A 144,179-nucleotide genomic window follows, 5' to 3' on the forward strand; every position below is an offset into this window, starting at 1 on the left:
AAAAGTACAATATTGGGGCAAAAGTTTTCGTGAATGCATTTCTCATTTTTTAACTGCTTGTGTGTGATTGGATTAATCAATTCATGTTTAATCAATTAAAAGCATTGAATTTCATTTTAGATTTCTTTGTTTTTTGTATTGGTTGTTTTTCCATGCACTGTTTCCCATAGTCGCAATGTTCAGTATTTGCCCTTTTGTTGTTTGTCTTTAGTAAAACTGGCAGCGTAAAAACAAAAAAGCAACAGAAGTCTAATATTGCTGCTCAGGATTCTATCAAATGGAATTCAAATACAATGAATAGCTATGTTTGTTTTGCTTTAGAATTCATCCCAAGTCACTTTGCACTTTGAATTCTATAGACAGAAATGTACTTTACAGACTCACATAAAGGCCATATTTTGTTTAGATCAAATTAACAGACCCCAGGTTCAAGGAAACTTCACTATTGATCACATTGTTCTGCAATTCAGAAATCAAATATGTATACAAAGGGGTTACAAATTCAGAACGTAAAGGTTCTGGCAATATTTTAACATTTTTAGTAATTCTGGAACATAATATAATTTGGCAGAACTGAGTAAAGCTATAAATGACATTCAGATTCTGAGATACGAATTTGTGAAAAGGCAACATAATTGGTGCTACTGCTTGTGCTATGAAATTTGTTTATTGCTTGTCTGCAAGACATACTTCTGGTTGTGTGACTTATTTTGTTTAAGAGTTATTTCTTCATCATCATTTGTTTTTCTTTGTAGAATTTATGTGCAAATGTTTGTGTGAAAGTTTTATTTTTTTTCTTCAGCTTGGAGCAAGTGCCTTGGGCTATCTCCTGTCTTGTTAGAGTGGCTGGCAGATAAAATCCTGAGGGAGTTTTTTGCCTGCAATGCACTGCAGCACACACCATGCCTCCATACCAAACTGTGGTGTACCAACATGGTGTACAAATGTGTTCCAATATTTACACGTCTCTGGATCTTGGATGGCATGATACCATTAAACAGTCCAACCTAACCTGACGGTGGATTTTGGACCATATTTGCAACAACCACAAATAATGTGTTATTGCACCACTATGCACCCCACCCAAAGGAATTGCCGTGTCAAGTGAATCAGCCAATGGTTCTAAAACATTTATGCTGTGTTGGTATAGAACACTTGATAGCCAATATGATTGCTCCCTCTATTATTGACATTTTATAAAAGGGGTGTAGGGGTGTGATAGGATAGAGGGTGCCTGTGGCAATGCGATTGCCCTGCACAGTGGTAAATTAGTGTTGGTGTGGTTTATATGTGGGAATGGGTTTATTTTGTGTCGTTTTGGGACTTGATTAGTTTGATTTTATTATTATTTACAGACGGGCGCTTGATTGAGACTTGCTGCCTGATATGCTTGGTTAAGGGAAGGGCAGCAAGTGATTGGCTGTGCTGGTCCTCAATCAGCACGTGGGCGGGTCTCGACCGAGTGTCCGTCAGTTTAAAAACATCCGCGGGAGAACGCAGGGCTGCTGCAAGGCCTGCCGTTTTCACGGCACCTTTTGAGTTATAGTTTGGGGTATTGTGTTTTATTTTGCACTTTTTGTACAGTTTGCTGTATCTGTCCTCTGTGCGTTACCATCGCTGGTAACGTCACATGACCACCTTTATTTTACTTTCATTTTCTGTTTTTGTTAATAAATCCTGCGCACCTGTGCCGCACACCACCTCTGTCTCTCCGTATGCTTGAACAGCAGCTACCCACACGCGTGACTCGAGGAAGACCCTATCACACTGCCATTTTAGAAGTGCAAAAACAGGCTCCAGGGTGTTAAAATATGGCCCAAAACCTGCAGGCCTTGGCTGATAACAAAATGCTATTTCTGTGTCTTGCAGGTATTCTCTGGTTCTTTGTTAGTTTCTCTTCCATGGCAATATTGCACTCGACTGCATTACACTCTGTTGCATAATATTTCCCTAAGGCGATTTCTTGCGATTCCTTGAGTGATCCAGCACAAGCAGTTAGCAAACAATCTATCCCATTAAAATTACTGAATGTACCAAGACTTTTATACAAAACTGTTTAGAATTCCAAAAAGGTACTGGAAGATATTTCAGGAGCACAGAAGAACAACAGTACTGTCTAATAGCTGTCACAAGTATTGTTTTAACTTAAATAGATGTACTTTTATGAATAACAAATTTTATTTAACCCATTGTAAAAGCGTAGTTTTACTTATACAGATATCCAGAGGCTATGGGTACTGTTTCATGCTGTTGTATTGAAAGCAAATGTGTTTACAGATTTAGACAAAAGCTCTGTGATGTTTTGACAACAGCAGCTTGAATAATACTGACAAAAACAAACAAACAAACAAACAAAAAAAAAAAAACATCAAAGACTACTATTAGGTACTAAGTGGAACTGCTTGGAAAATGATATTATAATTAATTTACAGTACTGGACACACTGCAGCTTGCATAGGCAATACACAAATGAAATGGCAGTCTAAAATAAAAACATATTATTCATTATATACAGTTTCTTAGCCCTTGATACAGTAATATTTTCTATTTATTTATTTATTTAAATTGTGTATTTATTCATCTATTTTAATGGAATACTACTTTCAATAACCAAAATCATGTTACACATGACATGGGAGGTGGAGTTGATACACCCCTTAGATGCGCATGATTTAGTCACACTCAAAACGAAAGTAAATAAATAGGTCATGTCCAGCGATGGTAACACACAGAGGACACAGTAAACTGTACAAAATGCAAACTAAAACACAGTACAAAAACTACAAATAAAAGGTGCCACACAGGGTGTGCGCTAGCATTAGTAAACAAGGTGTCCCATTCCAGGAACTGGTTACACTACGTAACCCTCGCTATACATTACATGGGATCACTATCCCCTAAACTAAACCACTTATGAGCTGGTATTCATACCACGACTCCTGCTCCTTCATACTGCCTTGGCTGGGCATTGTCTTCACAAGTAACGCCACACAGTTTCTGGGTTGAGTAGCTGTTGCTCCTGCAGAGCGGACACTCTGCTCCTGATATACAGTGCCTATAGAAAGTACGTAACCCTCGCTATACATTACCTTGGGATCATTATCCTCTAAACTAACCTACTTATGAGCCAGTATTCATACAACGACTCCTGCTCTTCATACGGCATTGGCTGGGCATTGTCTTCACAAGTAACGTGTTGGAGTTTCTGGGTTGAGTAGCTGTTGCTCCTGCAGAGCGGACACTCACCTGTGTTAAATTGTAGTGATGGATAAATTCACAGTTCCTGTAGATTCCCTCTGCTGGGTAGTCATGTCAAAGCCAAGACCAACCATGAGCACCAAGGCGCTTTCAAAAAAACTCTGGGACAAAGCTATTGAAAGGCACAGATCAGGGGATGGGTATAAAAAAAAAAATATGAAAGGCCTTCAATATCCCTTGATGCACGGTCAAGATGATATTAAGAAGTGAAAGGTGTATGACACCACCAAGACCCTGTCTAGATCATCTCTCTAAACTGGATGACCGAGTAAGAAGGAGACTGATCAGAGAGGCTACCAAGAGGCCAATGGCAACTTTATGGCCAAGACTGGTCAAAAGTCTGCATGTGACAACAATATCCCAAGCACTCCAAAAATCTGCCCTGTATGGTAGGGTGGCAAGAAGGAAGCCATTACTGAAGAAAGCCCACCTTGAATCCTGTTTGAAGTATGCAAAAAAACACTTAGGAAATTCTATAGCCATGTGGCGAAAAGTTTTGTGTTCTGATGAAACTAAAATGGAACTTTTTGGCTTAAATACAAAGCATTAAGTTTGGCACAAACCCAACACAGCGCATCACCCAAAGAACACCATCCCTACTGTGAAGTATGGTGGTGGCAGTATTATGTTATGGAGATGTTTCTTATCGGCAGGGACTGGGACACTTGTCAGGATAGAAGAGAAAATGAATAGAGCAAAGTACAGATAAGTCCTTGAGGAAAACCTGCTGCCCTCTGCAAGAAAGCTGAAACTGGGATGGAAGTTCACCTTTCAGCCTGACAACGACCCAAAGCACACAGCCAAAGCTACATTGGAGTAGCTAAGGAACAAAAAGGTAAATGTCCTTGAGTTGCATTATTCGAGGTCTGACAACACTGCATTTTTTTTTGTTATTTTGACCAGTTGTCATTTTCTGCAAATAAATGCTCTAAATGACAATATTTTTATTTGGAATTTGGGAGAAATGTTGTCAGTAGTTTATAGAATAAAACAAAAATGTTCATTTTACCCAAACACATACCTATAAATAGTAAAACCAGAGAAACTGATAATTTTGCAGTGGTCTCTTAATTTTTTCCAGAGATGTGTGTGTGTGTATATATATATATAAATATATATTATATATATATATATATATATATATATATATATATATATATATAATATATGTATATATATCACACACTTTTTTACACACACCCTGTGTATTTTAAAAGCATTGAGTACTGAGTAATGTATTAAACACAGTATGCAGCTCTCTTGGATTTAGTGCAGAATACTGGAGTGCAGAGCATTTTGAACCAAGGCAGGCTTATTATCTAATGGGCATTCGATTATTTATTAAGATAGCGCATCTCTCATAAATAAGACTTGGGTCTGTGAAAAGGACAGATTTATTTATTTAGGATTTTTCACTCATGAAAAGTAGAGGATGTCTTGTGTTTGAAGAAGATATCTTTATAAACTACAGGAACATTTATTTGACACTTGACATTTATATCAAAGCAAACAAGAATGTTTTCATCAGTTTGTGCGTTTGTGTGTTTACTCAGAAAATGCCAGATAGACTACGAAGTGGGGTAATAACAATAAAGTTACTGTTTGAGGACATTGTACTTTTTAATGCCAGTAAGGTGTCATTCTTGGCCCAAACCAGTGGGGAATTCCATTGATATAGGGTCCCTAGTAGCTCATCTATTAAAGACATTGCTTGAGTCATGTGATTGGGAGAGATCTTGTGCAAATCCAGCAATTGCCAAGATACACAGGTGGAGCAAAATGCATTGCCAGGCTTGTAAAATATCCAGGTGGAGCAAAATGCATTAACAGGCTTGTGAAATATCCAGGTGGAGCAAAATGCATTGCTAGGCTTGTAAAATGTCCAGGTAGAGTGAAATGCATTACCAGGCTTGTAAGATTGTAATAACCCCTACTGGTCTATTGGCCATTAGTGCATTATGGAATTAGACTTGTGAAGGCATTTAAGTCAATTAAATTCAAAGCTCAAAGTCAGGGGTTTTAAAAATAAATAGGCAAATGTATAAAGTACCAAAGGAATACAGAAGGAACTGCCTAGGGACCAATTTTGAAAGAAAAAAAAAACACAATTTATATTAAAGGATTCTTTTAGAAACAGAGTTGACCATATAGAGATTTTTGACTAATAGAAATAACCTAAAAACTGATAAAAGAGACTTTTTTAATAATAAAGTGAAATAACACACAATCTCTACTAGGTTTTATAGATTTCATACATACAAGAATGGCCAAAAGTTTTGCATCACCCTAGAATGTTAGGATTAAGACATTAAAAAAAAAAAAAAAAAAACAAAAAAAAACATGAACATAATTTAGATATTTTATTTAATATCACGTCATCAAAGAAACTAGAAAATCATATCACAAAAGTCTACTGGAAGCCATAATAGTAGTACTTAGTACATGTTAGATTTTGAAATGTGACATTTTTGAATTTGTATTAGTTTTATGGAAAACTACAAAGTGGTATGTAATTCAATATATTAACGTAACATTATTCAGCAGGTTTCATTCAACTTTATGAAGAAAACTATAATACAATTGTATAGGGTGATACAAAACTTTTGGCCATAGCTGTATATTTGGAAAATCCCTTGCTACAGTTTACAGAAAAAAAAAAAAAAAACATTATATTTTGTGAAAAAAATCATTGTATAATGTAGCAAATATTTGTTGTATAATTGAGCTCTCACATGATTGATTTGTTTCTTATATCCTTGACATGCAATCTCCAATACTCTGTAAAAAAAAAAGCTGAATTTTATGACAAGTGGACTCTCTCTGCCATTCATAAATGCCTTTTTTTTAAATCCAGTATCTTAAAAAATAATGTCCAAAGCACTTTTCTGAACAGCTATAACTAGCAGAAGCATGGGGTCTACTTGAAGAGAACCATTTTCCTTGCTAGGCCTCTGGATTGTTTTCACTTTAATTAACGTTGTCTCCACATGCACTCAATTTACCCTCTAGTTATCGCTTCATTGTATGACAAATAGAATCTCTCTTCCATTCACTTTCAGTGGGATTACCTTTCAATAAAAAACTATACTGGAGCTGCTGCTGAATAAATGATTCAGAAAGAAGACATCCACTTAGTAGTAAAAATAACAGTTTATTGGTTGAGAAAGATATGCCGGATGGCAAATGAACAATTGGCAAACAGCTATGTCCTACATGAACATGATAACAGACAGATACATAATACAATCACATTACAATTTGGCCCATGGCACTCGATAGCTGCCCCTATGCTGGCTGAGCTGAGATGAATGCAATACAATGATTAAGAATGGCTCGGCCAGCGGGCAGGACAAGGAGCACTTGGGGCCACCTTCCCCCTAGACAAGGCACACTGCAGGGTGGAGGCAGGGAGGAGGAGAACGAAACAAAGAAACGTCAGGGGTTTGTGGGCAGAGAGACCTATTTAACTGGTCAAACTGGTAATGTATGAGATTGATGGGTGGAGTCACTTTTCGGAAAGAAAAAATTCAGAAACAACAAGTTTCCAATTTCCAGTTAGAGTGCAGTTGCACAACTAGCTTGTTTTAAATACAGGGCAGACAAAGCTGTTGTCATGTAACTAGAAGGAAACTGCTTGGAGGGTGTCTTTGTTGCTCAACCTGCACTCTCAGATTTTCTCCATATAGAAGATGTCTCCTTGTACAATGAATGTACTCTCTAGTTAAATATAATATATTATTCAATTATAAAACTCACTGCCATCATGGTCAAGGTAATGACCGCTTGTTGATAGGCAAATATTTTACTAAAGTGCCTTATCTATATAATTACCTTTTATTTTAAGATGAATGAATACCTCATGAAGTTACTGATAAATAATATCAAAAGTAAATTGGGATTCTGGGAGAAAATCTCTGCTTGAAGGAATGTCCCAGTATTTTATGTTTTCACAGGCCATCCAACTAGTGAACTCACTGTTAGAATCGAAGGTATAGTCCACCAAATGTTTAACATTGAATAATCATGGGAACGTCATGGTACAGCAAAATTACTATGCAAATTCACCCTGTTGTGCTTTTGTAGGGATACAGAATGGTTACTAATCAGAGAGCTCTTAATGATGGTAGATATTTTTTCATTAATTAAAGAGTCCATTCAATTTTCTAGCTTCTTACAGGAAAGGGAATGGGGATGTAAACTGTATTGCCCATGTAAAACCTACAATGTTTTCTTTATAATTGAGTGAGTTTTCTTTTGAATTTAACATTGTTGTTATACACAATTATTAAAAAAAAACAAAAAAACACAGATAACACTGATTTACAACTACCTTTATTACACCTCAACTGATTGTTTTTATTGACGTTTATAAATCAACGTGTGTAGCAATATTAACACAGTTGTAAATGAGATCCAACCAATGAGGTCATGGTGGAATGTGTATATAGGGTTTTTTAATTGGATTTTAATTGGAACACTAATTGGCCAAAGTAATTTTGTAAAAAGGTGTTAAAGGGACACTTAGTACCATTTTTTTTTTGGAACACTTAATTTCCAGTTTAAAGGGGTGCTTTTTAATATTTGTCTATCTGTCTGTCTATCTGTGCATCTGTGCCGCCTTAGCATATCTTCTAGTGCCATTTCACTGTCTTCTGGGTCAAAGCTTGTTACTGTCAGCTGCTTGGTTCTCACAAAAAAATCCTTTGAAGGGGTGAAGACCAAACAAGTCATGCTCTCATAAGAGATGTCTTAACCCAGCGTAATACCATTTATCAGATTTTAAAATAAACTACATTTTTACTATGACATGTTTCTTTCAAACTTGTACATTTGATACCTATATAACAAAAAGGAGTGCACAGCAGAATATATTTATACAATTATTTCACTTAGGCATTAACTCTTTATTTTCTGTAAATCCCAAATAAAATAATTGAGTTGTTTTGATCCATTGAAAACTGTTTTATTTAGACATTAAAAGGTCTGTTTCTGTTTGGATCAAATGAATAGACATATTAGTGCTTATTATCGAAGTCTTAACTTTGCACCCGGAGTAGTTTTTTTACATAGACAATTATTACGTAAATGGTGTGTTAATAAATTGCAAATTATCGCTCATGAAAGGGCATCACGACCCTGAGGGCTAATCCATTAGCATAATAAATTAATAAGACAGATAATTACAGCTGTTTTCCTTTTTCCTTTTTTTTTTTTTGCTATTGCTCATTATACTGTTTCACATGGTTGTGTTATTTATCATTTTCTTCCTTTTTCTTTCTTTTTTTTTTTTTTTACAAAATACAAGATTGCTGCTACCAAGTATAGGTAACTGAAGTAAGATCCATCTCTTCTGAACAAATGTTGAAACCTAGTTAATGGAGGCCTTTATTCCACCACAATCATGTTGCTGACAGACGCTGACGCATGTTTCAAAGTTTGCCCAGAGCACTCTTTTAGTTTTTAGTTGCCAGTTGTTGTCCTCTCTGTTTCTGAGAAATAATCACAGAAAACAAACAACAACGATGTACTGTGTAATATGTATTTCAGATCTTTAAATTATTTTAAATGTCTTTTGTAAGCATATTGAAGTCAAGACCCACGGAAGAAAATGTATCTAATCTTTTTTAAGTGACTTCATCTGACACACAAACCAAACTGATCAAAATGGTGGCGGATCTAAGTAACACAGTACCTTAAATCATTTGTATTACCATGAACACAGTGATCTAAACCTTGAACACACATTTTAATGATCTCAGTGGCAGTATTTAGATCCACCGCTAACGGTAAAAAATGGACCCCCCTGCATGTAATGTCTTAATATTGATTAAATGTACTTTGTACCCACTTGAAGACCCCAGAGAAGCACCCTACTCAGCTCATTCCAGACAGTTGTCATGCTGATGAACTAGGGAGGCCGCCCTGTGGTTGATCACTGGAACCATCATTGCAGCTGTTGTGTGTGTTGATTCACCATGGAGGCAAAATTGAATGATCCCTGGAGCCAGCATTACACTTCAGCCATCAACACCAGGCAGAAGGATATCTACCTCATCAGATGGAAGGAAACACAGATGGATCACATTAGTTTACAGTAAAAGAAGCTATGTCTTAGATGGTGCTTGTCTTGGAGAATCCAATATAAGCATGAAGTTTTAACACCTACTCTCATGTAATGGAAATCATAGTTGGCTGGTTCAGCACCCTGGAGAGCACCATTGAGGATCTTGCTTGCTCAGTTTCAGCACCACTCACTAGTGAATATTCCAGTGGAACTGCACCCAAGTCTACGGACTTTGGTCTGTGTCATATCCTGCCTGCTCATGCACTGCAGCGAAATTTCCTAGCTGCAAGGATCTCTCCATTAAACAGACAGAACCCCCCCCTGAGCTAGTCCCATGCTGTCACAGTACAGTTAAATAAACGTAGGGTCCTGCACACTTCATTATTTCTTGCTCTGTTTGCTCATTTAAAATGTATGGTAGGTTTTGCTTGAATAAAACTGAAAGCATGGCATGATAAATACATTAATACATAAATAAGTGCCATGGAGGAACATGTATGGCTGTGGCATTCACACCCCAGCCCACGTATGGTGTATGTTCCCTCTTTCTATTTTGTTTGCTTAATAAAAACAAGATGAAGAAAAGTACATCGAAAACGAGTTAATTACAAAGTTATAGTGTCCACAGTGCTGCATATATTACATTCCTTTATTTTAATAGTATTTCATACATTGCAAGGTTGTTTTTTTCTTTGTAATACAGAAAATATGTATTGTTTTAAGTCAAATGGTATAATACATAGCTGCATTAAAATTGTAGCTCTTAGCGTTACAAAAAAATAGATACTTAATTTTTTTTTTTTAATAATTATTATTTTTAATGGTCTGCAACAATGGAGAAAATCAATACCACAGGAAAATATTTGTTTATGTGTTTATTGCTCTTTAACAATACATTGCAGCCTCTCTTGAGGTATGGGGTAGTTTTGCAAAGTATTAAAATGTCAAAATACACAGGATTAGAATAAAGCATTACAAAAAAAAAAAAAATGTTAAAAATGTAAATAGTTCATTAAAGGTAAAGGTGCTGTAAAACTAATGAACTAATATTCCACGGCGCGTGCCTCATACGTTATGTGTATTTCTTGAAATAATAATAATAATAATAATAATAATAATAATAATAATAATAATAAACTATTTCGACTATTCCTTTAAGAGGCAGGGTATGAAGGAGCGTGACGTCACGGCAGTGTGGTCATTGACTGACATTTCGATGTAACTTGCTCACAGCATAGAGAGGCGTGTGTCAGGAGATCCTAGTAGTAAGGTAAAGTCATCGAAAAGAGGTTACCCTTGCACTGCAACACACAGAAAAAAAAAAAAAAAAAAAGAATAATACGGAACAAAGGCAAAACAATGTCTGTCGCGGGACTGAAGAAACAATTCCACAAAGCTACTCAGGTGTTATTATATATATATCTATATATATTATATATATAATATATATATATATATATATATATATATATATATATATATATATATATATATATATATATATATCGGCGTATTGTTTATTTGTGTTGAGGTATGCAAAATATGCAGTAGGAGCCGTGCTAATGGATTAATGACATGACTACAGTACTAGATCTGATTCACTTTGATCTATCACCTTGACATGATATACACGTCACATACAATCTGTACCGTTACGTATTATTTCATGGTCACGAAAAACGGGTACTTATCTGGTGGGATAATTAGTTTCTCTGTTATTATTTTTCTTTTTCTTTGTAGCAATATGCGTTATTATTATTATTATTATTATTATTATTATTATTATTATTATTATTTATATTATTATTATTCCTACTTATAACTTATTTTGTTGCATTTTTTCATTTCTTCATCTTGAGTTCTGTTACAATTTTACGATGGTGTAAAGGCAATGTAATGTAACAGAATGTAAGAATGGTTGGCTTCTGGGATGTGACTGCCACTGCCGTGCTTTCCAAGCGAAAGGAAAACCAGTAATTTTATTTTCCATGTTTCTTTACAGTATAGTACGATACTACACCGATACAATATTACCAATATTAATAGCACTGAAAATAACACATTCATTATACATGTAAGTTGTTCGTCATGCATGGTAGCCTATTTAGCAAAACGTCAGAATGTAAAATGTCTATTTCCGGTCTCGAGGACACAGATGAGTAGTTTCTCATTGGTTCTTGTCGTTAACATCGTCTTAGAAAAAAGAGACAAGAACGTCTAGTGTACCCTTCGGATGACATTCCATAGCAGAAGTACAGTAAAAACCTATGAAATATGTACCATTATTCTAAGTAAAAAAATAAACGCAAAGGGGCTGGTTATTTATAAACATTAAATTAATAAATGCCAAATGCTTAATGACTCACTTTAGCATTATACTGTATAACGGTAGACGCTTGCTAGGGTTAGCCGTAGAAACACGCGTCACCCACAGAACTGGGGTCTGCACCAGCAAGGCTCATTAACGCATCACTGACCGACAGGCTGTTAATTTCAACACCGTTTCACAAGCTATTGTAAAGTGCTTGAATAAATTTGATGTTAATTTTGATGTCAGTGCATGTATCTGTATATTTGCTGTTTAAAATTTAAAAATTTAAAAAAAAAAAAAAAAAATCTGTACACGTAATTTATAACATATTTCCGTGCACATTCCGCTAAAAATGATACTTTACCTGTGACACTGCCGTGAATTTTAAAGAAAATTTAGATTTTCACAGGGCCTTAGCCATAAACTAAGTTATACATGAAGTGGTTGTTTATGTTATTTTGACCAAAGGTACTTGGAGTGTGTCGCACTACAGGAAGTGACTGAAAACTGGGACTTATTAAAAGATTAAGAAAAATGTCGGAATACCGGGACCTTGAAGGAAAACCTGGACTGTCAGGGCTAAACGGTGACATGTTGTCAGCCTGGTGTATTGTCTGGTGTAGGCAATACACATTTAATAAGAATATTGGTATGTTCCTTCTGTCTGATTGGCCAACCCATCCTCTTACACTCACTGGTTAGCAACAACATGTTACACAGTTTTCTCGTTTGCTCAGGTGCCTCCCTCAGTCAGCATGAGAGATCCACCATGATATTGTTTTGATCTTACTAAGTGTTTAAGTGACGTTTCAACAGGAATAGGAAGGTATAAAATTGTGACAATGTGACCTTTCAACTGTGCCAGCCCCACTTACTCTGTCAATATAAATGTAGAAAAGTCAAGTTTTCACATGACTGAATTGGAATGAGACTAGAGCCCCCTTCACACTGGCGCGCCTAACCAGGTCACGACCCAGGTTCTGGGGTCACAATCCCACGTAGTGTGAAATCGCGTACCCGGGTCAACCCTAGATCGATCCAACGCAGGATGTGGGTCGACACACTTAGACCCAGTCAAGCGAGACAAAATGCATAATGGGTGTCTGTAAGCGGACAAAGTAACAAAGGTTTCACTTCCTAAAGGAACTTGCGAGACATTTTTTTTTTTCCTGTTAAGCCATATTTCCGTTGATTGAGACACACCCTGAGCCAGATTGCTGCAGGGATGGCATGGAACAATGAAGAAACATTTACTCTATTCAGCATTTTGGCTGATGATTCAATCCAGAGAAACCTGGAAAGAAGGGTCCTTAACAAGAATGCCATCTTGAAAGCCTGAACAGATGAAAGGGTGGTCATGTGACCGTTGCTGCTTCTGGGGCATTGTGTTCTTGCTTCTGTCACCCAGGTCAATCTTGCTTCTTCAAAAAGCAGTATGAAATCGCATAGCTGACCCGCATGACACCAGGTCACGACCCGTGTAGAGCAAGCCAGTGTGATAGGGGCTTAGGATGTGACTGGGATGCTCAGCCCAAGCATGTAGGATTCTTGAGTCTTAAAGAAAGGCAAAGACAGATTTGGACTAAAATGATAATAAATCAATATATTTAAAGCTACTTATACTTTAAGGGTCATACAAACTAAATCAGATACATTAATAGCATAGGAGGGGTAACTATAAATTAGTTTCAGTTTTTAATATGGTCCAAATATCCTGGTTTAGAGAGAATTAGTATCCAACAGAGACCTTAAAGAGTAAGTAGTGGGGTTCCAAAAATATAGTGTTAAACATCCCCACGTGTTCCTACAACAGTTTAAATAACATAACTATAATTTTTATTTTCTTGACAACTTTTTAGACTTAGAACTTTAAAGTCTGTTTCAAAGCTCATTTCAAAATGCCCACTCTAGTGCACTGGGGTTTGAGATCTGTTTTCTAAATCACTGCGTAAAAACAAGTGCTCTGGCTTTTCTGTTCCACATCACATCATGAATGTATGGCTTTACCTGTTTGACAATGTGGGCAATAATCCTTACACTAACTGCACTAGAGCGGAAATTTTGCAAAGAGCTTTGAAACAGACTTTAAAGTTATGTATAAGTGTCAGGATGTTATCAGTGAAAAGGAAAATTACAGGTATGTTCTGTTTAAACAGTTGTAGCAACACATGGGGACGTGTATATATATATATATATATATATATATATATATATATATATATATATATATATTGTATATATATATATAATATATATATATATATAAATTTAATTTATTTATTTTTTTTCAGAAATCCACTACTTACTTTTAACACCAAGAAGTTCTTGGCTGCAAACACCAAATGTAGTAACACACATTAATTGGATTTTGTTTCAATTATATTTGTCATTATAAATAATACACTACCAGTAAGTAGTATGTTGTCTGTTGGAGCACAGGCGGGAACCCAATTAGTCCAACAAATGTTCACATTTCACTGCTGGATTGCTCCTTCCCAGTTCTCTGTATGTATTAATAGAGGCAGTTGCATCAAGACGTCAGAGACAGGAGAATGCTTTAATTGATTAGAATTTAGAAATTGATTAGATCCTTAATTAGCTGGGCAGCAGCCCTGACATTTTGTAAACTTTGATAACATTGAACAGCAGAAAATCCATGCTATAACACAGCTTATAAATAATACACATTTCTAGTAAACCTACTGTGTCAATTTATGTTTTTAGTTTGGAGGTGGTGGGGGTGGTGGTGGTGTTGGGGGGGGGGGTGTTATGAATATGCCCCAAGTTATTTAAAACTGAACAGTAGCTTACTGAAATATATGATCATATACCATGTTTTGACTGATTTTACAGTTTTAGTCTACTGTAGTTTTACTTGTTTCAGGGTTGGGCTGATACAGTAAAACCTACTGAATCTGTGCATCTGTTGTTTGGCTTTATATTAGATGGAAAAAAAGAGCCACTGGAAATGTACTGATTGGTGTGCAATGATGCAATGAGTATTTGTTATTGGTCTCGAGAACATGTGTAATCTGTGATGACTAAAAGTAGGCCTATGTGTTTTTGTAATAATAAATAAATAATAATAATAATAATAATAATGAGCACATTTCAATAACAACAATGTGTGAGTATCAATAATGAAGAAAAAAACAAGCAAAAGCTTGCAAACACCATTGCTTTCTTTCACCAGATAGTAATAACAGTCGTTCTGTAACTGGTGTCAAATACAATTGGATACATTATGTTGCTCATAATACCTAGTTTCTTCCATAATACAACTGACTATGCCTCATTTTCTTTAGTTGCAAAAATTTGTCATCATTTGTCATCTATTTGTCGTCATCACCCACAAATTTAGGAAACACTACTTAATCTGGAATTACCTCATTGTAAATTATCTCTGCATAACACTATGTAACACAATTTTTGTTCCTGGGTAGTAAGTGTTATTTCCTAATTACTTATGCCTCAAAAGTATAGAAAATGGCTATTATTCCCCACAAACTTTGCTTTTGTGACCAGAACAGTGATATTTCAAAATATCACTATTTCCAATAGAAAAACGGCCAAATGTGTATCTTTTCGTTCACATAAGGTCAGAAAAAAACAACATATGAATCCAAATTAACATGTATTTATACTAAAGTAATACAAAAATGATTACAAAAGATTTAGAAGTGAATACAGTATAATCGTAAATCTCGAAAAACTACTCACTTCTAAATCTTTTGTCGTCATTTTTGTATTACTTTAGTATAAATACATGTTAATTTGGATTCATATGATGTTTTTTTCTGACTTTATGTGAACGAAAAGACACACATTTGCCCGTTTTCCCATTGGAAATAGTGATATTTTGAAATATCACTGTCCTGGTCACAAAAGCAAAGTTTGTGGGGAATAATAGCCATTTTCTATACTTTTGAGGCATAAGCAATTAGGAAATAACACTTACTACCCAGGAACAAAAAAAAAAAAAAAATATTGTTACATGGTGAATCATCAAAATACACTTTGCCACTTTGTACAGAAAAGGTTGCAATAGTTTTATTTGAAAGAGTACTGTATGTCATATCAAAATCCTTAGCCTTTTGAAGTGTTTGACTTTGAGGAATGCCACAATGTTCTAACTTATTTTCAGATGTTGATCATTAGGTACTTGAACAAATGCCTGGTGGATCATTCATTTAGTTTCTGATTAATTGGTAATTCCAATATATTTAAAAGTGTTCCACTACTAAAAATTACAGCTTTTCATTCTTTTACAGTCACATTTGAAGTCACCTATTTTACTACCAACAAAATTCATGTTCACAGAGTTGCTGTTCTAATGAGGGTGACTAAAACAGATTTAGTAATTTTTTCAATGAATGCATAAGTTAATTAAGGAAAGGTGGTGCCTAAATTAGAAGCTTAAACTGTTATTATCTTGACCATGCTGCGCTTTTGAAGGTGTAAGCAAGTCTTTAAAACACATATTCTTACATCTCGGTAGCGTAGCATAATTCTTACATGTACCTTATTGTTTTGATGTTGATATGTTGATTTCCAGACTTTCAATTTTACTTAATCCCACATGTTACACACGAAATAGGTTTCCACCTGACCCCATATAGTTTCCTACAGTATGTGCAGTGTGACATGCAAGTGAAAGCCTCAAAAGATGCTCCCATTTCCTGAAACACAGGAAGTGAACACATAGAATTGTGATAGAAAAAAATGGCTTCACCTGAAAGTGAAAATAAACTCTGGAAAACAAAAAACACCAACAGTAAAACATTAAGGAAAAGAATGTTAATATTTTAAAATCTTTTCCCAAAGGAATGTCCCTACATTGTTGCTCATTAAAACATTTGTTACAGTAAAGGTCATTGCTTTATGAGAAGAATCACATGTAAGATCCATTATGCAGGCCTGTGTCACTGTAGTTCTTTTTTCAGGGGAAAGTCGTGCCATTCTTTTCTCTTTGTGTATTACATCAATCTAGTTTTTTTTTTTCATCTTTCAGCTACCGTGTGATTTATTGATTCTTCATATTAAATTATGTCCTGCTCTTGGCCAACATCAGCTGCACTGAAACAAGTGATATTGCATTACCAAGTATGTAATAAGACAGCCAAGTATATCACCGTTCCATTGGTTTATGGACCTTTTCGAGCTCATAGTATTCCCATGCCTGTGCATTCATTGACTGTTCACCGTTACAGATTTTCAGTGTAGTGGAGTAAACTCGACCCTGGTAATTGTGTAGCTTCTTAAATATATCTTTTATCTATACAGTACAGTTAATTATATATTAACCAGGTTTTCAATTCACTGGATCTCTACCTGGTCCTAATAAAACTTAATATGTTCGCAAAAGCCAGTCTAAAAATCAGTGGCATCTCTAGTGTGAGATTATGGGTTATGCAAGATCAAAAAAGGCTGCCAGTAAAGCCAATGTGATGTGTAGTATTTTGTGAAGAACAGAAGCTTAGGGATTGCGAAATATACTGTTAGATTGAATGGAATATCTCATTTTGTTTAGTGCAAGTTTTCAATGATGAAAGGTATTAGAATTTCTTGTTCGAGTTGAAACAGCAAAAATACATTGTTTGTGAAAACCAGGATGCCGGGATAATTTTGAACAGTTTAAAAAAATATATTTTAAAGCACTGTACATAGTTTTACTACTTAGTACAAATTGGAAGCTATATATAATTCACATTTTTTAAATAGAAGTTGGAAGATGATGACATGGCAAAAATTCTTGGGGTGTTGCATCTCTAAATCAATGAAATCCTAACGATGCAAAAGCTCAAAAGCTTGAGGGATGGAATTTGAGGTGGTAATCATTGGGGAATGATCACATAACCCTCAAAAACAATTTAAACACTTTGCAGACTCACTGAATCAAAGACAGCCTTACTTATTATTTTATCATTTAGCGGGCACTTTTATCCAAAGTAACTTACAGAGACTAGGGGATACACTTACAATAGGACCTTGTTTGTTTTATGCCTTAGCTGAAGGACAGAGCACAAGGAGGTTAAGTGATTTTCTCAGCGTCACACACAGTGAGTCAGTGGCTGAGCCAGGAATAGAACCAGGAACCTCTCGGTATCAAGCCTCTTTCTTTAACCACTGGATCATCAAGCCTCTGAATGTGGCTCAACTGCCAGGGTACAGTAGGTGTTTAAAATATTGTGTATGTATGTATGTATATATGTATGTATGAGAACAAGACAAACAAGCTTTCTGAGACACAGCTGAGTCAAGCAGCCACAAGGCAGCTTCAGACTCCATTTGTCCTCACATGAACTATAATGTCACACTCATGTCCCTTAAAGGGCTGCAAAGTGTGTAGATGTACCATACACACGTATACAATGTTATAAAAACAGGATGGTTTTGGACAGGGTTTATTACATAGGGACAACAAGAAAATGGTAGTGTGTTGCATTGCCTCATAACTAGTGGATAGACATATAACATGAGTAGTTATAGCAGTTACGCCCTCTCTAACGAACGATGCAAGAATGCCATCAAAGATAATGTAACCCCAAGACACTTTAAAAGAGTCTGATGGAAGGAAGAGTACAAATGTGCTCAAATGTGACAAATGAGACAAATGTGCTCAAGGTCATTTAATGGCAGAACAAGGGCAGGATATGAGTCATTTTGACTTCTCAAATGGATTTCTCAAAAAGCTTTTTTTTGCCTTGGCATTTTGCATCATATATCTATTAGATCAATCAGCAGCTGGGTCTCTGCACTACAATAAAGGTCAGTGGCAGTTTCTAAAAGAGGCTGTCGACGTAGTTTTATTAAATTGTATATCTTTTTTATTTGTCACATGTCAGGTTGGTGGCCAATATAAACATCTCTTCCCTAAAGCTGTCATCTGTTATCCAATAGAGATGATTAAGCATAGAAAAATACACCAAGCTCAATACAGTCCACTCAGTTGCTTTACAATTGTAGACCTACCTTTATTAGGATAATTGTATTAGTAGCAATAGAATAAAGTGCTCCTGTAACCAAATTTCAAAGATCAGCATGAAACTGTCTTTCGTCTCTTAAAAAACTGAAAATGTTCGGGGTTTTCCAGACTATAACAACTTTAAAATAAATTGCCTTTTCAATTCTTGACTGCACAGGTTAGATTCACTAAAAAAGTCTGGTCCACATTGGTAAAGCTTTTTGTCAACACTATAGTACAATCACATTTTGTTGGCTGAGAATATATATATATAGGTTATATTGTGTACTTGTTGGCCAGCACTGTTAATCGTCTGCCAATGTTGTTGGTAAAGTAGACCAGTGTTTTTTTTTTTTTTCATCAGTTTTTCATTACCATAATTTTTGGTTATTGTTTAAAACAATGTATAAAGTTCTTAAAACATTATGTTCTTATATGTATGTCGTTCATGCTAAACAATTATATATTATATAGTTTTATATAAGACTATATTATATTGGCTTCTGTGTGTTAAAACTGCAAATATACTATACACTTAAAGCTGTTATTGAAATGATAAATTGGGCAATGTATTAGTTTGGTGCTTTGTTCTGTAAAGAGATATAATCTTGTCAGTGCACAGCAAACTGAGAAGCACGTAACTCTTCTCTACAGCTTAACAAAGGAGAAACAGCATGAGAGAGTTGTGAAAAATATGAGGGGACTGTTGGCATGTACACTATGTATTAGGAATACCCAATGTCTGTTGCTGGTTTTGGCATCTCAAAGCTCTACAACAAAATAAAAGTAGAGAGTAGTTATATCAATTATGTTCATTTGTTTAGGAATGGTTGACCTGCCAGAAACAAATACAGTTCGGCAGTGAAATGGAAAGGGTGTGAGATGAAGCTTTTCACTCTCATCACCAGTTTCAGGAAAGTGTTCTGGACTTGACCTGAATAAATAACTGCTAAACAGGTTAATCAGTACATTATCAAATAAATAAATGTGTTCACTAATTTATGTTCCGCATGTATTGTAAGCAGATAGCCAGCCCCACATGTTTAAAACCTGTTAACTTTATAGCTGGAGGAAAATTTGGAGTTAAAGACATTTCATTGCTTTCATTGTTTGGCAGTGGAATATGTCTGCTGCATCAGTATTAATATGTGTAATGTAGATGTGTTTGTTCTTTGAGATTTCAAGCAAATCCATGTTATATTGACATCTTCTGTGTATTTTGATATTTCAGAAAGTCATGTGACACTGTCACTTTTCACTTTTTGTACCACCTAATTTTATACTGCACCATATAGTGGAGCAGATGTGGGGCATTCAACAAGTAATTGATACATTTTTTAACTTCCCAAATTTATTTTTATTTTTTTTTTTGGGGGGGGGGGGGGGGGTTAGATAAACAATTGCCTCTTGGTCTCTTTGTATGCTGCCTCATAAGTTAACTCTATTTGTCTATTTTGGCCCTGTGACCTCTCTGATATGGTGATGCACAGTTCCAATTCTGTCCAGGACATCAAGATCAATACCCTTTCAGTGCTTTAATTAATACTGTGAAATACTTACCATCTACACTGCAGACAGCAGCTGAACTTTAGGCCTAATGACATTGCTCTCATGGTTATACTGTTGGTAGACGGGGTATGTGCACTGTGGTCCCTTGCAGTATTCTTAACCTGTTATGTTGTGAGCAACCAACTCCCTAGCAGTAATGGTTGCTATACTCCTGGCCTCTCATTATACCCTAGTTATGTTTTATTAATGGTCAGTTGGCGCAAGTAAAAAGCTCAAACATTGAATGAATTGAAGCCCTATAGCTACATTATGAACTGCATTTGTTTCTGCAGTAATCTACAGAAAACAACAGTACCTTCGATCCCCTCACCCAACAAGATTAATCAATGGATACATACTGTAGAGCTATTGTATGTTTGCCTAACAGATAAAGGAATGCTTGGCCATTGTTCTGTCAGTTGATATTAAGAATATATCTGCTGTGCATACTAGAGATGCAACTATTAATCAATGCATTGGGTATTGCTTATCCATCATTAAATTTCCCCAGTTTTGATTACATATTGGTGAATTGCTTATAATAGTGTTAGTATGGTAGGTAGCCGTCGTCAGCGCATTGCTAGGATACAGACTTTTTGCCCTCTGGATTTGCTTTAGACAAGTCACATCAAAAAATATTTTATTTACATTTTTCGGATTTCAAATTTGAATTTTTTCTCATTCGTAACGTTCTTCCTCCTATATAACTAGATTTACTCAGACACTAGCTGCTCATTTTAAATATTTTCCAATAAATTATTTATATGAATCATAAGGTTTCATTTGTAAATATGTTTATTTATTTTTTTATGAAATACATTTATGAAATTCTTGTTTCAACTCTATCCATATTACATGATTCTATTAACTTGGCTTGTTTTTTTCAGGCACAATGAAAGTGGATTGAACTTGCATGAATAACTGGGGCAACCTTGATCCCCACCGCTCTTACAGTTGTGCCTGTTTACTTTGTGTTGGGAAAAGTTGCCCCAATGGTTTCTTGAAGCTTGGCTTGTGTTTTTGATATCTCCACTTTAAATGGTTGAGCACTTTTGATAACTTGACATTTTTTCACATTTGCTATGTGTTTTCTTGTTTCATATATACAGTGCCTATAGTAGGTATTCACCCCCTTGGACGTTTTCACAATTTGTTGTCTTACAGCCTGAAATCTTGATGCATTTAAATGGGATTATTTTCCCTTTGATTTACACAACAAATCAATTATACCTTATCCTAACCCTAACCCTAACCCTAACCTACTCAACACTTTGAAGAGGCAAGAGAATTTTTATTGTGAAACAACAATTAATGAAAACTGAAAAAAACTGAAATGTCTTGGTTAGATAAATATTCAGTGAGGCTTTTGGGGTAAGTCTCTAACAGGTTTGCACATCTGGATCGTGCAATATTCACCCATTCTTCTTGGCAAAATTGTTCAAGCTCTGTCAGGTTGGATGGGGATTGTTGGTGGACAGCAATCTTCACGTTTTGCCACAGATACTCAATGGGATTCAAGCCCGGGTTTTGACTGGGCCACTCTAGGACATTCACTTTCTTGTTTTTAAGCCACTTAGTGTCGCATTGGGTGTGTGCTCGGGGTCATTGTCCTGCTGAAAGGTGAATCTCCGTCCCAGTCAGGTCTATTATATTGTTGACACATGGACAGTTTTTCCCATCTCAGCCATGGAACGCGGTAGGTCTTTTAGAGTTGTCATTGGCCTCTTGTTGGCTTCTCTGACCAATGCCCTTCTTACCCAGCTGCTAAGTTTTGGACAACTGTCTGCCCTAAGCAGATTTGAGTGGTGCCGTATACCTTCCACTTCTTAATGATCGACTTGACTGTGCTCCAAGAGATATTCAGTGCCTTTGAAATCTTTTTATACCCCTCCCCTGATCTGTGCCTTTCTACAACTTTATCCCAGAGTTGTTTTGAAAGCTCATTGGTCTTCATGGTAGTATCTTTGCTTTGAATGCACTATCCAACTGTGGGACCTTACAGAGACAGGTGTATTTAATCTGAAATCATGTGAACCACTTTTATTGCACCCAGATGGCCTCCATTTAACTTATTGTGTGAACACACACACACACATAAATGATTGTGGCATCAAATGTACTGTAACTGTTTGTTTTCAAATGTATGCATTTTGATCAGTGGAAATGTTTTTGACTGAATGTTTTACCCTGAAGCCTCAGGCAGAGATTGCAAATTGGATTCGTGCTTTAGCGGCTTTTTTATTTCAAACACGTGTAGGGCCAAGAACTGGTGAACCAAAAGAGTTTTTTTTTTTACCAATTGCCTTAATCAGAGGTCATTGCATCACCACACAACCCAATATATTTCTGCTCACTCACTTGCCAATGTAGGAAATGAACAATCAATATCAACTGATTCAAAACAACTTTACATTGGAGTCAGATTAGCAAATCACCAAAGTATGTGCTGAAGTTCCTGAAGCGCGTTCACCTGAAGGTTATATTCTTTAAAAAGCAGAGGTTTGCATTTATGGTACATTGTCATTTCAAGGCAGCCCTGACTCATCACAGAAAATCTATAAAACAGAGAAAAGCAACATGGAGTTTAAGCCTTAAGAGTCTTCTTCATGAAGCACTTCCTCTTTCATTTATAAGATGTTATTCTCCCCCCTCCCCCAAACATAATGTGACACTATGACCTTTCAGTGATGTTGACCAAAGCAGATTCAGTTTTATCATAGACTAATTTCTTTAGGTCTCAGTTCTGCTCAGTCCTGATAGATACTGTTCTGGATTACATAGCTCTACTGTCTAGATGTTCTCAACTCTGTAAACAAGAACTCTGTGCAGATTAAGCTGTCATTGCAAGCAGACTGCTGCCATTACAAAGCTCCATTTTATCTAGAATAGCTCAGGGCCTATTTAATGAACTTCCCTATCCTATAAACCACACAGACCTTTTTACTGGCTGTGGGACGTTGAAACCGATGTTAATCCAAAACAACTAGGAAAATGCTAAATGCTAAATTGTGCACTGTTAAGGGTGAAACATCCACAGGAATCCTCCATAGAGTAACCAATAAACACAGTACTTGGCATTTTCTTGATTCTCTCTCTCTCGACTTAGATGGTCCGAAAGCATAGGTCAGAAAGACATGTTCGCTTCCCATTGGTCAGTTTCCCTAGTTATGTCAAAGTTGTGTCAACACTGAACATTCTCTGTCCCAAAAAGCATCATGAATAAGAAAAAAAGGCAATAATTGGACCAGTTTAATGAGTTAGCGTTCTTATTCTTAAAATAAATTATACAAAATGTGCAATGCAGTTATTTCTAAAGCTCACCACTGGTTTATAACAAACTCGAAAATGTCATTCCACTAAATCTCATTTTAAAGTAATAACATTTCGGTCATCGTTTCACTATAGTGTATAAAGGCTTTTTACAAAGTATCGCATTACAAAATATCACATTATAAAATATCACAATGCAAAGTATTCCATTGCAGTTATTGCAAGAGCAGTTATAAGTACAATAAAATCAATAGCAAATAAGATCAAATTCAAATAAGAGCAAAATAAAGAATACAGTAAATAATTAGATATAAGATCGATTATGACTGAGAGCAGTTAAGTTATAGAAAAAAAAAATATTTCCAATAAGTCCAGTCAGAACGCATAGTAAGCATGATAAATGGATGACTTTGCAGACCTGATATCCATAGTAGGTTGTTTCACCATTGAGGGGAAAGGGAGTTCTGGAAGTGGGGAGGTGGAGAGGGGGGGTTACAGCTAATTTGGAGGAGCAGAGGGGGCTAGAAGGGGTATAGGGAGAAATGATGGTCTGGAGATAGGAGGGAGCAGAAAGGTTGAGACAGCGATAGGCAAGTACAAGAGTTTTGAATAGGATGCGAGCAGCGATATTGGGAGCCAGTGCTGAGCAGAGGAGCGGTGTAGCTTGGGAGAAATGAGGAAGGGAAAAGACAAGGCGAGCAGCAGAGTTTTGGATGAGCTGGAGCGGACCGATAGCAGAAGCAGGGAGGTCGACCAGGAGGGAGTTGCAGTAGTCACGGCTGGAGAGTACCAGGGCCTGAACTAGGAGCTGTGTGAAGTAGTCGGTGCGTAAGGGCCAAATTCTACATATGTTGCTGAGGAAGAAGCAATAGGAGCATAAGAGTAGGAGAGGGAGGGGTCAAGGGTGACACCGAGGTTCTTGATGGATGAGGGGAGAGAGAGAGTGTGGTGGATTCAAGAGGAAAAGAGATAGATCAGCAGTGGGAAAGGAAGAGGGGGAAGAAAAGGAGGTCTGACTTGCAGAGGTTGAGATTAAGATGATGCGAGTGCATCCAGGAGGAGATGGCCGAGAGACAGGGAAAGCTACGGGAGGAAATTTCAAAGTTAGAGGGGGGAAAATCTGGGTATCATCAGCATAGAAATTACACAAGAAGCCATGGGAGGAGATGAGGTGGCCCAGGGAGCTGGTATAGAGAGATGCGTTGATTCATAGTAGACCTGATCAGCCTCTGGAAAGACAGCTGTGGGATGTTCCACCACTCTTTCTGTGCAGCTGCAGCCAGCTGCCGAAGGTTGGCTGGTCGCAGTTGTCTCCTGTGGATGGCACTGGCAATTTTGTCCCATAGATATTCTGTTGGACTCAGGTCAGGAGAAAAAGCTAGCCATGGCAAGACCTCAACATTTTTTTCTTGAAGTTGTACAATTGAAATACTAGCATGATGTGGTCTTGCATTGTCCTGCTGGAAAATCGACACTTTTTGATTGGCTTGCAAGAATGGAAAAACTGTTGCCTGTTACTAACTTGGTCAGTGTATCACTGAGCAGTAAGGTTGCACTCAGTCTGCACCAAAGACATTTTGTGTTAAAGGAGATTCCTCCACACATCATCATACTTCCACAGCCCCACTGGTTGGCTTGAACAACACAACAGTCAGAATAACATTCACCACGACGTCTCCACACACGTTCTCTTCCGTCAGATCTGTCAAGGGCAAAACGGCATTGATCAGTGAATAACATGACGCTGCACCACTCTTATATGCTTAATGGAAATATGTAGGCCTATTTTGTATTTTTTCTATTTTTTTAAACACTATAGCAGGATATTTGTTTCTACAAAACAATATTTGTATTCTGATTTTGCCAATCTCCTCTGTCAATGTCCAAGATTGAATTGCTATTTTTATCTTCTACCCTGTAGCTGTGACAGCAAGTTGAATTTTATTTATTCCAAAGTAGCAGATGGAGGGGTGTTTACACCTCACACTTACATACAGTAATTCAGCTCTACAGTTGGTCTGCTGTTATACCAACCAAAGAAAGTTGATTCCTCTTAGTGAACTACAATTCTGAGACAAAGAAAGGTATTGTCATGCCTCGAAACAGCTCTTTCACAGGCATTTCATTTTTCACTTAAAAAAGAGGCGTCATCTAGATATTTTGTCTTGCTGCAAAACAATCCTCTATAATGTTTGCTGGCAAACTCACACTGAACATACTCTGATTATTTTCTGTCCTGTTGCTGTTGAATGGTTTATGCAAGCCTGCTGGCTTTCAGCTGGTGTTTGCTTCCAACACATAATCCCTCTGGCAGAAATGCTGAAATTGAGCAATTGATCCCAGCCTTTCTGTGCTGTAAATGGAAGAATGGGCTCAAACACCCTCCTATACAGGTAGCTAGATTATCCATTATTTTAATTTGAATGTTGTTTGTTGAGAAGGGACAGTTAGCCTAAAACATGCAACACATCACTATTGCACTTAACTATTCAATTCTAAATTCAAACCCACCCTTGAACCAAAACTTTATTGCCTTGTCCAGTGTTCCGTCAATAGCCCTTTTCAAGCAGGTTTAGCTGCTTGGGAGGACAATGTTTTTTGTTTTTACATTACATATACAGTTACATTTATGAAAGCAGGGCATACATTTGAATACATAGAGAAAATAAATTATATATATGGAAAAAAGATAAGTTGTACCCCCTCTCTACAGGAAGCATGGCAAGAATGTAATAATACTTTTTAACTTTAAACTTCCTGTTCAGTGTGATGTATTCAAGATTTGAAACTATTTAAGTGGTAGAAGGGCACTATTTGGTGGAATTGGGTAGCTTAAAATTCTAAAGAACCTGTGTAAAGAATACATTTAGTCTATTTCTAAATATATTTTGCTCAACCACTTAGGTGTTATGTGGTGAAATAGATCATCTGTGCATGCTTGTTGTAGAATAAACTCAAAGTTACAGACATCGATAATGAAGGTTACCCCACAGTGAGATAAGATTAGCCCTAATATCACATAATCTGTGCAGTCTGCACCGGTACAATAGCCCTACCTTACACTACTCTTACACTACTCTGCTGTATAGAGACGTGTCAGACACTACCCTGGGCTAAATGCCAGATAATAAAACAAGAAACATAACAAGTTTTAAGCATTGTTTTTTTGTACCTTCAGTAAGTCCTCAGCATGTCATCACTCGTGTGGCCTCCCAGTGCAAAGACATCTGTTACCGGTTATATCTGAACAAAATCAGTCCATTTCACTTGAGAAATCTTTACAGAACCCTTATAAAAGTTGAATTGGGTATATAATTGTAAACTGTGTACTAAAATAAACAGAAAACTCTCCCAAGATTTGTGGAAATGGAAAAATCTGCAAATGATTTATACACGGATAATGGTGTCAACAACACTTCTTAAAATGTAGGGTGACTATGCTATTTGCTTGTTGATGGGTGTTCAAATGCAATACAGTATAATTGGAGGTCAATTGCATAATTCTCAGCCATCTCTTATTAGAGAATAACTATCTTATATATTATATATATATATATATATATATATATATATATTATATATTATATATATATATATAATTAATAATCAGAACTCGATGACAATTAGACACACGAAAATCTATAAATTTTAAAGGACATTTCTGAAATGACTTTTATGCATCACATTTTAAAGCATCCCAGTTAGGGGCGCTGATATGAAATTTCAAATCGGTTGCACCTACAATTGCCCGAATCTCATAAAGCATTTCAGCTAGCATAGTATTGTTTTTGAAATGTCTGCTGTATAGAGACAGTCGTACACTTTGAATTATTGTCCAATTTGTAGTCTAGGCTAACAGAACATCAGAAAAAAATAATTTTTATATCAAAATATATTTTTGAATGATAAAGCAAAAATGCTGTAACCCATTTCGTATTACCCTTCCTTCATATTTGCATGTTAATAATTACATGCTGTAACTGAATTATACCCATCATCCACAGAAAACAAGCCTTGCTCATCCAGTTTTCGTGATACGAGATCATTTAGGATGTGGGTGGATTTTCCAAGGGCACGAAGAAGCTATCAGTATTCACCAGTCCCTTATAGCATTAAATATTCCTCTTGTGGGTTAAGTGTCCTTTTAACTGGCTATGACAGGGATTTAGGAGCGTGATTGTTAAGCTGCACTGCGGCAGCGCACAGGTCCCAGCGGACAACATTATAGATTCTAGAACATTCAAGAAGACTGACGTGTTCAACTGGAAAAGGTCACTGCTTTAGGCATTGCCGTGCCAATGTCATATATAATGAGAAGGCACGTAGTGTTTGTTCTAGGCTTTGATATATTAACCCCATAGAGTACTTTTGTAGTTTGGCCAACTACAGAACACACATTCTAATTAAGGCTATATTTCTTACACCGTACACAACATTTCAGGGTCTAGAAATTCAAGAGTAAACATAATATTTATTATGTAAAAAAAAAAATGGTGTTGTCACATTGTCACATTCAAAATAGTTATTATACAACAAATGTTCCTAAATATTTAAATGCTTACCAAAAAATAAAAATGCAAAATTGTGGAATATTTTTTTTTTTTTATGTCCACCTTTTAAATACATTCTATTTTCACAATCAGTGAATTATCAAGTAAAGTCCAAATGGATTTGACACGGCAAAAGCGTGAAGCATACGACTACCGCTCTTCCAAAGGGGTGATTGTAGTGAAGTTGCTTGACAATCAGCAATGCCTGTGGCATTGAGCCTCTTGGTTTTGTCAAGTGATTAAACAAGAGGCTAAACAAAAGATTGATGTCTCATACCCATCAGTCATTTGACCTACAATCAACAGGGGGGGGGGGGGGGGGGGGGGGGGGGGACCTTTCTAATATGCTAGTTCATCTGTACACCAGAAGAAACAAAATTCTGATTGTAACGTAGCTAAATATACTATAGTTTCATAACTTAATCAGTTCGTTTTACATGTAAGTGGTATGCAATCATACAAAAATAGTTTTATGTGCATTTGCAATGTTTTAGTTTACTTGTTAAGGACCAGTGAAAAAAGAAAAAAAAAATAATCAAATGTTGTTCCATTTGATGCCAGCAATCAGACTCTCACACACACAGCACTGCTCACATTACCATTCTTTTTTTAAACAGTGAAAAGACCAAAAGACCAATGAAAGTCCTTTTCAAGGGTGTAGGTTCCTAATTAATACAGTTGATGAATGACAATTTATAACTGAATTATGTTACTCCACAGTGTTGTGATGTGCTGAAATATCACAACAGTACGGGGTTAGAGACACTCTGCGTTGATCCTCATACCACCGACAGCCGTTGGGATATTTCAGTTTATTACAACACACTGGGGGGTATGATAGAGTATATAAAAAACAAGGTAATTTATTGTAAAAGTATAGTATAACCATAGGAAAAGCAGAGGAAAACTCCAAAATGAAAAATTACTGTTACTTTTATAAGGGGTTGTGACGAATTGCCCGCCCCTGTGTGTATTTTCTGTTATATATTGCGTGTGGTGTGTTAAATCTTGGTGTATATTCGTTGGTACACGGCATATAAATGGGTCTGTGTAACACAAGTGTTTAAAATGTATATTTGTATTTAGGCACGAGGATTGCACAGCACTTCACGTGCAAGTAAAATGTAATATGTTAGCACAGGGAATTGCACTTTATTAATTCACGTGCAGTTATACCGAGACTCCAATTGAATGATTGATTAGCAATCGAGTCTTGGTACAGCTGCATAAAAGCAGCATGTTTTCACCCACTTGGGGTTGGGTGTTCGGTGAGTGGAGAACGGGATAGGAGACGGAGGTAGTAATTATGATAAGAATGGTAGTTAAATATCTGCTCACCGTGTTTGTCTGTATAGTCCGTTTTGTTTGTCTTTTTGTTGACGAGTGCCGTGTCCTGTGTTTTTGTTTGTTCCAACCGTTTATTTTCTATGTCTGTTCACTCATTAAATGCTGAGCGAGACCATTCGCTCAGCTCCACCAAACTCCACCTCTCTGTCTGTTTATTTTCCTGTTTCTGGTCTGACGCCACCCACTCTGGCTGTCTTTGTGACAGGGGTTAACAAGAGTTCTAAACTAATATATTAATTGCATTTAGTCAAATATATTTTTGTAATGTACGTAATTAAGAGTCATAAGTAATAATAATATTCCCAACATGTATTCTAAGATTGGGCATTAATAGTGCAGCTGTGGTTCCCCTCGTCCTTCATAAGTCAAAAGGCCACCCTCTCCATCTTATATATAAAGAGGGAGTTCTGTTTCAACCAGTACACCAGTGCAGGGCTTATTCAGCCCTTGCTTTGCATATTTTATCCACGACAGGTTTGACACATATCGATCTTATCTTTGGTGCTCCCTGTGGATGCAGTGCAGAGTGCTTGCATAATTCATCCTGATGTAACTGTTCTGTGTGGTGACCTTATTGGTGTTAGTGGAGGACAGACACTAAAACAGGCATGCAAGCACTTTCTACACTCTCTACTGCAGTCGTTCCACAGTAAGATCCATTGCAGGGTACACAGCATCCTCTGAGACTAGCCCAAAGAAGAATTACTTTTTATTAGAGCATGCAGAATATGAGCCTGCTTGATTTTACTTGCCCATAGATCTCAATGCTTTTCGAGCCAGCTGCTGACTAATGTGCTCTACAAGCAAGAAACATGGGATATGCATTTCACGCAGGCTGAATATAAGTGTGTTCAAACCATCTGAACTATGGTTTTATGTGTGTAACTGTCCATTTAGAATCTGTTTAGCATGTCATTACAATAAACACACACATGTAAAACATTACTAAGAACCACAGATGTTTCTTTACATCTGTCTAGTAACTGGATAATTAACAGCACTAGCTGGTCCCAATAAGACGTGTAGTCGGATATTTTTTGTCATCTGTTAATTTGGGGTTTGTGTGCTACAAAGATTCTGAACTGGCATTATTTTGCTTCTATAGTAAATCAAGCAAAGCAGGGCGTTTATATTCATTTTTGGTAATGCAGTGCTTCTTATTACTTTCAAGGGGTGGGTCAATTATCTCAAAAATCAGCTAACCAGACTGCAATTAGCCTAGTTATATCATGTTCACACTATCTAAATAAGAATCACATTGAAAATGCTATTGTGAATGAAGTAAATGGTTTCCAAATGGTTTCAATGAGTGTTGATCGCACAGTATTTTAAGTACATGATGTAAACAAAATAATTCCAGTAAATCTTACCTAATATAAATTGCAGAAATGTCCTTGGTCTCAGATTTATTTTTACTGTATGAAAAGCACATACACACATTATGGTAAAGAAGAATGACATTTTTCAATGGTAATTTATTTGAAACTGTATTTATGGAATGCTCCTTACAGATACTATTCAATGCTGTTAATCCTGAAGTCACATAAAGGAATGCAATTGCCACTGAAAACATGTCAGTCACAAGAAAAGCAGTGATTGCGAGCCTAGCTTCTTGGAGTCTGGTTTCTTTTAATTTCTTTATTACTGTGACTGTTTACTTTAAAAAAAAAAAAAAAAAAAAAAAAAAAAAAGTTTGTTCAAAAAAGTTTTTCTTATAAGGATTCAAACTCCTAGAAGTAAATCGCATGTGCTGGAAGTGTTCCCTCAATGCGAAGTACAGTTTTGAAAAGACTGCAAGATACCTTTGATAATGTTATTATTTATAAATTCAATGAAAAAAAAATACCATAAACAAAATACCAACACAATACTACTGGTAAGGGAGTCAGGAAACCTTCAGTCCTTGGATAAAACATATTACGTATTATGTCTATAATATATATATATATATATATATATTATATATATATATATATCTATTATATATATATATATTATATATATATATGTAACTGTATATAGGACATATATTATCTTGCTACCATGAAATTATCTTGCTACTACTGATAATAATCAGGGAAAACCAGCATTGTGATTGACCAGATTTTTTTTTTAGATAATTACTTAAGAGACATAACCCAGGACAGACAGAATTAACAGGGATTAGGTAGCAGTTTGGTAAGTAAAGTACACCAGACTGGCCTGTAATGCATGCTAATTCCAAAAGGGGATCTTCTTATTACTGAAATGCTGTATGTACTGCAGTGAAGACGTTTTTGTATATTTGCGATGATATGAGGGGTATATTTTAACAGGCCAGTTGAAAAAAACATGTCTGTTTTATATATTTGGAATGACACTATGTAAAAAAAAGAAAACTAAAACATTATGTATACTGTAACAGATATACTCCTCACAGCTGATTAGTTAATAATATTGACATCACAAACTTACTGTAAGGGTTGAGCTTCATGTCTAGCCCTTGCCTTTCCATTCAATTCAATGTACTGCAATGCCAATTAATTACAATACTGCAGAATCTGTATTGCAGATCTACATTTTAGTTTATTTTAGTATTTGTTAATTCAGCACTATTGAGTGTTGTATAGTTATGCTTGAGAATCTGGAACACAAAATAATTAATTATATGTTAACGGGTGAAACATTTTCAAGGTGATTGACCAAAAAAAAAAAAAAAAAACATTCTTAAAACCTCATTCTGTTCAGTAAACCACTTGTTATGGCAGGTAGTTAAATGATTGTAAGGAACCTAGTCTATCTCTATTATATGTGTTACTCCTGAAACCACACAGACCCATTACTCGGAAGGTTATTGATACACTGATTGAATGCTGACCTTTCTTCAATGTTCCATGTTTTGGAATCCTAGACGTGTAATTCTGTGAAGCACGTCTTACTTCTAAAATGGTTTCTGTCATAATCAACTTCACTATTTATATAGTAGCAATCAAAATAATAAATTGTTGTTTAATAGAAAGCTTTGCTTGGTAATACACCCTTAAATACCTAATCCACTGTGGCAAAGTGGATTGCAGTGCACAGGTGTAGAAGTGATGCAGTACTCAAGACAATGACAAACAACAAAGTGCTGTTAAAATGATGGTTGATTTATAAAGTGATGACAACAGTAAATTATAATGAGAACTGGCAATTCACAATAATGTATATTACTCAGTTAAATCCCTGAACTATTGGTTCAGTTCCGAAACAATAGACACAGTATTTTAAACACACATAATATACACAAACATGGTCACAAGTCCAAAGTGAGGGATGTAGTGCTGATGGTGAAAATACTATTTATCATGAACAAGGTGCAGTGTTGTCCAGGTTTTGTGCTGGCCTGTAGCGACGGCTCCAGATCGTGTTAACCGTCTAATAACAACAAACAAGTAGATTTTAGACATGACAAAACCAACAAAACACTCACGATAATAATATGTTTCTCCTTCCAGTTCAGCCTTTAACCATACAAATGAACCAATCACCTCACTACATCCCCTTTTGTACCGTCAGTCATGCCCCCTTGGTCAGCGATTGCAACCTTTTGTCCTCCAATTCGCGGATGCCACATCGATTCCCTTCTGGGTCGATGACTTGGTGTACCGTAGCTCCGCCCCTTTTGTAGATGGCCGACTTCCACCTAACCCTGGGAATTAGTTGTTGGGCCGTCCAGTCCAGGGCACTCTGTTCCCTTTACACAGCGCCCTCACAGGTAGGGAGGGAGATTTATCACCAAGATCTCTGTCACATCCACCTACAGCAAAGTGCCCCAAAAACTAAAGCTACCACCTGTCCTAATTTTCCCAGGAAAGTCCCCTTTTTAGGGAGCACGTCCCGGTGTCCCCAGATATTTAGTAAAATCTTACTTTTGTACTGCTTTTGGGTAGCTGTCCCATCTGTCCCATTTTTCAGGAACATCTGTGTTTGGCCATAGGCTCAACGGTAATAAGGCACCACCGTGATGGACTGAGGTAAATCTAAAGTGTAACCGAGCCGTTGTGGGTTCTTTCTGAGCAGGTCTGACTGGAGGGCTCAGTTATTTAATGGACCCACTGTTGCTTAATTACCGCTTGTCACCATGACGATCCTAGTTACAATTTCCGCCCTGCATTCTGTTTCCTGACAGACGGTGTCAGTTAGTTCATAGGCAGTGGCTGTTGTCTGTAGCACAAACAAAATTGTAAGGAGGTGAATGGAATTTTTAAATTGTTTTATTGAAAGAACACCCCAAAACTTAAATATGGGGAAAAGGAAGTCAAGTTTTAATGACCTTTTTCGAAAAAGGTTGAAGATGGAAGTATTTTTCAAGCAGTGCAACTCGCAATTTTCAGTTGCCCACGGAGGAAAAACTGACATAACAAGTCACATAAAACTTTGATGGATCAAAAGGCACTAGTAGCACCAAGCTCTAGCTTTTCACTAAATACATTTTTAAAAGCCGACAGGCAAGTGACAACAACCTTGTCTTGGCAGAGGAGGATACTTGTGTTGTTCACTTGCAAAGCTTCAAGTTGATGGATTGCACCACACAATTAGTGAAAAAAATGTTTGAGCCTAAGTTTACAGTGGCTCTCAAAAGTATGCACCCCTCACATGTTATTGTGTTACAACATGGAATCAAAATGGATTTAATTAGGAGTTTTTACCACTGATCAACACAAAAAAGTCCATAATGTGATGAAAAATCAAAATAAAATCTACAAATTGTTCTAAATTAATTACAAATACAAAACAGAAAAAAATCGATTGCATAAGTACTCACCCCCTTGAGTCAATATTTGGTAGAGGCACCTTTGGCAGCAGTTACAGCTGCGAGTCTCTACCAGCTTTGCACATCTGGGCAATATGATTTTTGCCCATTCTTCTTTGCAAAATTGCTCAAGCTTCATCAAATTTGATGGGGACCTTTGGTGAACAGCAATTCTCTCCATTTCTTAATAATGGACTTTACTGTGCTCCGGGGAATATTCAGTATCTTGAAAATGTTTATATATCCTACCCCTGATTGGTGCTTTTGAAGAACCTTATTCCGGATTTGCTTTGAATGTTCTTTCGTCTTCATGTTGTAGTGGACCCCTAACTGTGGGACCTCCCAGAGACAGGTGTATTTAACCTGAATTCACGTGAAACACCTTAATTGCACACAGGTGGACATCATTCAACTAATTATGTGACTTCTAAAGACAAATGGTTGCACCAGAGCTTATTTAGGTGTGTCATAGCAAAGGGGGTGAATACTTATGCAATCAATTATTTTCTGTTTTATATTTGTAATTAATTTAGAACAATTTGTAGAATTTATTTTTCATTTTGACATTATGGACTTTTTTGTGTTGTGTTTTTTTGTTGTCAGTGGCAAAAACTCCTAATTAAATCCATTTTGATTCCATGTTGTAACACAATAAAATGTGGAAAAGTCCAAGGGAGCCACTGTTGTTTAACCCTAAAACCGAAGCGATTGTGACTAACGTACTGGATCCATTTTCTCAGGAAGAAACTGTATTGATTTGAAAGGTAAACGAGAGGCAGCTGCAAGTAATAAGGCAGCTGCAACCGTTTACCTAGATATCATGCGAGATTACATGTAGGGGCCAGGGTAACGCTGATCTTTTCCTTTGTTTGGATAAAACGATCAGAGAGAGAGAGAAGGATTGAGAGAGGAGCTCTCAGTGTGTGGAAACTAATTTGTGTTGTGTGTTATTGTGTTTGTCCTGTTAATTGTCTGTTCTTCACTTGTAGACAGTTAAAGCACACCTCCGGAGCTGTCGACTAGGGTCAGCACTGTCCGGAGCACCACTGCACTATTGTCACGAAGTACCGTTGTTTTCTGTGCCCAGTTTTTGTTATCCCTGCGCTTTACACATTGTTGTGTATAGCCGGGGATTTATTATTTGACGGTCACCAGACCTGGATTACAAATAAAAGCACTTTTCCACTGGATATCGTTGTCTGCCTGTCACTCCTGCATCGCATCACCGCTACACTTGTTCCCCTCCACTAGCCACTTTGCCACAGTGCTGCAATAGACATGTCTAACCACAAGCACATTAAAATCCTGTTATTGGCATTCAAACGAAATTACTGGAGTTTGACGATCTGCCAGGGGAAAAAGCAGAAACACTTGTAGATTTCCTCATTACAACACTAAAGAAGGGAAGCATTGATAGTAAGTGCATAGCCTTCTGTGCAGACAACATCGACACAAACTTTGGAGGGGTAGCTCAAGCGGGAAAAGGCAATGTTTGGTACAAGATGAAAGCTATCACAGGATGAGAGAGTCATGGCATTGGTTGCACTGCTCATGTAGTGCAAAATGCTTTGCAAACTGCTGCTGACTTGTAACCCGTTGATGTGGAATGCATACTCGTAAACATATACAAATACTTTTACATATACACCATCCGAGTGCAAGGATTGAAAGAGTTTTGCAAGTTCGCTGAAGTTTGCAATAAAAATGTCCTGGGACATAGCAGCACACGTTGGTTGTCCCTGCTTCCAGCTGTTAAACGCTGCCTGCAAATTTATGAGGGTCTGAATTCATACTTCATGACTCAAGAAAAGTGCCCTACAACCCTGCAAAAGTGCTTTAAAGCACCAGCTTTTGAGACTTGGCTCTGGTTTCTGCATGGTCAGCTGACACTCTTCAATTCAGTTAAGAAGAGATTGGAACAAAACAATTGTACAGCAGTTGAAGCAGGCGACCAGTTGCAAAGTCTTAGAAACAAACTACAAGAACAAAGAACACTTCACCAGGCTCAGGGCAAAGAAGTTATCCGATAAAGCTGTTGTGGACACCACAGCATTCCTCAATCACGTGGATGTATTTTACGACACATATGTGAATTATTTAGAGAAATGGGACTCACTGAAGGAGTATGGATTTTTTTTTTCCTGGGTCCTTTTTCAACATACCCCGGACTGGGTATCTGTGGAGGAGTGCCTCCCCCTTGTCATTTCCCAAACAAAACTGTGTTTTGATGACAGTGCTATATTTGATGAAATATCAAGAGTTAAGTCCTATGCTAATCTTCCCAAAGTGTCTTCAGACATTGTCAGGCACTTCAGTACAAAGCAAACCTCATATAAAAACATTTTACCTGTGTTTGAGTTTGCATTATGTCTACCTGGTACCAACGCCCCAGAAGAGCGGGTCTTCTCTCTTGCCAGCGATTTGTGGACAGAAGAGAAGAAAAATATCAACCTGTTGACCCATAATCAATTTTGATGCTTAAAGTGAATTTCAGTGGCTTGTGTTCTGATTTTTATGACAAATAGCACAGGTGTAGTGACGTCACGGACCAGGAAGCGAAACCAAATAAGGTATTTATTTTGTTTGAAACGGCCATAGCCGAATCTTTAATAAATAATAAAACAAAGAAGTGAACACAAAACAGGACACGTCACTCTAGCCTAAATTAAATAGACAAACAAAACATACTAACACTAAATGAACACTGACACACAGGGATGAATACTAAACAAAACAAGTACCTTATTGGTCCTCCAGCACGACGTAGCAATTGATTTTTAATTTTTATATTTTTAATTCTCCTTCTCCACACCTGTTCCTTCGCCCTGAACACACAATCCTGAGTGAGTGAAAACATGCGGCTTTTATGCAGCTATACCGAGACCCAATTGCTAATCAGTCAATCAAGTAGAGTCTCGGTACAACTGCACGTGAATTAATCTAGTGCAATTTCCCGTGCTCACATATTATTACGTTTTACCTGCAAGTGAAGTGGTGTGCAAACCTCGTGCTTAAATACAAATATACATTTTAAATTCACTTGTGTTCGTAACCCATATTATATCCCGTGTACCAACTACAATACACCAACATTAACACAATATATACAATGTATAACACAAAAATATGCACAGGGGCAGGGCACACTGCCACAGTGTGTGTGTGTGTGTGATACAGATACAGAGTTTTACAGGGTTAATAAAAAGAATAACGCCTCACTGCTGCTTCCAGCCGCTCATCCCCCCCACTCTCCCCACCCTGGACATGTCCTGGGTTTAGGCTTCACTAAGTTGGTAGCTTCACCAAAGACAAGTCACCCTGCCCCTTCCATTTTCCCTGTCTTTCAGAATGCTACAGCAGACATGCCATTTTGTGAAACCCTTGTGAGTACTAACTGCTGCTTAAAAAATGTCTGTGATGTCACCTTTGATCTTTTAATTGATTAATCCTGTGAATCGTCTAACTAAAAGTGACTGTGTGGCTTTGAAGAGAAGGGGAGTGTGGGGCAGATATTTTGCTGAACAATGAATCCACAGTTATTATATGCTACAAATCCACAGAAACTGTTGATTCATCAACAAAACCAGTCAGAACATTTAAACAGAAAAGCTGTTTTATTATGCAACAATCATTTCAATAATTAGCTAATTAGAGTATTACACATTTCAAATGTAACACTTGCGGTTTCAGTTTAACATTCATATTTTTAAAGAAAAGTAATACAATTATACATTAAGAATGTAAAGAAAAGTTACTAATTCACTTCCACATAAACATCCTCCCTTTGAATTCTTATTTCACATGTCTTCTGGACAGGCTCAGGAGCGACAGCAAGAATATGGCTTGATTAAGTCTTGACCTTTAACTCTTTGAGGGAAAGGTATGCAGTGTAGAAAAAATACTTATAGTGTACTAATTGAAATATATTTAATTTAAGAGCTTTTTAGGATTTTTTTTCATGTGGAAAGCAATGAGTTACATTAATTCCATAGAACAAAACTGGAAGATAAGTAAACTGTGTCTAACACCTCGTTCACACTTACTGAGTCGGCCTTGGGCCGTCTCTGGGCTGGTTCAAAATTTCCATTCACAGTTGATGTTTTAGGGGGCCTAAGTGTGTTCACATATGTGGCTGAGAAGGAATCTTAAATTGCGGCAAAGTGCTTGTCGGGAATGTAAACAGTGACGTAAACACCGCATTCCCGGAAGTCAACATAAGAGATTGATCTGGGAAATTTGCAGACGTAAATATTTTTTTGTAACACTGTTGGTACTGGTCTTATTACATAAGATACAGTAAAGACAGTGTGTTGACAGTGCAGTCGGTTACTGTGGAAAGAAGCGATCGTGTTGGATCATGTGTAAATGCAGGAAACAAGGACGTGTACAGTACATTAATCACAATACAAATTATTATATTAATGGTGAATGAATATGCAATGTTGTATGCATTATTTATCAATATTGAGATTTACAATCTTAGCTACAATCTGAAATGTGTATGTGTGTGTGTGTGTGTGTGTGTGTGAGTGTGTGTGTATACACACACACACACAGAGAGGAAGTTTTATCATTTTAACAAAAGCTGTACGATGAAGAAATACTTACCATTCATGACTGACCCATCATCATCATCATCAAAGTGTCGGTGTATTCAGTGCATTCCCCATTGCTGTTTTCCAGGCTGGAGATCGCCGTAGGTTCAATAAAATCCAAGATCCGTCATGGGTTTATTTCTGGCCTGCTGCTCAGTATTTCCGAGAGTTCTCGGACAAACTTGTTGGTTTTCACCAGAGATAACATGGACATAAAGGAGATAGCTGCTTCTGCACCCAGCACTCAAAGAATATCACAGACATTTGCAGAGCTTTTTGAGATGCTATAGTAATAAAATAATGACTTGGATTGCATTATTGAGGAGTTTGGTGATAAAACAAGTAATCGGGAGAGTATCTACGTATATAAGGAGGTATGTGAAAATTACAGCAAACAAGGGGTGGGGCTTGGCTGGAGATGCAGGACTGCCCTTTTGCGATTCAATATATTTTAAACCTGCTTTACTCTGGAAAGAAAAATATTTAAAACAGCGCGTGTGAAAATAAATTGGACCTGACGCGCCTGACAAGCGCCGAATAAATGGACCACTAAGGGTTCATTTCTTCATCGTCCCAGCTGTTACCCCTTAAAACCGACATTGTTTTGATCTACTACGCTCAACCTAGTAGGGGAGTGGTTTGTGGTACGTCACCGCATTGACGCGTTAAAGCTGGCCCAGGGCCTGCGGTGGGTTCACACATGCAGGTAGGCCGGCCCTGAGGCGGTATTGGTACTTCAGGCCGCATCAAAAAGCTGGTTTAAATTTCACCCGGCCCAGGGCCGCCTTTTCATTTTTCGAGCGTTCACACATGAGATAAGGCAGCCCTGGGCCGGCCTAAACTGCAAGTGTGAATGGGGTGTTACAGGCAAATACAATTTGAATGTGTAACTTTAAGTTACACCCCTGAATATCGTACTATAAAAGGACATTAAAAAAGGACATCAAAAACTCAAACCTAATTTTCTGGTGACTTCTATTTTTAAAAGCAGAGTGGGTCATATAATCAACAGCTGTGTAATTGGAAGAAATGTATTTGTGAATACAGAGTGTGGTGTGAATGAATTCCCGTTTCCATAACAACAAATACCTTGGTGTGATTAAGATTATACACTAACCTGATTTAGTGATAATCAGAATTTAGGAAGCTTGTCTGGGTCGTCAATTGTACAGATATGAAGCATCTGCTCTCTGAGGGCTGATTTGATCCACCAGGATACACAACAACTGGAATTTAATAAGGCACTGTAATAGCAGTGTACCAGATAATTGAATCAACTACTTATTTTTAAGGTTTTGTATGAAATCCATGGTGATTTCCCAGTGCTGTAAAATGCCCTAAAAAAAGTGGCTTATCCCAGCAGGGTACAAGTTGATCAACCCCTAATCTGTAACAACAACTCATCAGACTATAAAAAGGATTTAAAAAGACCATAGACAATAAGACAGCTCCATAAACCACACAATTCTGCGCTATTATAACACAATAAACATTGGAGGCCTTTACAGAAGTACTACATTGGGAAAGGATTTAAAGAGGAAGACTGTAGTCTGTGTATCACCATCTTCCAATTATCAAAGTGAAGGAGGTTAATAAAAATCTGCTTCTCACACCAAAGACAAAGCTGTGTCAGATCAACTAAGAAAACAGGCAGATGTGTCATATGTTGTTAGTCATATTCTTCAGACATGGAGAGCATCACTGCCGTTATGCATTTACCTTTTTTAGATATGCTTTTTGTGACTCACATGCACATGTTATTTGGAGATGCTTGAATAACAAGAACACACTCTATTGCAGTGCTATTTGTTTCAGAAATATGTCAAATTACTTGTAGATTATTTTCCTAATTGAAATATGATATCGGTTGTATTACATTTAATTTACAAGATATTCTCATATTTATTATAATGGTTTCTAAGTTTTGTATATAGCCAAATGTAAGTACATTATTTATAAGAATGCACTTTAGTAAAGGTTAGGTTGTGATTATGTGTTATAAATGGACTGTAGCCTTTTTTTTAATCTATACCAGTAAATGTTAAACAATTAAACAATGGTGATTTTGGAAGAATAAATACTTATTAATAAATCCAGCGTGTGTGTGTGTGTGTGTGTGTGTGTGTGTGTGTGTGTGTGTGTGTGTGTGTGTGTTGGGAACTGAAGATCTAAAAAGTTTGGAACCTCCAACTGGAGATTTTTTTTTTTTTTTAATTCATATTACTTTGCTGACATTATTTAATACTTCATTTCCATTTAGGGGTATGTGGGGAGAATTGAAACTACAGAGCCATATCATTGTGGACAGCACCTTGTATTTCTTGGAGGTTTGCTACCCTTTACTGTAATTGAGCAATATAATTGTGTAAGACAAATTAAACAGGTGCCCATCAGAAAGATTCATCTTCTTCAAAAACAAGTTGGGTGTCAAAACACTTTCCTCCAAACAACAAAATGTAGGTCGCTGATTTATTTTTGGAAGGTTTGAGGGTTGGAAACATCCAATGTGATCCAGTAGTTAAAGTTCAGGGCTTGTAACGAGAAGGTCACTGGTCCAAATCCCACCTCTACAACTGACTGACTCACTGAGTGACCCTGAGCAAGTCACTTAACCTCCTTGTGCTCCATTCTGCAGATGAGATATTAAGTCAATGTCCTTGTAAGTGACTGCATATAATGTGATGGTGGGCCACTAAGAAAGGCACTATATAAAAATAATGATATTAAAATACATTGTTTGGCTATTTAGCTGTGAACATGTTGTATTTATTTGAAATCAAGCTTTAAAACTGTGTTTCCTTTTTCTTTCTACAGAAAGTGAGTGAGAAGGTTGGTGGATCAGAAGGGACCAAACTTGATGATGAATTCAAAGAAATGGAAAAGGTAAGTGCTTTTTTTTTTGTTACACAGCAAGGCTTCTTTTGCTGGGTGAGTGATAATTTTATTATAATAAATCGTTATTTGGAGATTAAATTGAGTCAGTCAGATAGACCTCCGACATCTGAGTATATGGCAGCAAGCCCCAAACAGAAATTCAGATTTTCAGGAATGAGTTCAATCATTTTAAGGGTATAAAACTAGCAAGCAAGACAAAAATGTAAGTACTGCACAACTATCTTACTTCCAAAACTCACATAAGGCAGAATAAAACACTGTGTAAACAAAACTACAAGCAAAAGGTGTCATGAAGACAGCGAGCACTGTTCTGCTAATCAAAGGAGGTCCCGCTGACACACCTCACTCTTATACTTTTACATATGATCTAAAATCCCAAAACATATCCTTATTTGTTATACAATTAAGCAAACCCACAGTCGTCAGCGATTTCAGTTTGTCTCCGTGTGGCAGAGCAAAAGCCCTGCTTGTTTAAATAGTGTGTGTGGGAATGTATAGTTGGCAGGGGTGGGGTTAATTCTGTCCCTTCCAACAATCAAAGGTGTGGCCATTCCGCAGTTAGGTAATTGAGTGCTAATTTGGGAATGGCCATCTATATAAGGGAGCAAAATACTTTGTTTGAAGGAGGAGCTTGGGGGTAAGTGATTTGTGTACTGTTTTGCAACTTAGCTCTCAACTCAGCTCTTGCCAAGATAAGCACCAACTAAGACATAGCTTATTTTACTGTAAACTAATGTGATCCATCTGTTTTTCCTTCCATCTGATGATTTATGTATCCTTCTACCTGGTGTTGATGGCTGAAGTGTAATGCTGGCTCCAGGGATCAACCTATTTTACCTCTCTGGCACATCAGCACACACAACGGTTGCTATGCTGGCTCCAGGGATCAACCACAGGGCGGTCTCCCTAGCACATCAGTATGACAACTGTTTGGACTGAGCTGAGTAGGGTACTTCTTTGGGGTCTTCAGATGGGCACCTTCCATTCTTGATGTTTCGTTGACTAGCCCACGACACCTTAAGAGGGCTCGACAGTGATTCTGGCATCCCAGAATCACCCCTCTCTGTCCCCCACTCAGCTAAGCCCAGCTTACTTACCATCCTTTACATCAACATTTTTTTTTTACGTTTGAGGTCCCTAACCAGAATCTTTTCGTCTCAACCAGAGTCAGTTGCTGCTTCTCTCTGCTGCTTCGGATAAGTTCTTCACAATGTGTTGCAACTCTTGACCACAGTGCATGTGCAGAACTGGTATTTCTAAAAAGCAGTGGTAACTCCTCTATAAGATATTTTGCTGAAGCAAAATATATCTTTAGAGCATTTTTAATGTTTAATACCAAATACAGTGACATCTGTTGTGAAAAAGTAAATATCTACAGAACCATTCTGCTTCATGAAATTAGTGTCAAAATGACTGGAAATTCATGACCTGCTTTTCTTATTGTTTAGTGCAGAAAATTCAGATTGAATGCTATTTTTTTCCCATAACAACATATACAATCCAGTTCTCCTCAGTCTTTTACTTCAGATGTGTTTTCACACTTACCAATCAATTGTCAGGTTACCTACGGTACAGTATTTGCATAAAACAAGCTTCTCTCAAATTATCAGAAAAAATAACTATTAGAGGCAAAATCACTCAATTCATGAGGTGAGTGGTGTGGGTGAAAGTACAATGTCCAGACATCAGTTCAATGTTCAAAAACAGTCCGTATTTATTAAATGAATAAATCCATCCCTCTACCAGCAATGGTATCGGTGGGTGTGGCAAAGTGGTTTGTAGTGCACATGTGTAGAGATGATGCAGTGCTCAGGAATGATTTAAAACAACACAGGTCACGGTTAAACAGCTCTTTATTGGCTGATAAATAATAATGACTGGCTCTACACACCAATGTGTATCGCTCAGTTAAACCATGAGGTTCAGTCCCAAAATAATAATGCAGTAATAATACTACACAACCCAGACACGATCACTTATAGTGAGTGCTGTTTGTGCAGCTGGTGCTATACAACAATTGTGAAACAGTGGTGCAGTGTATTCTGGGTTCGGTGCTGGCCTTTCGTGACAGCTCCCGACTAGTGTTAGCCGTCTAACAATGACAAACAATGACAGTTAGAACAACAAAACAAACAAAACACTCATGGTTATTTTATCTATGTACTCCTTTTACAGGTCCGTCCGTCACCATAACAAAGGAACAGATCGCTCAGCCACATCCCCTCATATACCTTTAGCCACGCCCCCTTTGGTAGCGAGTGCAATCACGCCTCTTCCAATCCATGACTGACACATCACCTGCTTTTTGTATTGTGGCTTCACACCCTTTTTGGATGTCCGTCTTCCGAACGATCCTGGATGAACTGTCAAACCATCCAGTCCAGGGCACACTGTTCCTGTTGTACATTGCCCTCACAGGTCAGGAGGGAGTTTGTTGACTCAGATTCATTCACTCTCTGTCACAGGGGGTTTACAGCAGGATTGCAGTCCTAAAATAATAATAATAATAATAATAATAATAATAATAATAGTAAATCCACATGGTGCATGGCAAATGCTCTCCGGTGTGGTGCTTGTTGTGCTCGTTGTGTCATGTTCTGCAGTGATTCAAGTGCTTCGGGTGGTTGTGCTCACTGATGACAGCTCCCTAGCTCCTAGGACTGTGCAACACACAACAAAACAAAACAAACAAACAGCGCTCTAGCTCTCGTTTTCAGCATAAGGGGCAGTACTCACGTATCTGTGCCCCCTTTGTGCTACCAAACTCTTCCCTGTGATCAGCTCGGCAGCACGGTCTATCCAATTGCTGCCTGCCCCGCAGCTGATCACAATGGATTTGTTTATTAGCAAACTCTCAGCTATGCGCTTACTTCATCTAGTCTTACCGTCTAGTCGCCCCGCTATTTAAAAGAAATAGCGAAAATATTTTGCAGAGAACACATCACATCATAAATCCTTTAACCACCTGTTTTAACAATAAAATCTCAGCTGTTTGTCAAAATAAAATCATCAATGTAGTTAAAATGTGCAAACGTACAGTAATACTAAGAGGTCAATTGCATTTTGAATAACCCTAACATAAAAGACTGGTATTGCAGCTGTTGCTTCATAAACACAGAATAATTCTGTTCACCCACTATGACAAAATCCACAGACAAATTCTTAAAATTTAATTGAAAACAATGCAGTAATGTCCTCAACCTCTTTTCTTCTGGCAATGTTGATTGTGCCTATTCCGAAAATCATGCTGCTGTGGTCTGGTCTGCCCATTTTAGTTTTTATGAATGTCTTCATTGAAAACAGCTACATGTTTTTAACCAAACTAACTCTAAAACATCTATCCAGAATGCAAATCCTGAATTATTAAATTAATCAAACACGTCTAGAGCTGATTAACTCAATTTGGGAATTTGGAAAACAAAGATGAACATACAACAGCTTCATTAATCAGTACCATGTGATATAGTGTCTTTAGGCTATGGAAATGTAAAATGAAAAAATTAAAAATTACAATTATTAAACTTTCTTTTAAAGTTTATAAGCTTGTACATGAGTTTGGATTCACAAGTGGTAGTTTTAGCAAAATATGGCTTTTTGCCAATTCTTTTTTGTTTTCTAAAGCTTTTTTTATTTTTAATCATAGTATAATGTTAGTATATATTAAACCAGACAACAAACACTAAACCCCTTTTCTACCCCATTTAAATTTTAAGCTTACGTAAATAAAAATCTATTGATTCACCCACCAAATAATTTTTGATTTGTAAGAAATAATAAAAAAGACCAACAATGATCTTAGTTATTTTAGACAGTTTATTTTAGTTTGGCATTTCTCAGGACTGGCAGGATGCAGACTGCTTATTTCTCTCCCTGTCTACTCCACAGTTCTTGTGAACTCGACGAACGCAGGTACCTTCCATGCATTGAAAAATGAAACTGAGCATATAATTTATTTTATCATAAAGACTATGACTCGGATCAAGTATAGACTTTTGGGCCGGGACTCAAGTTGGATTGAATTTTTTCTTGCAGGGACTCCAGTCGAGTCATGTGATGACAATGACTCGAGTCAAGTCACCGAAAATTGCGACTTGAGTCTGACTCGAGTTGAGACACTGACTCGAGTCATTACAACTCTACTTGTTGTGCTGCTGTTCCTTTAGCCCAGTTGTAGAGGCTGTTGGGATCCCCTCTCTCATATTTCTGTACTAATTTTGTAAACTGCCCTTGTCTAGTTGTTATCACAGATTAATGTGTTTTGTTACCATTATAACATAATATTTTCTGTGTTTGTGTGATGTGTTTAGAAAGTGGACATTACAAGCAGAGCTGTATTGGAAATTATGACCAAGACAACAGAATATCTTCAGCCCAACCCAGGTAACAGAATCTTCATATTGCATACATCACACATCACATTACTACACTGATTAATGCAAAAGTGTAATTATTTTTCTGTAGTTCCTGCTGGGTATGCCCATTCCTGCAGTAGATAGTGAAGGCGGGTGTACTCTAGAGAACTGCTTGTCCAATTCAGATGGAACTTGTTAAGAACATTCTTTAGCACAAGATATTAAAAGTATCAGAGAAGCGCTTCTTCAATTGTGATGAAATGTAGCACAAGCTATTGAGTATCAACACAAGTTGTACTCAAATGTACAGGTTCATAAACAACGTAAAGGAATGTTTTAATTATTAACATACATTCTTTTGGCTTCAGCTGCAGCCTTGCCTCTATAGCATCCAGTAGACATAGATAGTACTATTGAGATAGTACTGATACTGTAGTCTGCAGTGCCCTATTCCCTCTTAACAATAGAAACAAGACACAAAAACTAGTATAGCAACAGCCAATTCTAAAGTGTTGTGTAATTGTTCATTTTTTCATGAAAATGTCAGGTCAGTCCTAGGCAGTAAAATAAAGGTCTTGTTTGTTGAAGCTTTTGTCAAAAAATTCAACATATGCTGAACTTTAGTTATTATGTAAATAATTTAGAAAAACAGTTCTAAAAGGTTTTTGTTCAGAGCCTCTAAGTCAGGGGTGTAAAACTTGTTTGGTTTGGCAGGCCTGATCCGATACCCTGGTGCTTGATCATATGTAGCATATTTACATTCCCCTAAATAGCACATATTGATTCTTTCACTCACTGTCACCTCTTAGAACATGTGTGCAAACATACCTCCAGCGGGTTCCTTTGCATGAGCAGATGAAATTGTCATATTGGTGTGTTGCTGTCAATCACCAACCACGTGGGTGAGACGGCAGTGCGTCAGCTGGTTCGAGTTACGACACCAGTGATACCAGAAAAAGAGTTTTAGTTCTGATTTGTAAGTTCTGTAGTGACAAGTGTCACCATGTCTTTATCCGTGAAGAGAAAGGTGGATCAAGAGGGCCGTGTGTTTCAAGAGAAATGGGAAATTTCATATTTCTTTGTGGACATGAATAGAAAGCCAACTTGCTTAATTTGTAAGCGACGTGACGATTGTTGTGAAATGATACAACTTTAAAAGTCACAATATGAGGGTCCCCGAGTGGCTCATCTGGTTAAAGCGCTGCCGCTGGGGGTGCAGGATGTCACACAGCTTGGATGGTGCCAGTTTGCGTCCAGGCTGTGAAAAGAGGCCGAACTTTGCTGGGGACTCTGAAAGGGGTGTCACATTGGCTCTGATTCTCCCAGGGTCAGGGGTGGGAAATCAGCAGAGACTCCTTCTCCTCATCATACAACAGTGAACCCTACTGGCCAGACACCGAGCACATTCAGAGTGGATAAAAAGCAGGGCTGATCTCTGTTCTCTGGGATTGGTAGCCCGCCTACATCTGCTCTGGATTGCTCGGCGTAAAAGCGATTCTGGCGTTAGGCTTGTGAGATCACAGGACGCTCACACGCCCTCAGAATGTATATGCTGTGTGGGGACTCACTGCGGTGAGGAGAAAAAAACATAATTGAATATTCTAAATTGGGGGAAAATAAATACAAATAATAATTGGTCACTAAACTAAAAAGACACTGAAACAAACCATTGCAAGAAATATGATAAATATACAGGAAGTTACCTGAAGATAGATAATCAGAATTAACAGTCATTGAAGAAGCAGCAATCGATGTTTGCTAATGCTTGTATCATAAGTGATGCTGTTGTTAAGGTGAGGTATGTGATTGCTCAAAAAATAGGTGTTTATTCAAAACCATTTTCGGATGTAGAGTTTTTAAAGAAATGCTGCTAAAAGCTGCTGAAATAGTGTGTCTTGAGAAGCGGGAAGCTTTGTCATGAATATCAACAAATCAAAATGTAATTCTGAGCTAACTTAACTCGAAGACACACACAACTCGAGCTATCCTCAGCCAAGTCATTTGCTCCAGATGTTGATGTGCTGGTTAAAGCAAAGAGGTCCCAGGTATCAGGAAGCAGCAGTAGCAGTCATTAGTACTCATTGACTTTGTCTTTTGGTGAGTGTTAAATAAAAAACATTGATCCGTGTCTATTTATATTTTGTGATTTATTTATGTATTTATTTGTTTTTTTTACCTGTGTACTATTCCTATTGAATAAAAAAATGATATTCTGCAGTATTCTGTGGGATGGATAACATCTCTCTGGGGCCGGATTCGGCCTGTATTTTTGATAGTAAGCATTTTTGATAGTAAGCATTCCAGGTAATAGACACATAGAAGTTCCCCCAGTGTGTGTGTGTGTGTGTAGTGTTGTTGTCAATGACACATTTTATGAAACATGTTTACTGACCTTGTAAATTACAATTAGGGGCTAACTATGGCTGACTAACGTTAAAGAGTGCAAAATAAACAGGATGCCCACATCCATATTGTGGTCAAGCACTGGGACAATGTGAAAAATCTGTCGAAATGATCCTACTAGTTTATCACTCTGATATTGTAGATGGTCATTAAACAGGTACGGTAAGAATCAGACACGACAGCAAAGTAAACTGTGCCTTACACTTATGTCAGTGTTCAGCTATCCTTCCCTCAGCTGACAGTAGCCCCCATTCCCCCTCCCAAATCTCCAGTTCTCCCTTCTATTATCCCCAGCCAGTACAGTGCAGGTTTGCCACTGGAAGATGTCCAAGCAGCACTCGCCCAGAGTGATCTTCTGTATTTGGAAATTCACATTCCATTGTGTAGATCTGAACTTTGAATTAATAGGGACAGGAGAGCTTAATCTGCAGGGATTTAAAAAACAAAACAAAACAAAAAAAACTTTTTTTCTCTCATTCTATATTCTGGGGCCAACCTATTTTCTGACAGGGGACCATTAGCCCCATTATATTCTACTTTGGTAACTTTGTTGGAGAAAAAAAGCTTTGAGAATTTAGCCAAAACTTATGTTTCATATTTTTACTTCCTGTGTATATAGTGTAGGGATACACCACAAACGTCAAGCCTCTTGAGTAAAATGACCACAGTACTCCATGAATGTTTAGTATGATGTTTATATTGCAAGTAAAATGTGACACAAAGAAAGATGTTTAAACCTACATAAAACAGCTGAATTCTGGATCTTCGTTTCTTCATTTGGAACAGTACAATTCACCTTGTCATTTTGTCATAGATTTGAATCAATGCAAGATAGATTCCAGAATGAAATCCTGCACAAAAAAAGTTCACCTAGCAGTTCTGAATATGAAAAAGTTATTCAAAGCTCTCAAAACTGTTATATAATTTGATATACCCTGTATGAAATTCACCATTGCAGACATGTGAGAACATTGTTTTACATGTTCAGTGCATATTGGTTTTCCACATGAGTAGTGTTTTCTTTTCAGTAAAGAACATTGCGTTGTCACAGCCAGCTTGTTTTCAAGAAGGACAGTGAAGACAGCAAGTCACCAGTTACTATTTTATACTTCACATTAAATTACACAAACTGTCATTATGTAGAAAAAGGGGTAAGGACTGATAATGAAGAAGGCTTATGCTCAGCCTTCTAATCATGAATAACCCATGGGCTTCTGAGACTACTTCAAGGGTTATTCATGAATCTCATCCATAAAGTAACATAGACTCCTGTTATAAAACAAGCTCTCTTGCACATAAAATAGACATCTACTCCAGTATTGTAAACAAAGCCAGGATGTTTCAGAATATTGTAGGAATAATCCTCAAATAAATATTTTAAACTTTTTACATACATTATAAAAGTGATAACACCTGAAATTTTAAGGCACATCTTCTCGTATCTGTAATTTAATACACAGAGTTACAGTAGAAACATTCCCTTACTTTGCCTACTTAAATGGAATGTTTCATACCTGCTTTATTGCTGATTCTGCTTATATTGAGACCTACAAAAACTATTTCAGAAATAAAAAGCTTCTGAAACACTTTTGAAATCTGATTCTGGGGAAATCAGGTGATAAAGTATGTTAGCATTGTGCTCTTCACTGAAGCCCATAGGCAAAGCAATGTGCCCTGAGGCTTGTGCACCCCTAATATTCTTCCCAATCTCACTTCCTCACAATCATCCCTGTCTAAAGCCTAAACCATTATGCCCCTCCAAATGTAATCTCCCATGGTGGGGATTTCAACTTTCAATCCTGGGCTAGTTTCATCTCCATTAATTTAGTGTTCATCCTAATAATTTCCTAAAATTAATTTAGTGCTCATCCTAATAAAATCCTAAAATCTTGTTTTTCCAGCAAATGTTCTGAATGGGATGGTATATGTGATTCCTTGATCTACAAGTAAATAGAATGTGCCCACTGAAAAAAAGTCCATATTTAAAAAAAAAGTTCTTCTCTTCTAGCCTCTAGAGCCAAGCTGAGCATGACCAATACCATGTCCAAGATCCGGGGTCAGGAGAAAGGTCCTGGATATCCTCAGGCCGAGGCCTTGTTGGGAGAATCCATGCAGAAATTCGGAAGAGAACTTGGGGAGGAGTCAAGTTTCGGTAAGTGAAAATGTTACTCCATGTCATACCATCATGATACCCCAAGTGTGATTCTTCACAGAATGTCAGGATTAAAAATAAATAAATAAATAAAGCCTTGAACACACAACACACCATTCTTTTTTATGGTATGTAAACACTTTACATCTATATCATATTTTAAAAATAGAACCGAGGTGAGGAACCCTTATAGATTCCTGTATAATGTTGGAAATGTAACGATGAAGTTGGATTTTCAACATACAATATAAATTACAGAAGGTAATTAAATGCGACAGTAATTTTCCTAGTAAAAACATAATTTAGAAATGGGTACCTGTCCTCATTTATTCTATATTTAAATCTAAATTATAAGCACATTTAAAATAAGTCTAGTAAACTAAAAATTGGGGGTTTAATCTTTCAGCTAAATTTTGATTCCATTCTTCTGGAAGTGTCTGATTCCCCTGGTCCCATGGATGTGTAAAATAAAACTTTATCACAGGTCTCTTAGGTCTGAATCAATATTATGCAAGTATCTGTGGTAATTCCACTATATATTACTGCTGGAACAAAAATAATGATAATAATAATTGAGCAAAAAAAAATGTGTTTAAGTAGGGACAAAAAGACAGCTGGAGTATACATAAGAAGATGGGACCCTGAACATGTGGCATGAGACACAACCAGGATGCTTATTTTATTTAGACATTGATCAGACATTACAGAGCCAAAGACCTGTTATGTAGTCAGTGAAGCGATTAGTTTGACAACTTTAGAAGATAGTTTGTATTTCTTTACTAATACATTGCTAGTGCTTGTGCTCTTACTGCCCTGTGGAGGAAAGCATTGAGTTGATGAGTCCTTGTACTGGAAAAATATTTCACAGGTTGTGGAAGGGGTGTGGGTAATTCACTGATTAGGAGACAGACAGGTGTACTTGAAAACACCACACAGGTGCCCAGTTTTATTTTTAGACAGTTCTTACTTTTTCCGGCAGAGGGCACTGTTGACCGTGGGCTGCCTATCAACGATGATAGACAGCACCACGGAAATACCACAGCTGGTACGTGAACAGGAAGGGCACTCGCAGGTGCTCAAAGAAATAATAATGAAAACAGAAGGCGAAAAGAACAATGGAAAATAAAACAGTAATAAAACTACAAATAAAAGGTGGTGGTGCTGCACTCGGCAGCGTTATCCCGGTCGCCGCTACCCGCACGACCCGGATCACCGTCCTACTCTCTCGGCTATCTAGCCTGCTCTTTCACAATACGCCGGGGTCTGCCCAAGGGTTCCCCGCTCTCTCTCTCTCTCTCTCTGTCTGTCTCGCTGTGGTTCTTTATTTTTCTCCCGGCTGATTCCCGGTCCCGAATCAAAGCGTCCGCACTCTTAGCGCGTCTAAGTGGGCAGACCTGAGGAAATAACAGAGCGTTATTTTATAGGACCGACAATCACCCAAGACCCGCCTCTCGGCCATTCAGAGAGGGGGAAAGTCCACACACACACTTTCCCACCTCCCCGTGTCACTGCCATGACTCACAGGCGGTTATTGGGCGACTGCCGCCCTCTTCCTGCAGCCCGTGAACACGCCAGCAGAGTCAGCACAGATCTCGCCCTGCTACACAGGTACATGTTTTTCTTTTTAGAGCATGCTCAGTAGAGCACAACACATTACAAACACTGCAGAATGACATGAGAAATAATGACATTGTAATAATTTACACAAAATTAAAAGGCTGCCTTATATTTAAGTACCACGTCTTGCATTCACGCCTCTGGGTCTAACACAGGACAGACCCGCTCCCCAGAGTGTATCTGGAGCTGTGATTAGCTGGCGGGGTAACCTTGGAAACCAGTTGAATCATGATGTGTCCAGAATTTCTAAGGTTTGGTGCACTTAAAGTGTTGGACCATTGCTCTCCTCACGCTTTCTAAAAATGAGTGCCCCAGAAGCAGTTTAGAGTTTAGTAATGCAAGGGAACAGATGCATCTGTATTTGTTGCACTGCATTTTATCACAGTTTGAACTGGTCTTTAAAACATTACCATTGTACAACATCATTAAAACATGTGCTGTACTATTTACATCAGAGAATGTGTTAAGAGTCCTCCAATAAAATAATTCCCTAGTGAGCTTACAAGCAGGAAGCAATGGTTTGTTATAGTTAGGCTAACTACTTTTCGATATTAATCAGTAAAGCTCGCTAAATGTCAAATTTCCCAAAAATATGAGTTTGACTGAAATAAATTTATATATAGGATAATGTTGATGTTGATGTAAGGTTAATGTTGTTTTATATGTTTTTATGGTGGTTTAGCTGTAGGTTTTTTTTCAGTTCAATTTGCAGTACTTTCTGTATTTTTTGTTTGTTTCACAATGTGTTGTTTAACAGAATGGGTTAGAGTCTCAAAAAAGCCTTTACTCCAAATCGCGCATTAGCGCAATTTGTATCTAAAAAAAAACCAAACAAAAACAAACAAACAAACAAAAAAAAAAAATACAATTACATATAGAAAGAACAAGTGTTTCAGTTAACAGTCTTAGTTGGTAACTTTATTGGGTGTTTATCTCCTTTCTGATTTTATTTTTTCTGTTGGCGATTCAGAGTAAATAGTTTTGAGAATTCAACCCAATGCCTGATAGAATGCTTCAGCCAGGTAACAGTGGAGACAGGCAGCCAGAGGGAGAAGTCAGCACTTACTTCACTTGCTTCCACCAGTCAAACAGCGATTTGAATATAAAGTCCAGCAAATTAAAAAAAAATAATAAAGGGGTATGTGCATATGTAAATAATTGGTTCCTATCTTTAATGTTTTGTCATTCCTTATGCATAGTAGGTCTTAAATTCTACGTGTTTAAGTCAAAAACAGTCCTTCAGCAGTGCTGTTACCAGTTGGAAGTTATTGAAATAGCAGCTTCATGTTGCTTTCAAATATAATCTTGGTTTGCAATATGTGTTTTTACCAACAATAGAATATTATGCCGTGTTAGACATACATAGGGAGTGTAGTAAATCTTTATCCATTTGTTTATTATATTTGTGGTCGTTACATTGTCTAAAGCCTGTACAATATTTATGAACATGGGCCAGGAGGGAGATGTTTAGCTGCCTGCTTATCTTGGTTCATGTCATAAAACTTGTATGCATGCTTTGTTGCAAAAATTATGCTTCAGGTTCGACAAACAACACTTACCTCACTGAGTTGTTATTGCCAGCTTTGTATCTTGCCCTACATAAGATTGAGTAAAATATTAAGCCAAGGACTCCATCGCAGTATGCTCTACATACTGAGAGAAAGGCTCATTTTCCTTAGTGAACACTATCTCTGCTTCTCAAAACAACCTCACCATCCTGTGGCCATGTTTGAGATTGCTGCTAATTTTGAAGAAATACAAATTCAGGTAAAGACATTTAGTTTGGCAAAGAAGAGGACATCTAGTTTTTACTTTTTTCTTTCAGTATTTTAGATTTTCTGTCAGTATGTTTTATATCTTATTATAGTTAGGGTGACCAGATTTTCAAAGCTCAAAACCGGGACATATTCTTAAATAATTAAAGATTTACTAAACCATTAAAATATAGCTTATTTTAATGGTTATCTAAATAGCCATCCTCTCACTTTTTTTTAAGCAGCTAGCCAATTTCAGGACTAATTTGTGGTTAATTAGTTTAAGTAGATATATTGGGCAGGACTTTCAAAAAACAGTGTTATTGTATTGAACTCATGGTATAGCAACAAGAGCTTTAATAGCAAGTGACTTTCAAAGGAAACATGTTAATTAAATCAATCAGTTAATGCTTTGAAATTGAGTTGATTAAGTCATTAATGAACGTATTTCTCGTTAAAAAGCTTAATTGTCGCAAGTCACCTACATTGCTTCCTTTCTTCCCAACTAGATGAGGGGAACTCATTAATCATAAAGCTTGTTAACGAGATCAAGAAAAATGAATGGAAGCATAATTCGCTGTTATGGAAACTACCAGCATACAACGAGACGGCTCTCTCACCAGCGAGCAGCAGCCAAATGGAAATAAAAAATACAAATAGGAATATTTATGTTGTATATAATTTGTAAACTTCATTTCAAATTGGGCATTTTGTTTAGAGCACTTCCCATATAAAATGCTGGTTTATGATTATCTGGCGTGTGGGTAAGAATTGGACGGCAAGGATTAAAAATAAATAAATAAATAAACCCCATTAGTCATTTATCCTCATTCTGGGGGGATATTTTGCCATAGATTATTATATACAGCTCTTTTAATGTGAATTTTACAAACTTTTTTTGGTTAAAAAGAAAAAAAATATACCGTAAACCACCTATGTATATTGGTTGGAATTTATTTTCTTATCTTGACATCTATTTCTGTCTGTATTTTAGAATGTATGATTGTAGGCTATAAATAAGTACGTTTGAAGTGCCATTTGTGTTTGTAATTGTTAGCTATGTTGTACATGTATACCATGTTTGGAACATTTCATTATACAGTATATTTATTAAGCTTTTAAAATCATGATAAAACTCCCTATCCAATACACAATGTGTTTATAATTAATTGTTCTGTGACTCTTCTAATGATGCATTTTCTCTGGTACTCTTTGCTTGCCTCTGCAATAAATAAACTCAACATGATTAGAAGTAGCCACCAAACACTTACAGTATTATAAGAACATGTTATATGCATACAGACATGTGAAGGTGAGTGTACATTGTACAAAAAGTGTTGGGGGAGTCTGATAACATTAAATATGTTTAAGCAAATTCCATGTCAATGATCTCTATGACATTCCTAGTGGATCTTTGTGCCCTTGTAAGCCTGTTCTTCGTTCTTGTGTGGACACAGAAAAGACACAGGTGTTAAAAGCTAAGGACATATTGCAAATCTACAGTCACAAAAACGTTATTATAATATCTAATATGCCATTTTCTATACCAAGATTTCAGTTGTTTAATTCAAATAGAATATACAGTAAATGTCAGCTGTCATATAATGTACATATGCAGAAGTCAAATAGGCTACAGTTACATTGATAATTTCTTGATACACTTCGTAACTATAGAAAAGGTTGGAATATTTTCATAACTACAAATATTAAATTATCTAGGTTGTCGGTAAGAAATTAACTCTGGTCCTGTACACTCTCTCTCTCTATCTCTCTGTATCGTCAGCCATGGTCTGTTAAATTTCTGTTTCAAGGTGAGTTATATACTGTTTTGTTAATTAAAACCCTCCTTTTCCAAGTGCAAAATAAGTCCTGATAAATTATGACAACATGGATTTGCTTTTAAATTCCTATGCAAACAAAAAAAATAGTCGCAAGAAGCACTGCTTGTTAAGATATTAACATAATTTCGGAAATCACATTAGGAAGATTATTTAATAACGAAATCGGCAAAACGACTGATTGAAAATGCAAAATCAATGCTACAGACTGATTTCTTGATTAACACTGGAGTTAATTCATTTTATATTGAGTTAAATAATAATAATAATAATAATAATAATAATAATAATAATAATAATAATAATAATAATAATAATAAATCATTAAAACTACATTTACGTTTTGGCATTTCTGTTGTTTTTTTTTTTTTTTTTTTACTCACTGCATCAGGATGGCTGTATTTATTAATGTTGTTTAACCTGGTGGATTCAGGTGCTTGTACCCATTCACTGCACTGCCTAGTGTGTGGGCCAAATCATGCCAGAACTAAGCAGCTACAAAATTACTGTGTTACACATAATTATAGATTCATATTGAATATAAAGTAAATGAAAATGCAAGGCGCACTAAGCACGTATGTCTGTGTTAATCACTATTAAAATCGTGTTCTTGATTACCTTAGTACCTTATTTTTTATTTTATTTTGTTTTCACTGCATGTGCCGTAAACTAAAAGTGGTTGTTTACGTTATTTTGACAAAAGGTATTTAGTGTGTCGTGCTACATGAAGTGGTTGAAAATCTGGACTTTTTAAGGGTTTTAAGCAAAATGTTGGGACACCAGGACCTTTGATGGAAAACCGGGACAGTTCTGGCTAAACCAAGAAGTCTGATCATCCTAACTATAGTCCGCTATAGTTATGGATGAACACAGAATGTTCCTCAATAAATCAAAATTTGTAAAGCTAATTTTCTTTTTAAAGGTACAGTAGATGGTTCCACTTATGTTAAAGGACAGCCAGTACTCATTTTATTTATTTACTATGATTTGTGAATTTAGTGCAGATGAAAGACTGACTACCCCTCACAGCTGACCTCAGTACTGACCTGAACACCCATGCCATTGAAGCCTGGGTCTCTCACAAGCAGCAAATGTGTTTGGTTATTGTGATGTGAACTATTGTCCACAGACCAGCTGATACCCCTTTACTAATTTCAACTGTATCATGACTATTTGCATGCCCCAGATTCAGACTGCCACATATCTCTGTGATAACTAAGTTTTTGGGGTGCATTTTGGTCAGGGTGGTCCTATATATTTGTGTGCTTAACAAAAGCAGATCAACATCAACAGAAGAACAGATTACCAATCTGAGCTATAGGTATGGGAGGTTTACCTTTGACTGTTTTCCAGGCCTCGCTCTCATCGATGCTGGTGATGCCATGAGAGAACTTGCTGAAGTGAAAGACGCTCTGGATATGGAAGTAAAGCAAAACTTCATTGACCCCTTGCAGATCCTTCACGACAAAGACTTAAAGGAAATACAGGTAATTAAAAACTTTGATATTTGATCATTAACAACCTAATTATTATTATTATTATTATTATTATTATTATTATTATTATTATTATTATTAGTGTTTATTTATTTATTTGGCAGGCGCCTTTATCCAAGAGATATTGGCTTCAAACTCGGTACACGACTGCATTCTATGATTCTAAGTCAAGCTTGATCATGTGTACAGGAGAAATTTGTGGCAGTTATTTTACAAAACTGTGTAAATGTAAGCATAAGTGAGTGAGACAGACCTGGTCTAACTTACTTCTAGTAAATCAAACTAAATTGAAAATCACAAACAGTGGCTGCTTGGTACAGGTCTGTAAAATCACACCAAACTTATCTTTTTAGAACTACTGAAAAAGGGAGGGTGGGGGGTATATATATGTACTGTGTACTCGATTTAAAATGGACACTGATTTGTTTTCTTGTTATTTAGCACCACTTGAAGAAGTTAGAGGGCCGACGTTTAGACTTTGACTACAAGAAGAAGAGGCAAGGCAAGCTTCAAGATGAGGAGATTAAGCAAGCCCTGGAAAAGTTTGACGAGTCAAAAGAGATTGCAGAGCAAAGCATGTTTAATTTGATAGAAAGTGATGTAAGAACCCTGTTTATTCAAGCTGCATGTGTTGCTTCATTAATATATATTTTATTTAAAAAAATGAACAGTAGTCCTCAAAACAAAAGCATCACTAAATTAGTCACTGCCAATGTGTTCTCTCAAAAAGCAGAGGCCAAGAATTGGGTTGGCAAGGAGACAAAAATGCTCTGTCATTCCCAAAAGGTCTGACCTGAAGCATGCTTGCTTGTCAGTGTGGGGAAAGATACATTGCCAGTGCTTGTGCTATCACTGCCCTGTGAAGGACAGCTTTGACTTGATTAGTCTTTGTACCTGACTAATATTTCAGTGGTACTGTACACATTTCTCTTTTAAGACTGTGCTCCGTAGAACGCAGCACACCATATAGAAACACCACTGAATTACAAAGTAAATAATTGTTTTTGCAATAGTTAGTGAGAATGTTGTTCATATATTAGTTCTTTGTTTGAGGTGTATGCTAGAAAAATATATTTATATTTAACTATACATTATAAAACCTATAATATACGATCCTGAACCTTCTGCCCTTGTTAACAGTATTCTGGAGAGTAAAAGATTAAAAACAACTAAATAAATACGCAATGTGGCATGGACTGCAAAGGATGGAAAGGCACTGAATCATTTATGTTAGCAGAATGGCTCAAATGGTATTTCTGTCCTTGCTAAGCATCAGCTATAGCTTTGAAATAATGAGAAACTTAAAATGATGAGAAACAGAAAGGGGAGTGGAAAGACTAACAAAGCAATTGCACACCCTGGGTTTTCAAAGCAGATCGAACAGGTCAGCCAGCTGGCGGCTCTGGTGCAGGCGCAGGTGGAGTACCACAGGCAAGCCACAGAGATTCTTCAACAGCTGTCCAGCAAGATAGAGGACAGGTCAGTTCATCAGGACTAATCCATACTGTAGTCTTTGATTATTAAATATCCATAAATACCAGAATACATGTTAACATCTTCGAGCATTATAAATGTATATTGTTTTCTATCATCCATGATGCGAAGGCCACACAAAAATAAGTATTCAAGCCAGGTTGTATTACTCACAGTACTGCATGGTAATGTTAATTTGTGCAAACCCGTTTCAAAGTGTGTTAAGTAAACACAGACAGAATTATGTAACTGTATAGCACTTATGTCAAACACATTACTCATTTTTTAAATGTGTAGAGGGTATACATTTTAAAACCTCAAACCAAAATAAAACATAACATTTGACTTGATGGCTCTTTGTCATGTAGAATAAAGGAGGCCTCTGCTAAGCCGAGGAAAGAGTACGTTCCCAAGCCTCGTTTGGTCATGGAGTTCACATCAAGTGAGGACCAGAATGGAGCTATAACTAACAGTGGATCTGCCAAGTCACCAGGTAATCGATAGCTTTATCATATCTGCAACTAAGTTATATAATGACAAAACTGACTACAGTAGGTTTAGCTGTTTAAAAAAAGTTAAGAAATAAACTTTTTTAGAGCTGTGCAAAGTTTTTGTTATTGTTTTACTCACCTGTAAGAAAGAAAAACAATTGTGTGCATCCAAATGAGATTATGCTGTCCTTATAAAGAAATTATCCTGTCAGGACACTACACTCTGATTGACTATCATATTATTGTTAATAAAACAATGAATAATCCTCTCCCAACACCAAAACCATAAACTTAAGGTCAGTATCTTATACTGCAGTCACTACACATCTAATGTAGCTCATGTTTGGCAGTGAATAAGCGTTTTTGTTACTTTAAAAAAAAAAGTGACCGGAGGTGCTGACTTCCTCAGTTCTCCTGACAGGAACATTTCATGGTACTTTGGTGAGCACTGCTGAGATTACAGTAGTTTTGCTTTCTTTTCTTAAATACTGTGGTGTGGAAGGGTGTGGATATTCACTGACACGGGAGACAGAAAAGTGTATTTGCAAAACACCGCACAGGTGCCCAGTTTTATTCTTTTTTTTGGTTTCTTTTTCAATGATTTCCCACGGGGCTGCTGCATTCTTCCTACAGCACCATGCATACGTCAGACGGTCAGCCCAGATCTCCCCTTTCACATATGGATACAATTCAAAATACACATGTATTACCTATACCTGTTACCATTTACTATTTTTACTACATGCAGTTTGCTCCAATTCTGTGATTGTGAGGATAGATATTCTTATATTAGCAATATGTAGTTAATAAATGTATTTCCTGATCATGTATTTTGTTGTAAGAACATGTATTAAATAGTGTCAAACATTTGTAAGTACAGTTTAGCTAGAGCGCAGTTAATATACCTGTATTTTGAAGTGTGTCCAATATATAAATCAAGAAAGGTTAATTGTGGGCCATTTTTATCAAATAATGTGTATTGAAAATTGTCATTTGTGTGAAAATGAAATTTGTTGGGAGAGTGAGACGTGAAACAAGTACAAAGCTGTATTTGTAATTTTCTAGACTAGCAATAAGCAACACAGATGAAGGAAAGAGCCATTACACCACTGTCAAAAACAGTTTTTTGGGGGCGCCTGGTAAAGCCACTGTAGTGTGCAGGATGAGTCATACAGTCCAAAGTTTCCTTGTCTTGTCTTTGCTGGGGATTCCTCAGGGAGTGTTTAATTGGGTTCTGCAGTAGGCAAAAAGAGCAGGGACTGTTTCATGTGTTTCACCCTACAAGCTAGGCCCCTGTTGATTTCAAACTAGTATGTTGACATACACTGTAGAGCATCCATATATAAAGAGCCAATTGGCTTGGTCGTGGGATCGGAGGACACCCACTGCCCTTCGATTCTCTTCCTCACTGAAAATGTGACTTAGCTTCATAATAAGGGCCATGGTGTTCTTCTGTTGGCTCATTATGCCTTAAAGGTGCGCCCCGTGTGCCTGACTGTTGCATGTTATTCCTTTCTCTCTAGCCCCAATGGACCAGCCTTGCTGCCGGTCTCTGTATGACTTTGACCCAGAGAATGAGGGCGAGCTGGGCTTTAAAGAAGGCGACATTATTATCCTGACTAATCAGATTGACGACAACTGGTACGAGGGGATGCTGCACGGCCAGTCGGGATTCTTCCCCATCAACTATGTGGATATCCTGGTCCCACTGCCCCACTAAGCAGTAAAGATTCTTCCTGAGCACCTACCCTGTTGCAACCATGCTGCTGCTTTGACCACATTATCGATGCTGACTGCCTGCCTCCATAATCGGTTGCTCAAATCTTAATCTTAATCTTAATCTTCTTCTTTAAACAAAGAAAGGGTCCAGTTGTTTAGCTGCAATAAACCACCAAGTCAGGTAACATATGGCTCAGTAGCCCTTCCAACCATCTAATAAAAGGAATAACACTCCAATGTGGGTATTAATGGTGGGGCTCAATCTCTGGCTCGAGCAGTGAGATTAACCACTGCAGTTACAGCAAGTTCTGAATTTGAAAAGGCACTATCGGTTGCCAAACAATATACCATCTAAGTTATTACCTTTTTAAAATGAGGCTCTGAAACTGCAGTTGTTTACAGCTACCTTCTGACGATTAGACATAGGACTGGGCAACCAGATAGTATGTGTAAATCCCCTTTCCCTTTAATTAAATTAAAATATACAAAGCACACATGATCCCTAATGGCTACTGTAGTTTTCCTATTGTATTTATCTTAAAGGCAATGGAAATGCCAGTGTTTGGCCCACTCAGATGTCATATTGTGTGTTTCATATTTACATTTCAGCTCGCACATAGTCATTATTATTAGAATAGTTCATTGTCAATGATACAAGTGGGAAAAGGACCAATAAAAATGCAGGATTATTTGGTTTCCGGGAGGTTGAGGGTTGATTTAAAATGTTTTAACTGAAGTGTTTTTTTTTTTGTTTGTTTGTTTTTTTCACTGTTTCTGGGGAAGAGATTTTGAGGTGTATCTCAAAATGACCAATACATTGAACCGTCATTGCTTAACTTCAGAGGGGACCTTACTTCAGTACAATACCAGGTCTATTTTTAATAACAAGGAAGCACAATTTTGAAATATTATTGGACCATACAGTGTTGGTGTAACATTTGGGGAAACTGTATATTGTGTACCGACAGATCATTCATGTATAAACTTTTTTGTTGTTGTAGTTCTTCCCTTTTTTGGACATTTCCTGTGAGTATTTTTGCTGTTTTTGTGATCAGAAACACTTGGTTGAAAGTCTGTGACCTGTAATTTTGTGAATGCTTTTATTTTATCATTTGTATGTTTATTATTTTTCATCCTGGGTGTACAATGATGCAACTAGCTTATCTTATTTCTGCAATAGTGGTAAATGTCCTTTGCTTGGTATTAATTTATATATAATATATATAATATATATATATAATATATATATTATATATATATTATCTATATATATATATATATATATATATATATATATATCTAAATATTTATTAAAGTTCATGTATTTGAAATATCCCCATTTATTTGAAAGCTTGAATATTTTTTTGTCCTATGCCGGATTACAAGAAAACATATTGCTTGATGTGGAAAAAATGATTTAAATAAACACTAAAGACCCAACTGTGGTTGTCCAGCTGCACTTCCTCAGATAACAACAATGAGTCAAACACTATGTTGCTTGAAGTCGCTTGCTGCAGCTCCAACTACTGTTCAGAAGGAACATTTAAGAAAAATGCCTGTAAATCTTCAAGCTGCAATTTCAATGGCAGTGTTCAATTTAATATCTATAAATAGTGCTTCTTCTTTTTAATCAATTCAATGTTTATTATTATGATTATTATTATTATTATTATTATTATTATTATTATTATTATTATTATTAATAATAATTATAATAATAATAATAATAATAATAATAATAATAATAATAATTTTTTTTAATTAATGCATTTTTTGTTTTTATTTTGTTTTAAGGAACTTTTTTAGGTCAGAGGCGGAAGGATATTTAATAAAAATTACTTTTTTGTTAATTAAAAAATGTCTGTTTTTTTTTTTTTTTTTTTTTTTACTTGCCGTGCCATCTCACAATTGAAGTCAAAGTAATATGTCCTGGAAAGTCATCTTCGTTATTAAGGCCATTCCTGTATTTAGCATTAAGGCCATCTTATCAAGCCTCTGTTAAATGAAGGTTCTAATAAGACTAACATTTTATTATGTATGTATTTACAGTATAATCGTAAATCTCAAAAACTACTCACTTCTAAATCTTTTGTAGTCATTTTTGTATTACTTTAGTATAAACACATGTTAATTTGGATTCATATGTTGTTTTTTTCTGACTTTATGTGAGCGAAAAGACACACATTTGCCCGTTTTCCCATTGGAAATAGTGATATTTTGAAATGTCACTGTCCTGGTCACAAAAGCAAAGTTTGTGTGGAATAATAGCCATTTTCTATACTTTTGAGGCATAAGCAATTAGGAAATAACACTTACTACCCAGGAACAAAAATTGTGTTACATAGTGTAATAAACTGTGTTACTGTGAAGCATCCCCTGACTTTTTCTGTGGGGCTATAACCCCTATAACCCACACTCCCAATCCCATTACATTCCATCAAGGTGTTCTTGAATTCATGAAAAAAAAGGTAGAAAACATACACGCTTTAGTGCATGTGACACTGAAATAGGTCACGAAAAGTAGGCCCATTCTGTTTTTGCATTTCTCAAAGGTGTATAAATAATCCTCCCATTTGGAAATAAAAAAAAAAAAAATTCAAATCAAAAGTTAGAAACAAACGTCATGCAGGTTATGTGATCATTTTGTTTGTGTAACATAATGCCTGCAGGTACAAGAATACAATGTTCTGATAAGTATACATGTAATGAATACACGTAACCACAAGGGGGCGATGGGGGAGCATGATTGTAATCACACATAGCCCTCATGTTCCAATATTATACAATGAAAATAGCAGACAGGTTGATTGGATACATATGAAGTGTCATGGAAATATAAAATGCTATGAAGATCCAGGTTAATATATTGCTAGGTATCTCCACAGTAGTTTCACTAAAATAACTGGTGTACTAGTTGTGTGATTGCATAGTGACATTGGCTGAGTAATGTTGTGTTAACATTGTGTAAAAGCACAATTTGGAAACATCCATTACTAATGAATATTCAATGGCAAAACAGTGGCACTGCAATGGTTTTGCATTAGGAGGTAATGATAATGAAGGGAACTACACAAGTATAAGCAATTAGTAGAATGATATCAAAGTAGTAAAATAAATAAATAAATAAATAAATAAAATGTAATTCTGACAAAGCATGACAACCGTATTACACAAATTCTGATAAACCTGGCACTTGAGACATGTCAATATATCATTCTGTAGTACAACTATTTGACATAAGAAGGCACTGTACACCATCAATATCATCTTACCCTAACTATAACAATCCCTAAACGTTTTCTTTTAGGGTTTTTGCAAGGTTTTGCCCTATAAATGTTTTCCTATAGTAAAAGCATGGCATACTGTAACACAGCATAGTGGAAGCATGTTAAAGCATTGCATTGTAAAACAGAGAGGTACCATACGGCAAAGCATTAAAATAAAAGTTAAATGCTAAATACATATTAAAACTATGGAAAAGTATGAGAAAACTGCTAAATTAACAAGAACATTTACTCTGGTGAACCTTATAAGATTCAGTCTGGTTTTCCAACTTCACTGGGGTATATTAACAGCCAACTACTGAAATAGATGGTCAGAGAAGCAATTCTAATCTTAATTTTGAGGTATACCAGCAACAACAAACCTCGCTTGCTGCTGTGGTTGTGGAATGGGTAAGAGATGTTTCATTCTGTCATAGAACAAATAGTCCCTGTTTTCCAAACATGTTATTCCATGCTGCAATTTGCATTTTTTTGTGTGTGTAAGTAAAGTAATGCTACTGCAAAACTAGTAAACATTAACTGAGGTAGGTTTCACAGGTAGGTTTAAATATGTAGATTTGTTTCAACTGATGTTTTTATTTTCCTTTCTTAGAAAATTGCTGCAGAATAAAAACTTTGATATATGGGCCAATGTGTAAACCTGTTTAATGTGCACTTCGTACTGTAATGGTTACCCATTATATATATATATATATATATATATATATATATATATATATATATATATATATATATATATATATATAATCCTCTTGTGTATAGTAATTAGTATGGATAATGTAGGGTATATATTTCATAAGCATTCAGTCCAGAATAAATAACAAAATGAAGCAGGTCTTTAAGCTGTGGGGTTATTTCTTTCTCAACTTTGAAACTATCCAAATATGTATGTGGCATTAAGCTTCGAAACGCTAACCGTACGCAAAACAATGGGCAGTGTTTATAGGCCATAAAACTAATACAAAAGTTCTACACTGTAGTTAAATAACTTGCTTTAATTAAGCACAACAGCCTTCACAAAATCCAAATCAGTGTTAAATATCAGTTGGTCACTCATCCTACCCATTTAGGATCCCAATACAAACAACTTGAGACAGGTACGTTTATTCATTCATACTGTATATATCTTACATAAAATATCTGGTTTACTGTTTATTATAGTGAATTGTGTGGACTGGCTCTTTGAACTACCTTATATGTGATTGTGTAGATGTCTTTTTTAAAGGTTTTATATTGATGTTCAGTTTTCATCAACCAGGGTTTTCAACTTTGGCATAAGCACTGCTGGTTGTGCGGGCCAAAGCTGAAAATACAGTTCATATGTTCAAAGCTTAAAGTGAGAAATTCATACATATTCTAAATAAAAACAATGAACATGGTACATTTTTACATATGATAATTACCCTTTATTAAAAATCTAACAAAATGTTTTGTTACGAAACTTCAAATAAATACTTCAGGGGTTCATTTAAGCGCAGCTACATGAACGTGAGTCCTTTCAGATCTGGAACGTGCTAAACGCAAACTTAAAGTGTTACAGAAAACCCTGGCGTGTTTACAAGATACACAATACTTTACCTTTCTCGTATCCCATGTTGTATATATTGCAACATAATTTTCAATTATTTTTATTTTTTTATTATTTTTCACCTGGCAAATGCTCCTGTGTAAATGTTGAGAGATGCACTACTAAGTTGATTTATGACCCATGCTTAATTATTAATTATTGTTTAGTTGGTCCAATAAAATGTCACCTCTCCTCTTTGTCTGTCTTGGAAAGTACTGAACAGCTTTCTTGGTGGTGCTTGATTTGGTTGTGCTATTCACACATTTCCTTTTGTTATATTGGCCAATTATGAAATTGCCCTGAAGCAACACATGCAAGTTAATACCTATGGATTAACAAGAATCTATCTGCATAATGCCAGCCTTGATGAAACAAAAACAAAAAATACCTATCAATAATCAACCTAGGAAAGCAATAACAGAAAACAAAACAAAATGAAAAGCAAAAGTCAAATTGTGATAAATAGGTTCACAAATAGTATTTGAATGTAAGAAGTAGAGCACAGGACAGCCTCTGTAATAGTGACGTATTTCAGAGCCAGCGAGGATAAACATCTTTAAACAGATTGAGATAGGTAGCTTTTCACTATGCTGCATTATTCCTTGACAGCTTTTAAGTTCTTCCCTCAAAGTTCTGAAAAATCTCCTCCAAATCCTGAATGAAAGAGAAGTTCAGCGTTGGCATTGACACATGCCCTGATATGAATTATGTTTGCAGCAGGGCCTTCTCCCTTGGAGATCTGCCAGATAAACGTGCCATGAGTCATCCCTCTACGACATGAGCAGGCTGCCAAAATGAAGACGGGATTCAGATTTTCCCATTTGCCTGCCACCTGCACTGGAAGATTCAACAGTAGCTTGACCTGTCTTTCTGCTTCATTTATCATCTCAAATTATTGTCTCTGAGGTCCAACTGAAAGAAGGGCGATTAAGAAAACTTGTAGAGTGTTGAAAGCTGGGCATGTGTTCTGAAAAGAGAAAGTATGTAAGAATTCTAAAGAAACCATATCATGGTATAAAAGTTGGCACACTTCCCTGACAGCCAGCTCTTAATGCTCATTCTTTTTGCTTATGACAAGAGACGACAGGATGTGAGGCTTTCTGTCTTTGTTTTTTTTAAAAAAAGCTTGGATATGTGTGTGGCTTCCAGGCTGTTGTTGAACTTGATTGCAACAGCCTAATGTGGTCACTTGTTGGAGAACTGTATAATAAGACTATAGAAAATTTGATTCACACGCCAGTGAGGTGTAATCCAGGAAACAGAACCTTTATTCAGTGAGTGGTATACTAGTTAGAGCCTGCAGGAAATGCTTGGCTGGTGATTATCCACACTTTTACTGTTTCTGCAGTCTACAGAAAAAATTACCAGACTTAAATGCACCCAAGAGCTTTTCCCAATGTGTACTGGATGTGTCTTCGTGGGCATGACTTATCTAGTAGCTAAGCAAAGTATCTAAATGTAACACGTCGACATGAAGACCGAATATAAAGAAAGTAATAGACTACACAGAGTGGGAGTGCCACTCAATTTAGTGCAGGGGCAATAACTAAGGTGAGCAGATTTTGAAGTCCTTAAACTGGGACATGATAGAAATATTGTGAACGTCAAATCAATGGGGAACATCTCTGGTTTTTATTTTCACTTTGGCGATGTTTGATTTAATATCATATTGAAAGTGAATGCAGAGACTTGTGGTGATCTTCAGAATGGAATCTTTTACTTTCAAAAACGTGTTAATAAATGACCTTACTGTCTTTGTAATGTTATTTCTACACAACAGGTATAGCCATTACATTACACAATAACAATTCAATAATACCAAATTCCGAGATTCTATTTTATTGCTGATTATACCGCAAATGTAGTCCCTTCTTCTGCGTAAGAAACTGCATCTTGCTCCCTCTCTCTATCTCTATGCTATCCTCCAGTGTCCAATCTACAAAATAGGCCCTTCCTGTCTGAAAACATTACATATCTCAATATTTACTATTTATTAAATGGTTACTTCATATAATCTTTTTTTTTTTTTTTTTTCTTCAAAATAATGAATTTCTTACCATTTAATAGGACATGGAATTTGTCTGTATATTTTTTCTATTGCAGTTCCTGCTTGGATCATTAGTGTGCTGTGATTAATAGATACTAGGAAATATTTTTATTTAACCATTTTCTACTATTAAACTATTACTAGTAAGATGATGAAATTTGTTAACTATCCTCTTTTGACAGTGTGCAGTAAATGAAGCACACTAATCAGCTTTTCTGATTTAGTTTAGAAGCTGCCCTGATTGCAGAAACAGGAATTTCCCTCTGAAGTAGTAGGCAAACCTTTTAATATTCTCCAAATAGTTCTATTTCCAAATCCCCCCTTTAACATGATGTAAGCCGATGGGCATCACTTAAAACGGAAAGGAACCTGTTAAAAATGCGTTAATTGCATAATGAAATTTCCTGCCTATTTGCATTATCATTATCATTCATTTGTACTGAAAAACTGCAGACAAGGCAGAAATGTTATCATAAAATTAACATGTTTTTAGAGGTTTCTTTCTGTTTTAAGTGATCCATTTTGGCTTAAAACATGTTAAAAAGGACATTTGGAAATAAACCTATTTGGAAAAACTTAAATGGATCCCCTGTAACCCGAGGCCTGACATTTGTCTCTTTTGCTGAAGAACAAACACTTTTTTTTTTTTTTTTTTTTATCAATGTGTTGTTTTTCTTCAATTAGACTAAAAGCTGTGATCAAGTAAAATACCTTATAGAGCTATCACACCTATGCAACAGAGAGCATTAATCTTAAATAGGAGTACTCCATTGTCTCTATTTAAACTTTGCAGAATAAAATAAACATTTATCACAGAAATAACAATAAGAGATCACCAAATTAATAAGAGATGCCTCTAAGGCAGCTTATGTACATATTCTTTAAAGAAAAGCAAAATGAAACGAGAACGTGGTTCTTTTTTTGTAATTGAAGACAGACTCGTTGCCAGGGTGCAATGAATAACCAATTTATTGGTGAAATTAAAAAAGTCCTTGTTCGGGCCAAGACCACACCACAAAAACAATAAAACATTAACTCCTTCCTTCACTCTCTCCCAGGCCCCTTCCTCTTGCAGTCTCCCACAGGCCCCATCTCACAGGCCATCTTTCCCCAGGGCTTTCCCGCTAGGCTCCGCTCCGTGCCTGAGCCCCCACCCGCTCTCCCGCTCTGCGCCTCTCCCGGAGCTCCGTTCTCTCACACACTCTCACACAGGCCCCCTCTCACAGACCGTCTTTCCCTATTGCAAGACTGGAGGCAGAAAATACAGTTAGCTAACAGAGTCGAACTCAGGCACAAAATAAAAGGGTAAAGAGAAAACACTTGGATAAAACAGTCAAACAAACAAATCTCAGGCACGATTTTATTGCTTCACAGTGTCGTAAGCGCCTGCTGCATGTCAAAAGTCGTCTGAGCTGCTATAACCGCTCTGTTTTCAGCCCAGCATATGCCATCATAAGTCCCCTTCCTACACCACCCGCAAGTGTTGCATCAGCGCTCATGTTGTAACAGGATTCCCTCACTTGTAAACAAGCAGTCTGCAAAAACTGTCGTGAAGGAAAACCAACAATAACATAAAAAAAGTCTGATTTACAAAGAAATTATGTGAGGAAATCGGAATTAAAAGTAAGCACTATGTTTGTCATGTTAAAATAAACACGCTTTTTTGACTACATTTAACATAGAACTGGTTTGTAGGGTACGACGCCGCAGTAGTTTTATATGCATTTTGATAGAACGTAAAAAAAGATCCTACGGTAGTTCTAGGTATGTATGTACGCCCGGTAGTTCTAGTGTTAATGCAATTATTTTCATTTAAAAAAAAGTTGAGATAACTAGTCGTTTTTTTTTTTTTTTTTTTTTTTTTTTTTTTTTTTTTTTTTTTGGTTGTTTTTTTGTGTGTGTGTGTGTGTGTCTTGTCTTTTTTATAATAAGGAAGGTTTGTGTTGCTGTGGGACCATGAACAGATTTACGTTCAGCATCAACTCTAAATAAAACGTTACTGTTATTATGCACTAGTAATAATCTGAAGCAGTGGTATTTGGTTCATGGTTTCACTTTAGTTAATTACACTAGAATGGTTTTATTATTTTAAAAAAGTATCGTTCTTTATTAAAATTTATTTTCAGATTTCATATTAAGCTTTTTGTATTCAATCAAACCAAGTAGGAATTTACTTGCACCATTTAGTCAAGTAAGCCTGGCAAAAGTAAATATATTGCAACATTATTTTCAATTATTTTTATTTTTTTTATTATTTTTCACCTGGCAAATGCTCCTGTGTAAATGTTGAGAGATGCACTACTAAGTTGATTTATGACCCATGCTTAATTATTAATTATTGTTTAATTGGTCCAATAAAATGACACCTCTCCTTCTCTTTGTCTGTCTTGGAAAGTACTGAACAGCTTTCTTGGTGGTGCTTGATTTGGTTGTGCTATTCACACATTTCCTTTTGTTATACTGGCCAATTATGAAATTGCCCTGAAGCAACACATGCAAGTTAATACCTATGGATTAACAAGAATCTATCTGCATAATGCCAGCCTTGATGAAACAAAAACAAAAAATACCTATCAATAATCAACCTAGGAAAGCAATAACAGAAAACAAAACAAAATGAAAAGCAAAAGTCAAATTGTGATAAATAGGTTCACAAATAGTATTTGAATGTAAGAAGTAGAGCACAGGACAGCCTATGTAATGGTGACGTATTTCAGAGCCAGCGAGGATAAACATCTTTAAACAGATTGAGATAGGTAGCTTTTCACTATGCTGCATTATTCCTTGACAGCTTTTAAGTTCTTCCCTCAAAGTTCTGAAAAATCTCCTCCAAATCGTGAATGAAAGAGAAGTTCAGCGCTGGCATTGACACATGCCCTGATATGAATTATGTTTGCAGCAGGGCCTCCTCCCTTGGAGATCTGCCAGATAAACATGCCATGAGTCATCCCTCTACGACATGAACAGGCTGCCAAAATGAAGACGGGATTCAGATTTTCCCATTTGCCTGCCACCTGCACTGGAAGATTCAACAGTAGTATGACCTGTCTTTCTGCTTCATTTATCATCTCAAATTATTATCTATGAGTTCCAACTGAAAGAAGGGCGATAAGAAAACTTGTCGAGTGTTGAAAGCTGGGCCTGTGTTCTGAAAAGAGAAAGTATGTAAGAATTCTATAGAAACCATATCATGGTATAAAAGTTGGCACACTTCCCTGACAGCCAGCTCTTAAATGCTCATTCTTTTTGCTTATGACAAGAGACGACAGGATGTGAGGCTTTCTGTCTTTGTTTTTTTTAAAAAAAGCTTGGATATGTGTGTGGCTTCCAGGCTGTTGTTGAACTTGACTGCAACAGCCTAATGTGGTCACTTGTTGGAGAACTGTATAATAAGACTATAGAAAATTTGATTCACACGCCAGTGAGGTGTAATCCAGGAAACAGAACCTTTATTCAGTGAGTGGTATACTAGTTAGAGCCTGCAGGAAATGCTTGGCTGGTGATTATCCACACTTTTACTGTTTCTGCAGTCTACAGAAAAAATTACCAGACTTAAATGCACCCAAGAGCTTTTCCCAATGTGTACTGGATGTGTCTTCGTGGGCATGACTTATCTAGTAGCTAAGCAAAGTATCTAAATGTAACACGTCGACATGAAGACCGAATATAAAGAAAGTAATAGACTACACAGAGTGGGAGTGCCACTCAATTTAGTGCAGGGGCAATAACTAAGGTGAGCAGATCTTGAAGTCCTTAAACTGGGACATGATGGAAATATTGTGAACGTCAAATCAATGGGGAACATCTCTAGTTTTTATTTTCACTTTGGCAATGTTTAATATCATATTGAAAGTGAATGCAGAGACTTGTGGTGATCTTCAGAATGGAATCTTTTACTTTCAAAAACGTGTTAATAAATGACCTTACTGTCTTTGTAATGTTATTTCTACACAACAGGTATAGCCATTACATTACACAGTAACAATTCAATAATACCAAATTCCGAGATTCTATTTTATTGCTGATTATGCTGCAAATGTAGTCCCTTCTTCTGCGTAAGAAACTGCATCTTGCTCCCTCTCTCTATCTCTATGCTATCCTCCAGTGTCCAATTTACAAAATAGGCCCTTCCTGTCTGAAAACATTACATATCTCAATATTTTCTATTTATTAAATGGTTACTTCATATAATCTTTTTTTTTTTTTTTTTTCTTCAAAATAATGAATTTCTTACCATTTAATAGGACATGGAATTTGTCTGTATATTTTTTCTATTGCAGTTCCTGCTTGGATCATTAGTGTGCTGTGATTAATAGATACTAGGAAATATTTTTATTTAACCATTTTCTACTATTAAACTATTACTAGTAAGATGATGAAATTTGTTAACTATCCTCTTTTGACAGTGTGCAGTAAATGAAGCACACTAATCAGCTTTTCTGATTTAGTTTAGAAGCTGCCCTGATTGCAGAAACAGGAATTTCCCTCTGAAGTAGTAGGCAAACCTTTTAATATTCTCCAAATAGTTCTATTTCCAAATCCCCCCTTTAACATGATGTAAGCCGACGGGCATCACTTAAAACGGAAAGGAACCTGTTAAAAATGCGTTAATTGCATAATGAAATTTCCTGCCTATTTGCGTTATCATTATCATTATCATTCATTTGTACTGAAAAACTGCAGACAAGGCAGAAATGTTATCATAAAATTAACATGTTTTTACAGGTTTCTTTCTGTTTTAAGTGATCCATTTTGGCTTAAAACGTGTTAAAAAGGACATTTGGAAATAAACCTATTTGGAAAAACTTAAATGGATCCCCTGTAACCCGAGGCCTGACATTTGTCTCTTTTGTTGAAGAACAAACACTTTTTTTTTTTTTTTTTATCAATGTGTTGTTTTTCTTCAATTAGACTAAAAGCTGTGATCAAGTAAAATACCTTATAGAGCTATCACACCTATGCAACAGAGAGCATTAATCTTAAATAGGAGTACTCCATTGTCTCTATTTAAACTTTGCAGAATAAAATAAACATTTATCACAGAAATAACAATAAGAGATCACCAAATTAATAAGAGATGCCTCTAAGGCAGCTTATGTACATATTCTTTAAAGAAAAGCAAAATGAAACGAGAACGTGGTTCTTTTTTTTGTAACTGAAGACAGACTCGTTGTCAGGGTGCAATGAATAACCAATTTATTGGTGAAATTAACAAAGTCCTTGTTCGGGCCAAGACCACACCACAAAAACAATAAAACATTAACTCCTTCCTTCACTCTCTCCCATGCCCCTTCTTTTTCCAGTCTCCCACAGGCCCCATCTCACAGGCCATCTTTCCCCAGGGCTCTGCCGCTAGGCTCTGCTCCGTGCCTGAGCCCCCACCCGCTCTCCCGCTCTGCGTCTCTCCCCGAGCTCCGTTCTCTCACACACTCTCACACAGGTCCCCTCTCACACCCTAATGCAAGACTGGAGGCAGAAAATACAGTTAGCTAACAGAGTCGAACTCAGGCACAAAATAAAAGGGTAAAGAGAAAACACTTGTATAAAACAGTCAAACAAACAAATCTCAGGCACGATTTTATTGCTTCACAGTGTCGTAAGCGCCTGCTGCATGTCAAAAGTCGTCTGAGCTGCTATAACCGCTCTGTTTTTAGCCCAGCATATGCCATCATAAGTCTCCTTCCAACACCACCCCCAAGTGTTGCATCGGTGCTCATGTTGTAACAGGATTCCCTCACTTGTAACAAGCAGTCTGCAAAAACTGTCGTGAAGGAAAACAAACAATAACATAAAAAAAGTCTGATTTACAAAGAAATTATGTGAGGAAATCGGAATTAAAAGTAAGCACTATGTTTGTCATGTTAAAATAAACATGCTTTTTTGACTACATTTAACATAGAACTGGTTTGTAGCGTGCGACTCTGCAGTAGTTTTGTATGCATTTTAATAGAACGCAAAAAAAGACTGCTACGGTAGTTCTAGGTATGTATGTACGCCCGGTAGTTCTAGTGTTAATGCAATTATTTTCATTTAAAAAAAGACGAGATAACCAGTAGTTTTTTTTTTTGTTTGGTTGTTTTGTGTGTGTGTGTGTGTGTGTGTGTTGTCTTTTTATAATAAGGAAGGTTTGTGTTGCTGTGGGACCATGAACGGATTTACGTTCAGCATCAACTCTAAATAAAACGTTACTGTTATTATGCACTAGTAATAATCTGAAGCAGTGGTATTTGGTTCATGGTTTCACTTTAATTAATTACGCTAGAATGGTTTTATTATTTTAAAAAAGTATCGTTCTTTATTAAAATTTATTTTCAGATTTCATATTAAGCTTTTTGTATTCAATCAAACCAAGTAGGAATTTACTTGCACCATTTAGTCAAGTAAGCCTGGCAAAAGTAAACCAACATTATTATTATTATTATTTTATTATTATTATTATTATTATTATTATTATTATTATTATTATTGCTGTTAACTTTGTATTAGACGGACGTCTGTAAACCTGAATAAGGTTATTTATTTCTTTATTTTCAGATACGTTGCAGGCTTATCTAGCCCCCTCCCCCTCTTAAAAATGTAATGCTGGTTGCGTCACTGTGTAACAAGTACAGTGACAAGACAGACCAGACAAATAAACGGGACAACATAAAGTCCAGCAGACACAGAACGGTGCCCAGCTCGCTACAGTATCATATACAGTACTCAACTATTAATGTAAATGTTTTTTTTAAAGAAATTAAATTAGCACCAGGAGACCCGAAACTATTACATTTCATTATTGCTAAAAACAACTGAACATGTATACTTAAAGAAATAAATGTTCTGAAACTTGTAAAATATTCTTACAATATAAATTTAAAAAATGTGAAAATAACGGGGTGTGCCGATATTACAGTATACCACACAACACATCGTCCCGTATCACATTCCAGAAGTCGTAAATTATAAGAGACTTCAGGAGTGCAAATATTGTGATGTAACCTTGCATAACTTTCTACTATAGCTGAATGGTGTGCCAGGCCATCCTTTACTAGCAAGTTTCTTTGAGTGGGGAGCCATACATTCCGAGACGTAAAAAGATCTCTTCATTCAGTGTTTTTTTTTTTTTTTTTGACTGTGGCAAAGTGGTAATGACGTGAAGGTGCAATAATCCAATGAAACAAACAGACAACAAAGTACAGGTGAAATGGTTTGTTTATTTATAATGCAACGGTCTGATGACCAACCAGTAAATAATAAGGAGCTTGCAATTCATAGCAATGTGAATTGCACAGAAATAAAGGGTTGCAGTCCCGTAAATAATAAGCACCGTACCAAACACAATTAGACAGAAAACACAGTCACAGGTCCAAAGTGAGTGCTGTAGTGCTTGTGGTGAGGTATAATTTATAAGTGCAACAATGGTGAATACGTAGTGCAGTGTTGTCCGGTTTTAATGCTGGCTGTGGGCAACAGCTCTGGATCGTGTTAGCCATCTAGTTTGGTGAACAATGAACAAAACAAACAAAACACTCATGTTTCTCTATCACAAGGAACAGATCACCTCATTATGTACCCATTATATACCATCAAACATGACCCCTTGGTTAATGAGCGCACCCACTAACCCACACTGTTAACCTTCTGGGTCGATGATTTAGAGTTCCATAGCTGAGTCCCCTTTCTAGATGTCCGACTTCCACCTAACCCTGGGAATGAACTGTCGGGCCGTCCAGTCCAGTGTACTCTTTTCCTTTTACACAGCGCCCTTGCAGGTCGGGAAGGCGATCTAACACCAAGAATCATTCCATTTCTGTCACAGTGACACCATTTATTCAACATTTTAGATTATTGCCATTTGACTCATAAACAGTGTTTTATAGTTAAATTGTTTTATATAAGCAAGGTTATAAAAAAATACGGATGCTACTACAAATAAGTAAAAACAAAACCTTTATAATAAATGCATAAATAAATGACTAAGCCCTTCTTTACACATACTTTTGTTATCTTCATTATTGATCATCGGAAAGCTGAAAAAGAAAAAAAAAATGGTTCCACAAATTATTTCTTCTTCTTCTTCTTCTTCTTCTTCTTCTTCTTCTTCTTCTTCTTCTTCTTCTTCTTCTTCTTCTTCTTCTAACAATAATATCCATTGGAAAATATGGTGAATAGGATCAGATTTTCTGAAGCTATGGTTCTGTAGTAAAACGTGTACATTTAGGTGTACGTGTACATGTATAGGGGGTATTCCTAGTCACAGTAGTGTCACAATGGTAGCACTCAGAAGTTATACTGTTACTTATTGTTTTTTGTTTTCCTTTTTCCACCAAATTCAGCACTATGCCTCGAAAGTACATAAGAAAAACCATCAGACTGTCATATACGCAGGAATATTTAAAAAGAGCCCTGATTGAAGTTACTGGTGGCACACCAGTGAAAACAACTGCTTAGCTCTATAATATTTCTGCCAGGACTCTGAGATCCAGATCTCTCCATTCAGAAACCCGAACCATGAATATGTTGATGGCCATTGACTTCAATAAGCTTCAAGCTGCGAAGTTCTTCAGCATGTACAAAGAAGTTCTGACTGCTCACCCCTACAATACAATGTGAGTGTTGAATATAGATGAAACAGGCATCTTAAATGTCCAAAAACCTGCTAAGATCATCACAACAAAAGGAGCCTGTGAAGTTAGCAGAATGGCCAGTGGTGAGAGGGGGATAATGTCGCTGTGGTATGTGCCATGAAGTCTATCAGAAATTATGTACTTCCGATGTTCATTTTTCCGAGGAAATGAATGGTGGATGCTCTGACGAAAGATGGTCCAGCTGGGGCTATTGACGTTTGTACCAACAATGGTTGGTCTAATGGGGAGAGTTTTCTCAAATGGTTGAGCCATTTCATATCAGCTGCAAAACCATCTATTGAAGCACATCCTGACATTAGATGGCCACCACAGCCACAAAAACCTAGTAGCTGCAAGTGTGCATGTTCTTATGGCATTGAAAGGATCACTCTCCACCCGCACTGCACCCACAAGATGCAGCCCCTGTTGATAAAACATTCTTTAAAGAATTAAAGAGTGCATATAATGCTGCAGCTGATTCATGGATGGTGGAAACCAAGGCAAGAGAATTTTGTTCTATGACATGGCACAGATATTCATCATCGCCTACAATACATGTGCTGCTGTTGAGAAAGCAGTGAATTGCTTTAAGGCATGTGTACTTTGGCTGTATAATGACAACATCTTCTGCCATGCAAATTTTATCACAGCTGAATTCACAGATGAGCCTGTGCCAGAAAGGTCACCGGATGTAGCTCCAAGTGAACCCCACCCTCTTGGACAGCAGCCTGATGGTGAAAGCCCTACAAGTGCCGAAGTTAAGAACATAATTATAAAATAATGCTTTCCAAAATGAGGTTACATCAGTGTTTAAAATAATGAAATTTATATTAATATATATATATATCATATATAATCATATATATATACTACGAATTAGTTTGCTAATAAACGAAATATAAGACATTTATCCAAGATATATAAAACTGTCGCTGGTGTTTAAAGCTGTTAGTTATTTTAGTATTTACAGATAGAGTTCGGTCTGTTTTGGACACTTATTAATTTTGTTATAATATTATTTTAATGGGAAAATAGAGATTATGTCTCAGTTTCGTTCAAGAGGACCAAGTTCTCCTGGCACCATTCCAACCAATATCCCAACTGCTACATCCAATGCCAAAGCAGTGCTGGCAGAGGTATGCTGTCCTGCAAAAGCAATGATGAGACTCTCCCAAAATCACAAGCTGGGAATTTGACATCATTACCTTATATCACTAGAGACTCCTGCTTATACTCAGATATGGAGGTTGCATATAAGTTTGTTTAGAACATAAAAGTGCAAAAATGTACATTAGTTTATATGACAAATATGGAATTTTCCTTAAGGGGTGCCTCTTACCCCACCCATTCCCCATATTAGTGACTAGATATATGGGGTGCTCTATACCCCATATCATATATATTATATATATATATTATATCATAGATATATATATATATATATATATATATATATATATATATATATATATAATATATCCTTGGGAGACCTATTGTGAACACTGCAGCAGATCACCACTGGTCTCTGTTGCTCTGAGACCTATTATTGTTGTAATAAGAACATAAGAACATAAGAAAGTTTACAAACGAGAGGAGGCCATTCGGCCCATCTTGCTCGTTTGGTTGTTAGTAGCTTATTGATCCCAAAATCTCATCAAGCAGCTTCTTGAAGGATCCCAGGGTGTCAGCTTCAACAACATTACTGGGGAGTTGATTCCAGACCCTCACAATTCTCTGTGTAAAAAAGTGTCTCCTATTTTCTGTTCTGAATGCCCCTTTGTCTAATCTCCATTTGTGACCCCTGGTCCTTGTTTCTTTTTCAGGCTGAAAAAGTCCCTTGGGTCGACACTGTCAATACCTTTTAGAATTTTGAATGCTTGAATTAGGTCGCCACGTAGTCTTCTTTGTTCAAGACTGAACAGATTCAATTTTTTTAGCCTGTCTGCATATGACATGCCTTTTAAACCCGGAATAATTCTGGTCGCTCTTCTTTGCACTCTTTCTAGAGCAGCAATATCTTTTTTATAGCGAGGTGACCAGAACTGAACACAATATTCAAGATGAGGTCTTACTAATGCATTGTACAGTTTTAACATTACTTCCCTTGATTTAAATTCAACACTTTTCACAATGTATCCGAGTATCTTGTTAGCCTTTTTTTATAGCTTCCCCACATTGCCTAGATGAAGACATTTCTGAGTCAACAAAAACTCCTAGGTCTTTTTCATAGATTCCTTCTCCAATTTCAATATCTCCCATATGATATTTATAATGCACATTTTTATTTCCTGCGTGCAGTACCTTACACTTTTCTCTATTAAATGTCATTTGCCATGTGTCTGCCCAGTTCTGAATCTTGTCTAGATCATTTTGAATGACCTTTGCTGCTGCAACAGTGTTTGCCACTCCTCCTACTTTTGTGTCGTCTGCAAATTTAACAAGTTTGCTTACTATACCAGAATCTAAATCATTAATGTAGATTAGGAATAGCAGAGGACCTAATACTGATCCCTGTGGTACACCGCTGGTTACCACACTCCATTCTGAGGTTTTTCCTCTAATCAGTACTTTCTGTTTTCTACATGTTAACCACTCCCTAATCCATGTACATGTGTTTCCTTGAATCCCTACTGCGTTCAGTTTGAGAATTAATCTTTTATGCGGGACTTTGTCAAAAGCTTTCTGGAAATCTAAATAAACCATGTCATATGCTTTGCAATTATCCATTATCGATGTTGCATCCTCAAAAAAATCAAGCAAGTTAGTTAGACACGATCTCCCTTTCCTAAAACCATGTTGACTGTCTCCCAGTACCCTGTTACCATATAGGTAATTTTCCATTTTGGCTCTTATTATAGTTTCCATAAGTTTGCATATAATAGAAGTCAGGCTTACTGGTCTGTAGTTACCTGGTTCAGTTTTGTTTCCCTTTTTGTGGATCGGTATTACGTTTGCAATTTTCCAGTCTGTCGGTACCACCCCTGTGTCAAGAGACTGCTGCATGATCTTGGTTAGCGGTTTGTAAATTACTTCTTTCATTTCTTTGAGTACTACTGGGAGGATCTCATCCGGCCCAGGGGATTTGTTTATTTTAAGAGCTCCTAGTCCCTTTAACACTTCTGCCTCAGTTATGCTAAAGTTATTTAAAACTGGATAGGAACTGGATGACATGTGGGGCATGTTGTCAGTATCTTCCTTTGTAAAAACTTGTGAAAAGTAATCATTTAACATATTTGCTATTTTTTTTTCTTCCTCTACGATTTTGCCATTTGTATCTCTTAAACATTTAATCTCCTCTTTGAATGTTCTCTTGCTGTTGTAATATTGGAAAAACATTTTGGAATTGGTTTTAGCTCCCTTAGCAATGTTCATTTCTATTTCTCTCTTGGCCTTTCTAACTTCCTTTTTGACTTGCATTTGCAGTTCTGTGTACTCTTTCTGTGTACTTTCTTTTTGGTCCTTTTTAATGCTCTGTAAAGTGCCTTTTTTTCGCTGAATATTTTTTTTAATTGATCTATTAAACCATTTTGGCAATTTAGTTTTACATTTAGATTTGTCTACTTTAGGGATATAATTGTTTTGCGCCTCTAGTACTACATTTTTGAAGAACAACCATCCTTCTTCTGTGGGTGTTTTCTCTATTTTACTCCAATCTACTTCTGTTAGTCTCTGTTTCATGCCTTCATAGTTTGCTTTTCTAAAATTGTAAACCTTAGCTTTAGTCTTTACTTTTGAGGATTTAAAAAACACTTCAAATGAGACCATGTTGTGGTCTGAGTTTGCCAGTGGTTCTCTGACCTCTGTTTTAGTTATTCTGTCTTCGTTATTTGAAAAGACTAAATCAAGGCATGCCTCCCCTCTAGTGGGTGCCTTGACAAATTGTGTTAGGAAGCAGTCATTTGTCATTTCCACCATTTCTATTTCATCCTTCGCGCTACCCACCGGGTTTTCCCATTTTATTTGGGGGAAGTTGAAATCCCCCATTAGTATGGCTTCTCCTTTGCTACACACATTTCTAATGTCATTGTATAACAGATTATTTGTGCTCACCGTCTGAATCTGGCGGTCTATAGCATGCTCCTATTATTATGAAAGTACCTGGACGATTTAAAGGTTGGACTAATAATTCCATTAATTCTAGTATAATAATAATAATAATAATAATAATAATAATAATAATAATAATAATAATAATAATATAATATGAGGTAGCTTATTTTTTTCCATGGAAAGTGCCCCAAAGAAATATGGAATACTAAAATACCTACAATCAGAGTGTGACAGGGATGGCAGAGTGGTGACGTCAGGCCAGATGCAGGAAGAACACAGAAAGACACTGCAGGTATGGTCCAATAGTGCTTGCATCGTTTAGTTTAACAAAAATAAAATAAATATTCAAACAAAAACACTTTCTCACAGAGCAAGATAAAGGTGTTAAATAAAAGAAAACTCACAACACACACAGGTCAGGCTGGGCAGATCGCTTTCACTGCTCCTATGTTTACTTTGTCTTTTCGTGTTCTCCTTGCTCCCTCTTGTTCACTCCTCTGAACACCCACACAGAATGCAGAGAGCTGCAGCCTTATATGCAGGAGACCATCTTCCAATTAGCAACAACTAAACAGTTAATTAACTCGGGAGATGGTCACCTTCTGCACAATGTTTTTAATCCTGGATGGGGCTTCCCATCCATGCTGCAACACAATACAAAAACACACAGCTTTTGCTGGCATATATAAAAATACTTAAATTATAATAAAACAAAACAGATACTAAATGACACACACTAACACACAGGGATAGAGTGGTACCCCGTTCTGAAATAAATAAACAATACATTTTTTTAATCATAATACAAAACAAACACATTTTACAGCAGTGCTTTGCCCCACCCTCTTTTTATGTGGAGGACTCCTAGCCCTGTCACACAGAACAATAAAGTCTACTGCGATACAAATTTTAAAAAAATGCTTGAAAGAACTGGATGTCAACAGAAAGTGACAGGTACAGCAGGTAGGAGAATTGTCCGAGCAGCTGAAAAAATATACCGGATTAACAGCCAAGGACTTGAAGAAAGATTGAAAAGAACCAGGTATAATAGTGCACAAAAGAACTGCACAAAGGAACCAGAACACATAAAACTTGTATGCATACAGACCTGGCTGCAAACCACTTTTAAAAACGGTCTAAAATCTGCCAAGAAATATGAACAAATCTAAAGCCTCCTTCAACAAAATGCCCTGGTTCAATGAGACTAAAATAGAACTGATCCAAAAAAAGTGATCACTGTATGTTTGGAGGAAAAAATGGAAAGCCTTCAATGAAGAAAACATTGTTCCTCCAGTAAAACATGGAGGTAGTTCAATCATGAAATGGGGGTGTAGCAGTTCAGGAAGTGGAGACAGTTGTGTGATTGAAGAGCAAATGAATGCAGCCATGTATCAACACATTTTACAAATTACAATGAATAGAAATGCTTTGGACTGATCTGAAACAAGCTGAAGCCAAGTGTTGTGTATCTAATCTAGGCTGAAGGAACTAGCAAGACAGAATGGGCCCAGATGTCACCAACAAGATGTAACATACTAGTTAAGAATTATAATAAACGTCTGAAAGCTGTAATAAAAGCAAAAGGAGGATACAGGAAATACTAAAGCAGGGGTGCCAAACTAATACTTTAAATGAAGTAAGTATTGTTTTTCATATAAAGATTATTTGTTAAATAACTAGAAATTGTGTATTTTGCTATTATTTTCTTAAAAAGTGGTTAAAGTTTCCTAAAGGAAATGCTTGTCCTTAATCTGTTACCTTGAATTATAGGTATAATACATGTAGGCAGAAATACTTTTGTCTACCACTGTATTTCCATCTATGTGACCGTATGACTTTGTTCGAAAGGGCCAATATTTTCAGGTATGGATTTCACATTCAATCAAAACAAACTGCCGACATAGGCCATGATTTCTATATTACTTTAGGGGACTAAAATAGAACATTCTTTTTCTAGACTTGTGATGTCATTATGCCATGATGTGACAGAGAGAGAAAGAATTTGAATAGCAAATCTCCCTACCAACCAGAAAGGGTGCTCTGTAAGGTTGGTGGTAAGACGAACTAACTTGATGGTAGGTGGAAACCAGAAATTTGGTTGAAGCACGTAGCTGCAAGCACACTGAGCAACTCCACTGCGATCAGCTGCAAGGCAGACATCGATTGGAGCTACCATGGCGATGGGCTGATTGCGAGAGTTCTGGTAGTACAAAGCAGGTGCAGCTACTTGAGTACAGCCCCTTACATTGGATGTACTAACAAGCTGGAGTGCTGTTGTTTTGTTTTTGTTACTTTTTGCGGAGGACTAAGAGACAGGGAGCTGCAGCCATGGAGCCAGCACGACCACCCGGAGCACTAATTGGAAAAAAAAAAAAACAGAGCACTTTTGGTAGAGAGTAGCTTTCTTTTGTTGTTATTAATAAACACATATCGTTTTGGTAAGGAAAACCAATCATTGTGGACCTTTCTATTCTCCAGTGTCTGGACATTACCAAGGAAACCTACTGCCACCAGTTTAGGGAATATCAGCGGGAGTCAGACTTCATGTGGTGGCACAACAATTGATGGATGGGCTGACCAAGTGGCTCTGCCGCGATACCTGCACAACCGCTGAAATAGTGGCACTCATCGCCATTGAGCAGTTCAGCCTGGTGCTGGGTGCGGAGAGCCAAGCCTAGGTCAGCTGACATAGGCCCACCACACTGGAGGAAGCAGCCTGCCTAGCAGAAGCATATGAGGACTCCCTGCCAGCAAACCTGGTCTCTCCTCTCATTCCTCGTCCCTGGGTCCCACAGTCATGAAGATTGCACAGGCTCCTCCAACACACACCTCCTCACCATCCGAACCAGCACTTTCTCACCACCCAGTGGGTAGCCTCACTCCCTTCCCATAGAGATGGAGGTCAAACTCTTTACCTATGAAACTATGATTAATAAAACAGTAAAGTCTGTCTCTGGTAAGACCATAGGAGCAGCGGGGGAAGCTATTGGAAAAATGTTCCCGCTGCACGCTGATTTGCTCCATTCCCGATTCCGCCCAAAGTAAACAAAATGAGAGTGAAGGATGGAAAAATAGGAAGGAATATCAATGAAACAAGGTTGGGGCTTGGTGGGAGAGTTATCGATGTCTAACAAACACTAGGGAAAGGGGATTGGGACTCAGTGTAACCTGTGTGGGCTGGTTACTGAGGCCCCCAGTGCTGAAGCTGCAATAGGCCCACTCGATATACCAAAATTCTGGGGTCGAGATGTTGACCTAGAGTGGGAACAGTAAAATGACCCCACGCTGGCTAATCTGGAGACAGGTTCGGTCTAGCAAGGGGAAAGAGGTAAACAGCAACCAGCCGCTCACATAACCTCATCACATTATTGTCGGGCATCTGCTATATAGAGTATCCTAAGCCACAAGCACAGGCAAGAGCGTAAAGCAATTATTCATTCCCCAGTCTTTTCGACATGAGATCATGCGTTTGGCTTATGATGTCCGTCATTTAGGTAGCGAAAACAATATTGGCTCAATTTGATGAGGTGAGGAAGTATGTGGCAGAATGTCTGTAATGCTAGCAAGTAGCGCCGGGATAGGTTCGCCTGGCCCCATTAGGGGGGCCACTGCACCCAGTTAAAAGCCCCTTTGAATGTATTGCCATGGATGTAGTGGGCCCACTGAGCCACTTTGACTCTGGATATACACATATTTTGGTAGTGGTGGGCTACACAACTAGATATCCAGAGGCAGTACCATTGAAGTCCACTAGTGCATTGGCAATTAGAAAAGAGTTAATACATATCTTAGAAATCCTAATTGAACATGGAACTAATTTTATGTCACAATGTTTAAAGGAACTGCACAAATTATTATAAATTCAGTCCATTCGGACCTCCTTGTATCACCCACAGAAGAATGGACTGGTTGAATGTTTTAATCAGATATTAAAACAGATACAAAGGTGGTTTGTCAACCAAGAGCAGAAATACGTGGCTAAACTCCTTACCTACCTAATGTTTGCAGTGAAAGAGGTGCTTCAGAGTTCGACTGTAATCTCTCCCTTTGAGCTGCTGTACAGGAGGCAACCCCGCAGTATCCTTGATCTTGTGAAAGAAGGGTGGGAAGAGCAAAATAAAAATGCCAAAAATATATACTATGTAGTAATGGTAAGAGACATTCATCAGGTGCAACAATACAACAAACAAGCATGGATCCTGACTTTTCGACCAGGAGATAAGGTACAGTTGCTGCTTCCCACTTCAGAGTCTAAACTGTAGTCTATGTCTATGATCGCCGCAATAAAACACAAATTTACCATATTAATTTGCTAAAACCCTGAAAAGAACAGGAAGCCCTGTTAATAGCTAATGGCAGTGTAGAAAATTGTTTTGGTCCCACTGTTAATCCACCAGCTATAGTTAACATTTCCGATGTGGGAACAATTATTTCCTGATCAGAAATGTGAGTGTCTTGAGTTGATAGGAAAGTTTGATGAAAAGCTATAATTGCGGATCTTGTTTATTTCATCAAGACCATTCACACTGTCACACATCATTATACTCTGTGTAATATATATATATATATATATATATATATATATATATATATATATATATATATATATATATATATATATATATATGGGTATTATAATGATATATAGTTACAATGGATATTAAAGTAAAATCATTGAACAAGTATTGATATACTGGGAAATTGGCCCTAATATTTTCAGTTGAGACATGATTCGTTATTAAACGTGTAAATCGTGAGCTAATTTAAATTTAGTAGAGTAGTCATCTCACAGGGAATCCTTAACAGGACTGAACATTACACTAGCATACCTTTTTTTATCAGTTCTTACATGATGAATTAAACGTGTAACAGTGGCTTTTGTATATAAATTTAGTTAGCCACTAGTCCCACAAACCACGAAGTTAAAAGTCCAGCCTGTAAAATAAACAAACACATGTCATGATAGACACTTTAAACCTATGCTATACAAAACACAAGCTAATATTTTAACAGTTGAGTTGACTAAAAAACAGCCTTTTTAAATCCTTGATAAGCGATCTTAATAAATGAATCAAGTAGCCATGGGTGTAGTGACTCTTAATTAGAAATGTTCACTGTCTAAACACCCTCTTCTCTTCTTTGTGAAGTGATATGAGGAAGCCATGGCAACTACCTGCCAGACCACCCACCTGGAGACAAGGAGGAATGCTTTTATAGAAATCGTTGTCTACAGTGTTCAATTGACTGCTAGTTGGTCATTCCTCACCTGAGAGGACAAGATTTTGTGTATTAGTGGTTTGTTTGCTGGTCACCCCTTAACAAAGATGCCAGGCTTATAAACACACATACAAGCAAACAATCATTATCTGTCCTATAAATAATAGACTTGCCCCCCTCAACTAAACACCACATAACCATCATGAAAAAATAGACACAATGAAGCACTCTTACCTTTTTTTTACTCCAGTAACTGTTAAACAAACACTTTCTTAGTATTCTCTAACAGTGCTTCACAATGTACCAATATACTATAAATTATTAAAATCAATGCAAGTTCCCCATAAAAAAGGATATTTTCAGTTACACTGTTAACACCTTTTAATTTTTTTATTTTATTTTTGTTTAGGCCTTTGTTTTTGCAAAAACCTCTAAACACCAAGTTGGTCCCCTCTTGTAAAAGGTTGGAGAATACTTAATATAGTCTCTCCTCTGCACATTTTTTTTCATTTTTACCTTTTAACATGCTTCATCATGCTTTTATTATGCTTTATTACACTTTACTATGCTTTTACTATAGTAAATGTTTATACTGATATCCATTAAGGCCTTTGCTGACAATAAAAAAACAAGCATGCTTAAAAGCGATAGACTTTGTGTCATTCTTGTCAGCTATCTAGTTCCTATTTTTTGGTGAAACTGCAGTAGTACTCAAGGACCATCAAACAGTCATGGATAAAAGTATTGGCACACCCCTGCTCTAGTATTTTGAGTCTTCATTTTGCTTTTATTTGCTTTTATTTCAGACATGCATGATAATTCTTAACCAGTATATTATATCTTGTTGGTGAAATCTGGACCTCTTTTGTCTTGCATATTTCCTTCAGTTCAGACAGATTGGATACGCAGCGCTTAGCTATAGCTTTTTTCTTATGAGTCCAAAGCATTTTTTTGGATTAAGAGCTGGTGATTGTGAACGACATTCCAGAATTGTTGTTTCTTCAACAATTCTAGAGTTGACTTAGCCGTACGCTTTCGGTTATTGTCATGTAGGAATGTACTGTCTGCCAATCAGCCTACGAGCAGATGGTATCATTGTTCTTTGGAGAATGTGTTGATGCATGGCTGCATTCATTTTATCGTTTTTATTAACTGTACAGTGCTTTGTGATGTTTTACATGAAAGCCACTATATAAAATAACGATTATTATTATTATTATTATTATTATTATTATTCAATCACCTAGATGTATCCACTTCTGAACTTCTAAAGCATCCCCACAGCATGATCAAACTACCTCAATGTTTAACTGTAAGAACAAGTTTTTTTTTTATTGAAGTCTTTCCTTTTTTTTTGTCAATTTTGTTGAAGAATGCTTCAGATTCCTGTTCATATTTCTTGGCAAAGTTTAGACCGTTTTATGAATTTTCTTTAAAAGTGCTTTGCAGTGAGGTCTGTGTGCATACAACTCTTCTGTGTTCAGATTCCTTTGTACAGTTCCTTCTTGCACTATTGTGCCTGTTGCTTCTAAATCTTTCTTCAAGTCCTTGGCTTTTAATCTTGAATATTTTTTTATCTGCTCGGACGATTGTTCTACCTGCTGTACCTGTCCTTTTCTTTGGACCTCCACTTCTTTCAAGCAATTTAATTGAATTTGTTCTGTGGTACTTTGTTGCTCTGATTGTGGATTTTAGTATTCCATATTTTTTAATACTGTTCTTTAGCTATTTCTTTTGTTGTAGTTTGCTAAGGGTGCTTCTCTCCTTAATTTTTTCTCTTTTTTTTTTATAAAGATTGTTTGTTAAATTACCAGAAATGATGTATTTTGGTCTTTGTCTCATTAATTTGTGGCTAATGTTCATCAACTGATTCTATCTAACATGTTTTCTTTAATGATCTTATATTAGGTGTAGGGTGCCAATACTTTTGTCTGCAACTCTGTCCTGATCTCGCCTGATCTCGCAAACATATATATATATATATATATATATATATATATAAATTTTGAAGGATAGTATCCAGTAGATTACATTTTCACAAAACGAATACGTGCTCATGTAGTGTTTGCTTATGCAAATCCAACTTGCTTTAAAGAGGATGTAAAACCATAATGTTTCTAACTACAGTGTTGATTTTTCATTCATACCTTAATTATGTGACAGCATAACCGGTTGACAAGATAAGATCAGTTGGGTGGATTATGCCTCACTGGGGCTAAGAAATTATTTGGCTTTAGAGTTATTTAGCATTAACTTTCAAGTCAAGGCTATAGTTCTCATAAGTTAAGTTTCTTTACAAATGCAAAATGCAAAGTTAATGGACTGTGAGTCCAAGAAAGCAACATAGATAAGATTACATACAGCAAAGACGGAAATATTGTTGATGCTATCTCACATTTAGATTTGGTAGTAAACGTCTCTCATCAACAAATCCACACCTATTTGCCTACAAAAAAATAATATTTAAGTAAGTGTATCCAGCATAAGTCACTTGAAGACAAAATATGGGAAATCTTTAAGGGAAAATGAAGTGATAAAGAACCACAACTATGATATATTATTACACACCACTTTTAGGAGTTGTGGTAATGCATAAGCTCTTCAAAGACTTTGGGGCCCACCAGAATACCTCTGCAGTAGACACTCATAGCCGTTATCAAATCTTACTCTTTGTCTGAGTGATTACCAATCCTCCTCTGTAGTTGTTACACTCAAACAAAATAGGTGGTTAGAGTTATATCTGAGATAAAAACGAGTTTTAACAAAGATACAATTCACATTACAGTAAAATGCTGTGTACGTTAATTTCTCATTAGATGTTATCTCTAGAGCTGCAATCATCAGTCAGTCTGCTGATCAAATATCAGATAGATTGCCATCAACAATAACACTGTGTATAAGTCTTATTTCCTATTTGTTTATGCCTCAAAAGTATAGAACATGGCTATTATTCCCCACAAACTTTGCTTTTGTGACCAGGACAGTGATATTTTGAAATTTACCTATTTTCCAGAACATTGCAGATAGATTGAGTGCTGAGTAAACTTGGAGTAACTTCTAGAACTTTCTAGAACTTTCCAGTAATATATATAGTAGTATAAATACAGGGGCCTTAAGCCCACCATTTCAGTTTAGTTCCAGCTGCCTAAGTGGATACATATCTGCATTTTCTGAGATGGCATCAAGAGGCTGCAAGCATCTGTCAGCAGCATTTTGCTATGTCTGCAGCCAATTTATCAAGACAAGAGCGAAAAAGTACTCCGTGGAAGCATCTGCTAAGATGTGTGAGGCCTACAAGGCATTTTTCATCATGCCTGTCGGGGATCAAGACAAACCCTGGGCACCTCATTTCACCTGAGAGCACTGCAAAAAAACTCTGGAAGGTAAGATGGACAATTGTTGCTCAGAATTTTATGTTATAAAATTTGTTAAAATTTTTAAAATTGTAAAAGTTTTTAATTTTAAAATGTTTTACAATTTTTAATGTTATTGAAAAAATATATCATATATGAAAAATGTTGCGAGAATCTCTTACACATTAGTCATGGGTGAAATAAATGTATTTTTGTAGGATGGTACAGAGGGGAAAAGAGAGCCATGAAGTTTGCTATCCCAAGAATTTGGCAGGAACCCACTGACCACTCAAGCAACTGCTACTTCTGCATGGTGGACCCTTCCAAACATCGGACTGGCAAGAATGCACCTGCTATCACGTATCCGGACCTTCCTTCATCCATTGCCCCGGTGCCACACTGCCATGAACTCCCCGTACCCACTCCTCCGGAGAGATAGCAGCCGTCTTTAGAAGAGAGCAGCAAGTCAGAGAGCGAGGAAGACGTTGTAGATCCAGATGACAATTTCAGAGGTGGAGCTGAGGAGAGAAACCCATACTACCCCAACCAAAAAGACCTCAAAGACTTGATTAGAGATCTTGGTCTCACCAAGTCCAGTGCTGAGCTTTTGACATCTAGGCTCAAGCAGTGGAACTTGTTGGATGAAAGTGTGCAAGTCGCAGATCAGAGGAAGCGTCACCAACCTTTTTCCAGCTTCTTCACCCGTCAAGATGGGCTCTGCTTCTGCCACAATGTGACCTGTCTGTTCAAGGCAATCGGAATCGCCTGTAACCAGAATGAGTGGCGCCTCTTCATTGACAGCTCATCCAGGAGCCTCAAAGCCATGCTGCTCCATAATGGTAACAAGTATCCGTCTCTTCCCCTGGCTCACTCGGTGCATCTCAAAGAGGATTACAACAGCATCAAGACCTTGCTGGATGCCTTGAAGTATGATGAGTACGGCTGGGAGGTCATAGGAGACTTCAAAATGGTGGTATTCCTGATGGGTCTCCAAGGCGGTTTTACCAAGTTTCCCTGCTATCTTTGCCTTTGGGACAGCAGGGACACCAAGGTGCACTGGCCACAGCGGACCGAGTTCTCTGTGGGGAGGAACAACGTCAAGTGGGAGCCACTGGTGGACCCCCGGAAGGTGCTGATGCCACCACTGCACATCAAATTGGGCCTTATGAAACAATTTGTCAGAGCTCTAGATAAGGAGTCGGCAGCCTTCAAGACTTGTCAAAGCCGGTGTCTTCGTCGGACCACAGATAAAGAAGATCCTGGAGAGCAATGAATTCCCCAAGAAGCTCAATAGTAAGGAGAAAGCGGCTTGGAACAGCTTTGTCGCAGTGGTTTGGGGATTCCTGGGCAATCACAAGGCCGAAAACTATGTGGAGCTGGTTGAGACTCTGGTGAAGAACTACAGCACAATGGGCTGTAGGATGTCCCTCAAAGTCCATATCCTTGATGCTCATCTTGATAAATTTAAGGAGAACATGGGAGCGTTCTCGGAGGAGCAAGGCGAGCACTTCCACCAGGATATGCTGGACTTTGAACGCCGCTACCAAGGACAGTATAACGAGAACATGATGGGAGACTACATTTGGGGGCTGACTCGCGAAATTGTTTTACAGTATAATCGTAAATCTCGAAAAACTACTCACTTCTAAATCTTTTGTAGTTATTTTTGTATTACTTTAGTATAAATACATGTTAATTTGGATTCATATGTTGCTTTTCTGACTTTATGTGAACGAAAAGACACAAATTCGCCCGTTTTCTCATTGGAAATGGGTAAATTTCTAAATATCACTGTCCTGGTCACAAAAGCAAAGTTTGTGGGGAATAATAGCCATTTTCTATACTTTTGAAGCATAAGCAATTAGGAAATAACACTTACTACCCAGGAACAAAAATTGTGTTACATAGTGTAATCAATGCATTGAGAGCACTGTTGTTTAAAAGCAAGACGCAAATACAATGTGTGAAGTTGTAACAAAAGTCCTCAAAAACAACTAAGAGAATGCATGTGTCTATGCATAGCAACTTAACATATGCACTGAGAAAAAGCAGCTGATTGTTTAAGTGAGGCAAGCAAAATGAAAGCCATGGCGATCAAAAATTGACCAATTGCTGTGTCTAGTTATCTTCTTTCCAGAAAACAATGTTGTCTCTTATATACAGGTATGATTGTAAGTGCAGTAGAATAATCTCTTAGGGTTATAATGAGTCATCTTTCTCCTTTGGTTTGTGCTACAATTTAAGATTAGCCCTTTATGTCAAAATAAACACTAATTTCTCAAGTTAATGAGGTGAAAAGATCAACATACACCTCACTTGCCAATCTTGTGATTGAAAAACTGCCATAGCAACCAATATCCCACTCTTCAATGGAGATATTGTGATGAATGCCTGCTAGGCAAAACCAATCCACTCACCACCTACCTACAGAGCAAATATTACAATTAGTATTATGGAAAAAGTTGATGGCTGTGACATATTGTCAGTTGTATGCTTAATGACAATTTCAAAAGCTATTCTCTAGATATTTGCAAAAATGTAAGTTTGACATACAGATGAATGCATAGAAGGACAGATACCACTATATATCCCCAGAATATGATACACTCAATAACTTAGGCTAAACACTGCTAATGCCATGACAACTGAATACGCGATTCTCCAGATATATGGAAAAATGTTAAGTGTGACATATGTATTTAGTTATATATATATATATATATATATATATATATATATATATATATATATATATATATATATATATATATAAAAAAAAAGTCAGGTGTAATGTTCATTGTAACTTGTTGATAAACATAATAAAACCAATAGTGCACAAGTTCATGTAGGTATGTTATCTTATTTCTTATTTCCTTATCAAATGTATGTACTGCTATAAAAAAAAGCTTCATCAAAAGAAATAAGTAATCATGTAACAGGTCTAATGTTTCAGTTTTGTCATCAATACGTCCCCCGATTAACTACAGCAAAGGTGATCAACCAAGCTTTTATCACAGGCCACATATCCAGAAAACTAGTTTAACCTAATGTGTATAGCGGGCTGCACATTACTATATATATAATATATATATATATATATATATATATATATATATATATATATATATATATATATATATATATATTTTCCGTTTAGGATTCACTTTCATTTATTTCATACTGTATGATACACATCACAAACAAAAATATACAAAACAATTAAAAACAAAGCATTAATATTGTACTGTTATACCATATATACACGCATTGCACAATAATAGATAGCAAATTAAATATCTAGTTCTTGCTGAAGCAGTTTTAATTTTAGCAGACAAGTTTTTCAGTTGTAGCAGGCAGCAATGTAGCAAAAGTCTCAGGACGGTGACGTCACTAGGCAGTGATGTCCCTAGCAACAAGCCTTCTGTCTTTGGAATCGGTTCTTTCAATGCAATGGATTTGTGCATTTAAGAAAAAAGAGGAAGACTGTGACAGAGATCAAATGATTCTTGGTGTTAGATATCCCTCTGACCTAAATGGAACAGAGAACCCTGGACTAAATGGCACAACAGTTTATTCCCAGGGTTCGGTTGAAGTCGGCCATCTAGAAAGGGGGCGGAGCTATGGTACGCAAAGTCAATGATCCAGACAGGGAATGGCATGGCATCCGTGAAATGCAGGAGCAGATGTGCTCGTTGACCAACGGCTCATGTGTGACGGTTTAAAAGGGGGACGTAGTGAAGTGATTTGTTCCTTTTGTAATTGGTTAGAGAAAGCCTAAAAAGGAGAACAGTGAAAACAGTGTTTTGTTTGTTTGTACTGTCTTGTTAAAAACCTGTTTGTTCATTGTTTAGACACTTAACACAATCTGGAGCTCACCAAAGTCCAGGACAAAATCAGACAACATCATTGCGTGTTTCACGAAGAACTGTATTTGCACCATGATCACTAATTCACTCATTAAAGGCCATTTGGTTGCGGCTCAAATCCAGGGATTATAAATAAAGTAATACACACCACTGTATTACTTTCCATCATTATTGTTCACTGTTTGTTTTGCCATCAGGCTTTGGAAAACAAGATCATTAAACACCATTGCACCTGAATCTCGTTGTCTGTCTGTTTCTTCTGTACTGCTGCATTGCTTTAACCTGTACTCACCCACTTGGTCACAAAGACTAAATAAGACAAATAAAATTAATTGGAGACAATCTGATGGAAGCAATTACCCTCCACAGTACGAATTAAAATGGCATGCTGCTTTTTATGAGAAAAAATTAAAAAAGCAAGTCAACAAAGTAAAAATATTTACGATATATTCTTAAGTGAAATGGAATTAATACACTGGGCCACAGTCAGACAATAAATGGGTTGCCTGTCCCTGAACTACAGCCTACTGTCAGGGCACTTCTCCAGCTTCACATGAAAAAATCCTTCTATGGCTCCCTGACACAATCTGTTTCTTCAGAGTGACAATGTCCTGCTAAATGGGCAATACATTGTAGATCTTCTTGGCTATCATTATGGACCAGAACTTCAACAGACACACTGAATAGACTCTGCAACTTTCCTCCTGTGGCTTTTGGAGACAATTTTCTTGAAATAAGAATCTATACTTTTACTATTTCCCATTTCAGTTTCAGTCGACCAGTTCAATGCTACACAATCGTAAAAGCACCTTAATGTTAATGATTCTGTAACAGGACGAGCAGCCCTGTACAGTATTTTTAAAATGGGGTTTCCCCCTCCGCCCCTGTGTTATTTTGTATTTGTTTGTTTTATGATTTATTGTTTTGGATTTGTTCAAATGACAGCGTAGCCTTGTTGCTTTGTTATTGTATTTATGACCGTGAGAGCCGTGTGTATTGTTTTTAAAACCTTGTGCAGAAGGTGGCCATCTCCCGAATTATTTAAGTGATTAATTTGTTGCTAATCAGGAGATGGTCACCTGCATAAATACCTGCAGCTCTCTTCCCTCAAGGTGGGGTGTTTGAGAGGTGGAACGAGAGCAAGGAGTGAGAGAGAAATTTAAAATAATACTAAGGATCAGTGAAGGCAGTTGCCCAGCCTGACCTTAGTTTTAGTTATTATTTTGTTTTCATGATTTGTTTTATTTAAAACTTTTATTTTCGCTCTGTGAGCAACTGTTTTTTGTTTAAATATTTTATTTTATTAATTAATTAATTAAAAATAAAATGGCACAACCACCATTGCACCGTACCTGCAGTGGTTTGTTTTCTGTTCCTCTGCCTGGCCTGATGTCACCGCAACACCACTGCCTGCCACAAACTCTTTTGAGGGTTATTATAAGAGATGTAATCTTGCACAAGTTGAGTAGGTTCTGGCTTTGCAAACTGTGTGAAATGATTCACATGACGTAGCAACTTATAATAAAATAAAACTTGTAATACAAAATAGCTTTTAAGCAAAAAAAAAGGAGTTTTTTTAAATGTAAGACTCAAGTTAGCGCTCCCCTTGCTCATGAAATGAGGGGTTGGCACTCCCACGCGACCCCACAGGACTACACCTGTGGGGCTTGTAATTGAGCATAGTCATTTAACAAGCATGTGGCAGCAGATCTGTACTTACTTGTGAATCTTTCTGTTGTCATGCAAAACCCCTTTTTGAACTGTAGTACATCCACCCATAGAGTCATTAAAAATGTTTTAAAGGAATTATATTTTGGAAGTCTTAACTTTCTGGCACTTGGTAACCAAGACAATGGTAACCAAAACAAGCATTTTGTTTGTCTTAATTTTTCCTAAAGCTAATTCATCCTGTTGTCCCAACATATTTATGTTCAGGATAAACAACTATTTTTATACAAAAGAATAAATTCCCACAGATACCTGAGGGGACGGTCTTTTTTGAAGCCTAAAAAGCATGCTAAAGCACAGCTAAGATAGCTAATCTAAGTCAGGTGTTTAGAGGATGTGCAAGTTAACCAATGTCTTCCCTGAGGGATGCAGACTAACCTAACCTTAGTCACATTTGGTAAATGGATTTCATATGATACTAAACCATGCTTTGTCATTCAAAAAACACATACCAGTTGTATTCCCAAGAACCACAAAGATATATTTATACCAAAAGTATGCCTCTTGAAGTCAATGTTTAAAAGATTTACAATTCTTAAACCCAAAACATACATTGTAGGTAATATCCCTTGTTTCATTATAATGAAATATTGTGTGATGATAATTATTGATTTGGGTCAGATTGCAAGAAAAAAATTAAAAAAATAAGTTGGATTTGTTTGGCTTGTACTTTGTACTTTTAAACAAGCCATATAGATGCCTGACTAATATGCGAGCACCCACCAGGCTAAGAGTAAAGAGTTAAATAAATATTTGCATGAATACAACATAACGGGTCATTTTTGTAAAAATATATTATCTGGCCAAAGAGTCAGGAACGTAACCCCAATTTATAGCATTTTTCTTATGGGAAAATGTGTTTTGACTTACAATGCTTTGACATACAACGCGACTTTGAGGAACCAATTGTGTCGTAAGTGCGTGGACTGCCTGTAATAATTTGTCAAAACGGATTGTGAATAAAACTCAGTTTAAACGTTATTATGTTAACAAATTAGTACTTGGCAACTCGTAAGGTACTATTCAAGATGTTCATTTAATTTAAACTTCAGTATTTTGTTTTTGATGTAACCCTATACAGCTCCAGTGGCAAAGCAATAGCAGGTGCAGCAGGTGCAACTGCACATGGGCGCAGGCACTCAGAGGGCCCCGAAGGGGTTTGAAAGTTTTGATTTTTTTTGGTTTTTGTTATTAACAATGATACTGTCATTTGCGGTTTATATTTGAAAATGTTACACATGTGTATCACTGTAGCTGCCGGTGTGCAGTGCCAATAATTCAGATTGTATCCTCCTTCATTTCAACAGGTATCGCTATTGTTTTAATTATCCTAACTTTTTTCCCCCGGAGGCTGGTACGAGGCATGTCTTCATGGAAGGTTTTGGGGTAATATTCAGCACAGACATTTGCAGGCGACCCACTTTAACCAAATGGTCCACCCACTCGACCCAATAATAATAGCTATTTTTAAATTGCAAAGAAAGTGGTTGTTCAAACGAAATAACATCTCAGTTCCCTCTCACGGGTTCCCTACCATTAATACAATAAACTAAACAAAAACACCCCCGTCAGGAAAACTAATAAATGAATGACTTCTACCTTTTTCTCAGCTTGCTTTTCAGCTCTCTCACTCTCTGTCTCTTCTGTGTGGGGTCGAGCCTCAGTTTCCCTCCCCACAGGTGGCTGCGTGACGCATTAATTTACTTAATGTGACTGGTGAGCCTGCTTGGTCCTCACAATCTCACTCCTTTCAGGTTCACAGGATGAGAGTGCAACACACATATCAGGCACAGACGGTTCCTCTGCGTTGTCTTCACTTTTGTCAAAACGTAAAATCCCACCTCACACATATAGGTTGTTGTGAAGGGCAATAGCAACAAAATAATTGTTTTACTCAGCACTGGATACTCCTGGGAGATGGTAATCCAGAATGATGACAACTTTACGGACATGTGGCGTGTTTGTAATGTGCTGTCACACGTAGGGTTCAGCAGCTCAGTCTCCTCAGTAGGAGTCAGCTTTAAGTCAATCAGTGACTCTGGGCTTTTGAGGGATTTTTCACCCACCTATTGTCTTTCAAAATGTCAAACTTCTCCTCTGGAAAGTAGCGACAAAAATTGTCAATTAGTGCAGTCAGATGTGTCTTAATAAGGCTTGTCAGTTCATTGACAGTTTCCTTACTAGCATTGTTTTCTTTGATGTGTGCAGCATTGTGGGGAACATGTAGTAGTCGGGGCTTTTCAGTCGCACCTGCCACAGTTTCACTGACTTTTGGAAAGCAACTATTTGGTCCCAGTGCCGAAAAATATCACCATCCTTTCCTTGCAATTTTAGGTTCAGTTCAGTTAGAATTGAAAAGATATCTGCAAGGTAAAACATAGTTGAAAGCCACTAAATGAATTAGCCAGAGGGGATCATTTCTCAATGCGTGTACTTCATTCCTCAGTTTGTACACTCTGCCAAACATCCGACCCCGTGACAGCCACCGTACCTCTGTGTGGAACAATAAATGTGTGTGCTCCGCCCCCATTTCAGAACACAGAGTCTCGAAAAGCCTGCTATTGATTCAGCTACCTTTAATTAAGTTCACGGCTTTCACAACTCCTTTCAACACAACTTCAAGATCGGATGGAATTCATTTCGATGCTAATGCCTCGCGGTGAATAAAACAATGATTCCAAACAATGTCCTGACCAGCTGCCTCCTGAATCATTCTAATAACTGTTGTTTTTCCCAGTCATGTTGGCTGCTCCATCGCTTGTGGTTCCTTTGCAATTACTCCAGTTGAGTCCACACTTTACGATCACATAGCTATTTAACTTGTCAAAGAGCTGTGAGCCAGTAGTGCTGTTTGGTAGTGTCAAGCAGCACAATAAATCCTCAACAAATTCACTGCTCCAAACATACCTAACGTAAACTAACAAGGTTGTGCAATTTGCAATGTCAGTGCTTTCATCCAGTTGTATGGAAAAATCCCCAGCTAACTTTAACCGAGAAATCAGATGTACTTCTAAATTCTCAGCGATATCACAAATTTGACGCAGCACTGTGTTATCACTCAGCAGAATGCATTTCAGTTTTTCAGCTGACTTTTCGTCTAAGACCGTATGAACCATGTCTAATGTTGCGGGAAGAATACATTTCTCTGCAATAATGTGGGGCATTTTTTCTTTAGCTACGTGGTAAGCCACCATGTAAGAGGCTAATTGTGCTTTGTCATTCAATGCTATATTTCTGTTAAGAACTTGAGCTTATGATTTAGGTTCTTGCTGTTCCTTTGAAAAAAGTCCAAAGGTTTATTCTCCAGATCGCCATGTTTAGTCCTTAAATGTCTTTGCAGTTTTGAAGGTTTTAAACTCTCATTCGCCAGTGTTTCCCCACATATAATACATGTGGGTTTTGCATCCTGATTTGCGTTGGAACAACTGACAAAACCTTACCTCAAAAAATCGTCTTTGTACTGCTTTGTTCCTGATTTTAGTTTTTTCTTTGCAGGATGTTCACCGGAGGTCCTGAGGCTCTGTTTATAGCTTGTGCTGCTCTGTCCTGTCGTGGATTTGGCGGAGATGCTAACATTCTCTCTGTCAGATTCAGATGTGAGATCCTGGCCAGTAGGTTTATCGGCTATCTGTGTCTCTTGCCCTCTCTTTCAGATGATAAAAGGATCCATGTTTTCACGAAGCTTGTCATTACATGTGTAGCGTAGAGTGTGAAATGACTTACTAAAGGGAAAGAAAATTGGAGCCAATTGAATAAAATGTGTACATCAGAACAGTGCATGATCAACGTAGTATCATTGAACATAGTTAATGGCGCACTAACAGGGCATGCTAATCTGTTTAATGACCTCATGTGGTCATGCTGTGTACTGCAGAGAGAATATTTCATTTACCCAGAGAAAAAAGGCCAGAGAATCTTTGCTAAGTCAATTTTGACGACCCATTTTTTAAACTCCCACGACCCACTGGAGGGTCGCAACCTCCACTTTGAAAAACAGTGGTTTAAATGGAAGCTGTTGGGTGCTGCTGCATGCACCAAAATAAACTACAACAAATCAACGTGCCAGCATTTCTGAATTAATAATAATAATAATAATAATAATAATAATAATAATAATAATAATAAAACGGTTTCCTATGTGAGACAATTTCTCCAAATGTCTGTGCAGAATTGTGAATTCTGTAATAATACCTGTGATTCAGAATTGGGGAATCCTGGTAGGGTTAGTGATTAAACCTGTTCATTTATGATTAAAAATAGTGTAGTGTTGGATGTAAAGATGTACGCAAAATAAAAGTAGACAAGTAGAAAATGTTCTTATTAAGTACTGTTTCATTCTGACAATTAAATATAGTTCAAGATTGAACACTTGATTTGGTGTGTTTGATATTCATAAATAAGGGTTAAATTAACGTTTGGGGAGAGGGGCCCACAATAAAGGTCCTGCACCAGGGACAATCTTCCTCTTCCTCCACCACTGTGCGGTTCTGAGTATATTAAACTGTCCTGTTTAAATCTTTTATTTATTAAAAAGCACAAGCAGCACATTCATTACCCTAGTGCAGTCTGTGTCTGTCTTCTTCCGTGTCTGTGATGTTATCACACGCCTGTGATGTCTGCCACATACACCCTGAAAGAAAAACACGACATTCTCTCTGGCACCTCAGTGGGTTATTCTCTATAAACAAGCTTATAGTTTTAATAAACTGTCTTTAACATTATACAAGGAGTGATTTAAAGTATTCATTTTATGGTGGTTCCCTGAAGGGTAGCGTTGTTAAAATCAATAACTGCCACACATTTCAGTGTGTTTTGCCAAAATACTAGGAAAAACTGTAAGTTAGCAGCTAGCCTAGAATAGCTGTTTGATTTACCCATTTTTTTCTGTAATAGCCTGAAACCATACTCATGTTTGAGAACTGTATTAGGACCATAGGGGTGATTTTGGATCATATAATAACTGAAACATAAAATTCTAAACAACCAGAAGAATACATTACTTAAAATGACTGATGTTTCAAACTAGAAATAAGTCTTTTTAAGTTATGAATATTTTAAAAAAGGTTTTGTGTTTAATTGTACTATAGGAGCACAAAAAAACAAATTATACTGTCTGTTTGACAGACCCATTCCATACTACTAACATACTTTGGTATACTGTAGTAGAAGTAGTGTGATAGTAACTAAGCACTCCTGAGTAGAATCTCTTTGCAAGGGACCGTGTAAATAATCAATAATTTGAGTTTTGGTCACAAGGTTGGTGTGAGAAAGTATGACCAGCATCCTGGGACTTTTCTAAATGCTAGCTGTAGGCACAAGCCCTTGTTTATTTGTCTTTGTTTGTTGTCCCCATGTCTCTGATCCTTTATCAAATATTTACATTTAAAAAGTAAATAAAAAACTCTGCACTATTACCGTGTGATTAATAATGTTCCGGCTTCTCAGTTGAAAGACCGTGTTGCAAATGTTTGACAGCAACAGACCAAGGGTGCAATATTGATTCAGCAGGTTCTCTGTAAAAACAAAGAGAGCAAACTAAAATAAACAATTTTGATCTGGACGTCCTAAATACAATATTGAAGGCATTTTAACATTGCATTTATGTGTGTAATTGTGTCAGTTGGTATCTAAACGCAGTGGACGCCTATCCAGTTGAAGCCTTTTGTAGTGCAGTGAGAGAAGAGAAAAGTTGCTGCCAGTTTTGCCTCTCTAACCCATGCAGCTCCAGAGCCATTTTAACACCCCCTCTGGAATCCGCAGCAAACACAGACAATTTTTATTGTTTGGTTTTTTCAATAATTTCTTGAATTGTTGACAAAGTTCTAATGGTGTGAATCTGGTTCTTATGAAAACTGGGCCACATACCAGAAACTTACAAGGATATATTTTGAAATAAAAAAGAAAGACAAAATGTTGTCATTTTACTTTAAAGAGCAGATAAAGGTTTTATCTTAAAATTACACTAACAATCATATTTTTTATTCCTTAACCAGGGCGAGTACCCGATAAGATCTGAATCTCATTTCAGATCAGGTCCTTGGAGACGGCAGCAATACACCATCACACCTTAACAAGGATTACTTTTAAATTATGATCTGCTATCTTTATAGCGGCTTTTAAAAAGTAACAAATATTTTGAGTTTGGAGTTTCTGCTGTGCTGTGATAGTAAGGGGTTTCTCTAATTATTTTGTGTGTTAGGCTATTCTGAATTATATGTTTGATACCTTGACACATGAAATCATTTCAGTCATTTCCTCTTATGATCAAATAAGAATACATTACGCTGATGGGTTTGTGTTATTGTTGTATTAACCCTTTAAACTCCGGTATATGGGATTTTACCCACCGGCAGGCCACTTTCCTTTTGCTTTTGCGATGATTGTTTGTTTGTTCCAAACAAGAAGAGTTAGGCTTCAATTCAAGATCAAATTCGATGCAATACTCGGTCAAAATAAGGATTTTAGAGCTGTGCGCACATCAAACTTCAAAGAGGGGTGTGTGCACAGACACGCACTGCAGACATAATCTGATGTTTTGATTTATAACTCCGTCCATGAAAGTCTGTCAGTGATGATGTTTTGTTTGTTCAAAAGAAGAGGAGTCAGGCTTCAATTCAGGACCAAATGCAATGCAATACTTGGCCAAACAAGGATTTTAGAGCAATGTGCAAACAATGTTCGCATTCTGGTATTCTGGTCATTTTTGGTGCTATTGGTCTGAAATTTTGTGTGGAACTTCCCAACATATGGGACTATCATAAACTTCGATATACATGTTTTCATGTTTTATTTTTCAAAAAACTGATAATTTTTGTAAATGCATTTTTTTCTTCACATTTTCTCATTTGTGAGAGTCTAGAAAGCAATTTGTATTCCAGATTCCAACATAATATGAAATAAAAAATGTGTGCTTTAAATTGTGATATAAATAACATGCTTCTAGGACATTCAGAAATGTGTTTTTTACAGGGGAAAGGCAATTTGGCAACAATAGGTGAAAATTGCTTAGAGTGTAAAATTAAGCAAAATGAAAAAAGTACTTTATTTTTCATTTATTTTTTTTAGATTTACCATGCAAATTTAATTAACATTTAAATAAAAAATGCATTTTAGGAACATATACATTCACACAATAAACGTAAACAAGAAAAGATGGCACATTTTTATTTTTATTTTATTTGCCATTTCATGAATTGGTATTTTCATAAACCTCCTTTCCCTTAGTTAAAAGTTCTTTGAATTAGGCTATTGTCCCATTAAGGGAAGCATGTAAAAATGATGCTGTTATCCCACAACTTTTAATTGTGTAACCTCTTTTACTAAAATTTCCATTGTAATCTACGTAATCTCTGTGTGAAAATGAAAATCAAATGTTTATAAGTGTTCCATATCACTGAACCTGTATCGAGTCAGTCAAATTTTGCTAAGCACAAGCACACACACACACACACACACACATATATGCGCACAACACACATCCTGCTTTTAATTTTAGGCAAAAATTCAGGTGCAGCTTTAGGTTTCCAGACTAACTATAATATCTCAGAATATTGCCGCTAGCCTAACCCAATGGGTTAAGCCAGTGGGGACATGTATCGATTTAGAGGATGGATATACAGTACTAGAATAGTATTAAATATACAGTATTAAAATAAAATATTTAAAAAAGTGATTGTGTGGGAATAATTGTCCTCTACCTGTTGAATGTTAATACATATTAAGAACTTATGTGTGCAGATGAACCCCTTGGAAGGCATTCTTGATCTAGAAAACTTGGACAGGATGGATCCGAAGTTTGAAGCTTTATTCTAATGGCTATAAGAAGAACCAGCTTGATACATGAGTCTGTATATTTAAAGAAATCCGTGTGTATCACTACATCTTTAAAATCTATTTTGTTTGTATTATTAAAAAGGGCCCAGTGTTGTTTATACTAATGCCAACTAGAGGCAAGAGAATGATTTAAGGCCATTTTTGTAAGCAGGGTGTTTTTAATCTTGATATTCTGTATTAACTCATGTGAAAGTTTGATTGATCCGTTTATCATGTTTCTTATAAAGCTCATAAATATTACAATTATGCTCCAAAATACCAGGAAAAAACAAATGTTTTTAATCAGCATCACTAAACATTTCAACAAATTCAGTTCAAATGATAAGCCATGGCAGGATTTTTTGTCAAATGCAGTTATTGTCAGTTAAAACTCATTTTGTATTATTCTCGATAACTAAAAGGCAATAACATGTTTATAATCAACTCAGGACAGTTTATAGTATGTTTATAATCAACTCAGGACAAGTAATTACACACAACCTCTTTGACAGCTTAGTACATCCAGCAGGAAGTGTATTTTTACCGCAAGAATAACTGCTGCTAAATGCCAACAGAAGCAATCCCAACAGAAACAATGGCAAGCTGTTCTTCTAAGGCGGCTTTTTATAGTTAATTCCTTTGGCTTTGAGAAGATTGTGTAAGGCTTGTATATTAATTCTTGATACATAATAAGTGAGTTCAAAAGGCTTTATTGAAAGAGTACGCTGTATGAGGAGCTGTACAGAGTAAAAAAGACAGTGCAGATGTTTAGACTTGCTTACAGTCTCACTCACGTTTCTCTCTCATTCTCACTTCTTGTATTCCCTAAATAAGGTGACCAGACATACCATTTTGGAAGGAACATTCCCACTATTGGAACACTGGACCCAGTGTCCCCAGAACCTTTCTTGGGATGCTCATTTCGTCCTGTTTTTTCTCCATATTATATTTTCATGCAGGCTGCTGTGCCGCTATGGTTGAGTGACTGCACGACGGTCCAGACTAATCCTGTCTGTAGGCAGTGCTCCACACTGTTGCAAGCTGTGCGTTGCATCGGTTGTGTGACTGCATGCGGTTTAGAGTCGATCTCTTTGTCATAGCAGTAACGATTCACTGCCCCCTATGGTTCTCCCTCCACTGCTGCGATAGTCCTCTAGGCATCGACACCCTAGTGCACGAGTGGCCCAGAATGCTTTTATACACATTCTCACCAATACCGTTGTTCCCGGCCTTCCTAGAAAAAGTTTGGAGAAAAGAGGCGACAGTTCTTTTGGTGGCCCCCAGATGGCCAATGAGAATCTGGTTTGCAAATTTTTGTCAGCTGTTGCAAGGCCAGCCCTGGGAGATCCCGCTGCACATGGATCTCCTCAGTTAGACGAGAAGCACTCTCTGGCACCCAGAACCGGGCAGACTCCAACTGTGTCCGCCTTAAGACTCTCAGATGTGGTCGTCATTACACTGCAGAATGCTAGGGCCTCCTCCACAAGGCACTGTACGCCTAAAAGTGGTATTTTCAAAAATGATGTATGACCAGAGGTCATGATTCCATCTATTTCCCTATAGCAACTATTTTACAGTTTCTGCAAGATCTGCTGGAGGTGGGCAGGCCCCCCTCTACTCTGGAAGTGTACCTAGCAGCTATATCTGCATGCCATGTCCCCGTTCTTTCCCTGGGCACTCGTATTCTTGCGACTCGTTATGTCCTCCTAGGAAAGACATCCTCCCCTAATGGATTCCAGATGTGATATTGGAGGCTCTCACTAAGGCCCCGTTTGAGCTTACAGTTGAAATATCTCTCTATGAAGATATCCTTTTTGTTAGTCATCACCTCCGCTAAGCGGATTAGTGAGCTACGGGCTCTGTCAGTGCACAGCTCCTGTATGCATGTTTGGGATGATGGAAACAGGGTGTCGTTACGCACAAACCCTGCTTTCCTCCCAAAGGTAGTTACGGCTTTCCACTTGAATCATTAAGTGGAACTAGAGGCTTTCCATCCCCTGTCTTTTTCTTCGGAGGAAAATTGGAGATTGAATTACCTCTGCCCAGCTAGGGCATTGAGATGTGTGGATAGAACAAGAGTGATGCATCAGTCTGTCCAGCTCTTTGTCTGTCATGGTGAAAGGACCCTGGGTCAAGCCCTCTCAAAGCAGTGACTGTCCCACTGAATTGACTAATGTCGGCCTACCCCCAGCTAGGATGGTGGCCTCACACTCTACAAGAGGAGTGGCAACGTCATGGGCCCTATTTACTGATATATGTACTGCGGCTAGCTGGGCTACTCCACATACATTCATCAGGTTCTGCCGACTCATTGTGGTAGATTCCACTATGCCTTCATTAGACACAATGGTCCTTGAGGTTGCACGCTTATACCACAAAGATTAGTTTGGTAGTAGCAAGATGTCCCTCAGCATGCTCCCTCGCGACGGCTCTGATATACTTTCCCTGAAAGGGAATGTTAGGTTACAGATTTAACCCCGGTTCCCTGAAAGAGAAGATGACCAGGCATTCGAGTGTTCAGTGCAAAAGAGAACGTAATCTCCACGGAGTGAATACTTAATCGTCACTCCCCGGAGGGGCCTATTGGCAGCTGTGACATAAAATGCTCAGTAAATACCTGACCTGTGGCAGGCATATCCCAAAAGTGTTGATGTTGGTTGTCTTCTCTTTCAGGGAACCGTTTTCAGATGTGCTTGTCATTTTGGAAGAAAAATGCAGCTGTCTCTGAAAAAAATTTAAGCAGTAAATGCTTTGGACAAGCACGCGTACTAAGTTAGTCTTATCCTTCACAATATTAAGTCAATCCACTTGAACAGGATCATCACAAATCTGATTTGGTACACTGCAACTGGGATCTTGTCCAGTCTGATTTAGCAGATGATCTACCTGTGATGATTAACTTCTGGTACGCTGAAATCAGGATTAGAAGGTGTACTAACTTTTTAGTCCAGTCAAGTGGACTAAACCTGCTTAATCCTCTGATTAGACACATCAAGTGGACTAAAATTGGTATGCGACAATTGACCCAAAAGGTTTGCCTAGATGGATTACCTCAGAAGGAAATTCCTGTTTCTGCAGGACAGCTTCTCAACAAAACTCAGAAAAGTTGATTATTGGGCTTAATTTATTGCACACAGTCAAAAGATATTTAACACATTTCAACACCTTTAATAGTAATAGTTTAATAGCAGAAAGTGGCTGAAAAAATCCTAGTATCTATTAATCACAACAGACTAATGAACCAATAAGAAAATATACAGAACAAATACCATGTCATATTAAATGGTAAGAAATTTTTAAGAAAAAAAATAGAGTCTATGAAGTAACCATGTAATAGATAGAAATATTGAGATATGCAATGTTTTCATACTGAAAAGGCCTGATTTGCAAATTGGACACTGGAGGGTAGCATAGAGATAGAGACAGAGCAAGATGGAAAGTGCAAATCATAGAGAGAAGGCAGAAAAGGGACTAGAGTTTCAGCAGCAGTCAGCAATAAAATTGAATCTCAGAATGTTATATTATTGAATGGCTACTGTGTAATGCAATAACTATGCTTGTGTAGAAAAATGTTTTTAAAAATAAGATTCCACTCTGAATATCACCATGAGTCTCAGCACCCTAGAACTTGAAAGTTGGAAGTTATTCACAATATTTCCCCATAGTGTCCCAGTTTAAGGACTTAAAAATCTGGTCACCTTACCCCTAAAGGTCAACCCTCAATCAATATGTGGGAACCCTACATTAATTAAAACTAAAAAGGTGTAGACATACATTTAAAACATAGTATAACCAACACAAATTACATATTTTCTGTCTTACAATTTTTTTTTTCTTAAATATGGATTTCTGGATGATTCTCTTCATCTTTCTGACTTCAATATTTTTAAAGGAGTCAATGCAGGTACATTTTTACAGTACTAATGATTGTCTTTTCTCTAAGCACTTTCAGAACTTGAAAAAAGAGCGGTTTCAGCATAGCAATGACAATGATGTCAATGTATTGACATATTAAAACCGTGTGTTCTGATGAGTCTTATTAGCTGACTTCCCTTAAAACCAGTGTTGTCAGAGTATCGCTGGTTCCCGGGGTCTGTGTGCTTGCACATGTTTAGAGAAACCCAAACATACGTGGTAGCTAGAACAGCATGAGATGAAGTGTACTGTAAATGTATTTTGGTATCAACATCATTTGAATTGCATCCTGGGTTTATGTATTCTAGGGTAATTCTGGAGTGCTGTAGAATGCTCTAAAAATTAATCTATGGTTTAACTCTGTACTGTGTAGGTTGATCAAATCGACCCCTACGTACCTTTGCAGACAGACTACCCTAGAATAACCAAATAGTTTCAGTGTCTTTGTGAGGCGAGAGTGTATTAAATGGAATGTCCAGACAGTAATTTAAGTGTACAGAAATAAAATAATTTATTTTTATTATCTATACACAACAAAATAATTAAATAACAAAAGAAAACAAAATGGTGTGAGGGAAGGAGTGCAGGGGTGAAATCCAAAACAAACCGTGATGACTCGTCTTTAATCGTCTTCGTGGCGAACCATACATAAACAAAAAAGACAAAAGAAATGTTAGTGTTTTTTTTTTTTTTTGTTTTAAAAATCCCGCTGCACCAAACCAGTCTCTCCCTCCACCCGTTACTCCTCCTATTTTACTTTCGGACCAACCCCGAACACAGTAGTACGTTCCCTTTAGTATGTAATGTCCCGCCTCTGTAGTCCCCAACTGACAAGTGTCCTTATCCTACACTTGACTCCAGTGGCTGGAATTTACATACTCGTACTTCCGCCCCTCACCAAGGTGCCGCCCCTCAAAAGATGACTTTTGCCATGGTCACGAGATCTTGGTAAGGGAAGTCCCGAGTTGGTTTGATGCCATCTACTGTCGGGAGGCTGAATCACAGACCGAAATCCCTTTGACTCATCACAGTCTTATACTAAGGTCAGTCATTGTGAAAGAGTCTATTTAAGGTGTTTATTGGATATATTTACTATTGTATACTATACCTTCTAGTGTTACTTTGTACTAACCTCATTATATTTACTGTAACTCAAGCAGATTAAATGAATACATGAACAACATGTTGATCAATTAAACTTAGTGAACATAGATCCCCAGACATCACTAGTACGTAACAGTGCTCTGTAATATTAAACATTTAATAGTGCAAGCACTGCATCTAGAAATGAAAAGAAACTGAATCATTTCAATGACAGATGTTTCAGCTCCAAATCTTTTTCACTGTTGTATAGTGTACATCAGCACCCTGTCACGCATTAGCAAACTCATTATTAAAATGGCCAGTATAGTGTATTTTTTAGCCATTCCACTTGAAGTCTGCATATCGCCTATCTGATCAGATCAAGACAATAATGACGGTTTTGAACACACCACTGGACCAACTCATTATTTTTATTTCCACAGATTCATTACATTTTTATTTTCTGCCCCCCACCCCCCTCTCCCTCCTAACATTATGTTTAGTGCCAGATAATAGTTAAGGCTTAAGTACCTATATTCCTAATATATGTCTCAACATGTTAAGTGCATAACACACAATTTATACTGTTAGCTGTCAAATCAACAAAGGTTATGCAAATAAAACTCCTACAAGAGATCAATCATTCACACAATGCTATAATTTGGAGAATTTTCCAGTCCAACTTGCCACAAGGTATTAAAGATTATCCACAGGGTATGAAAGATACAATTGTTGATATCAGCTTCCTGCATAACATTTTGGTAAAAGACTGAGGGGAACCTAAATGTGTCTAAAATACTGTATATTCAATCAACAACTATTATAAAACAATAAGAAATGTAGATATGGATGCATTTTATTACTTCCGAAATGTATGCAAAGTATGTGGTAAAACAAGAAAATGCATGGCTAAGGACTATGCAATAGGATTGAGGTAATAAAAAATTATAATAGTAGTACAGTATTTCAAGTTAGATTTTGAAATGCCACATATTTCAATTTTTGTTTAAGTATGTAGAAAACTACAAAGTGGTATGTAATTCAATATTTTAATGTAACATTATGCAGCCAGTTTCATTGGACTTTGTGCCATTCTCTTCCTTTTGTGATTTTGATAGGTCTGAGCAAGGGATAAAAGTCTATAATGTAAAAGTGGCTAAATTAAATAAGACACTGTTGGGGCAAACTTGGCCCCAACTTTTAACATTTTTTTTTTTAATTTATCATACTACTAGTTCTGGTTGCAATATAAATGACAGCCAAGTTTGCCTCAGTTGTGTCTTGTTAAGTTACTTTTACATTGCTGACCCTTTTTTGTATATGTGAAATTGGTGTAGGAAAGCTGCAGTGAACGCGCTGGTTGCACACGTTTAATAACAATTACACAAACACAATAACAAATAAACAAGGCACGGGGGGTTCAAACAAAACATACATCACAACAGGAAAAACAAACTTTACCATCAGGATGGGCAAGTCAACTCAGCTCCTCTTCAGTTGGAGTACTGGGTCTTCCATCAGGGGTGCCCGTTTACCCCTTTAAGATCCCTGGGCTGCTGTGAGGGGGCGCCCGTTTAACACTAGTGGTAACCCCTATGTTTTGGCGAGGGGGTGCCCATTAAACCTCCGTGGTGACCTCTGCGTTTCTGTGAGGGGGTGCCCTTTTAAACCCCTTTTTACCCGCTAAGCCGAGTGACTTTTTCTCGCTTGCGGTTTTAGGCCCTTCGGCAGTGACACTGGGCACTCCGGTGGTAGTGACAGCACTGGGCATTCCGGCAGGGGCAGTGCAGACTGCAGCAAGGGACACTGCCAGGGACAGCACTGGCCATGGTGCGGGGCACTCCGGCAGGACTGACGCTGGCAACTCCGACGCTGTACCCTCAGGGCAGATGCTGGACCCTCCAGACATATGGATGCTGGACCCTTTGGACATGGGGACGCTGGACCCTCTGTACAGTGGAGCTGCTCCCTCTGGCACTGGAGAAAACAGAGCTTCTCCCACTGGCATTGGAGACAGTGAGTATTCTCCTTCTGGCTCTGGAGACAGTGGGACTCCATTTGGCCCTGGAGACAGCAGGGCTTCTCCCTGGCACTGGAGACAGTGGTGCTTCTCCCTTTGGCTCTTGAGGCAGCAGGCTTCCCCCTCTGGCTCTGGAGACAGTGGGACTCCATCTGGCACTGGAATCAGCACAGCTTCTCTCTCTGGTGCTGGAGACAGTGGGGCTTCTGCATCTGGCACTGGAGACAATGAGGAGTCTCTCTCTAATTGCCTCCGGAAACTGTTACTCCTCATCCTCTTCCTTTTTTGGGCTAGTCGCAACACCACTTCACCCTGACAGGGGCAGCACACCGTCAGGTGCTCAAACCTTCCACAGGCGAGGCACCAACATTGGTCCTCCAGGCCTGAGAGGAGGCTGTCTAAACCATCATCCCAGATGACTATTGCCACACACACACTATTGCCATGAAAATGTTTGGGGTTTTCTGCTTATGCTGCTTCAAAATCAGTATCTGTATTCTTAAAACAGAATCTTTATGCTTAAGCTGTGGTGGTTACACCCAAGTCACTCACTGTTTTATTTGATTTGCCTATTGAAACTGGAGAAACTCACTCAGCTGGATAGATGCTGGTAGCACATGCTTTATGCCTGTGTCTAATAGGAACCAATTCCTTAGTATTAAAAAAGAAAAAATTCTGAATAACACTAAAGACATCCATTACAATTAAACAATCAATAGTGCTGAAATCAGAAATATAAAATCAAAATGTTTGTCATTGAATTTTTATAGGTTTCTTTTAGTATTTCTAAATTTAGCACACTGTCAAATACTTCTTGAGAAAGTGTTTGTTTAATTACTGACATTATAAAGTATGTTTAGGACAGGTAAAATGGTATATGTTTGGAGATTTATTTTCTCATATTAAAGCCATCCCAGATTTTTGATTATTAAGGGCCCTAAAAAAAACAATAAACCCTTGATGTTATTAAATAAACTCTAGTATTTCTCTGCCTTTTGCAAGTTGTCATTTTGTTCATGTCATGCAGGCTTATATTTCAGAACCACAAGAATTGAGTTTTAATGCAATTTACATTTGTATTACCTTATTGTATAGAGACATACATATATTATGTACAAAGTTTATGTTAGATGCCAACACTTTATTAATAAAATCATTACCAGCTTTTTCTGTGTCTTAATGTCATCAAATATTAAAAACTGAATAAAATATAAGGCTTTGTTAAAGATTTTGGGTTTTTTCTGTAATTTTTTTATTAGAAAAAGAAATCTCCTGATACAATTACGAGTGTTTTCAATTTATTGATGAACAATATGGGAAGAATTATAATATGTGTATTACTATTAATACTTTACCCCAAAATATTTACAGGAGTATTTATGTAATGGGAACTTTACTAATCATGCGTGATCTCGAATATGTCAACATTTTTCACCTACTGTACATGTAATCCCCACCAGTAGCAACACCCATTCTACCCATTGTTGAAATGCATCACCATATCACAGCCTAACTACTGCAGCTCTTCTGTTGATAGAAAATATTTTCTCTCTAAATACCTTTGTGAGGCTTAGCAACTGGGCCATTTCACTTACCTTACAGTAATGACCTCCTATGCATTAGCAAAATTACTCATCAGAAAAAAATGTATTCTTTCCAGTATGAGACAATTATTAAGTGGCTTTATCTACTTAATTAGCTTTGTGAGTTTTAAGCAGCAGTAGTATGTATTAGGAAATCTTATGTAGTCCAGTATGTTACTTATTTTACTTAGTAAAAAAAAAAAAAATATATATATATATATATATATATATATATATATGTGTGTGCATTACCTTGATATCCACATTTCTTAAATGATAATACCAATGTGAAATAAAGAATTAAGCAAGACTGTGTGGTCCAATGGTTAAAGAAACAGGCTTATAACCAAGAAGTCCCCAGTTCAAATTCCAGCTCAGCCACTGACTCACTGTGTGACTCTGATTAAGTCACTTAACATCCTTGTGCTCCGTTTTTCAGGTGAGATGTTGTTGTAAGTGACTCTGCAAATGATGCATACTTCATACATCCTAGTCTTGTATCTTGTAAAGTGCTTTGTGATGGTGGTCCACTATGAAAGGCACTATATAAAGATGATTATTATTAAAGGTAAGAAATCATTCCATTCTTATCTGGACAGAAAGCAACAATTTAAAATGTAATTAAAGAGTACATAACTTTATTATAAATTTGCATTAATGAAAGGCTGCTCATTGACTTGCTCATTATTTCAGCCTTTGTTTGTAGGTTTGATTTGCGTGTTTCATATTTATAAAAAAAAAAAAAACACTCTGGTACGGTTAAGATTGTGCTCTTAAATGTTCCTTTACAGAACAATATTTCCATTTTAAAAGCATACCTCATACATGCCAGTAGTAATTTAAATACAGTCATTTTATTATTGCTGTTCCTGTTTTAACGTCAGAAGAAAGTAAACTATGAAAGCCAAAGTTAGACAGAAAGAGGGTTGTCTGTTGTTGTTGCTACTCTGTAAAGATAATAATCAGTAAACATGTAAAATGTAAACAGGAAATGAAATTCTACATTTTATTGTAACACAATACGCATCTGTATGTTTTGTTTTACACATGAATTGGAGCTAAAACCAGTACATTCCTGGCTTCCGTTTACAATTATCAGTCTTCCCTGTCACCTCAATTTTAATTGCAAACATACCTGTGACCTAAAGTGGCTACCATATTGTGGTCCTGTACCTTTTTGGGTTGCAGATCTAACACTTTGAGATATTGACTTCATACTAGGTCCACAAATGTATGCTATAATTCTGTGTGTTAATTATTTGGGTATGGTACAAGACACATTAACCCTTTTGTAGTAGTCGTTTTACAAAGCAGTTGCCTCAGAACACTTTGTTACTATTTTAATATTTTATATTTTATAACTGATTTATTCCTCATTCTTCAACAATTTTTATAAAAAAAAGTGGTGTTTTTTATAAAAGTTAGTTTTTTTGTTCAAACGGGCTCAGGCTTCACCTAAGGCTATCCACTAACAATGGTAATCTCTGGTAATGGATGCCTCATTTGGACTCCACATAAATGGCAATTCTGAAAAAATGTAATTGTTGTCAGATTAAGGCATAAATCCCTAATGTACTCCAATTACAGAGTTCTGAAAAAAGTTAAGCAAGGTTTTTGTTTTGGGCTGTCTTTTCAATGGGTATTTCTGAAGATCGTTATTTGTCAAGTTTCAGGAAGACGGATCCTTAAAGCATGCTTACCTTCAGGAATTGCCTGAGGTTTAATGAGGGTGATACATGTACTCACATAGGCAGCATCCTTTATTTATCATGAGAGAGAAAAGGGAGAAGATAGTAACGCAACCCTCTTTTGAAGTACATAGTTGTTTGCAATATATTGTTAGGGCATTTCCTCCAGTGCTTTTTTGTTTTGCAGACAATGGTTGACCTTTTCACTCCATATTACACCCTGTGTGGATATTCCTCATAGACACGAATCCAAGACAGAACTGAAGAGGAAAGTACTTATTACACAATAGTTTGTTTATATGAACAATTAGGCTGAGCCTAGTTTGGGTTCTAATAGTACCAGTATGTTGTCTACTGGTTGTACAGAAAAGCTAATGTAATGCTCATATATAGTGAGGGATAATATTGATGGCTTCCCCCCACAGCCCTGGAAACACACCACAGTACTGAACTGAAGCCCCACCCCCATTCAGCCATTGGTTTCTTAATGCATAGACTGACAGTTGTTCTGAATTGTGTCAAATCACATGGGAGCATTCTGTACATTTTGAAAATATACAAAAAGGCTTCCTTGCTAGATCAACTGTAGTAAGCCACATGCATACTGAATGTTTCCACACTTGTAAACAATATACAGTTGAACATAGATCTGAACCTTTGAACCTCTAGCTCAGATGTATATATTACCAACTAAGCCACCAACAGTCAGCACATAGTGTCCCCTAACACCTTACATGTCGTTACGCAGGTCCCTGTCCTACTCCCTGGGTGTCCCTTCCATCAAGGAAGCCTAGCCTAATATGCCCACCCAGGAATGTCAAGCCATATACTGTGTAAGGCCTGTTATTACTTAATTAATAGAATGTATCATTATTACAGATATTACAAATATTACACTTTTAGATTCCTTATCATTTATGACTTTTTTTAAAGGCTTAAAAATGACAACAATCTAAAAGTTTTTATGAACTATTTACCTTTGCAGATGCATTTGTTTTCTTTTAAGCAAAATAAAAGATACATAAAAGGCATTATGCTACACTATCAATAGACCCAAATGTTACAGGACCACTTTTATAAAAAAAAAAAAAAAAAAAAAACTTTCATGAATTCAAACTGGGAAGACAGAAGTCCCAAAGGGCATTTAAACGGATAATTTTCATGAAGGAAAAGACAACTTTTTTTTTTTTTACAAGAATTGACACCTCTACACTTTGTTTGCCTGGTGTCATTATCTGTTGACCTCTTGTTTTGTCAAAAACTGACATGTAGCAAAATATGGTTTAAAAAATTGAAAAGTAAATGCATTAAACCAAAGTTAATATATAATCTTTCATTTACACAATATTTTCTGAAGCATTTTTTTCATGGCATGTAAAAAAATAATCTTTTTTACTTGAGTTATTGTAGAAAGGTATTTAGCTAAAATGGAGAAACCACACAAAATCAAGGAATGCAGACCTTCAGACACAGATAATTAACACAAACATTTACACTGTCTGTGCTTTGAGACGACAACACAGACTCACCTCAAGTATCATTTTAACCACTTGTGAATCCCATTTCTGTAAAGGAAAACCTAAAACTAAAGAGATTGCAAGTGGAGGGATTAGGATCTCCAGCTTCTATAGACTATAGATAAAAAAATGTTGAAGTCCTGTCAGTAATATGGTGGTCCTTATTTATTATATTTATGGTGTTCAGGCTTCCTGAAACACTTTATTATACACAGGGACTAAGAACAATCCCACCTGCTATTGTATTGTGATTATTTAAAACTTGATTTCTCTCAGCTCCTTAACAAGCATGTTCAGCTTTACACAAAAATAAATAATAATTATCTGACCAGTTTGCTTTTCTACGCTTCACAAATATTGTTGCAGTAAATACAAAAGCATCCTTCCTCCTTTAAAACCTGTTTACCCCCCATGAACCTTAGATACAAATAGCATGCTCCTGCTACCTCAAAAATGTATACTCGTATTTTGCTATTCAGAACTATGTGGTTTTTGGATTACATCTCTCTCAACATTTGGAAGACTTTAGTTTGCAGAAGCAGTATTAAAGTTAGAATGAAAAAGTTTAAAAAAAAAATGTTATTGGGAGGTTTCAAAGTTCATAATTATAAACCTAGTATTTATGAAATTTTGCATAAGGCCTGCTGGATAATCAATTTCCACTTTTATGCCGACAACACCCAGATTTATTTTAAAATGAGTTCTGATGATATAAATGTAAACTCCAGACTGTCAGCTTGCCTTGACAAAATAGGTGCTTGGCAATTAAATGCAAATACAACTACATTTCTCTTAACTGGCTCCAAAACAGCATTAAATAAAATCCCACAACCTTTGGCAGCCAGGAATGGGGGAATAATTTCCTCACAATTATGCAATAGCCAGTTTCAAGCCAATGTTCCACAGATTGCTGCAGTTTTGTCTTAAGAATCCTTACCCAGGCAATACATTCTATACTTAAGAATAATAGTAGCACAATTGCAGTTAGCACTAGTGGACAGCCGCCTCAAGTCCACTGTGGAAGACTTGTAACAAATCCACTGTTGCCAATGCTACGGTTTCTTTAGGTTAATACACTCTGATACTATCTAGGGCTGGAGAAGTTCGAATTTAAACTTCTTTGTGCTGTCTGCTAAACAGGACTGATTTCAAATTGCTTTCAATCCAAATACATTTCTGGCTTTGGTCTACATCACAGAGCTACTCCCACAAATAATTGTTTGCCTACAGGAATCAACTGTATAACAAAATTAAGTTGCCATTTATGGAAGGCTTTGCCGTAAATCTCAAAGACACCTCCCTTATCCATTATAATCTGTCAGAGTTTACTGCAAGCCGTTGTTAAGCCCAGCTCCAAAAAAACTACCACCAATATGCAGCAGCTAATCCTGAGGGAAAGGGGGCTTCCATCTTGGGAATCTGGGTGGGAGAAGACAAAGCTCCTGTTATTCAATTGGTCTTCTCCCTCTTGAATGAGCATGCATCACTGTTGTTGTGTGTACTGATGCACCAGGGAGGAAGCAAACTGGCTGATCTCTGGAGTCAGCATTACACTTCAGCCATCAACACTGGGTCAATAGAAAATCCACATTACATGGTGGAGGAAAACCACTGAAGGTTCATATATTACCGCAAAGCTAAGTCTTGGTTGGCCCCCACCACTATCTCAGTATACCTGGGCGAAAGTCGAGTTCAATATTAGAATGAAGTAAAACAGCTACTCTTGTGTAATAAAAATGACATTATAATACTGTACATAGTAATGATATACTCTTGAAATAGTCTTACAAGGAGGTCTGAGAAAAAATATTTGTATTTTCAGAAAGGAGACATCCACTTAGTTGAAGAAAATAACAATTTATTGATTGTGAAAGATATGCCTCATGGGCACATGAACAATTGGCAAAGAGTTATACCTGACATGAACATGATAGCTGACAGATACATAATACATTCACATTTATATTTTGGCTCATGGCCTTATCCATTGGAGCTCGATAGCCGCCCCTATGCTAACCAAGCTAAGATGAATGCATTACAGTGATTAGGAATGACTTGGTCAGCAGGCAGGACAAGTGGCACTTGGGCCAACTTCCCCCAAAAGATAAGACTGCTGCCAGTTATTTACATGGTTAACCAACCGGCCTATGTTTTAAAGAGACGCGGCGGGTAAAGTCCATTGATAATGCATAGAATTAACTATGCACTTGACAAATCACCCAGGCCGATGTAAAGCAAGATGAGATTGAGATCTTGCTCGTAAGAATACATGATGTTTACTTTTGGTCTTGCCTGGTTCAAGGAGCTATAACACTGCCCTACACTGACAAGCATGCTATGTGTTTTATGATGGGTTTGGCCACCTAAGCCTCTGAACCTTGCAGATCTAAACCAATCAGCACTCAGGTAAGGAAAAAACCCTACTAACCAGAAATAGGGGGAAACTTTAAGGAATCCATGGCTGAGGGTTACCCTTCTAAAATGTTCTAAAATGATACTTCAATAGTTCAGAATTAGCCACATATAATTTTGTGCCGATTAATTAGTCAGAGACATTCTTTTGAATGTAGAGTTTGTATGCACCGGATGTACATCTCCCCATACCCTCGAATAGAAGTAATGTTCATGGAAACAGCAGAAGTTGCAGCACCGATCCTGAATGAATGTCCGGAGTAGTTGTCGGGAGGAAGCCCGGCGTGAAGGAAACACTGATGAAGGTGGTCACAGAATCAGATCCTGGACGAGACTATCCCTTCTGGGGTGAGAAACAGGGGATCCTGATTGTTGGCTGTCAGACGCAGTGACAGATAGCTGAAAAGAGCAAAAACAGGACAAATAATACAATGTGTTTTTGATAAATGAACATACACGCCTTTCTTTTCTTGGTTTGATTTTGAATGTTTTAAATGTAAATAATGACCTGGGATTGATGATAGAGATCTCCTATGCAGAAGTCCAATGGGTCAAATGACTAGTTCTGGCTTGTGACTTCGCCAGATTGTAGAAACCCACAGAAGGAGGGCATCTTTGTATGGAGAAAAGCAACATGATCGTAGAGTGTTGATTACAGATTCCAGGACTTCCTTTGTTATAGGCAACTTGGGAGATGAAGGTTTGAAAGCAAGTCGTTGAATCCCATGGAGCAGCATTTGTATCCGAGGAAGATGAGATAGGGGAGGGATACTGATTCTGAGCAAACGAGAGTGAAACTGTAGTATCGGCCTATGGTGGAAAGAGAAAGATTGCTTTTTTAAAGCAATAAATAATGAATTCTATGATGGAAGATTCAGAATGACAGGGAGCAAAATTTGATGTAAGGCTACCACCTTGTATTATAAGCGGCTTTTGTGCTTTGTGAGACTGATTGTTTTGATTAACTGTGGATTCAGAGATCTGGATGTTGGGAGATTGTTGACTTAGTACAATATGAGGCCTTTGAACCATGGACACGGATGTGGTAAGGGGTCTCCTGAAAGTGCATAGAATTTCTGAAAATTAACGTTTCCCAGCACTGAAACCCAGGTGAGCTTTCTCATGAGCTTCATGATAACAAGAGAAGAGACTCTATCTTTACTGATGATAGCTACTGTAGAGGTTGTCACAATTAAATGTTATGACCTTTTTTGACCATTGATGCCCAAAGATTACAGCCTCAACAATAATGGGATACAATTCAAATAAAGCTGAAGATTGCTCTGTTGGATGGGCAATTCCCATATAACCACTTGGAATCTGAGACACCACTGAAGCCCTGAGAGCGGGCAGCATCGGTATAGAGACCGAGAGAGTCTGCAGAAGTAGGTAAGTCATTGTAAAAAAAGGAAATTCCAGTTCTAGTTGGAGAGAAGACGGGACCATAGTGTAATATCGGCCTGGCACTCTGCATTGATATTAACATGGTGTTGTACTTAGAATACAGAAGATGCTGGTTTCAGAAGATAAGAAACAAATGAACGTCCTTGCGGAATGATCCTTGTAGCAAAATTAAGATGACCCCGTAAAGTAAGAAGTTTGCGTTTAGTGCAAGATTTTCTGTCCTGAAAATTCAATACAGTTTGTCTTTGGGGAGATGTGCTTCCATTTTCTTGGAATCCAGTTCCAACCCAAGGAAGTCCAGACAGTTGGTAGGTCCCAAGGTTTTCTCCTGTGATACAGGAACGCCAAGTTCGAAAAATGCATTTCTTAAAATACTAATAGAATGAGTAGGGGGCTAATCATTAAAGTCCACTAATAGAAAGTCGTCTAATAGATGGAGCATGAATGGTAATTTGAAATTATATAGGAAAATGAAACACAATACTTCAAGATAGGGAACTGAAGATGTAAGGGATGCTCCTACAACTGGAAGTGAGGCTGTGGCGGAGTGTGGCACCCCTTTGTTTATTATTGTTTTGATTTACGTGTTAATGTGTTATTATGTAGTATTATTTCTGATATTATTTGTATATTATTATTATGAATTGTTTGGCCGGTCGAGCGAGACGCCGTCTGCCAGGTTATTGTTTTTATTTTTAAAAACCTTGTGAGGATGCGTGACTGATCAACTACTAATTATTTAACTAGCTGACAGTCACGCTTCCTTATTTAATCTTGTGTAGACTATGGCCGAGTGGTAAAAAGGTAATTTATTTAATAGCTAGTTAAGCCCTTGGCCAGAATATAAAAGCCTGCAGCTGTCTGCGCTTGAGGTGGAGTGTAAGAGGAGAGAAGCAAGTCTGTGGAAAAGGAATATTGCTAGCATGCTGGTTTATACACCAGCACAATACCTATTTGTTGCTGTTTATTATTTGTTTATTTGTTTGGCCAACACGTCTTATGTTTTGTATCTTTTGTTTGTTCAAGTCATTTGTTTAATTAGTAGCGCCTCAGGTTCACCGCCATTACATGTTTTGGTTTCTCTGTTCTTCCGGGTCTGACGTCACCACTACAGTCATCCTGTTTACATATGTTGTCAGTGTGGGATAACCCCAGCCTCCACAAGTCAGATCAGGGAAGGACAGTGTTTTTTTTTTGTTATGTTTTTCAAAAAAAAAAAAAAAAAAGTTTTTGTGTGAAGTTTTGGAAGTGTCCTTTTGGGGGGGGGGAACAAAACAACAAAAAGATAGGATTAACTATATAACTATTTTTTTGGAAAAAAATAAATAAAATGGGAAGAAGCGGCCGGAGGAAGCAGCAGCAACAGCAACATCAGCAACAGTGCAGGGCCAGTCGCCGGTCCTGCGCTGTCTCTACCATGCTGGACGTCTTCCTCACCTGCCTGAAAGGTAAGGAATGATGCTTTGCCCTTGGCGAGGTTGGGCACATAGCACCCGACCAACCCCGTCCATTGCCAGAGACAGGGGAGCCTGAATGCCCAATGACTGAGTGGGGGTAGCCTGTGCATCCAAAGGCCGAGGGGGAGCTGTTCCCACCTCCAACAGCAGAGGGAGAATGCCTGCTGGTTTCACCTCCACCACCATCATCTGAGGGAGAGGAACAGGAGCTGCCTCTGCGTCCTCTGAGGCAGACTGGTCCACTCTCCTCTGAGGGTATTTGGGACTAGCTGATGGAGCCTGAGAGGGATATCGAGGAGGCTCTCCCTGTTGTGATCATCCTCCTATGGGCCCGAGATAGGGAACGTTGGGAGGCCTGGGAACAGCAGCACCACACAGCATCCCTCCCAGACATTGCAGCCATGGTGCTCAACTACCTGCCTGGGATATGGGAGGGGCCCCTGCTATTGTTTCCAGAGGGAGAGAAGCCATCACTGCCATCTCCAGTGCAAGAGGGAGAGGAGCCATCACTGCCGTCTCCAGCATCAGAGGGAGGGGAGCCATCTCTGCCATCTCCACCAGCAGAGGGAGAATTCCATGCTGGTTTCGCCTCCACAGCCTGAGGGGCAGGAGCACGAACGTTCATAGCCCAAGAGGGAGGACGCTGAGTGTCCGCAGCCAAAGAAAGGGAAGCCCCCAGGTCCACAGCCTAGGATGAGAACAGCGGAGTAAAAGTGCCTGCTGTTCCCACTTCCACCAGCAGAGGGTGAATTCCTGCTGGTTCCGCATCTACCGCCATGGGAGGACTGCTTGCAGCTCCCAACTCCACCAGCAGAGGGTGAGTACCTGCTGGTTCCGCATCCACCACTGTGGGAGGACTGCTTGCAGCTCCCACCTTCACCAGCAGAGTACCTGCTGTCTCTGTCTCTACCACCCAAGGATGCCTTCCTCGCTCTGCCCAAGTATGCCTGCCTCGCTCTGCCCAAGGACGCCTGCCTCGCTCGGCCCAAGGATACCTGCCATGCATCACCTGGGGTTGCCTGCTGCTCTGCATCGCCTGGGGTTGCCTGCTTCTCCACATCGTCTGGGGTTGCCTGCTGCTCTGCATTGCCTGGGGAGCTACCAGTTACGAGAGAGAAGTGGAGCTCCTGCTGCCACCTCTATGGCCAGGGGCTCCCCTCCTGAGTTCACTTCCCGAGGGTCTGCTGCTACTGCTGTCGCCTCCCGATGGTCCACCGCTGGTGCAGTCGTCTGGGGTTGCCCTCTTTGCTTCGCCTGGGGTCGCCGTAACTGTTTCACCTGGGTTTGCAGTCAGCCCTGCTTTTCCGTCAGAAATACTGTGGCTAGAGCCCAACAAGGGGGAGCTGCCGGCTATGAAGAAGGGGGTAGAGGCCAGGAGACCACCCCTACAGAAGGCCATGCAGGGGCCAGGATTGCCTTGGCCGGAGGAGTGTACAGTTGGCCTGGCCGCTACAGCTGTTGGGGTGGGAGGAGGACCTCCCACCATGGCTGCCACCTTTGGCTTGTTGCTGCCCCTGTTCCTGGGCCGGGACTATAAACCAGGACTTTGGGGACTAAGGGGGAAGTTGCCTTTTAAGGCCATGTGTGCTGCGCACAAGAGGGGGGCATGAGTGGCGGAGTGTCCCGCCCCTTTGTTTATTATTGTTTTGATTTAAGTGTTAATGCGACGGCAAAAGCCGTCTGATATTATTTGTATTATTATTATGTATTGTTTGGCCGGACGAGCGAGACGCCATCCACCAGATTATTGTTTTTATTTTTAAAAACCTTGTGAGGATGCATGACTGATCAGCTACTGATTATTTAACTAGCTGACAGTCACGCTTCCTTATTTAACCTTGTGCAGTCTAATATAAAAGCCTGCAGCTGTCTGCGCTTGAGGTGGAGTGCAAGAGGAGATGTAAATCTGTGTAAAGTTAATATAACAATTGCTAGCATGTTGGTTTATATTTGTTTTGTTGCTATTTATTATTTGTTTATTTGTTTTGCCAACGCGCCTTTTGTTTTGTGTCTTTTGTTTGTTCAAGTATTTTCTTTTATTAGTTAATAAAGTACTGTGCGCCGTAGCACCTCAAGTTCACAGCCATTACATGTTTTAGTTTCTGTGTTCTTCCGGGTCTGATGTTACCACTAGACATCCTGGTCACAAAGGTGAACTGAGAAATAAAATAGCTGTGTGGCAAAGCGTAAGCCTTGCACAGTGAAATATGTAGTTTATTGTATGTTTTTGTGTTAATTGTTACAATTGATTTAATTGTTTAGCTGCTGTGGCGCTCCGCTGGGGACGATTACCGGTCTGCGTGGAGCAGCAGCTGAAAGCAATCAGCTGTTCCAGCAGGCAGGTGGGCGTGTCTCAACAGAGCGTCAAGATAAAAGCATGGCGATCGCTGTGATCGGGGCTGCTGCAAGGCCTGCCGTTTTCACGGCACCTTTTGAGTTATAGTTTGGGGTATTGTGTTTTATTTTGCACTTTTTGTACGGTTTTCTGTATCTGTCCTCTGTGCGTTACCATCGCTGGTAACGTCACATGACCGCCTTTATTTTACTTTCACTTTGTTTGTTGTTAATAAATCCTGCGCGCCTGTGCCGGCGTGTCAACACCACCTCAGTCTCTCTGTATGCTTGAACAGCGGCTACCCACGCGTGTGACCCGAGGAAGACCCTGTCACAAGCTGTTTCCATTGAACTCTGAAGATATGCCACTGGGAAGGATGAATGGGCATGACTTTGAATGCATCTGTGATATCGGCCTTAGTCAGCCATACCCCTTGACTTGCTATTTTAATAAAATGGATAGCTTCATCGATTATGGTACAGTGTAGAGAGAACTGATTATTAAGGAATCAGGTCATTGACGCTGGAAATTGAACCTGAATGAGTGTGAATAGATCAATAATTAGCCTTTTCTTGCCTGAATATTTGCGAATTGCGACCCCCAGTGAACCAATGCAAAATGACAGGAAGGGGAGTTCAGGAAATGGGCCGATCATGAAACCTTTGGAAGTTACTTTCTTGAGAAAAAGATAACAGAATCAGGATCGTTTAGAGCAGATCTTAGATTACTACAAATTTGGAAAACAGAGGGAGCAGTTAAGATACCAGTGGGGAAGCCATCATTGAGCCCTGAAATAATATAGCTTACCAAAACGCTATCTGGGTTGTCTGTGAAGGCAGCTGCCAGAGCTAATATATTAATGGGGTAGACAGAAGGCCTAGTCATTTCTGCGCAAATGCAGTGCGGGTGCTCTGGGACGGATGTATTTGCTGTGGCTACTACTGCAGAAACTCCAGATGTGAAGAAAAGTATAGGGGAAATATGCACAGACGTTTAATAAAGTTATTACATATTTGTTTCCTGGCAAAAAAAAGAACCTGCCTCCCTCGTTTGTCATTAGATTGGGCTGGGTAAATGAGCAGTGAATGATTATAGGGAACCCATGACTGGCAAGGTAAATTAATTGAAAACTGTGGTTGGAAAGAACTACAGCTTTAAACTGCCGGCGAAACGTGGGAATGCATTTACTGGTTTAAAGCGGACTGGGCTGAAAGGGGGCAGGGTTAGTTCTGTTGAAGCCGGAGTTGCAAACCAGGCAAGTGAAAGCTCTCAGGCCGGTGAAGTGGCGACAAAATAACTAATTGTCTAAGATGCCCCAGTTAACTGATGTTAAATTGTTCCAAAATTGCAGCGGCCTTAGCTAAAAGACTTGTGATAGTTATAAAAAGCTGAACCTCCATATCTCATAGACAAAAATCCTGACAGCGCACAAGAAATGCGTCATAGAGAATGTCTCTGTTCTCTACAACAAATATGGCAAGGTACATTTTTTGAACAGCCAATGGTCTTTGGATTTTAAAATGTTATCATGTATTTCAAGGAAACGGAGAAGCAAAAGAACTACATTTATGTCCCTACCTTCTTGAATTTGAGTACGGAGTTTGCTGGAGACTAAGGCTGGTTTGGGCAACAGGGAAGTTGGGTTGTGGGAATCGGAGCTGGCTACTGCTGTAGAAAGATTAAAAGAAGGGGTGGTAGTGAGTGAGCTCGAACAGGACTCCGCAGTGGGAAGCTGAGATGGAGTGACGAGGAGAGCTGATTCCGAAGGACTGAGAGGTACGGGATGGCATTCAAGGTAAGAGAGGAGTTGTTCCCACCCGGAGACTGAAGCTTGAATCGTTTGCAGGGCTTGGGGGATGTCCGTGTTGGAGACGGAGCTGGCATGAATGGGGGACTTTACGATGATGTCAGGAGAATCCGAGCTTGAACAGTTGAGGCCTCGCCAACTGGAGATGGAGCCGAAGACTTGGAGGTTGATGCATCAGATTAATTTAGCAAGGAGATGAGATCCTCACAGGAAGCACCAGTGCTGTAAGAAATGTTCTTACTGAGAAGCCAGGGAATTTTCCATGACTGATATTTTCTCTTGTTATTGATGCAGGTGTGCCAGGTAAGCTTACCAAACAAAAAAACAACAGGGATTTGTGGTTAGAGAGACCTAATTAACTGGTTAAACTGGTAAAGTATATGATTGATGGGTGGAGTCTCCTTTCGGAAAGACAACTAGTTTCCAATTATGTAACAAGGCAGGTATTAAAATATCAAGTTACAGACACAGTTTACTGCATGTACATTAGCGTCCTGCCATGGTCGTAAAAATGATTCCCCTTGCTATTTACTACTTTGCAATTGTAAAATTGACTGAAGAGCAAGTTCGGTGACCGTGTAAACACATTGTCAGTCAGGCTCCATTATCATAGCAATACAACAGTGTTATCTTTGTCTTTTATCTCTAAATTTGATGCAGTATGACTGATTTTCTTTAAAATCGTTATACAAAATAAGCCACATACTGCATACTGTATAAAAGGGAATGTTGCCTTCATTTACCTAAAATGGTACTGGTATACAAGTTCTCTCAATCCAGCCTCTTTACTTGCATAATTGAGGATGAGCTCATATGTCAATATCTTCAAAGTTGGACCTGGGATTATTAATTGGAAATGTAAGGATTTCCATTCCATTTTACTGAATCCCCTGATTTTTCTTAGAACTGTAAGAACTGATTGAGAAAGGCTAAACGTGTAGTCACACAATTTAATTAACCATCTGTCCTTTCTTTAAAGCATTTCTTTTTTTTTTTTTGTAGACCAAAGGCTTAATTTACAAAAAGACAGAGAAGATCTCACCTGTGTCACTATATTAGATGGGGTAGATTATGTGGATTAAGGTATTTTGTTTACATACACATTACATAAAGTGTTTGCACGGTCTTATAAAACTAATTACCCAAACTAAAAACCAAAAATCACCCAAACCTTAAGAACCACTCTCTTCTTTGTGGTCTAGATTAGTTGAGTATGTTTAAGAGGTCGTATCAGTTTAGTGTTTGAGCTACAGTACCATAAATTTGTATATAATTTTTTCTTCCTACCCTTAAATGAAAATAATTAGAAATCTGGACACTGCTGGTTTTACTGGTCGATTTGTATAGCTTTTCTGGAGCTAAGTCGATGAAGATGTTTGTGTTTATTAACTACATGTGGCACATCCAGTCTTATTATCTTACAGGGGGTTTCACAAGGACTGCAGATAAGGCTGTAAACTCCTGTAGTAATATTAAAATGAATGAGAAAACACTTTGGTGCAGTGATAACATTTATATTGTAAAAAGTTGATTTCTAAATAAAAGTAATCTTTTCTGAAACAGTACCCTTATGCATCTGCATTTTAAACCTGGTTTCAGTTCAATTTGATGCAACAGCTCACAAGATTACAACATTCCAGCGCATTCCAGCTGGGATGCCATTTTTTAAAGAAACAAGACTTATTTTTATGACCCTTATTTGAACAATATATTTATGGCAAAACCTAATTTTATTGGTACATTAAATTAGGAGAGATGTAAAACAACAAGTCACTAAGATTGTTACAGGGCATATATTGTAACTACAGTGCTTTATGACTTGTGTGATCAGCTGTGGGTCTTTAATAACATAAGTTGATAAAAAAGCATGAGTCTTAATTGTTAACCTGCTTGGTAGGTTTCTCTAATAGCCAAAGCTTTTTCCAGAATTTATCCTTATTCCTAGTACCAGAAATGTGTGAGTGCTTGGTATAATGATACCGCAGCAGTTACAGTTTCATTTGAATAGTTTTAAAAATCAATATTAGCCAAAATTTAAATGTTGCCTCACTACTGCATCCCTTACCTATCAGCCCTGAAGAACAACAGATAACCTCCACTCATGCTGTAAAGCCAATCACCTTACAATATTTCATCCACTGAACCTGCGCAGCGGCAGGGACTTTACTTAACGAGCCATTGGGGAAAATTTTTTAAATTTTATATTTTAAAAATACCATTAGCGTACCTTCTAATGCCTTTACCCTGTATTTCCATGAAGAAACTCACAGCATTACCTTCATGTGCAGTGAAATGGTTGAACAGATTACTGAAGGTAGTTTGAATAAAAGGTGGTCTGATGGTAACATTATATAGCTATACTCTTAAGTTAAGTGACATACAAAAAGACAATAAAAAAGAAAACCCAGAATCAATCTGCCAATCTCCTGACTGTGAAGACAGGTAAAAATATTACTTATTGAACATTTAGCTAAATTCTGTTTCAAGATAAGACCCCTTGACTCAAGTGGGATTAGCTGTTCTTTAATTCTTCAGTTAAAATGAAATTACCTGACCAAACAAAATACTGGTTCAGTATTTTAACATAATAGCATAATAATAATTAATAATTATAGTTGCATGCCACAGATATATGCAACATAGGTTAGGTAAGTGTCGTTATTGATGTACCAGCACCATCTAAGATCAGCCATTTTAGATCAAGTTTCCTTTTGTTTACAAGGCTGTGCACTGCATGGAAATAAAGACACATTTGCTGATCTAGTTGACATTACTTATCTTTATGGCAGACAAAGAGAACTGAAGAGCAGCTCCTGAGTTAACAGTCAAAGCCACAATATTTGAGTAATTGCAATAAGAGTGGTTTGTAAACACCATAAAAATGTAAGGGGAAGGGAATGGAATTTCAAGCACATGACTTTCTTATAGTTTCCAATACTTAAGAGACTGTAAAAGCCAACAATCTTACAAAGATCTTTTACCATTTTTTTCATTTTACCTTGAGCTATTATTATTGATGAATTAGTCTCACACTAGTGGACTATCTAGCTTCCTCTTACGTTTGTACAGTATTTACAACTTTCCAGAAAAATGCAGGACAAAACTTTCTAACTACAAAAACATTAATGTTTGTCACCTAATTATTCTGAAAGGGGTGTAAAAAAAAAATCCATAAGTATCTAATGCAAACATGCAAGTTAATAGGTCTGCAAAAAATGACTTTCTATAAACAGTTCATTTTCCCTACCTCCTCAAGTGTTTTCAAGCCGTCTCCAACTTCGCCATTTTTGTCAAACACTAATTCCTGTCAGTTACGACCTAGTTAATATAAAGCATTACAGCCATTTTAAAAGCAAATGCATGTTTACAGTTGGAGATCTCTGTTTGAAAAAGCTGGCATATTGGCAACAACTTGCTTAGTGTCAGTTTTGAAATACAGGCTTTATACAAAGGCTGTCAAAAGGAGAATAAATGAAGCTGTGGATTTAAAAACCACCCAGGCATTTTAACTGAATCTGAGCCAGATTTTCTCAATGATAACTTTGCAATTGGAACTAAACTAAAAAAAAAATGATTTGCAGTCCAATAGTTGAATGCACTGACAGTTTAATAAATTGATTGTTTATATTAGATGTACTTTTACCCCATTCACACTACCTTAGATTTTGAGAATAATGTGCACCCTATATATTGTTGTGGTATTTTACTTGCTATTGGTGACAAAGATAGACTTAAGAAAATTCAGTGTTAAAGATCTCTATTTGTTTGAATGATTTTTAAAAATGGATGTATTTAGCTCCCCACAGTTTATATCAATTGATTGGACCCCATTTTCTGACTTGGGTTAGTTACCCCTATTATACTAAAACTGAATCAGTATTTAAGTTAGGCATACCAGCTTCATTTCCTTGTAATCTTGTAAAGTGATGTTTATCTTTTTGCTGCACTTATATCCATCTCTGTATGCTGTGATGACAATGTGACTTGCTGTGTTATTCTTAAAGAAATATTTGTTAGTAATTCTTTAGGATCAAGCTCCTTTGTGGTTGAATTTATGATCATAAAGTCTTCTGTTGGAGTTTTGACTTTGAAAATGACGCGTGTCTCTGTTTCCCTTTAGAAAACAAATATTTAAGTCCTGTTAACAAGAAAAATGTTGTAGTTTTTAGTACAGAGTTTATATAAAACTGCAGTGTACAAAATTGAAGGCATATCAATAAAGGATTAAAAAAAATCTTATACTAATCTTAATAAGATTTTAAAATCTTTTAAACTTTGTGTACATTTTTTAAAAACCTTTTCATATATATAAATAAAATATAGTGCCTACAAAAAGTCACTTAATTTAGGAGATGGTCACCTTCTACACAAGGTTTTTAATGTGGATGGGACTTGCCGTCATATATATTTTAAAAAATACAAAAATGTGTGTGTGTATGTGTGTGTGTATATATATATAATAACAATAAATAAATCATAATACAAATACAAACACCAAATAATACACCCCCTTTTCATGTGCAGGGCTTTCTACTGCCCTGCTACAAGAGTACACTTAGAAATGGTAAAATTAGCTGTAAGAGTGATATATGTGTGGGATAATATGGTACTCAGAGATTTCCATGCTGACTTAGCTTTTCTTGCACAACTTTCTGAAGCTTTTGAGAGAACATGCTGTCAATCTGTAAGCGTAAATTAAGTGGTGCTTTAGCCGTCTGTCTCACAGCGATGAAAAGAAGACTGAGATATGACAGTGTTTGTCTGTTTAACCCGTTAATGCAAGTGTGTAAGTGACAGAGAGAGGCTTTGAATCTAAGTCCCACCCAGTAAGTAGACCAGAATGATGCTCAAAGATTTACTCAGCCTAAATTCTTGGCCATCTCTTAGCCTTATAGATGCAATAGCACACTCAAGCTGCTGTAAGGTCATGTGCTTCATATACATACTTATTGGGTGTGTTGATGGCATGGTATATTACATTCAGATTATTGACTTGTCCACTGAAAAATACACTTGGAACATCCGCAACTCCAGATCCACATGTTTCTGTGCATAAACAGATCACTCTCCTCTTTTTAAGCAAAATAATTGAAACAAAAGTATGGGATGTTCCTGGAATAATTGTCACTTAAATATTCCTTTAACCTAATCTTTTTACCTAAAGTATGAGTCAAGTATATAAAAGTATATGTTTTAAAATGGTACTCCTGTTCCCAGAACCTTTTTCAGTATGCAAATTGATAGAATTCATATTGCACAACGTTCACACTCTCTAGAAAAGTCATTGCGAGTTTAAAGGAGGACGCAGTGACTTTTGTAATTTGTTGGAACCAAAACATAATACATTCTTAATGTACAATCACTAAAGAGAGAATAGAATGAATTGTGTAAAAAGTGAAAGAAAATCAGGGGAAAAAATCAACATTAGGGGTTTGCTTCAGTAGTCATATGTGTTTCCATGTTTTGGGCTTCTGGTTTTCATTTTAGATTTTCTTACAAAATGTAGTAACTAAAAGAAAATAGGCAAATATTTCAGTTAATGCCTTTGTTTTTGTTATGAAGCCATGAGAGTAAAAGGGGGGGCAATCGTCATGTGAGTCAGTGTTTGCAGTCCTGAGAAAAACAACCAAAAAGCAGTTGTGGTCTTTGACACACACACCCTGCTCATAGCTGACAGCTAGACATGTGAATAGACAAACAATGTAGAATAATGCATACCAGACAGTTGGGGAAGTTTACTGCAGCCATTTTAGAGGCACACATTGAAGATGTTAAGGGGGCACTTGTGAGTTAAAAGTAACTTTAGTGTTTCAGTCCTTTAGTAGTCTTAATTCTGGACAGGAAAACTCTAACAGTTTTACACTGAAATGGGGTCTTTTCAAACAAGTTTAGGTTGTCTCTGCACACTTCTTGTTAGAATCCCAGTTTAACTCAAGGTAATTACATAAAGGTACCAGTGGGCAGTAAACATGGCACTATTTGTAATCTACTGTATGTAACAACTACAGCTTTTCATAACAAGCCTGCCAAAAGCCCCAGGACTTTACTAGGGGCTGTTGGTACCTGTAAAAAGAAAGTCCATTGTGTATGTCGGTCTGTCTACCAAGTTTGGGGGATTAACAGTATTCACCATACAGTATTAACTAATAATAGAGGATTTAGCAGGGCTGCAGACAGGGAGCCAGTCTGACCTGTCAAAGACCTGTATTGGATGGGTCCACTGTTTGAGACATCCTCAACCATTGAAAGACATCGGTGATAAAGAAAGATATGACATGTATAGTACAGTATTTTGACATTATTAACATTAGTTTTTTTCCTCTTGTCCTATATTCATTAGGAATCGACAGTGCGCAATGAAATGGGTAGACTTCCTACCTAAAATATTCCTGTGTTTCTCAACTTGCCCCCAGTCAGAGGTGGATTAAGACTTCTTGGAGCCATGGGGTACAAAGAACATTTTTTTATTCAAAGGTGTAGTGTTTAAACTGAGCACTTTACATTAAAGTTATGTACAGTGTCTTTGACATGAAAAGTACTTCATAATTTCATTTTTGTTCAGGTCTGACCAGTAGTGGTACATGGTAAATGGGTAAGTGCGCCCAAGCTAAACTACTACAATAAAACACAATACAAAGGTGTTGTATTTTATTGTGGCTGCATTGCAGTTCAGCTTTGAACAGAAAAGGATCAAAGATAACCAAGTTTGTATTAAAAGGTTACCAAAAAGAACTAATGGAAATCATAAGGCAGACACAGCCCAATGAGTTTACTTTATAAGGCACACTTAGGGCAAATGTGTTTACTGTAAAAAATAATGAAAGGAGAAAATTCTGTGTTTAATTTATAAAACTGAGAAACAAACAACTCTACAGTGATTGAGACCGGATGTAATTGTAGTCGTTTGTTTGCTTTCATAAAAGTAACAGGTGTTTTTCTCCTTTCAAGAAATAGGAGTTATGTGAAGTAACTAAGTAAATTCTTTGGAAATATTCCTCATTGTATCTGTGAATCAGACAGAGCAGTGTTTTCTTTGTTGCTTACCAGTGACCCTGTAAGGGAAATATTCTTGTGGCATACTAGCAGTCTTAATATTTGCCCAATCTCCCATTATTTTCCAGTGCCTATCCTTTGGCCACAGTTTGAACAAAATGCAATATTATCAAAAGCAACTAGAACAAAAAAGCGCATTAAATACACATTTTCTTGCAAGTTATTGTGCAATGTAATTCTATTCAGGTACTGGCAGAATGAAAATGATGATTTGACAGGCCAAGCACAAAAAAAAAAAAAAAAAAAAAAAAAAAAAAAAACACACCCATTCACCAAACCAAGGCTGCCGAGATTTTAGTCAATGCCATAGATTGAGAGTGATTTTCATCAAGTAAGACATACACATACCCAAATAGAAAAGCAGTAATGCAAAATCTGACATCTGCAATCAGGCATGGCAACAAATTTCAACAACTAAATACGGTATTAAAATGCTTTGAATATTCTCTTCCAGCAGTTCTGAGCTTACTTAGCATGTCAGGGTGAGATTTGCATAGTTGCAAAGCTTTGCACCAAAAGAAGACAGCCGAGTAAAAGTTCAAGGTTAGTTGCTAAGCAAAACAGGTCTCATGTCTATTTTAACTGTTATGTTGCTTGTCTGCAACAGTGACGCTTCATGTGGGGTAGGATTAGACTATTGACAACCCCAAATTCTTCAAAAATATCAGTAATAGGACAAACAGGAACTTTATAAATCATGCCAATAAATCCTCACTACTTAACATAACACAGAGGGGCCAATATAAGGATAGGCATAATGCAAACAACTGCGGCTGCAAAATCTAAATTGGCCAGGCAATTATTTTGCACTGTGGCCTATGTAAGTTGAAGAGCAATGCAAATTACTCAACAGGCACAAATAATGAGCAACAATCTAGGGCTATGTCCGAAGGTTTGAAGGTTCGATGGTTTGTTCGCTAGCCAGGGATTCCAGCTCGGTTAACCAGAGGAAAACCTTTAATTTCTTCATTTGCCATCTTGACAGCAAAGAGTTGTATATCATAAGGCGTAAGCTGTATTGAAAGAAATGTTTCAAAACTGCTCTGCTGTTTGGAATTTTTTTCTTAAATGCCCACATGACCAAAAAAAAAAAGATGAATGCAAACTGCAAGCGACTCGTATCATGGAGGCATATCGAATCTCTGGGGTCACTTAACCAGCGTAAGTTCATATTATTAGTAGTATTATTAATATTTTTAGTAGCAGTAAAATGTGACTGATAACCTGATTGGAACAGTGACTGTTAAATAAAGCTTTGTCCGCTGCAGTTGGTGCTGCTGTAATGCAAGCTTACTGTATATATCGCAAGCTAGGCTCAGTTTCGTGTAAATAAACAATGTGTATTTATTTAAAATTTTAAATTATAAAAACATGATTACTGTTCTATGTAACGTATTTATAAAATACATGTGAATTTTTTATTCCATTTATATGGATGACCTGTAAAGTAATATAATTTTCAATCAAATATAAACAAGTAGCTATGGTGACGTCGCCAATAAATTATGCAGTAATGTGTTCCGAACCTTCGAAGGTCAAAATGTACCCTTCATTATAGCCCTACCGCAATCATCATAATGTGGGTTGCAATGAGCGCCGCCTGTGCATTGGGCAATTTAGTGGTGAGTTAGGAGAACAGAGAGCAGTAGGCACTGTATGAGATTTGTGGAGCACAAAAATCAAACCAAACAAAAAACTATGTCTGAGGAAGGACTGCAAAGTCCTCGACGCACAGAAAAAAAAGAACACTTTTCTGAGGAGGAGCTGAAAATTCTTACTGAGGCTGAGGTCACTCAGCATGAAATGTAGTTATTTGGAAAAGCCTCAGCCAACATCAGCTACGCTACCAAAGAGGCCATATGGTCCTCTATAGTGGAGAAAGTCTGCGTTACCAGAAGGAGAGTCAAGTGATGAAAATGTGAAATTCTGCTATTAGGTCTAGGATGACCTGAGAAGTAAGATGATAACACTTTACCACCGCATCCTCCGCCATCCCAAACAAAGTGAACCTGGGATTGAATATGCCGGGTCTTCATCTTGCCCTTCTCCTCCGAACGTGTTCCTGTATCTCCTTAACAAGACCCAAGTGTCGCCGCATCAGGAAGTGTACTACAGCAGCCATGCTGAGGCCAATGACATGGTTTTATTATTCGCTTCTACAATGGTTTGCACCTCGTAAGAGAAGGTGCAAAGTCTTTGGAGGGTCAACAATTGCCCAAGTGCAAGGCAAAATCCTTACATTCATTATATTTGCACCCACTTGGTATTGCAGTTTCTCACCCAGTTCCGGGCTCTTTTCTTCATTTGAATACATTTCAGTATCATTTAAATGGATTCATGATGCCTAAGTACTAATTTGATAGTGGGTTCAGAACGGCAATTGATAAACATTCTTTACAAATGCCACACTTTATGTCCACTAAACACAGTTTGCACGTGCAAAATGCAGATTTTGGCTGCAATATTGGTGTTTTTTACAGTCGAAAATCACTGCAGATATCCTTGCATCAGCCCTATAGTGTGAGTGGTGCACTTGAAATGTCAGTAACAAAGCCAAACACAAAACCTTTTCTTCATATCAAGAATTCTAGCTGCAGTATCAGCAATTCATAACTGCATGTCATAAGTGCCCGACAACAGAGGAGTGTGACAGAGATTGGGTCTATCTCCTGACCTGCGAGTGTGCTGTGTAAAGGGAACAGAGGACTGGATGGCACGACAGTTCATTCCCAGGGTTAGGTGGAAGACGGCCATCTAGAAAGGGGGTGGAACTATGTTACACAAAACCAATGACCCGGACGGGAAACGACATTGACCAAGGGGTCATGGGTGATGGTATAAAAAGGGAGATGTAGTGATGTGATCTGTTCCTTTGTGAATGGTTAACACTAGAACCAAAAGGAGATTCTGGGAAAATAAATTGTGAGTGTTCTGTTTGTATGTCTTGTCTAAAAATACTGTTTGTTATTGTTTAGACAGCTAACAAGATTCAAGGAAGGACTGCACTAAACCTGGAACAAACATCACTCCACGTTGTATTCACAAGAACTGTATTCACCACGAGTACTAGAGCACGCAATATGGACTGGTGTTGGTGTTTGTGTATGTGTTACGTGTGGGTATAATATAACAGGACTATTATTATTTCAAGTTCCACCCACAGATTACAAATAAAAGCAATACATGCCGCTGTGTTGCTTTTGCATCGTTTATTATTGTTTAGTGTCTTTTGGTCACCAGACCACTTGGGTTTGCAAAATAAAGCTCCATTGCACCTGGATTATCGTTGTCTGTCTTGTTATTGATCACCTGCACCTGCACCTGCACCTGCTTACCACTTTGACTAACCAGTCTAACATTTTTACTATAATACAGATGAACAATAACCTTTTTTTTTTAAATACAGTGAAATCCAGATTTACTGGTAGCCTAGCTCCTACAGCATTTGTGCCTGCTGAAAAGGGTTACAGAACAACAAGCACCTTTGCTGTTTTACATGTTGTTAACTCACTTCAATCCAAATTGATAATCCAAACTATGCTAACATAATGGGGAAAAAAATAGAATAATTACATTATTTTAATAGAAAAATAATTGGTGCAGCAAGTAATTAGAACGGTGGGGGTCTATTCCTTTTTAAACAGACAGTTACAATGCATTTTAAGAATAATTAAATCTTGTTTTTTGTGTGTGAGTATGTGATGTGTATGCAAACTACCTCCTGGTACAAATAGGCTTGTAATATATTTGATTTGAATTCAAGACTACTGTACATTTGAAACCATAATGGTGTTATCCCAAAAAAAGGTGAGGTTTGAGAATATGATGTTGTAATCATAATAATACATACATACTTTTTTCTTGCAGTTTTTATTTATTTTATAAAGAAGCTGAAAAAAGTCAGTTGAATTCTGACAAGTTAATAATTTCACAACTACAGTAGTTGGTGATTTGATTAAACAGCATTGATAGGGGAACAGAACAGAAGCATTAGAAACATGCAAATGAGGACACAGCAAAGGTGGGTTAATGTGTTTGTCTTTTATGGAAAATAATAAGATCTGCTTTTTTCAGTTCAACTCACTACAAAGACAGGATTTACTGCAGTATACTGTGTTTTTACTTCACACTGATAATCTATCATTTAAAATGTGTATTATTTAGTGTCTAGTGGATTATTTCTTTCACTGCAGGAGCAATGGGTTTGCAAAAATAAAAGCATAGACAAACATTAATATTTAAACCATATACAATCTCTCAATAGTGGTATAAATAGTAACAGTGAAAGATAGGCATTTGTGTCATGAATTGATTAATTGTTTATTCCTTAATAACACTGGTACATTTCATTATTATCTTAAATCAATACAGCATTTTATTTAGTTGTTTATTGTGTAATTCTACTCTCAATAAAAACACAATTAAATACAATAAAAATAAATAAATAAATAAATAAATAAATAAAAAAAATAGTCTAGGTTTTAGAAAAGGTTACAGGTCCGACATTTGCAAACCCCAAAATAGAATACTTTCAAATCTCAGCTCTCTGTGAAGAGTTAAAGAGGCTAACAACAAAACCACATAATGTATATGAGCCTAAATCAACAGGCAAGGTTTATTTTGTTGCAGTTATTTTAAACCACAAGACTGCAAATCCCAGATCTGGGTAATGAGGAATGAAACGTTGAAAACGTTGTATCCAGTACATTCCAAAGCCGTATTGACCGATATAGCGATCACCAAATGAAGAAAATGCACTACGTGATTTTATTCAATCAGAATTATGCTTTGTTCCGGTTCAGACTCAACCTGGCATTCTGACTTTGGGGCACTAATATATACACAGCTTCTAAAGAAGTCAGCCCAAATACCAATTCAAGCTATAAAAGGGTCAATATAAAAGATCAAGAGCAGAGTGACTTCTGGGAAGTGCCAGAAAAATGATTTCTAACACATACAAGAAATCTACTGCTGACCTGAACACCTGCTCGGGTTACCAAAGCAATGTGTTCCCTTTCCACTAGACTCTTCACACCATGTGAATTAGTTTAACGGCAGCTTGTGCTCAGGCAAGGCTGTTGCTGCAGTTATGTAAACGCCACTTCCACGTACACATCTAGCTCTGGATTAAATCAACCATTGCTACCAGCTTTGCATGCTGCACGTATCCCAGCAGGGATGCAAATGATAACCTATGCATTGTGCGAATGCTCCATTGATTTTACAGATAAAATACAAACAGAAGTTGGGGAGGTTTTTCTAGGTTGGACTTATGTGGGAAAAGGTGAGGTGAGATTTCTTTTTTTTTTTTTTTTTTGAGAACTCATAAGTCTAATATCTCCCAATCAAATTATATTTAAAGACAATATACTACTGTACTTCTGACAATGGTATTACATGCAGAACTATAGTTATATGAGTCATGAATAGAATGTTAACACTGGTGTAACACATTTTTATTTTTTTTTACCATACTATATTGTATCATTGTGCAATATTTGTTACAAATACAGTGTGTTGACATTGCTGTGGTCATTATTTATTCTACTCAGGGTTCTTAAGTCTCAAAAGTAAATGATGAAACAATACATCCCTTTTTAAGTTGCAGTGTCCTAAAATAATTTAACATTTTATCTAAAAGAATATGACTTACAGATGACTATTTACCACCTTGCTTTTGTAGTTTGACAGCATACCTTGCTTGGCTTCCAGTTTTTTTTTGTTGTTGTATTTTGTTAGCATCACCGCCAGCTTCTTCCCACTTTGCAGCCTTCTTGTCATCCTGTCACTCTCAGACCTAAACAGGAATGTTGCTAATACTACCTGTAGTAGCAGAATGTGATAGTGGTATCTTAATGGATTCCTGAGGGCAAGGAGCACTGTGTTAGAAGCGAAGCAGGAAAGCTCTTGGTTGTGCTTGCTGCTTTCTAGGCTTCATTATTATAGAAGTGATTTGTCCATAAGGGTGCCTGTACATTTACCTATTATGTATGATTTCTGTATGGGGTGTAACACAATGTTATTTTAATGTACCTTTATTTGCATGTTCACAACTCTTTGTTTGTGCATCATTACAATTTCAACCCATTTAGTTTAACACAAGAACTTTATAGCTCAGCACTTTTATTCCAAGAGTTACAGACAGTATCTCTTTACTCACTCAATAAGGTCCAATGGTATACTGAATGTGCTTTCACGCCATCAGCGACACATGGTCTACAACCTATTAGATTTACAAAAACAGAAGTAAAAAGATGTGCATTCCATGAATGATCCTGCTGAATTTCATAGCGTGAAGTCGATTTCTTATGATTGATAGCTGTCCTCCAAATGGGACAAAATGGCATCAGAAGCGCTGATTGAATCAATTTCTGCTTGCAGCTTATTTAAAACCAACAAACCAGTTTGGAAGAGAACGGAGGGGGCAGAAAGAAAAGCAGTCTAGTGCTTTGTGTTCACTGGTGTTTGTTTGTTTGTCTGTCTGTCTGTCTGTTTGTTGTTTTTACGCAAGATGATCATGGTCTCAGTCTGGTTGTGCAATGTCTGATTCAGGAGGGAGGTTATTTGGGCTAAATTGTATTCCTGGTGTTCTGAGGTGTGTACCGAGTGCTGCTACCTGTAAGGGAGCAGGAGCTTTTCAATGTACCATCCTCTGTACAATAGAGGGTTTGGTGGTGATTGGCTGGTCATGTAGGCAAAAAGCTTAGTCCATGAAATGGGCACCGTTCAGGTAAGGGGAAACTAGTGGTGCTGTGCTTGGCTGCCTAGGGCCACCCTGGCTACAAGTTCTTGTGTGTCTTCTCAGAATATCAGGACACTCAGGAGTTTAAGGACACCTCAATCCTCAATCATCCACCTTTACAAGAGGAAAGGCAATCGTCAAACATGTGATAATTACAGGGGCATTTTGCTGCTGTCAATTGCTGGCAAGATGCTTGCAAGAATTCTCCTGAATCACCTAGTAGAACATCTAGACCAAGACTGCTGCCAGAGAGCCAGTGTGGCTTCAGAAAAAATGTGGAACCATCGACACAGTGTTTGCAGTCCACCAACTCCAAGAAAAATGTCAAGAGCAAAAGTCAAACATGTACTTGACCTTTGTTGACCTGTCAAAGGCTTTTGACACGGTCAGTCATGAGGGCCTCTGGAAGATCTTGGCAAAGTATGGGAGTCCAGACAAATTCATCACAATGATGCGTCAATTCCACAATGGCATGATGGCTAGTGTGCAGAACCATCTTGAGTCATCCGACCAGTTCCCAGTCATTAATGGAGTTAAGCAAGGTTGTGTCTTATCACCAAACCCCTTCAGTAAGATGTTCTCTGCTATGTTGCATGATGCATTCTGCAATGACAATACTAGGATTAGCCTAATTTACTGATTTGATGGAGGACTGTTCAACCTGCAAAGGTTGCATGCAAAAACAAAAGTGCCCAAAGTCACTGTTGGTGACTTCCTGTTTGCAGACAATTGTGCACTAGCTGTTGGTTCACATGCTGACCTGCAGCTTAGCACGGACCACTTCTCATCAGTCTGTGAAAACTTTGGCCTTACTATCAGCACAAAAAAGACTGAAGTTATGTAACAACCTGCTCCTGGAAAGCCGTACGTGAAACCAACCGTAAGTAGCACCCTGTCCCATGCTGTTCACATTGATGATGAAATCAACAACAGGATTGCCAAGGCAAGTGCAACCTTTGACCGTCTACGTGATACAGTGTGGGATAGGAGAGGCATCAAATTGGAAACCAAACTCAAGGTTTACCAGGCAATCATTCTACCAACCCTCACCCATGGCTGTGAAACCTTGACAGTGTACCAATGCTATACCAGAAAACTAAACCACTACCACCTGAACTGTCTGAGAAAGCTTCTGAGGATACTGTGGCAGAACAAAATCCCTGACACAACAGTCCTTAAATGTGCTGATATGCTGAGCATTCACTCATTACTTATGAAAGTACAACTCAGACGGGCTGGCCATGTGACGAGGATGCCTGATTTTTGCCTCACAAAGCAAATCTTCTTCGGTGAACTGAAGGATGGGAAGCGATCTTATGGTGGGCAAAAGAAACGCTTCAAGGACACCCTGAAGATGTCCCTCAAGGGCTTCAAGATCAAGCTGAAATCTTGGGAAGGTTTTATTCTAGAGCGACTCACCTGGCATAACTTCATAAGTAGGGGTCTACCTAAATCACGATTTTCGGAAATCGTGAAATTGAGGGGTCACCGCTAAATTCATCTCTTTTAGGGGCCAATGCATACCTGACAAGTACAGAGAGAGAGAGAGAGAGAGAGAGAGAGAGAGAAAGCCTTGTTTAAATAAGCTACTGCACAACGCACGCAAACTACGTATCTTCCTTCTGTAGATAGCCCTTTTTTATTCCTTCGCCATCCTGTGTGAATTGCACTTAAGTAAAAAACAAACAGAAAACATCCACAAATAACATTTACAAAAACAAAATTAAAAATCTCCAAAGCGGTTAACGTTGTTGTTTACTATTCAAATGACATCAAAGTTTTAATCAGCCTATCAGTGCGCCTGTACTGCTTTTCTGTGACCTGTACTGTACAGCAGAGGGTAGGACAAATTAGTGCTGCATTGTTTTCATTTAGGTGCTAAAATCTAGTTTTCAGCATTGGAGGTGAAATAGTAGAAATGGACGACAAAAAAAGCTAAGTATATTTCAGCTGATGATAGCTTCAAGGTATTTCCCAAAGAAACTGTGCATGCAGATTGAGGTAATTGTTTTGCATGTCTTCATGGTGTCTGGAAAAAATACGATCAATCGCTATTTAGCTTCAGAATCACACATTAAACAAAAGGCTATTACAGAAGCTGCTGAACAGAACGTAAAATAAACAGCTTTCCGAAACCAAACAGTTAGAATTTTGGACCAGAATAGCCACGTTTTCTTTGTTTTGACTCAATACTAATAAAATTAATTATTGGATGGGACAAACAACATGACAACGAATGTGCTGCATACATTGCCTTTATTAAAGTATGCCAGATGCCCTTGGGTAACAGAGTTTTGAGGCTGTTTCTAATCTATTTCCACATCTGTATAACTTGGCAGAGCTTTGCCTTCCACTTCATACCAATTCAGTGGATGCAGACATGGTTTCATTGTATGGGCAAGTCAACTGCAGGGGGATGCTGCATGCTTGCCTTTAACAGAAGACAGCACTCTGTTTTAGTAAGGAAGCAAGCACCACTATTTTTAGGATTTATGCTAGTGTTCTGAAATACTGTCTACTTAGGTTTATTTAATGTTTAAACAGATCTGCAAAATGTCCGTGAAATCCTAATTTTATTCCGCAACCTACCAGTAAAAATACATAAATTTAACACGATTTAAGTAGACCCCTACTCATAAGGGATGGTGTAACCATCACAGAAGGCAAAAGGGTCAGCAATGCCATGTTGAAGAGACAGCAGTGCAAGGCAAAATCCTACAACACTTCCTCTGGGAGCACTCCTACCAACATATCCTGTCCAGTGTGCCACAGAGTGTTCCGGGCTCAGATTGGCCTCATCAGCCATCTGCGCACTCACCGTACTCCACAGACATCTTAATGTAAATGTGTTATGGTCTTCATCGACTTATGATGGACGAACCGATCAGGACACTAATGATTGGTGCTTTTCTTCACTACTAATTTACAAGAGACTGCTACTATGTATTGCTAGTGACTATTGACATCTATTTTAAATACTATGTGGTGTTACTGATATCTATTGAAATGTGATTTAATGATTATTGATATCTATTGAAATGTTAATGATTAGTGAGAAATCTGCCTTTCTCTGTATAATTGCTGAGAAACATTGACCGTTAGAACTGACTTACTTTTTTAAATAGGATGGTACTGTGACAACAATAAACTGTTTCATTTTAAACAAACCTTTGGGTGTGGGGAGTGTCTATCTGCTCATCCAAATAAAAGAACCTTTGTGTGTGGAACTACATTATTCTGGTTTGCCTTTATAGTGGGGTGGCTAGGGGTAATTAAAACATTCTAGGGGAAGGGACCTCTCACCTCTATATAAAAACGAAAGAGTGGCATAGTTGGAACTACAATTATTGCCTGCCATTAACTGTATTACAGTGATGAAATAAGTCAATTAATACAATAGGTAGTATGTGATCAAATGTTGCATGATTTATTGTCCTCTGAAGTCCAAGAAAATATAGATATAATGCATTAAGAATAGCTTATAAGACTAGCTTATCATTACTGTGCAGTTTGTTTTCAAAGCTGATGGCATTTCTCCAAGGCCATCCTTATAGTGTAAATGCTCTTTATTGCACTGTATAAACCATCACTCATGAAAGAAAGGAATAGCAGGCTAATGTTATTAAAGCCTGCTTTCATTTTGTTGTGCTGGAATAATATTGGTTGTGTTTTTAAACAAATGAAAGCATACAGACTTTGACCTCAGTGAGGTAGAATGCTAACCTATTTATGAAAAGGTTTGTTGGCTTTTTGGTAAAGAATAGTTACATGATGTCTCTCTTTAGATGGGCCACATTAAGTCTGTCCCTCTCTGCTGTTTCTGTCAAACTGAACTGAATCATGTCAACTATTCACCATATCTCATTTTCTGTCTCTTTGTACCAGACAGTCAATGGGCTTGATTCTGTAAAAATATCTTTCAGTGGAAAAAAAGTCTTCCTAATACAAATTTGGAGTAAATCTGTCTAATATTCTTTCATTCACAATCTATGTTTCTGCATTTGAGTAGGATATGATAAGCCATTTCACATTATAGCACCCCCCCCCAAAAAAAAGTCATAGAACCATAACCAGCCAGTAACTTACTATGCCATTTAAATGTATTTGTTCACCTTTCCCTTTTTTTCTATGATATTTGAGTCATTTTTGGTTCTGTTACCCAATATTGAGTTACTGTAATGGTTTCTATAGATCTTTGCTTACCAGGCTTTGAACTTGCTTTTAGCACTGAATTTTGAAAACACAGGCTTCACTTACTAAATGTTTTCTACGGGGTTTCTCACCATTTTTGTTTTTACCTGGTCAAATTAAACATGCATTTCACGTTAGCCTCATTCACCAAACCTGCAACATTAGTTGCAATGAGGTTTCACATACAGTGCCTTGCAAAAGTATTCAGACCCCTGACCAATTCTCTCATATTACTGAATTACTAATGGTGCACTGAAATTTCGTTCTGTTCAATATTTTATTTTAAAACACTTAAACTCAAAATCAATTATTGTAAGGTGACATTGGTTTTATGTTGGGAAATATTTTTAAGAAAAATAAAAAAACTGAAATATCTTGCTTGCATAAGTATTCAACCCCCACACATTAATATTTGGTAGAGCCACCTTTTGCTGCAATAACAGCTTTAAGTCTTTTGGCGTACGTATGTACCAGCTTTGCACACAGTGTCGGAGTGATTTTGGCCCATTCCTCTTGGCAGATTTGCTCCAGGTTGTTCAGGTTGGTTGGACGACGCTTGTGGACCGTAATTTTCAAATAGTGCCACAGATTCTCAATGGGATTGAGATCAGGACTATGACTGGGCCACTGTAGGACATTCACATTTTTGTTCTTGAGCCACTCCAATGTTGCTTTGGCCTTGTGCTTGGGATCATTGTCCTGCTGAAAGGTGAATTTCCTCCCAACCTGCAGTTTTTTAGCAGACTGAAGCAGATTCTCTTGCAGTATTTTCCTGTATTTTGCTCCATCCATTCTTCCTTCAATTGTAACAAGATGCCCAGTCCCTGCTGATGAGAAGCATCCCCACAGCATAATGCTGCCACCACCATACTTCACTATAGGGATGGTGTGTCTTGAGGCATGGGCAGTGTTAGGTTTGCGCCACACATAGCGCTTTGAGTTTTGACCAAAAATCTCCATCTTGGTCTCATCTGACCACAAAACCTTTTCCCACATCACAGCTGGGTCACTCTCATGCTTTCTGGCAAACTCCAGACGTGCTTTCAGATGGTACTTTTTGAGTAACGGCTTCTTTCTTGCCACCCTCCCATACAGGCCAGTGTTATGCAGAGCTCTTGATATGGTTGACTGGTGCACCATTACTCCACTCCCAGCCACTGAACTCTGTAGCTCCTTCAAAGTGATTGTTGGCCTTTCTGTGGCCTCTCTCACAAGTCTCCTTCTTGTTTGAGCGCTGAGTTTTGAGGGATGGCCTTTTCTTGGCAGTGCCTGGGTGTTGTGATGCAGCTTCCACTTCCTGATTATTGATCCAACTGTGCTCACTGGGATATCCAAACTCTTGAATATTATTTTGTACTCTTTCCCTAATCTATGCATTTGTATTACTTTATTTCTAACTTCTGTAGAATACTCTTTGATCTTCATTTTCCTTCAGATTCACAGCCTTACCAATGATCCTTCAACAGTGGGGTTTTTATCCAGAAAATGTGACAGCAACTTTAATGGTTCACAGGTGGAGGTCAATGGTAAGGTAATTGTGTCCTCTTTATGGCAATTTCTTTCATCGGTGCAAACTGGGAGCTTCCACAGCACAGGGTTTGAATACTTATGCAAGCAAGATATTTCAGTTTTTTTTATTTTTCTTAAAAATATTTCCCAACATAAAACCAATGTCACGTTACAATAATTGATTCTGAGTTTCAGTGTTTAAAAATAAAATATCAAACAGAACGAAATTTCAATGTACCATTTGTAATTAGGTAATATGAGAGAATTGGTCAGGGGTCTGAATACTTTTGCAAGGCACTGTATATAGGTATGTTTGTGATAACTCTCATTATAAGTGGCTAATGAATAACTTAACCTTGACAACTATGACAAGAAGTCAAACAAGACTTTTATTAAAAGTTTTTGGACCAAGCATTTTCACTGGGATACTCCCACTGGTCAATTATTTTTTTGGCTGTAGATGACTCGCTTCCTAAAAATTCTCTATAATTCGGTTTTTTTTTTTTGTTTTTTTTTTTTTTGTGTGTGTGTGTGTGTTTTTTTCAACACAATATTTATTTTCTATTTTGTTAGAAATGTTAAGTATTTTTTTTATTATTATGCATTCTCCTTAGAGACACGGGTATAAAAATGCGTTACTCTATGCCCCAAGGGACCTTACAATACTTCCTGAAAGTTTTGTTGAAAAACATAGATTTTTGGGCAAATTACAAGAGATTGTTTCACCCGAGTGATTGCAATGACATAATACACGTTTATTCTCAGGGTCTTTATAAGCAATAATGGACACTACTCTTGATTATTTTCTCAAAATAAATATTTATAAATATAATAATAGTTCTGCATTCCATTATTACCAGTAATAAGGGAAAAAAAAAACTTGCCTGATAAATTTAGTTCATTAAATATTATCTGCTTACATCCACTCGTTTCTTGATATTTATAAATGTTGTTTCTGCGTGCTACTGTAAAATGCAAATCCCGTCTCAGTGACGTTACACGAGAAAAAAAAAAAAAAAACAAGCAGGCAGTATGGTGGCCCAGTAAGTCAAAAAAATT

General features: G+C 37.4%; 1 protein-coding gene across 3 annotated transcripts; it reads left to right on the forward strand.

Annotated features, from left to right (window-relative positions):
- The first annotated feature begins 10,550 nt into the window (after positions 1 to 10,550).
- On the forward strand, positions 10,551 to 62,060 carry LOC121295061 (endophilin-A1-like). Of its 3 annotated transcripts, none has more exons than XM_041219362.1 (9): positions 10,551 to 10,726; positions 41,496 to 41,564; positions 45,884 to 45,956; positions 50,340 to 50,483; positions 57,046 to 57,179; positions 57,630 to 57,788; positions 58,561 to 58,667; positions 59,030 to 59,154; positions 60,676 to 62,060. In XM_041219362.1, the coding sequence occupies exons 1-9, from the start codon at positions 10,682 to 10,684 to the stop codon at positions 60,870 to 60,872; spliced, it is 1,053 nt and encodes a 350-aa protein (XP_041075296.1). In that variant the 5' UTR covers positions 10,551 to 10,681; the 3' UTR covers positions 60,873 to 62,060. The 3 variants fall into 3 exon arrangements, with proteins under 3 accessions (XP_041075296.1, XP_041075305.1, XP_041075314.1); XM_041219371.1 differs by having other exon boundaries at positions 58,564 to 58,667; XM_041219380.1 differs by lacking the exon at positions 10,551 to 10,726 and adding an exon at positions 17,729 to 17,798.
- Positions 62,061 to 144,179: the final 82,119 nt, after the last annotated feature.

The sequence above is a fragment of the Polyodon spathula genome, chromosome 2 (assembly GCF_017654505.1).
Source record: "Polyodon spathula isolate WHYD16114869_AA chromosome 2, ASM1765450v1, whole genome shotgun sequence".
Classification (NCBI taxonomy): domain Eukaryota; kingdom Metazoa; phylum Chordata; class Actinopteri; order Acipenseriformes; family Polyodontidae; genus Polyodon; species Polyodon spathula.

Excerpts from the sequence above, each read along its gene's own strand:
- LOC121295061 (XM_041219362.1), top strand. The coding sequence starts at position 10,682 with ATGTCTGTCGCGGGACTGAAGAAACAATTCCACAAAGCTACTCAG. Across the intron at positions 41,565-45,883 it reads AATTCAAAGAAATGGAAAAG|AAAGTGGACATTACAAGCAG; the intron begins GTAAGTGCTTTT and ends TGATGTGTTTAG. Across the intron at positions 50,484-57,045 it reads TGGGGAGGAGTCAAGTTTCG|GCCTCGCTCTCATCGATGCT; the intron begins GTAAGTGAAAAT and ends ACTGTTTTCCAG.